This window comes from Rattus norvegicus, chromosome 2, assembly GCF_036323735.1.
Source record: "Rattus norvegicus strain BN/NHsdMcwi chromosome 2, GRCr8, whole genome shotgun sequence".
In the NCBI taxonomy this organism is placed as follows: Eukaryota; Metazoa; Chordata; class Mammalia; order Rodentia; family Muridae; genus Rattus; species Rattus norvegicus.
Window position 1 is genome coordinate 188,625,413 of NC_086020.1, and position 144,179 is coordinate 188,769,591.

Consider the following 144,179-nt stretch of genomic DNA (forward strand, 5'->3'; position numbering starts at 1 on the left):
GAAAGTTGAGCCTTGATTATTCTATATTATAACCTCCCTTACTACTGTACCTGACAATCTTCATATCAAATGCAAACACAAGTATGTCGTGAAGAACTATGGACTGACAATTTCTCAGCCTGTGCTATAACCTCCATCCACAAAGCAGGAACCCTGGCCTTCTTGGAAGAACTGGGGAGGTGGTTCTGCCCTTTCCTCTAGACTTCAATCTTTTCCCTTCTCTGGCCCCAGGCCCTTGGGAACAGAGACACTTCAGCGGCTACAGCTGGCTGCCCATAGCTCTCGGGGATAAGAGTAACAGCATTAATGGGGACCAGAGGAGGTAAGAGAGCTGCAGACCTAATTTTCTATTTGGAGCCCAGCTGTGAGCTCCAAACCTGCACGGTGAGAAGTGACGCCGACTTGGTGGGTAGATTATAAACTGTCCAGCCGCATTTGATGTCCAGCTTCTCCAACGAGAAAGAAACCGACTCTAAAACTACCTCTCCACATTTTTGCTTTTTTCAATGCAATGTGAGCCTGACAGCATGGAAGTGTGTGCTGTGGGGATGAGATAAGACACCGTGGGGATTAGTGTACCCTGCACCCCTCACTCTAAGCCAGTCAGCTGAGACACTTTGGAGAACGCTGGAGTTGAAACTTTAATGGAGGAAAATCCCATGCCAAACCTGCATGGCGACAACTGTCTGTGATCTCAGCACTTGGGACGTAGACACAGGGAGATCAGGGCCGAATCAAAACCGATTCCAGGCTAGCCTAGGCTACCAGAGATCTTGTCTTGAAACAGTATAACAAGAGATACTTCTTGTTGTCTATGAGCCCTTGGGCTGGGGTTGGCAGCCCTGGTGGAGATTTCTGGCCTGTTAGGAAAGGCTTCGCTAATGTGACTAGGACCTTACAACCTGGCCCCAGGTCGAAGAGAGGAGCCCCCAACAGTGCATCCCCCAGCTTGGCCCAGGGTTACAGTGACCCCACCCTCCTTCACCGAGTGGACTTTTCTGGGTTCCTGTGCATTGGCTACAGCATCAGTGTTCATGAATACCCCCTACTTATTCTCATTGAGAACTCAATCATGTAAGATCTAGTGTGGCCACATTCCAGTATCATGCCTCCCTCCCTCCCTCCCTCCTTCCCTCCCTCCCTCCTTCCCTCCCTCCCTCCCTCCCTCCTTCCCTCCTTTCTTTCTTTCTTTTTTTTCTTTCTTTCTTTTTTTATTAAAGACATGGTTTCTCTACATAGTTTTGACTGTACTGGAACTGGCTCTGTAGACCAGGCTGGCCTTGAACTCCCTAGTAGTAGGATTAAAGGTGTAGTCACAACACCCAGCTCCTCACATGTATTCAAAGCTTCCCAATTGGCCTTGCGAGAAAAAGTTGAAAGGGGAAACCGGGGTTAATCTAACAAATTGGTGGGACGGGAGCATACATGTCTCCTGACCTTAGGAGTGTTACCGGGATACTTCACTGGTTGAACTGAGTCTTACTTCTTATTCTGTGGAAGACGTAGGCTATAAAGTCTGGATGGTACAGTAACCTTACAATCCGATGCACTGGGGTTTTGCTGTAACTTGGGGTGGAACTCATGTCCAGGGCCAACTTAGTTTGCCCTTTTCCGTGGGATTCGTTTATAGGAAGAACTTGTTATGCTGCCCATATTTATGAATGCTCTGGGTGGAATCAAGGACTTCTTTTCGCTTTTACACTGAAGATACCTTTAAATAAGTTTTGCAGTTCCAAGGGAGAGGATGCTTCTTAAAGTTTATATGCTGGGTGAAAACAAAAATTAGTTAATAATAATCTGTGGGGAGGATAAGTATAGTGGAATCTCTAAAGGCAAGAGATGGTAGGAAGGACAGGAGGGCGTGTCGCCTTTAGACTTTACGTTCAGGGAAGGTTTTCCTGAGAAGATGGTATTTGGGCTGAAACTGATAAGAAGTTAGTTATACAAAGGACGACGGGGTGTGGGGATATAGCTCAGTGAGTGTCAGCAGTGGGGAAATGAAGCCCAACCCTGTCACCAGCAGCCTGAGGAGTTCACTTCCTTCCTACTTAGGAACCTCCACTTACGGCAGGGGTTCTCCACCTTCTTAAGGCCGCAACCTGTATGTCCCTCATGTTGTGGTGACCCCCCAACCATAAAATTATGTCATTGCTACTTCCTAGCTTTATTATGGCTACTGCTGTGAATTGTAATGCAAATATCTGATGTGCAACCCCAAGGTTAAGAACCACTGACTTAAGGAAACTTAACCCTTGACTGTGCTGCAGAAGAGAACTTAGGGAAGTGTTAAAGAGAGGCAAAGTTTTATTAAGGGAGACTGCATTATAGTCCATTATAGTAAATGTCAGTGGATACCCGAGATGAGGTTTCAAGCTTCTCCAAACAATAGCATTTAGGTGTCTTTACAATGGCCATGCACAATCCTGGGCCTTTCTAAGTTAATATTCTCAAGGGTTGCAATTTACCCCAAGGTGTTAGGGAAAGGTAACCTAGGGCTGTGGTGTTGGCTCAGGGGTAAGAGTGTGCCTGTGTGGGGGCAGTCTGAATGAGAATGCCTCCTGGGCTGGCTAGTTTTATTTATGACATAAGCTATTGTCATCTGAGAGGAGGGAGCCTCAACTGAGAAAATGCCTTCATTAGATCAGGCTTGATGGTGGAGGGCCCAGCCCATTGTGGGTGGTGACATCCTGGTCTGGTAGTCCTGGGTTCTATAAGAAAGCGGGCTGAGAAAGTGATGAAGAAAAGGCCAGCATCCTTTCATGGCCTCTGCATCAGCTCAGATTGTGACGGTGACCTGGTTCTTCTCTCTTGAAGTAAAAAAGTATTCATTTTTTATTTTACAGGAGCCTACAGTTGAGACTTTGTGTGTATGTGTGTGTGTGTGTGTGTGTGTGTGTGTGTGTGTGAGAGAGAGAGAGAGAGAGAGAGAGAGAGAGAGAGAGAGAGAGTTATTTTGGAGTTTTACAGGTGTTGAATTTTAGAAGAGACTAGATATTTTTAAAGAGATAACTTTTAAAGTATTTTAATCTGTAAGGCCATAGGTCAAGTTTATAGAATGTTTTATATTGTAGTGTTTTTATTAATGTGTGATCTTGGTGGATGAACAAAAAGGAAAAGGTTTTGGCTTAACAGTGATGTGTGTTTGTCAAGTTGAAGAAGGGTCAGTTGTGTGCTGGACAGTTTTCTGTCAACTTGACTCAAGCTAACGTCATCTGAGAGGCGGGAGTCTCAGCTGAGAAAAATGCCTCCATAAGATCGGGCGGTAGGCAAGCCGTAGAGCATTTTCTTAATTAGTAACGAATGGTGGAGGGCCCAGCCCATTGTGGGTGGTGCCGTCCCTACACTGAAAGTCCTGGGGTCTATAAGAAAGCAGGCTCTGCAAGCCACGAGGAGCAAGCCAGTAAGCAGCACCCTCGATGGTCTCTGCATCAGCTCCTGCCTCCAGGTTCTGCTCTGTTTGTGTTCCTGTCCTGGCTTCCTTCAGTGATAGACCACAATGTGGAAGTGTGAGCCAAATGAATCTTTTCCTCTCCAACTTACTCTTGGTCATAGCATTCCATTGCAGCAACAGAAACTCAGACTAAGACAAGTTCTTATGCCATGCAGGACCTCGTACCCAGGGGTGGCACCATCCATAGTGGCCTGGGTCCTCCCTTATCAATGCCAGAGGGAATTTGCAAATAAAATTACCCCGAGGATCTTAAAAAGGGAGAATATTCTGGATTATGTGGGTAGGCTCAGTGTAACTGCAAGGGATCAGAGGAAGAATTGTGATTAATTGCTCTGGCAGAAGGGAGGATATTCTCAAGAGAGACTACTGTGCCCCTCTGTGGTTGTCACACTACTGAGACATAGACCCCAAAGAACTGGAATTTTCCTCAGGAATCTCCTGCCAGCAGCCCAGTGCTGGTCAGAAGAAGAACGTGGTTCCCTGGGAAGAGACATCCCATAGTTCTGGCAACAGAGGAGAGTACCTTGCAGGGGATGTTCCAGCCCCGACGACAAAAGTCAGTCACGGGCGACAGTGTTATCCCGTCTCTGCTCAGTCATACATACCTTTGGCTCTCTGTTTAAACCCAAACATCATGTCACTATCCCAGATATGGACGTGGGGGCCACACTAACGAGCTCCTCTTCCCTCCCCTTTTATTGTCACTTGTCTCTCTGATTGGTGTGCTGCGGATGGTGGCTGAGCCCAGCACACTGCAGGTGCCAAGTCCCAGGCTTTGCCAATAGAAAGTGAAACAGAAACAGGCACAGAGGAGGCCATACAATGACGATGACGATGACGATGACGATGACGGAGGTAGGAAGTGGTCATCTGTGAGGCTAGAGAAAGGGGCCCAGGAACCAAAGGGCACACATGGCCCCTAGAATGAGGAAATGACAAAGAAAAGGCTTATCTCCTAACCTCAAGAAGGAACCTCTCTCATGGCACACTGACTTCCCTCCAAGGAGACTGTTTTCAGATTCCTAGACTACAGAACTTAGTGAATATGTGCTTGTTGGTTTAATTTGCTACAGTGGCAAGAGGAAACCACCAACTCAGGAACAGGGAAAGAATGAAGAGAAGGATTTACTTCGGGGACAGAAGCAGAGAGCAGTTAAGAAAGAAAGCGTGCTAAGAAGACAGCCAGGGCGAAGGGAACACGAGACCCCTACGCCATTTCTCATCCACCATGCTTACATTAACCATTTACATTAAAAAACACGATGGGGTTGAACTGGATGCGGTGGCTCTCAGTGGCTCTCCTAGCACTCCAGAAGCAGAGGCAGGAAGTTGGTTATTATTAGAGGCTTGTCAGAGCCTCATAGTGAGTACCAGCGCCCTGGCACAACACTCAATAGGCACAGAATGAAACTCTACACAAAACAAAAACAACTGCAAAACGAAATCAGAAGAGCTGAGAGTGTAGCTCAGTGGTATCCCCAGCATGGGCCACCCAAACCTAAAGTGAGATCGCCAGATGAGGCCCGGATGAGGCCTGTCGCTGCCATCCTCACTCCCCAAGCTCCTCTATCCTAGAAAGGTGAACTGATTCAGAATGGTTGAGGCCAAGGAAAGGCTGGCTGTCCCCAGTCACTTGAAAAGGCGTGGATTACACTTCTTGGATGAGTTTGCAGGCTGCTTGACCACGGCTGTGATTATGGAGAGAAGGGCTGTTTAGCCATCTCAGAGCCCTTTAACAGCTGTTGACGATCAAACTCTGTATCCAAGCTAGCATTTTCTCATTAGCTAAAACTCCCGGTTGTTATAATTAGGCCTGACAGACCTCTTTGTCTCTACCAGCCCCAAAGCTAAGAACACGGTATGATGCCTTGTGTCTGTGATGCCAAATGTTCTCGTGGCCTCTTCCTCAATGTAGATGCCATTGGGGCAATGCAGAAAGGTGTCCTGGGTCATGCTCACTTATGTCAAGCTCATCGTTAGTTACTTTCTTATTCCTTTTCATCAGCGTGGTTATTTTATTCTGAGAAGCAGGGAAGAAACCAATTTGTGCAGCCGTGTGAGCCAGTAGGGCAAGATCCAGAGCGGGAAGATCCGCATTGGTGATGCCCTGTGGGAGCGAGCAGGTGAGATCTAGAACATTCAGATCTGCATGCTTGATGAGAACTTCACTCAACTGTCAAGCCCCGTGCCATGAGGTGTGTGCCTCTGCTGTCCCTTGCAGGTCCAATCTGGTTTTTTCCTCCTTTCTTTTTCCATTTCTTTCCATCTCTATACCCCACTGCATCTCCTTTCCCACATAAGCCCAGGACCCTGTTAATACCAGCACTTGGGAGGCTCAACTTAGGAGGCTCAGACATGGGGATCATGACCTTGAGGCCAGCCTGGGCTACAAAATGTGAGATTCTACCTGTAAGAAAAACAAAATAAAATCCAACCCTCACCAGAAAATGATGGATGAACACAGAAAGAAAAGTAAGGTTGGTAGGCATGATGTCTCATGCCTGAAATTTTCATGCTTGGGAAGACCAAGAGTTCAAGGTCAGCCTTGCCTATATTCCAAGCCTGAAGCCAACGTGAAATACGTGAGACCTTGACTTGGTTTTTTAAAATTACCATATATTAATTTTGCACAATTATTGGCTTCACCATTATATTTTCATACATGTATACTTTGATATTTCTCATCCTCACTACCTTCTCCTACCTGCTCTCCCACTCTCTGCTTCTTCCAGCCCCGTCTCCTTTCTCCTTTCCTTGCAGGGTGTTAGCCCGATGAGTTTAATTTAGGTTGTTTCCATGAGGATTCGGGTCATGGGCAACTTACCAGAAGGTACACAGGGAAAGAAAATGTTCCCCTCTCACCAGCAGCCATTAGTCAGCAGTAGCTCCTCAGTGAGGGGTGAAGGGCGGGGTCTGGTGAGCCCCTCCCCCACTACTAACTGCCAAACATGCTCAGCGAGGGTGGGGCCTTGTGAATCCCCACCCCCCCATACTCACTTGCTGAGAATTCAAGAAGGCAGTGGCCGCGTCATCCAGGAAGACAGCATTCCACCACACTCCTAACCTTCGTTCCTTCTTTCCAGTCCTCTTCTGCGATGTTCTCTGAACACCGGATGGGGTGGTATAGACCTCCAGGCCTAGGTTGCAGCATTCAACCGTGATCTATTCCCTTCCCTCTGACCAGTTACAAGTTTCTGCACTAACTGATGCCCGTTGCCAACCACAGCACTGGTCTATGGGCATAAACACAGTGATCTAGAAGGAAATTGATGGATACTGTATCAATTTTTTTTTCTTTTCTTTTTTTCGGAGCTGGGCAAGCGCTCTACCACTGAGCTAAATCCCCAAACCCAATACTGTATCAATTTTTAATTACAATGAAAGCAAAACTAAAGAAGCCTTAAAGGTAGTGGGAGTCGGGGGATAGAAATCATGATACACAGAGAGAACTAAGGAGGAAGACAACAGGTCATATACCTGTGGAGAGGAAAAAGCCACTAACCTAAAAGTCTGTAACCAGCAAATGTATCTTTTAAAAATACAGACCACCCTTTCTTTTCAAACACATAAAAATGAAAGGAATTAGCTAAGTGTGACAGCTTACACCTGCAGCCATCCTGGGCCTCAGGATTCTAGTCTGAAAGATTGAGGCCACTTGGAGGCTGGCCTGGGCTGGAGGAAGCCTAGCACTTTGGGGACCAGTATTCCTAGAAGGTTCCATGGAATGAAATAGTCACTGAAGAAAGCAGAACACTTCCAGGTCTGAAGCATGGAGCCTCAGAATCCCATCTGAGGTACTGGAGGGGCACTTTGGTTAATCCCACATCCACTGAGATTTATAGAGTCAGTGCCCCATTTGTGCCACACTTACACTTTTGAAGAGCTTGGCCTGGGGTCCCCGCATGCCCAAGGGTTCTGTAATAGTTAGTCTTTAATGTCAATTTGTACGGAAACAGACTACCATGTGGACTTACAAAAGTGTAATCTGGGAAGACTCGCCTTGATATAGGGCAGGAATCTCATGTGCTGGGGTCTCTGTCAGAATGAAAGGGAGAAGGTGGGGAGACGGAGCCGTGGCTCATCAGGTAAGAATTTCCATTGCCCTTGCAGAGGACCTGAGTTCAGTTGTCAGCACTCATACTGGGCTTTGCACAAGCACCACCCTCCGGTTCCAGGGTATTAATCCAGGGCATCCTACACTCTGTTCTACCTTCTAGGGGAAAACTGCACTTGCATGTACAAACTCAAACAGACACAATGCATACATGTGACTACAAAGTTAAATCTTTTTAAGGGGGGAGGTGAGCCGAGCATTAATGTCTCATTGTTTAACTGTCTGAACACAATGTAACCAGCTGCCTCCACTCCTCCTTGCTGCCGCAGTGCTTTCCCTGCTGTGGTGGACTGCATCTCTTCTTGGTTCCTTCCTTAAACTGTCTCTTGTCAGGCGTTTGACACAGCTTCAACAAAAGTAAGCAATCCAGGTCTGCTTTTGGAAATGCTGGGCTCATGGTCGTTTTCTTTTAAGGAAGCACCAGATTTTCCTAGGAGCTTGTGACCAATAGCTTTAGAAAATTTCCCCTGTCAGCATAGCTAAGTCAAGGGATCAAAGGAGTGTCTGTGTGTGTGTGTGTGTGTGTGTGTGTGTGTGTGTGTGTGTGCTTTGAATGTAGACCCTGGTGCACTATGTACACTGTCTTTTTGTCTGTTTGTCTATATCAAACCTATTTTTCCCAAACCTATCTTAACAGTCCAACTAGTTAAAGGATCGCTCAGTTCCAGCACACGTCGCCTGATTAGAATCAGGTGAACGGCACAAATGAAATCTGCACGTTTAGAAAAACGCTTCACTGTTGTGAAACTCAGATTGCAGAGGCTCAATGTGGTTCAAGAGCACAGGGTAGCAGGCTGCCTTGGTCTGCAGCAGGAAGCACAGGTGACCGGTTTTGGCTGTTATGGGGGCAGGGAAAGGAGGCACCACTTTAGAGTTCTGGAAATCATTCATCTTCAGAGAAGAAACATCTTGGTCTTTCTCCGAAGAGTTGGTGGTTCTGAAACTTCAAAGGAAAAAACACTCCTGCCCTCTGGTCCTAGTTGACCCATGATTATCAACTGACCTTATTTAAAAAGTAGCCATGCAGACATACATGCAGGCAGTGATCAGAGCCACAGTGTATGGCTGAGAGTGTACAGGGCAGAGATCTTCAGTGAAGGCTCATTAACTTTTGGCCAGGAACATAGAGAGATTTTTTTTTTTGGTTGTTGTTCATGTGTTTCAAAGGTTATTGGCGCCAACATTGCAAAATTAAAGAATATTGTGTAATAATAAAAATATATTGGGTGTGTGTTTGAACATGAATGTATGTGAAAGCCAGTACCGGTACAGCATGTGTTTGCTAACATACCCAGCCTTTTTTTTTTTAAAAAAAAAAACATGAGTTCTAGATCAAATTCATGTTCTTTTTTTAAAAAAGATTTATTTATTTACTATATATAAGTACACTGTAGCTGTCTTCAGACACACCAGAAGAGGGCATCAGACATCATCATAGATGGTTGTGAGCCACCATGTGGTTGCTGGGAATTGAACTCAGGACCTCTGGAAGAGCAGTCAGTGCTCTTAACCACTGAGCCATCTCTCCAGCCCTCAAATTCATGTTCTAACATACTTTACTAACTGAGCCATATTCCTAGCTTTCTTCTTATTTATTGTGATGGGGACCATCTATTCTAGGTTGGCTTTGAGCCTACAGTGTGGCCAAGGATGACCTTGAACCTAAGAACTTTCAGCCTCCACCTCCTAAGTCCTGCGAGTACAGGCATATGCCACCACACCCAGTTTATATGATGTTGGGGACTGAACCTAGACCAGTGGTAACTATCAAACCCAGGGCTTCATGCATGGTAAACAAAACTCTTACCAATCAAGACATATCCTCAGGGCTACTCCTCTGAGCCTTTTCTCAGTCTTTAGTAGATTTATTGACAGTGCACATGTAGAGGTCAGAGGACAACCTGTAGGTATTGGCTCCCTCTCTCTACCATGTGGGTCCTGAAGACTGAACTCAGGCTTGACAGCAAGGGCCTCTACCCACTGAACTATCTTGCCACCCATTAATTATTGGCTGGGCTATACTAGAACTCACTATATAAATCAGGCTGGCCTAGAACTCACAGATCCACCTGAGTGCTTGCATTAAAGGCATGGGCCAGCACAGCCAGCTTACGTTTCATATTTGAATCACGGTCTCACTCTGTAGCTTAGGGTGACCTTGGACTTTTTTTAAAAAAGATTTATTTATTCCATGTATGTGAGCACACTGTCACTGTCTTTTGACAGACCAGAAGAGGGCATCGGACCCCATTACAGATGGTTGTGAGCCACCATGTGGTTGCTGGGAATTGAACTCAGGACCTCTGGAAGAGCAGTCAGTGCTCTTAACCACTGAGCCATCTCTCCAGCCCGACCTTGGACTTTTAATAATCCTTCTGCCTCTGTCTCCTGAATTCTGGGTTTACAAGTATGTAGCGCTGTGCCCAGCTAAGAAACCTGTTTCTATATCTATGAAAAGCTACTGGACTTCTCAATGAAGGCATTCTCCAGTAGAAGGAAAACTGTTGTCTGATGTCCTGAGATCCGCTCTCTGTGGGTTGGAACTGTGGAGTTGGGGGTCAGTGCTAAAGTGACATGGATAAGTTAAGTCACATTATGTCCCTTTTGGGGAGAGGACCCGTGTCCATTCCTTTATGAGACATTAATTAGGTTCAGGAAAAATGCTATCAGGCTCCCTGCAAGAACTCTGGGCACAGGTTTGAGGTGCTTTGGAGCCTAGTATGGGTTTTCCTGCTCAGTTCCAGGACTGCACTGGCCTTTGCAGTCAGAAAGGCCTAGAAGTCTGTTTCTCAGCTTCTCACCCCACTCACCCACTCTTCTACCCCTCCCCCGTAGCAGTTCACAGTGGACTTCCATACTCCCATCCGGCTTATATGACATCAGTGTTTACTCTTTTGACAGGAAGAGTTGGTTGTCTATAGGGTGCTAACTGTGCAAAAGTGCCGTTGAACTGAAACAAAATCTGATCCTCCCAGAGTGGAATCTAAGCTGTCCCAGCCCAGTTTGTCATCTGATTGGAAATTAGAAAAGTATCCACCAGATGGCGCTCAAGAAAAGTCAGTAGAACTTTCTTTTCTTTTTTCTTTCTTTTCTTTCTTTGAAAAGATTTATTTATTCCCTCCCTCTGTCTACCTCTGATGATTATTTTATTTCCCCTTCTGAGTGAGATTCAAGCATCCCCCCTTTGGCCCTTCTTTTTATTTAGCTTCCTTGGCTCTGTGGATTGTAGCATGGGTATTCTGTACTTTATGGCTAATATCCACTTATAAGTGAGTACAGACCATGCGTGTCCTTTTGGGTCTGGGTTATCCTGAGTGAATTCTCAGGAGATATTTTCTAATTCCATAGTGGGGGGTCAGGTGTAGGGAGAGATGGGGAGAGAGGACTGGGAGAGTGAAGAGAAATCGATGGGGGTGGGCTAGAGGGTGCATCTCTAGGATGTGCCAGAGACCTGGGGTGGGAGAGGCTCCAGGGAATCTATGAAGGTGACTTAGCTGAGATGCCTAGAACTGGGGAATATGGAGCCCGAAGAGGCCACCTCCTATAGTCAGGCAGGACTCCCAGAAGAAAGATAAGGACCCCAACCCACCCACAAAACCTTCAACCCAAAATTTGTCCTGTCTTCAAGAAATACAAGAACAAAGCTGGGGCAGAGACTGAGAAAGGGGTCAACCAATGACAGACCCAACCTGAGAGCCATCCCATGGGGCAAGAACCAATCCCTGGCACAAGTAATGATGCTCTGTTGTGCTTGCAGACAGCAGCCAAGCATAACTGTCCTCTGAGAGGCTCCACCCAGCAGCTAACAGAAACAGATGCAGAGACCCACAGTCAAATGTTAGAGGGAGCTCAGGGAGTCCTGTAGGAGAGTTGGGGGAAGAATTGAGGGACCCAGAGGGGGTAGGAACCTCACAGGAAGAACAACAGAGTCAACTAACCTGGGTCCTTGGGGGCTCCCAGAGATTGGACCACCAACCAAAGAGCACGCACGGTCTGGATCTAGGCCTCCCACTCATATGTTGTGAATGTGTGGCTTGGTCTTCGTGCAGGTCCCCCAACAACTGGAGCAGGGCTGTCCCCAACTTTGTTGCCTTGTCCCTGTAATTGGACTGTCTTGTCTGGCCTCAGTGGGAGAGGGTGTGCCTAGTCCTTCAGGGACTTGATATGTCGTATCTGGGGGCGGGGGCTCCCTCTTCTCAAGAGAAGGGCAGGGGATGCTGGGAGGGGCCATGTGAGAGGAGGACTGGGAAGAGAGGGGGGCTGTGATCAGGATGTAAAGTGAATAAGTAAGTATATTGATTAGTGGGGAAATATGTGTTTATTTTATGTGTAAGAAGAGGGTGTCAGAACCCCTGTAACTGGAGGTCCAGAGGGTTGTGAAGCACCATGTGGAAGAACAGACTCAGCACAATGACTCCCGCTTCACGTGCACGTTCCCTCCCTACTGGTTGGTTTTAATAGTTTAATGCATTTTAATAGCAAACTTACGGGAACAGCACAGAAGACATACAACGTTAAAAACGTGCTGTCCTATATGTCCTCCTTGCATGTAGGACACCTCCATTATAAAAGTGGGTGGAATCTACTGTAAGAGAAGATGCTTCAAACACCACTTTGTTGCTCTCAATAAGAGATTTACTTATTTAAAGAAATCCAAATGCTGGCATTGTCCAGAACATTTTAACAGGTTTATTTATACATTTTGCTTGCATTAATGCTTTGCATCTTGCATTTATATTAAAAATTCACACACAAATGAACGTGGGGAAACTTCTAATACCTGATTCTGTCCCCTATGTTTCCACTCGCAGTCATAAACTTAGGTACATATCTAACGTTCAGAGCTACCGATAACAGGAAGAAGAGGAAAAAATATTTTTGAGAATGAAATGTTTCCCCTCATAGTGGACTCTTTTTTTTTTTTTTTTTTTTTTGGTTCTTTTTTTCGGAGCTGGGGACCGAACCCAGGGCCTTGCGCTTCCTAGGTAAGCGCTCTACCACTGAGCTAAATCCCCAGCCCCTCATAGTGGACTCTTAAGCACGTTCTTCCTGTATGCGGCGTGCTAGCTGGATGTCTTTTGGCATAATTGTTACATGTTTGGCGTGGATAGCGCATAGGTTGGTATCTTCAAAAAGGCCAACCAGATAGGCCTCACTTGCCTCCTGCAAAGCACTAATAGCTGCACTCTGGAAGCGCAGGTCTATTTTGAAGTCCTGAGCAATTTCTCGCACCAGACACTGAAAGGGGAACTTGCGAATCAGAAGTTCAGTGGATAGCGACTGATTCACGGTGTGCCACACTACCAGGCCTGTAACAACGCGGTTTCTTCACTCCTCCAGTAGAGGGCGCACTCTCACGAGCAGCTTTTGTAGCCAGTTATTTCCTGGGTGCTTTAACACCAGTGGATTGCCGGGAAGTCTGCTTTGTGCGAGCCATGGTATGGGCACCTCCTTGCTTACCCCCTTTCTCCTTCAGCTGCAGTTCAGCAAGTGAGAGGCGGCGCTGGTGTTAGAGGGTGGCGGCGGGGCGTCGAAGGCTGTGAACACCCTATCAGTTGTTTGAATTGTTCACTTGCCAGGCCTCACTGAGATACCCAAGGCAGAAACACAAATCCCTCTCCTTCCCCATGCTGCACACTCATTTACTAATTGTGAGTGGCACATTTTATAGAATGGAATGCACAAAGTGAGGTATGCCCTCGGGAGGAAATTCCTGTTTGGATGGATGGCTGGTTCTAGTTCATTGCCACCATGGCATCCTTCAAAGACACATATCTCTCCTCTTCCAGCTGCGCTTTCCCCATCTGCTCAGTCACTGTGTAATTTGATTAAATGTGTCTATTTTCCCCATCACAGAGGAGAGGCCATGATCCTAATGTGCTAGGGAGATGGGATGCTGGCTGAGGAAGCCTGAAGAAAAGCAGTAGCATCAGTCAGGGACTTAGCCACATGGACTGCGGGTGGAGGGGTGCAGGGGCCACATAAGCCCCTTGGAGGGAGTATGATGATATCACGTGACCTGGATGCCGGATTCAGAACTGCAGAATCTGGTGTTCATGCTGCTTCAGTCTTTGTTTGAATCAGTCCTTCTTTGCTAATTTCCTGCTCCCTTTTGGGATGTGTTTTCTTTATTATTATTATTATTATTATTATTATTATTATTATTATTATTTTTTTTTTTTTTTTGAGATATGTGTGAATATGTATGCATACATGGTGCACATGCTCTGAATCCATTCTCTCCTTCCACCTTTCATGGTGGGATCCCGAGATCCAACTCAGGCCATCAGATTTGTGGGCAAATGTTATCATCCACTTGGTATCTGGTGGACAGCTTGTATGTGATCTTGTGATCTCCTCTTCCTCCTCCTCCTCCTCCTCTTCCTTCTCCTCCTCTTTCTCCTCCTCCTCCTCTTTCTCCTCCTCCTCCTCCTCCTGCTCCTCCTTCTTTGGAACTAAAATGTCCTTTCCTAAGAGAGGAGGAAGACTCATGGGTCCCATCTCCCATGTTTTATAAGCAATAAGCACTTATGAGGAAGAGGAAAAGGAGTCTTCAGTGACTGCCTGCATGTTGAGCAGGGGGCTCCAGGGAAGTCATCACCCAGTCACCCAGTCACCCAGTACCCAGTCTAGTGGCTGGCTTTTGAGTGGTGCAGCTCATTTTTGAGTCATTGTTTATCTGGTCTGTCCATGCTATCTGGGTTGAATAGATGTTTCTTTATGCCATGCTCTCTAGGGAGAATAGATGTTTCTTTATGCCATGCTATCTGGGGAAAATATATGTTTCTTTTTGTTCCCCTAGGAAAATACTGTAGCAACTGTCACTCCTGTCTGCATTGCCTCGGCAAGTTTGTTGTGATCAGAATTGTTTTGATTCATTTAGACTGGGAGCCACATGGCCATTCTTTGTTTCCCTGTAGAGAATAGAAAGTCAGTACCTGGTCTCCTTCTCTTCTGTATCCAATTCACCTGTCAAATCAGAGGCTAATGTGGAAGTCGTCACACATTCATGCTAGTCTGCTGTAATCCCTCCGTAGAGGGACACAATCTCTCTGGACAGGTAACGCAGCCTCAACTGGCAGGGAAGCTCAACTACGACCTGGAGTTAAACTATGGAGGCACGCTGTGACACACCACGTGGTGAAGTCAGCCACAGTGGGATTGCCTCCCTTTTCAGTGAGTGCACCACCCTCGGACTGCTGAGAAGGCACAAGGAAACTTCTCCCAAACCATCTGTATTCAGGAACCAAGGGTAGCATTACTTTTCCTGGGGAGATGTAAATAAACACTGGACAGGACAGCAAGAACAGATCGAAGAAGCAATTGCATCCAAGTGCAGTCTGACAAGCCAGGGTGATTGTTGGACTGACTTACACAGCATGTGGCCCAGGCTGGCCTTGAACTCACTAGAGGAAGATGACCTCGAACTCCTTCCCGCTCCTCCTGCTCCTACCTGCTGGGATCACAGGTGTGCACCACGGTGCTTGGCTTAGGAAATGTTCTCGTGTAAGTGTTGTATTTTCTTCTTTTCTGTTTTTGAATTTAAAAAATCTTACCTATTACTATCACTGTTTGTGTAAGATGTGTCCCAGCATGTGTGTGTGTGGAGGTCAGAGGACAACTACGTGGAATCCATTCTCTCATTCCACCCTTACTTGGGTTCCAGGGATTGAACTCAGGTAGACAGACTTATGTGGAAAGCACTTTTAATCCTGCTATCTGTCATCTGGTAAACTTTCCTCTCTCCCTCTCCCTCTCTCCCTCTCTCTCTGTCCTGGCACTCACCAAGTAGCCAAACTTAAGCCTTAAACTCATAGCAATTCTCCTGCCTCCTGCCTCAGTCTTCCAAGTGCTGGAATCGCAGACACATGCTGATCACACTCAGTGGAAATGAATTATCTACAAGCCAGATCTCTTACAAACACATTCAACTTCCCCAGAAAGAGAGAAGCCATTCATTCATGTTAGCTAGCTTTCTGCGGCTGTGACAGAACTGTAAAAACGTCAACTGGACAGAGGAAAGACTTTAGCCCCCTCCTTTCAGTCCACAGTCACGTGGCCCTGATGTTTCTGTAAAGAGGAGAGTGACTCTGGTGGGAACACTTACTCTATTGGGACTAGGTGGCATATACAGTTTTGTCTCTGTGTGTGTGTGTGTGTGTGTGTGTGTGTGTGTGTGTGTGTGTGTGTGCGTGTGCGAGAGAGAGAGAGAGAGAGAGAGAGAGAGAGAGAGAGAGAGAGAGAATATCTCAAGAGCGCATACTCCTGACCTCCTTTCTACAGTGAGGTCCTATTTCCTTAAGTTTTCACCGTTTCCCTCACTTCATGGATTTTTGAGAGCCAAGTTGTAACAGGATCTTGAGGATTCCTGTTGGTGACATTCAAGGAAAAAAATTAATAGTTAGGATCCAGAAAAAAAAAATCTGCTTCATCTGAGAACAAAACTTAACTTTGTCTGGGAGGTGAGGAAGCTCATTGGGTTAAAGGCCGTGGCCAAGGCTGACTGAGTTCAATCCCCAGCACCCATGTGGAGAAAGGGAAGAACTGATTCTCCCAAGTTGTTCTCTGACCTCCACACGGGTGCTTGTGGCACATGCAGACCTGTACACAGCGGAAATGTACCAACTTTTACAAAAGTCCACGCAGTGTGAAGTCTCACGGCAGTGCTTCGCCTAGAAGTCTGAACTGGAAACAACACAAAAGACCACCTGAAATAGAACGGAGGACTGCGTTGAGCATGTATCTGATGGGATGCCATTCAGTGCTGAAAATATAAACCAAAGCCGGATGTCACCACATGGACGACTCTCCTCCTCAGTGCTGAGTCAAAGGGGAAAACAAAGAATTACATGTGTTCTCATTTATCTGAAGTTCAAGAACTGAAAGGCCAACCTATGGTGAGTCTCTTTGAAGAAGATGGCAAGCCTTCGGGGTGGCCCTCTGGGATAATTCTGAAGTTCTATTTCTTGACTTGGGCTTGGGGTTACCCAGATATTTTATTGGAAACATTTCAAGCATGTGTCCCTGATAGCAACGTTGTCCTCATAACAGCCTGGTGTGATTAGAGTTTGTATGTCTCAGGTCTTGCTAGGCAGTCTCAAGTAATGATAGCCCAGGTTCTGTTTACAGGAATCATCCCCATCTCCTGCCTTCATGCCCATAACTACCCGTGGGTACTTTCCTTAAGTGCTTTACTCCTCTAAGTAGTTCTGGAAATTTCCCGAGGTGTATAACTCTAGCTCTTTGGGTGGTTTTCCTCTAAGATTCCTGGAAGTTGCATCATCGCTTCCTAGCTGACCAGAGATGCTGTGGCTACTCTTCTCTCCCCCCTGACTGCTTATCACCCCTAGTTACTGGCTTGCTTCTGCTGTTCTCTGAACTCTCCATCATCTGTGAGCCTCTGTGCTGGCATCCAGATGTCTCAGGAAGGGTGCCGGCTGATGTACCACATGAGCCCTTAGATGCAATTCAAATCTCTCACCACACCCTCACCCTTCTAAGTCTCAGAGTGCTCAGAGTGTGATGGCGGACATATAAAGAGGAAGGAAAAGGTGCTGTGCACTGTGTGTTGGAGCCTCTGATCCACTGAGAGTGTCAAATCCTAACCGCTACACTCAGGGAAGAGCTCCCTGACCCTTCGAACTCCAGACCCGACTGCTCAGTTGATTCTGCTCGACGCACAATTCTTTATTTCTGGTCATCTCTGGAGAGATGAGCTGAGAGTCTCTCTTATCCTGCCTCTCTCAGGTTTCTCCATTAGATGGCTCCGCATGCTTCTGAACCCCGGAGCCAGTGAAGCAGTCAACACCTCCCACTTCACCCAAGACCTTGGCAATTTTGAAATCAAGGTTCTGCCCCCTCTAGATCCCCTTGGTCTTGGGCAAATCAGGAAGATTTGTCAGTCTTACACCCAGCTTTTGGGTCTTGGGATAGGACCCCATTAGACACAACTGAGCATTTGCTTAGCTCTTGCAAATCTTCCAAGGCACTTGGGAGGCTAACATGCCCACAGCATACGCAAAGCCTTAGAGGATAATACTGACAGATGATGTCTATATACAAGTCTTTTGGCTGGAGCTTAACAAGAACATGGAGAAACTGAGAGTTCAAAATAAACAAACATTGCCAGGTAGAGTGTTCAAGAGACTGAGACAGGAGGATTGCTGCAAATTCGGGACCGACAAGGGCTGAACTCATCCCAGTACTATACCTTCTTGGCCATGTATCTAGAAACAGGACTAATACATCCCAGGCTCCAGGGGAAGTCAGCCATGCGATGAAGGTCATCCCATACGGTCATCGAAGGAGGAAGTAGACACGGCTGCAGCCTGGGGGCCCTGGGTATTTATCAGGACCGGTTCCCAGACTGGGTGCAAGGCTCAGTCAGTGCTTTTAGAGTAAAGTCAAACAAGGAAAAAGAGTTCTTATCCTACTGGCCCAGAGGGTGAAATGCACAAGAGTTTGAACTGTTAAAACACGGTTACCTGGGAGACTTTGTAAGCAAAGCAAAAGGACAGCGAAATAAATCCTGGTCAGCCCATTCGTCTTCCATGATACGTCTGCTGGTTACTGTGCTGATACTCGGAACTGGTCCATGGGTGGGTTCAGGTGAAGGACAGTTTGAAGCGAAGGTGTTTTCACCAAGAATAAGATAATATATGTGTGGTGGTGCATGCCTGTATCCCAGGAGTTAGAAAGGGAGTGCTGGAGGGTCACAAGTTCAAGGCCAGCCTGAAATACACAGTGAGACCTTGTCTCAACAAACGGAGCATCCAAAAGGAAAAGAAAAGATAAAGGAGTGGGGGCAGGGTGAAGGCAGCAAGAGAGAATCTCCTGAAACACCGCTGTGTTACATAAGCTTGAGTGCTGAAACCCGTGTTTACTTTTTGAGATGGAGTTTTGCTACGTAGTCAGGGATGGCCTCCAATTCGAGATATTTCTTCCATAGTTTCCCAGATAGCTGGGATTACAGGAGTGAACAATCATATCTGTCTGAAACTAGATTTCTGAATACAGTAATTGAACGGTAGCTATGGACAGAACTGATAATTCTGGACTATCTTCGCTAGGGGGCGCCCTGTCACTGCACTTCCCTTACACATTACACAGTTCTGACCCATGGCCAACAGGGGAACTCAAGCACATCACACCCCACCCGAAGCCTCCCCCCTACCCCCCAAGCCTTGAAGGAAAGAGACTGGATGGCCGATAAGGCTTCCTTTCTTCTCAACCCAGACCTGGACGTGCATCTCATTTGTGACTGTAACCAAGGAATGTCTCTTCTCCTTATATTGCTAGTAAACGGCGCTTTTAAGAAATGCCCAAACTCTTGGTCCTGAAACCCATCTTAAGGGAATATCACTATAGCCAGCATAACAGAAAAAGGAGTGATGAAGCACACATACAGCATTATCAATTACAGCAGTGTGGTGATGGGGCACACGCCATCCAGAGATGGCCAAAGTCGGGATGCAGCACTGTAAGGACGGTAGAAAGCCGGAGCCCGGGGATGTTATAGGCCTTGAAGGTGAAGACTTTTAGCTGGTCTGGGTGCTGAGAATAAAATGCTGTTGGAACTTCAGGCCTAAGCAGGACATCAAGTCACCCTCTCTGCAGCTCAGGGAGCATCGAGAAGAAGGGGTACAGGGAATGAGAGTGAGCAGAGGTGAGGGGTGTGGTGGAATGCTGTCTTCCAGGCGGTCTCGCTATTAAACTCAAAGCTTTGGTTATCTGTGCAGGATGTGTGCAAGACTGGGCCCACGAACATCTATCACAGAGTGGGGAGGGGCACACCTGTACCTGCCCTTCCCTGAAGATTTATACAGATGGTTAATGGTTGCTGGGAGGAGAGACATTTTCTTCAGTGGTGTGGCCACTGGTAAGGGGCCCAGGCACCAGCAAATCTCTCACTCATGCTCTTGTGAGAAATCCTAATTAAACTGATCGAACTCATTGTGTCATAGTCTCCCCCCCCACATCCCCACCCTGACAAAGACATGAAGTAAAGGGAGGAGGACCTGACAGGAAGAGGGGGCATAGGGGAAGACAAGAGAGAGGAATGGGAGAGAATGTGATAAAATATTTGCATATATGAAAATATAACAATGACACCCATTTCGTGTATAATTCTGTACACATAAAAATCATTAAAATATTGCAATTGTTAATTTAAATTTTTGTTTGAGACAGGGGTTACTACATAGCTCTGCTATGCCAGGAACTTACTGTAAAGACCAAGCTGGTCTTGAAGTCACAAAGATTCATCTGCCTCTGCCTCTGGGGTCCTGGAATTAAAGATGTGCACTACCAGGCCCAGCTTCAAATCTGTTTTATAGTAACTGCTTTGTAAACATTATTTTGCTTAATCTTTATTTATTTACTTAAGAGATACACTTATTTTCTTTCTTTTCTTCTTTCTTTCTTTTTTTTTTACATCCTGACTGTAGTGACCCCTCCCCCCCAGTCTGTCCCCCTGCCTCCTCTCTGCCACCATTCACTCCTCCCCCATCTCTCTTCAGACAAGGGCTCACTTAATCTTTCATAACAGAGGTTGACAAACTATGACTCAAATGTGAAATTCAGCTAGCTGGCCTGTTCTGCAAATAAAGTTTTATTAGAACACAGCTATGCTCGCTTGTTTACATATTGCCGATGCACTTCCCCATGCTGTGCAGTGGCAGCAAACTGTGACCTACAGAAAGGAAAATATCTACCACCTGGCCCATCCAAACAAGGCTGGCACATGGCTGCCCCAGACCCATGTGTGATGGAGGCTGCCCACATTTTACTCACGAATAAACCGAAGCAGAAATTGAGCAGCCCAAAGCCACGCAGCTGGTAAATGGCAGAGCTGGGGTTGGGTTTGAAGTCCCCTCTCCTTTCCAGAGCCCTTGGGTCTTTTCCTGCTTGGCTTGCACGGCAGCCTCCAGAGTGGTCAAGGCCGTACACAAGCCTGGGGTTGGCACTGTTGTTCTTATTTATTGCAATGAAATCCAATGGCCGTACATTGTATTTAAGATCTGCACCATCTGATATTGGCTTGCCCTTCCTGACCCGTCAGCCCAGCCTAGCTATGCTCAACCTGGTGCTTTCTCTAGCTCCAAACACCCATCTCATGATTCTGCTACTCGAAGATAAATACCCTCTCCAGTCTTCAGAACCTGCCTTCTGGGTGACCCTGCGTGTTCCCAGTATTCTTTGCTTGTCTAGTACAAAGCACCATCAATTGTATGTTGGTTGCATCTTCTAACATGCATGTCTTATTTTCTACACTAGCTGTGAATCCCCCACCACTGAGGACTGTGCACACCCACAGTGTACACCAGTAGACCTCGGCGTCTGCACTGGGCTGTGTAAGAGCCATTTGATGAAACCGATGGGCACTCCTCCCTGGTTGGTCTTCAGGATCAAGGCGCAGTGCTCACTCACACATCTGATGTGCGGTGACAACATGATGCGATAAAGAAAACGGAGGGGTCAGATGCAAGGAAATAAGCCTGGGGCTTCTGCTTCCCCCCCCCCCCCCCCCGGAGCTGGGGACCGAACCCAGGGCCTTGCGCTTCCTAGGTAAGCGCTCTACCACTGAGCTAAATCCCCAGCCCCGGGGCTTCTGCTTTTGACTGTTCAGCTTGCAGGCTTTAACAGTGCCAGAGTTTCCCTTCTTTTCCTCACTGTGAGCTGATGGTGGCTCTCCCAGGATGGCAGCGTAAGGTGTGTGTCTGAATTCTCTGTGGTGATGATCAGCTCAGGTTACTAACCCTCTCTGGCTCCCACAGTCCTCCTGGAAGAGAAGTAGGTGTGGGACCACACTCTGCCCTGCTCCTAGGTGTGGCCACTGGGGAGGCAAACCGCAGTGAGCTTGACTGCGCTTATCTCAAGCCTCTTTTGGGTGCTGGGCCTCAGGGGAAGCACTGAACACTGCTCAGGGAGTGGGAGAACGCAGTCTAAGGTATGGGCAGGCTGAAGTTGGGGTCCTAACCCATGGACATCTAGTCGCCACTAGAGTGTTGGGAATGAAGGTTCCGGGGTCCACGGGCCTGAGGCAAGGCCATTGGGGACCTATAGCAATGAGCCTGAGGTCTGGGAAATTGGAGTTCCAGGATAGCTCATTGGCAAAGGTAGCTGGGGTTGTCTCAAAGGGCAGAGAGGCCTTCTATGGGAGACTTAGGTGGCAGCTTTGTCGGCTCCATTCTCCCTCCATGGTGGTGTCGATGGAAGAGACAGTCATTGGTTCCAAACTGTTTATTGATTGATTGTCATGGAAAATTGTTGCACATTAACCTCTCAGAGTGGACCAGAGATTAAATACCTTTTGCAGGGAGGAATGTCTGAGAAGGGAGGTTTTTGGGTAAATCCTCAGGGCCTCTAGGTACCTCATTAGCACGGAGAACTCTGTTCTGGGCTTGAGTGACCACAGGTAACGTTTGCTTAGGTGGGAAGTGTGGCATGTGTTTCAGGTCAGGAATTGGGCAGGGAGCAGGGAGGCATCTATTGTGTGTACCCGACTTTCCAGGGACTCAGACACGCTCTACCTCAACAAGTCCCACAGTAGGAACTGCTGGATTTGATGGTGGTGAGGGCAAACGAGGCAGAAAATTGGTGGGAGGTCAAGAGAGTTTAAATGGGGGAGAACATAATAAAATGTATGAATATATGAAAATGCCATAATAAGATCAATTTTGTGTATAATTACATATGTTAGTAAAATCATCAAGATGTTGCAATGCCTATTTAAAATTTTTTAGTTTTCTTGAGACAGGGTCTCAATATGTAGCCTTGCCTGGCCTGGGACTCATTACATAGACTAGGCTGGCCTTGAAATCACAGAAATTCTGCCTCTGCCTCTGCCCCTGCCCCTGCCCCTGCCCCTGCCCCTGCCCCTGCCCCTGCCCCTGCCCCTGCCCCTGCCCCTGCCCCTGCCCCTGCCCCTGCCCCTGCCTCTGCCTCTCCTCTGTCTCTCTGCCTTGCCTCTGCCTCTGTAGTGCTGGATGGATTTATTTAATTTTAACTTTTAGCTGAAGCTATGGAACATATGAAGCCCTCCATAGTTAACATCACCATTTCCCCCAAAACCTGCTCCTAGACAGACACCAGACTAGACATTAAGGGGAGGTGGATTTGGACCACACCCAGCTATGCTTGTCTCGCCTGGCTGTGCCATCAGACAACTTGACTACAACGTGGCCTGAGGGAGCTGAGGGCTTACCTGGAAGGTCGATAATGAACGCCTTGCCCACAGCACCTGCACTTTAATGGAGACGTGAGAAACACAAAGCCCAGGAACTTAGTCCCTCCCCATTCTTTCCAAATACTCCTTCTGGTGGGTAGATGTGGGATTCCAGGCTGGAGACAGAGTTAGGAAATACCACACAGCCAGGTCTGCTAGAGAAGTGCCCCAGGGTTTTCCTGAGTAAGTTTAGTTGACAGTGCCTCCCTCTGCCACCTTGTAGTCAGTCCAGGACTTCTGGTTTCCCAGAGGTGTCTGTGAGTCTGGCCCTTTTACTCTTTTCTTTTAGCTTTCAAAAAGAAAATCATTCATTTAATCAAACAAACAAATAAAAAAACCCAACAAAACAAAAAATTCTAACTTATCACACATTTTAAAAGTATGATGTTTTAAAATTCTAACACTTAGACAGACACGAGGAAAACACCGAAATCCAAGGACTCTCAACAGATCAATGGGGTGGGGGCAGTAAACTGTGGTGTCAGGGTCCTGGCCTTGGCCCATTGCTTTTGTAAATAAAGCTTTATTGGGACATAGTTGTGTTGGTTCATTTTCTTCTTGTCTTTGCTACTTCTGCCCTGCACCATCAGAACGGGGAAGCTGGTAAAGACTGTATGAGCACAAAGTCTAAAGTATTTGCTCTCTGGCCCTTACCAGAAAAAGGTTGTTGCCTCTGGGTCTGCTGCTCATCACTGGGATTCACTGAAGGCCAATGGCCACCATCCCAACTCCTGTAGCCTGGATGCTTGTATGTGGGTTCCAGGCTCAGAAACCAAGTCCAGTACAGGATGAGGAACGAGGGTGGCTGTAACAGCACAGACGGAGAAGCCACAGGAGCTGACCTCAGGTGCTGGGTCAAGCCTGACCGGCAGAAGCGAGCTTCCATCTGTCCCTACTATGCTCATTCAGTTAGCTTTCAAGGCATTCACTCAAAACTTTACTCTTTGTGGCGGTCTCACCCCATGATGAGATCCCAGCTTGGCATAAACTTTTTTCCAATTTCTGGTCTCTTCACACAGAGGAGACCCAACCATTACAACAGGTGTGGGTAAAGGCAGAATATGAAACCCCTGCCTCTTGATTCACCCGATATTCCTTTCTCAACACCAAAAACATCCTCCACAGACTAATAACTTCTACGTATATTTAACAGGTACACGGGTTGACTGGTACCTTTTTCAGTTGACCCTTTGAAGTTGTTAAACTGGTTTATTTAACGATGGACGTGAATAAAACCTCACAGTAAAAAAAAAAAATGTCCATGGAAAACATCCTGGTGAGACCCAAGAACTGACCTAACTCCTGAGACAGGAGTGCAGGCCTCGCTGGCCTCAGTAACCGTGTAACTAACAAAAACGCTGTGTCAGGTGGGTGTAAACTACAGAAAAGTAGCTTGTTGACGGAAGCAATCTTCATCGCCACTGAGTAAAGATACAACAGAAGAAACAGAAGACAAAGTGGCTTAACTCCACAACACCATTCAACCCACTCCAGGGGCTGGTTATTTGCCCTTCACTGTGTCTGGCAGCATAGGTGTCCCCCTCCCCCTCCCCCGTCAGGGTTTCATTTCATCACTGCTGTGTCGATTATTTACATTTTTTTCTTAACATGAGATGTCCTTCTGAGTCAACACTCATCTGCTCACAAACCAGTCCATATGCACAACCATTTTGCCTCACCTCCTGTCTTACAAAGCTCAGGGTTTGGCCATTAGTTGAAATGTCCAGAAAGCCTATTCTCACCCTGTAGCTCAATGTCAACGTCAGGGCAAGCATCTCTAAAGCTCCTAATGTCTTCTGTGCCTGCTCAGCATCGAGTGGTTGTGAGATTTATTGTTCTTGCCTGGCTGCTCTGAGGACCCTGTCTTTCATACTAGGGCACCCGGAATCAAGCATTGTAAAGAAAAAAAAATCAAGATTGTTTGCACAGATTAAATAAGGAGAGGGCATTTAGTTTAGAGTGAATTCCACGCACATGGCTGTGGCTTCTGCAAACAACAGCTGGGCCTCTTCACTCCCGTTCTTACTATCTCGAGAGTCTTCTCTTGCTATGATGTCATCGATTTCCCACACCAAGCTGGAAAGGGACATTCTTACCCTGAGTCACTTCTTGGTGGCCGAGTACTTCATGTTCTGTCGCTGAATCAGATACAAGTTTTGTTTTTTTACGATTCAGGAATCGAAATACATTTCTCCTTTGGAGTGTTGAGGTGAGTGGAATCTCTGAGTCTGGGTTTCCTTGTGACTCACAGCTTCCTCCTCTTCCCAGCCCCGAGGATCAGAGATTCCAGCCTAGATGAAGCTCACCCAGTGCTGGGCATTTGCTATGGGAAACAATGCAGGCAGGATGCTATTTTAGGGCTAGCCCTCAATCAACCAGGCACATCCCAGTGATAACATTCCTCGTGGCCACCCCCACCCAATTCCTTTGACCACATGGGAAATACTTATACTTCCATTTCCCCAAAGTCCCCTCTGGGGAACAAGATGTACTTCAAAATATGAACTTGTTAATGAAATATCCACCTTCAAACTGTACACTTCCATAAGAAGATCACTTTGGAAAGGCATATGCAAAACAAGTTGCCCACCGATGAGCATCCATGTTTCTGGTAACTGCTCACGAAACGAAATAGTTGTTAGGAATGAACCCTTAGGAATCAACCCGTGTTATAGGGAGTTTATACTTTAAAGGCTGGCTACTTTGTTAAGCTCTTGGAAAGAACCATGTGTAAGATGTCTCTAATCTCATTGTGTCAGAATAGCTGGTGAGCAAAGTTACCGTCACTTCAGATACGGAGAAAATAAAGAGCTCGCAAAAGAGGGAGGGCGGCTGCATCAGACAGAGATGCATAAAGATCTCAGAGATGATGCTGAGCTTAGTCACTCCATCCCCTACCATTGAGCCACACTCTCCATCTAGACAGTCAGGCTAGGATGAGAAGGAGCTGCCCGCAGAAAGGCTGGCCTGCAGTTGGAATGCTGACTCCTGGCAAAAGAGGGGAGAAGGGGGAGAAGGTCCTAGGTTAAGGAATGCTTGCAGGATTTAAGAGAGAAAAGCCTCCGGGAAACAAACAAAGCAGGAGCTACAATGTTACCTAAGAACAAGCCGGAAAGCTGACAGGAACTTTGAGGCTTAAAGATCACCTTTCAAGGGCTGGAGATGTAGTTCAGTTGGTGGAATGCTTAGGTAACCCGGAGGGCCTATGTTCAAAACAGCCGCTCTTTCCTCAAGGGAATGAACCACTGGAATATTGGAAACACAGCTGCGCTCGCCCAAAGCAAGGCATAAATGACTGACTTCATCCCACACCATTTCAGTCCTGCACAGTGGTCAGCTGGAACCCATCCATGCTGACTGTGGAAGAATAGTGTCTCCCAAGGAAAAGTTCCTGGTTGATGGTGTTGTGCCTGTAAATGCACCCTTCTGAACTGTCTTGCTCTTTCCTTCTTCCTTTTCTGAGGAATACTGCGCACGCACGCGCGCGCGCGCGCGCACACACACACACACACACACACACACACACACACACACACACACACACAATCCAAACTCTCTGAGGTCACTTGGAACAGTTTCTGTTGATATCAGATAAAAACAAAATGGCAGAGGAAGGAGATTGAGTCACATGACTAAAAGTGGGAGGAAAGTTTGGGGCAGATAGGTTGAACTCAAAGAAATTTCCGTGTTGTCTCTTTTCTTCCTTTCTCGTCTTGAGTTTGCACATGGGCTGGAACTCCTAGCACGTTCAGCTATGCGTTGTCTTGTTTTTAAATGAGTACATGTACTGTTTCTTTGGAAAACGGTTTATTGGCTTTAGGTGTATGAATGCTTGGCCTCTATCTGTGCACGTGTATCATGTGTGTGCCTTGGTGCTGCAGAGGCCAGGAGAAGCTGTCAGGTTTCTTGGAACTGGAGTTAAAGGCAGTTGTGGGCCACTATGTAGGAATTGGGAACTGGACTCAGGTCCTCTGCCAGAGCAGCCAGTGCTCTTAACTAACCACTTATTCCTCTTTCCGCCCTTGTGTTATATTTTCGATTAGCATTTCCAACATACCCCCCTCCATGCACAGAGAGACAGATAGACAAAGACAGACACAAACACACACATGTATGTAGGTGCACAAGTACACACAGATACAGCACAGACAGACAGACACACATGCACGCACATACATTCACACACAGAAGGAGAGGGAGAGGGAAGGGGGGAGGGAGAGGGAGAGGGATGGGGGAGGGAGAGGGGAGAAGGAGAGGGAGAGGGAAGGGGGGAGGGAGAGGGAGAGGGAGAGGGAGAGGGAGAGGGAGAGGGAGAGGGAGAGGGAGAGGGAGAGGGAGAGGGAGAGGGAGAGGGAGAGGTGTTTTCTTTGAGTTAGCTTCTTGGTCATTTGATTTCCCCTGACCCAATCACCTATGAGGAGGTCAGGGCTAGAACTTGGTGGTGTGAGATAGTGTGTGTCTGGATGTTGAACCTTCAGGTGTGGTCTACCGATTGGCTCCGTTTCCGCTGTACATGTAGTTTTAAAAATGTCCGCATAGGTCAGCAGGGTATCTTTCAACCTATGCATGAAGTGCATCCCCCACACCTGAAAGGAAACAGCGTCTCATCTTGTCTTGGTGTCTAGCTTTCTGACAGCCTATGGCTAGACTACAAATGTGATCTCTCTGCGTGCAGTCAGTAGAGGGAAACACTTCTTGTTTTCCCTCAGCAATACCAGATACCCTTCAGTATGCTTCAGGTCTCTGCAGTAATGGCAAGCACACATGTAACAGTGCCATGTACTCTAATAGTTTTCTCTTAACTAAACATGATCAGTGTTTATGCCAATAGAACTCCTGATGAAGATGAAGAAGCGGGTCAACATCTAGCAGAGACTCTCACTGGGGAAGGGTTTCAAGCTGCTAAGAACAGCATAAATTGCCGGAAGCAGGAGGATCTTGAATTCCAGGCATGGTGCCCTTGCTACACACACACACACACACACACACACACACACACACACACAGAGAGAGAGAGAGAGAGAGAGAGAGAGAGAGAGAGAGAGAGAGCTGAAACAGTGAAAACAAACAAACAAAAAACTTACAAAACAAAACGCTACACAACAAACCTACAAACCTAGCAGGGAGTGTGGTGACTCTCACCTGTGACTGTGTTAGGAAAGCTGGGAAGGGAGGGCTGCAAGTTCAGATCTGGAATGTATAATGAGATCCTGCTTCAAAGTAAAGTGTAACAGAAAGAGGTAGTTTGGTAGAGTACTTGCCAATCATGTGTGAGATACTGGGTTCAATCTCCCACACCACCCCTCCACATACAAGGAAAACTTAACTACCCCGAAGAGAGAGATTTCTTGCTAATTTCCAGTTTACTCTGTCATCTTTTCTAAGGCAAGGTAAAGTAAGGTAAAGTGAGGTAAGGTGAGGTGAGGTGAGGTGAGGTGAGGTGAGGTGAGGTGAGGTAAGGTAAGGTAAGGTAAGGATAGGATTCTTACCACATTCCTTGACTGAACTGTAATGGGAACTTTGGATAGCCCCCTTCTTGGGATGAATGGCTTCAGTCACCCTTGGCCATTGCATTTCAGAGGCCAGAACTCCTCTGTATCTAGCCCATAGTCTTGGCTGTCTCCTAAGGAAAGGCTCAGGGCTGGTCCACTTTCTGCTCCTCAGCTGACTAGCCACCATCTTGGCCTTCGCCAGGGGCAAGCAGAAATAATTGTCTGGTGGTGAGGAGGACTAAGGGGTTGGCTTTTTGATATAGGACTGTGTTCTAGTGATAGCTCTTTTAATGTGGGTAACCTGCTTTAACAATATCAACTTGGTCTAATTATTAATAGCTCTACCCCCTTTCACACTCATAATTGCCCCATTTACATGACAAACTGTTCATCCTACTTAAAAGGGGCTTAACTCCTCCTTTCCTTAAACATGGATGGCACACAGGAGGAGGTTGATCTAGACCCAGGAATCAGTCTTCCCAGGATCAGTTTTTTCTTTTCTATCTTTCCTGTTGCCTTGCCGGGGACAGCAAATGTCTGCTTTCCAGCCTGGCTTGAATCGATGTGTTTGACAGTCCCTTTAGGTGTTCTGGGGACTGGTGGATGAGCACCTGGGAGCCTGTCTGTCACGCCTTCCTCTCTGCTAACACAGCAGCCAGTCTCACAAGTCCCTTCTCTAGATTCTCTGTAAGACAATCAGTGGACATCTCCTCTAAAACTCCAACACCAGTCTGTTACGACCTCTCTGACTCACCTTTCACACGCTGACTTGACACTCCTAGCTCGATCCCTTGGCCATCATGACACAAGGAGTCCCAGTTCCTGACTCTGGCATTGAGGGGTCCTTCCTATTCGCACCCATCTGCACCTCAGCCAATTGCTATGCTGCAGCCTCCCACATCCAGCTACACAGAACTCTTAGCTGCAAGGCACAGAACTTTGCTTGAAATAGCGCGAGTCCCCAAAGGAATGTTTTGGCACAGGAAACCTAAAAGCCAATGGCTATGTAAGCTTCAGCCTCAATCCAACAATATCTTTAAGATTTTCTTGGGTTTTCCTCCCTTTGCTCAGCTTTCTTTTTGTCTTTTCTTTCCATTTTTATCATTCTGTTCCTAGTACAGCATCACAACCGGTATATCTTGGTCACACCCTCCCAATGAAAGGGGAGTGGGGAAATGGGTGGCGTCTGTCTCTTTCTAAACTACAAGGACTTGGGAGTTATTTCTCAAAGGTGCTGCTATCCAGTTAGTGGGGGATGATTGCTTACTAGGTTAAGAAAAACGACAGGTGCCTCCCTTATATCTGAAAGCATTTAAAACCACTGCAACCTAGCTCAGGGTGTGCTCCGTGCAATGGGTACAAAAGCAGCCTCGTGGGCATGTATTCAACCTATTGCAGGAATATGGATGGCCACCCTCTACGGTCTTCCAGACCACCCTTTAAAGGATGCGTGCAAGTCTCTGATCTCATGCCAGACAAGTATGAAAGGAACCTTTGGGGGAGCCCCAGGACACAGTGGCCAGGGTTCATTACTGGCCATGTCATTGTGACTGTCACCACCAGGCTGCAAAACAAAGAACATAAACAAAGCCCTATGCAGGAGCCACATTCAGATTCTCTGGCCATCACCATCAAAGGAACGGGATTTTACGTTTAATAAAGATAAATTTGATAACATGGTGGCTGACAAGTGGCTTATTCCCAGTGGCTACAGGATCAAACATACTCCCAGTTGTCATTTCTTCTTCTAGTGTTGGGCGCTGCATTGGAGAAAGCATATATAGCAACCCTGTCTGTAATAAGCCTCCCCACCAGTAAACCCTACTTCCTGTTCACCTGAAGTAGCTATAACGAGAATGATATTAACACAAAACACAATAGCTATTTGATCTAAAAATGTTGTTGTCCAATCTTTCTAAGCCCAGCCCTCTTCTTTGGAAGGCGAGGACGAGAACAGCTTTTTATTGTACTTCAGGGTAGAGAAGTAACAAAGTCAGGAGGGCTGGCAGCACAGGCTGATTATCCCAGCCTCTCTGGAGGCTGAGGCAGGAGGAGCATAAGCATTCAAGGCCATCCTGGGCAACTTAGCAAGAGACACAGCCTTGAGTTAAGAAAGAAAAAGAGTGCGCCTGCATGTGACTCAGTTATAGAGTCCTTGCCTGGTATTTAAGAGACCCCTTTTCAATGCCCAAGATCAGAAAGAATAATGCAAGACAAAGGTAGGGTAAAATGTTTATTTAAACATAAGTAAAATTAAAAAAAATCCCCGGGAGCTGCTCTGAAGTTGCTGTCTACTTTTAAAATCTATCCTTAAGACAGAGAGAGCGTGTCCTCCAGCACCAGGGTGGCTTGAGTCCCTCTCTTCCATCATTCATCATTGTCTTCCCCTGGGGACGTGATGGGCAGGGGAGGGTATGAGCGGGGAGAAAGGAATGCTGTTACTGTCTGGTCTCAGCCTGTGTGTCTCAGTGGGAATGTGCACTTTGATCATCTCACGGCCAGCATCACAAGTCATGCTATGTTTCAGGAATTCGTTAGCTCAACAAGTATTTGCTGGATGCTAACCCCTCATCCTTTCTCTCTCCCTCTGGCTTTACCATCTGCCTCTTTTTGCCAGCCAAGATCTGGATATCTCCAAAGACCTGTGCATACTGAAAGTCAAACAAAGAAAACTCTGCGAACAACACTTAGCTCTGGGCCCATTCCCACCGAGGTCATCGTCCTCCAGAGCCAGAGTTCACACCTTAACAGTGTCTCTCCTTGTCTGTTTTCTCCCTCTCCTTCCTATTACCAATCCTTAGAGCAGCGGTTCTCAACCTGTGGTTCAACCAACAAAAGGTTCAAAAGGACAAAGGACCAAAAGCCTGTGGACCCTTTCATAGGGGTTGCCTCAGACCATCGGAAGGAAAACACACGTTTACATTACAATTCCTAACAGTAGCAAAATTACAGTTATGAAGTAGCAATAAAAGTAATTATGGTTGGGGATGGTCACCACCATGTGAGGCACAGTATTGAAGGGTTGTAGCATTAGGAAGGTTGAGAACCATTGCCTTGGAGGTACAAAAGGGCTTATGGGAAGACTAGAAACTTCTGAAAACACAAATTCCTTTACAGTTTCTCACGTCGATGGACGCAGATTCTCTATGGTGATCGTGTAAGCTATATCTTACTGGGATGCAGGTTCTTGAGGGTAACAGACACCTTTAGTCAATGAATAGGCTGTGGAAGACCTCAGGGATGCTTGTTAGCCCGGAAGCAAAGCTCTACTTTTGTGGCTAGTCTCTCTCCCTACTACCTCAAACATACAATGGCCATTATAGGTTTCATAAAACTTCGTTACAACAGAGAGGTCCCTGTTGAAAGCTGTAAAGGTAAGAGTATTTAAAAAAAAAACTGCCAAAGTCATGAATTAACTATGTTGAAAACAAACAAACGAAAAACGGAAGGGCAGGTTTGATATGGGGTGGTGGAGGCGATGTGCCAAACTTCCATATCATCAACACAACAATGTAGAAAAAGGTGGTGTAGAGGAAGGGGAGAAAATAGCTTCGTTGGGGCACAGTAGACAATGTTTAGTGCCATACTCAGACTGAGCACTGCGAGGCTAGGTGATTGGACAAGTACCCGTGAGTTCTTTCTAGGGGAAGTGGGGAACAACTCATTCGGATGGATAGACCACAGATCAACAAGGGCTTCTGGGAAGTAGACAATACTACTGACTTGCTCTTCATCACCCTGCTCTGCACCTTGAATTAAACCAGCCATTTATCCCACGACGAAAGGTCTCTAGAACGATGACAGCATTCTTAGATAATCTGCTCTTAAACACAGACCAAAGCCCTCTCTCAGAGGTTCCTACTTCAGCAGACTTGAAACATGAGTTGAGAAATGGAAACTCACATTGTGACCTTCTGATTGTGTATATATGCATGCATTACCTACAGCCAGGCTCTTGCTAGGTAGCCCACATTAACTTTGAACTCCACACCCTCCTGCCCCAGCCTTGTGGGTGGTGCCACTACATGGGGCTATTGCCAGATGATGTTTTCAAGTATTCAAGAGAATCTTAGAACCTGTCCTTTCCTTGATTGGCTCATCAGACTCTTCCTGCTACTCTTTGGGAAGCGCAGCTCTTAGTCATTTAGTTTCTGTTTGTTTGTGGGGTTTTTATTTTTTTGAGACTTTTCTGTGTAGTTCTGGTTGTCCTTGAACTCGCTCTGTACTAGAACTTGCTCTGTAGACTAGACTGGCTCAAACTCACAGAGATCCACCTGCCTCTGCCTCCTGGGTGCTGGGATTAAAGGCATACACCAACATCTGGCTTGTCATTTGGTTTTTATGTTGCCCTGCCTTGACTTTTCCATGGGGGCCTTGAGCCCACAAACTGATAGGAACTCAGGGAAAATTCATAGACCTCATTGGGCTGAAAGTGGAGTCTCTCCTTGGTAATCAGTGTCCTTCCCCACCCAACACACATTCCATCGAATATGTCGCTGGGCTGAGAAAACTGAATCCCGAAGATGAATGACGATAGGATGAACAGAAAGTCCAGGATGGTCCTAATTCAAGGACACACCATATCTAATTCATGAAGTTTATTTTCTATCTTTCAATGATTTTTCTTGAAAAGAAGCCTAGGGCAGAGGCCAGCAGTGGAGAAAAGGTATGCCACCAGGCCAGTATCTAGGAATGATCAGCTTCTTATGGGTTTTAGGGACAAAGTGCCAAGATCTTTAAGGAGCCTGAATACCAGAAGAACAGTCCAATGTTTTCTTAAACAGGCCATACCCGAGTCCTGATTATGTAAACTCGTGGTTCTCAACCTACTTCATGCTGTGACCCTTTAATATAGTTCTTCATGTTGTGGTGACTTCCAACTGTTATTTTAATTGCGACTTTATAACTATAATTTTGCGATGGTTTATGAATTGTAATATAAATATCTATATTTTCTGATGGTTTGATCCATAAAGGGTCGCGACCCACAGGTTGAGAAACCCCTGGCTAGAGAATCTGGGATGTTAAAAAGTTGGTAGATGGGCAGAGTAGTTGCCACGTATGCAGGGGGCTTTAAGGTAGATTAGCACACAACAGAAACAAGCAAAACAAGAAACTCAGTCAGGCATACACCTGAAGCTTAGGAAGAGGAATCATGGTGAATTGTCTAGGTGAGTTCCAGGTTAGGCTGAGTGTCAGAATGTGCCCCCTACCCACTTCTCAACCTTACCTTATTATAGAAGACCATCTATTAGAAGCAGAAGGGGAAAAAAGCCAACTTAAAGAGAGCCTATCACAAACTTCACTAATAAAGAAAAGGCCGCTCGCACTGTGTGCACCGGGCAGTAAGCGTCTGCGGGCAGCACGCGTCTGCAGGACCGCACTCTATCAAGTGGCGGCGGCGGGTCGGCCATTGGCCACGCGCTGCTACAACCGGACAGTGTCCAGGGATACAGCGAGTGCCCCTCCTCCAGTTCTGGGGTCCTAGTAGGTGCCCCCCGTTGTTGCTGCAGTAGCAGGAAGTCCCGGTGAACTACAAATCGAGGCATGCTGGGAACATTCCCTGCTCCTCCCAGGAAATGTCCTTTGTCCAGCCCCACAGGAAGCCCCAGCGAGAAGGCAGTGGGCAGCCAGCCCGAGTGCCAGCCCGCGGCCCCATCGCCGCCGCATCGGGCAGACGCGCGGGCGCCAGGCTTGGGCAGTGCGCTCAAGAGTCGCCCGGCGCATCACAGGTAGGAGCGCCGCGGCGGCTGGGCGCGCCAGCTTCGGGGATGGGGAGCTGGGGACCTGAGCTGATCACCTCGGGGCTGGGATGTGCGCTGTGGCTGAGCTACCGCGCGAAGCTGTCCTTCGCACACCGGACCGTGGTCCGCCACCCTGTGGGCTCAGGAACCAAGGACGCCCGGGGAGCCCTCGTGTCCTATAGCCCGGTTGAGCTCTTTTGGTCTCTGTGGCGAGGGGCGGGGAGGAGGAGGCTGAGACTGCGCTGCCAGAGCGAGTCGGACCGTCCCACAGACCACCGAAAGGGGCATCAGAGACCTTGGGAGACCAAACCCAGGGAGGAGCTTGCAAGACAAGCAGAAGGTGAAGGGCTTTGTGTGCAGCGGTGCACCGGCTTAGATCGTTCTCCCTTTGCCTGCTAAGTCAGTGCCCCCAGACCCACTGTGAGGCAGGCAGTGAAGGTGGGGACTTTGCGAGGGGCAGCAGGTTCGTTTTGGCCCTTGTGAGATGTGTATCTGTTCCCTGCTTCTCCCTTCTGTCTGCCGGACTCCGATTGCCGCTTGAGGGTTGCGATCGGACTGGGCGAAAGGTACAATGAGGACCGGTGTGAGGAAGGCTGTGCTAGCGGCTCGTGGCCCAGGAGGGGTCGTTATCTGGTTTTGCTAGAATTCCTCAGCCACAAATGTCCACATTGGCTGGTCTTGGGCAGGTGGTGGTGGACAGAGCTACAGAGCTGGTGCTTGCAGCCGGAGGGCTTATTGAGGCTCAGGTGGCCTGGGGTGAGGCATATGTTAGCATGAGGGATGGTGAAGGGGAACAGTGAGACAGGGGCCCTGGGTGTACCTTACAGCCAGAGCACACAATAGCAGGCCTCAGAATGGGACTTTAAGACTTCCTCTGGGACTTCCCATGATTTAACCTTTTTTTAAACGACGCCCCTCATCCCCCGGCAGTGAATCAGCTACCCTCCACATGCGAATGAGGCATAATTTAATTTAGTGCTGTAATCCTGCCTGTTGAGTCAGGCTCTGTTGGCTGTCAGCATTCCCATACTGTGGGTCTCTTCCCAAGAGACCGTTGTGGTAAATGCGGCAACGGCTGGCGAGTTCATTGTCTTTGTGAGCTGCTGTGGACAAGTGGCAAGTTTGAACGCAGGCGCAGCGGGAGTGTGACTCCTGTAAGGGAATTCACCTGCCTCTGATGCCTTTCTGCTCTTCCATGGGTAAAGTGTGCATCCCTTCTCTTAAGGAAACATAATATACTTTAAAACCAAAGGAATGCCTCTTGACTAGGGAGGGGGATTAAGGCTCATGGGGGAGAGGGATGCTCTGGACTCTGGATAAATGGCTTGTAGGGGGAGGAGGGGTTCTCACTGGCATTGTTAGTTAGAGAAGACATGTGAACTGAGTTGGAATGAACTAACTGCAATTGTCCAGGCAGCCAGTGTTAGGATGAAATGAAGAAAGAGTGTCTGCATTGGAAAAAGTCCCCAGTTGCACACACTGGCCCTGCATGCAGGAGGTTGGATCTTTAGGGGAGAAATTGTCAGCCCAAGAGACAATGACGTGACCTGAGATTGAACCAAGATACGGTGAAAGTCAGGCTGCCTTCCAGGTCACTCGGGAGAAACACATGATGGCATTCAAAACCTAGTGGAACTAAGCAGTGAGTGACACGAAGTCAGCACTCTCAAAGGCACAGCTAAGCTAAGGGACTGGGGTGATCTCACTGGAGGCTGTGTGTCTGAGGCTGATGGATTTGCAGAACATTTCCCTTTCCTCTTGCCAAGAGCTCTTTGGATTTCTCTAGAATCTACTTACGTGTCTGCCTAATTTTGAGTGTCCTCGGAAAGGAAGGAGAAGGAGTAGAAGTTGGTTCTAGTAAGACAAGCAAAGCGCTTGTCTGTTTCCCAAGGGGTAACACAGAAAGCCACAGTGCATGAAGGAGTCCAGGTCGCGCCCCTTGGAGGTGCCTTGCATGCCATTTGAAACAGTCACTCTAGCTCATTGCTTTCCCTTTCTTCTCTTCATCTGGGTGGGTTTCTGGGTGTACAACATGCTATTTACTGTTAATGTAATTGGCAAAGGTTAATAACTTCATCTGGCATTTAGAGTTCTGCACATAGCCAGTGCCTGGCCTTGTCTCCATCATAGCAACATTTTCTACTGGTCCTTGCACCAAACAGCTTTCATCCCAAGATGCAACACACGCTCTTGAGCATTAGTTACTCAGGTCAAGCCACATGCCTGTAGCACATTCCTGTGCTGCCTCTCAGTTTTGTCCCAATCCCTAACTCCCTCATAGGAACCTTTCAAGAACTCCTAGTGGGGTTGGAGAGATGGCTCAGAGGTTAACAGCACTGACTCCTCTTCCATAGGTCCTGAGTTCAATTCCCAGCAATGCATGGTGGCTCACAACCATCTGTAATGGGATTCAATACCCTCTTTTGGTGTGTCTGAAGACAGGGACTGTGTATTCATATTTGTAAAATAAATAATTCTTAAAAAAATAAAAAGAATTCCTAGTTAGTATCAAGCTTTTCCTCGTGGTATTTTGAATTTTGGTGACACCTCTCCCTGTGTCTCCATTATGAGAGTGTGTTCATCTTCTTCTCCTTTGAATTATAAACTCCTTGAAGACCATGACTTTTTCTGCCCGATGCTCTATTACTAGCAGATGCACAAAGGATGTTTAATTTGAAGTTTGTAAATAAATGAAATCAACAAAATCACACACACACACACACACACACACACACACACACACATCTTGTATTTATTTATAGATCAGGTCTCATGTAGCCCAGGCTAGCTTCCAACTCATTGTGTAACCAAGGATGACTGAAAGGCTCTATGGCCCCCATCCTTCTTGTTTCCATCTCATGAATGCTAGGATTAGAGGTGTGTTTCAGGACACCTCACTTTATGCCTGACTGGAGACCCAACCTCGGTGTATACAAGCTTGGTCAGCCCTTCACCAACAGAGCTCTGTGCCCAGCTCACGTCCAGCTCATCCTATCTCTTACTTGGTTTCCACAGTGAAGCTTTGGAGCCCTTTTCATGGACGTGTGAGGACTCACTGAGACCGGGAAAATAAAACCTCTGTTTCATACCAAAACCTTTCCTTTCTCCTGGTTTAAGAGGGTCTAAAAATGTTTGTCATGGTGTCTACTAAAAGATATTCATGAGCATCATGTTTTTGAGCTTCCTTGCTAACCCGAATGTTTTTAAACCCTAGCAACATATGGAATGGATTCGTGCAAGTGCATAGTCAGGCATTTTTATAAGTCCACATGGGAGGAGGTGATTTTTGTTCTCAGTTGTTGAAGTGTTGGAGTCCTGCTCTTTGCAACCGAGTCAGACCCTGAACATGCCTCCTCCTTCTTACAGCCTAAGCTGTCTGCTAGGGTCAAAACATAGCACACAAAAGCACTCAAACTCTATTTCCTTCCAATTTAACATTTTTTTCATTGACAAGCAATTGAGTATTTTCCCTGCTTGCTTGGTTTATAGCTGTCACTGCTTACTGGATACATCATGGGATATATATCAATGATTACACTAAGAAATTTGGGGCTGGGGAAATGCATGCCTTAGTTGGTACAGTGCTTGCTTTGTGGGTACGAGGACATCAATCTGATCCCCAGAACGCATGTAAGAAAAAAAAAACCAGGCATGGTGACATGCACATGTAATCCCAGCCCCGGGGAGATAGAGACAGGAGAATCCATGAAGCCAGCCAGACTAGTGTACTTGATAAGTCCAGGTTACTGGGAGATCTGGCTGATAAAAAGGTGGACTGCACCTGAGTAATAACAACCAAGACTGTCCTGTGGCCTGCATAGTCACATGTATTCATGTGCACCTGTGTGTGTGCACCTGTGTGTTCACCTGTATGTGTACACCTGTGTGTGCACCTGTGTGTGTGCATCTGTGTGTATGCACCTGTGTGTGCATCTGTGTGTTCACCTGTGTGTACACCTGTGTGTGCACCTGTGTGTGCATCTGTGTGTTCACCTGTGTGTACACCTGTGTGTACACCTGTGTGTATACACCTGTGTGTGTGTACCTGTGTGTGCATCTGTGTGTGGACCTGTGTATGTGCACCTGTGTGTGTACACCTGTGTGTGAACCTGTGTGTGTGTACCTGTATGTGCACTTGTCAGTGTGCATCTGTGTGTGTGTACCTGTATGTGCACCTGTCAGTGTGCATCTGTGTGTGTGTGCATCTGTGTGTATGCACCTGTGTGTGCATCTGTGTGTTCACCTGTGTGTACACCTGTGTGTGCACCTGTGTGTGCATCTGTGTGTTCACCTGTGTGTACACCTGTGTGTACACCTGTGTGTATACACCTGTGTGTGTGTACCTGTGTGTGCACCTGTGTGTGGACCTGTGTATGTGCACCTGTGTGTGTACACCTGTGTGTGAACCTGTGTGTGTGTACCTGTATGTGCACTTGTCAGTGTGCATCTGTGTGTGTACCTGTATGTGCACCTGTCAGTGTGCATCTGTGTGTGTGTGCACTTGTGTATGTGTACCCATGCACGTACACAGAATAAACTAGATATTGCATTGCCTTACTTCATCTGATAACTGACATTATCTCCATTCTAAAAATGAGGACACCAGAGGCCATAGAAACATCAAGAAACTTGCCTGCAGCCCCAGATTCCGATCTGGAGATGTGTTGGAATGTAGTTCTGTTGACCACAGCTTTCAGAACTGCTTTCCATGGGAGGGAATTGCCAGGCGGCTGCCTTTTCTGCCTCCACAGCCCTCCACATTTTCAGGTTGCCTGCCAGGAATATTGATGGGCTTCTAAAATCATCCTACTGGTTCTCATTCTGAGAAGCACAGTTTTTTATTAAAAACAAAACAATAACAAAACCATTTTTTCATGCTTTTAATTTCCTATGGCTATCAGTTGGAAAGATCAAATTTAGAATCTGTAGAGCCTTTGGGCACAGAAACGTGCCCAGAATTCTTCTTCTTTTTTTTCTTCCAGCCGTCTGAATTTGTTTTCTGTCCTCTACAGGCTAAATCTCTTATCTTCTGTGTTGGTTGGCTTGATCGTGCCATGCCGTCCTCAGGCTGTCTGTCAGCTCTTGCTCTGCCTGAGATGCCTAGGTTCTGTTGCCTCCTTCATGAGAACTTAGCAGAGCACATGATGGGGACTGTGTGTCCAGAACACAGCATGGCATGTGATGGACTTTCAGAACTCTGGTCATGGCAAGTCATGGGTAAAATGGAGGCACAAAACATTTTCGTGTCAACAGTTGGCCTCTGTTGTAGAAGGAGGACCAGAGAGAAGTTGATTTTCTTATTGTTCAGGTTTCTTTCAATGGAACTGACTGGCAGGGTGCTGGGCAGAGCTGTGGCACGCTGTTTTCTGTGCTCGCACTAACAAGAATGATTTGGGAGTTAATGATGTCAGGTGGGGCTCCTGCTTCAGCTGGCCTGCCCACTCTCACTAGATCTAGGAAAGGCCTTTTTACTGTACAGCTAAGAAAACTAGAGGGGTTCCCTGGTGCCAGCAGGGCAGGAAATAGAAAAGAGAAAGGCTGGGGTGAAGCACCTGCCATTGTTAGAAATCTTTATTACTATCTGCCGAGGGATTACCAAAAAGGCTCAGGAAGAAAATGCGATTTATTTATTTATTTATTTATTTATTTATTTATTTATTTATTTATTTATTATCTTACCAATGTTCCCAAGAGTGATAGAAAAACAAAACAATAACTAATGTTCCCTCATCAAGCATCAAGCAACGTGTGCTAGCCACGTGACAGCAAATGGCCTGAATCCAAAGTGGGACATTTATTTCTTAGAAATAACTCCAGAAAGAATGATTGCTGCCTTGTACTTTATGGCAGGGTCCTAACCACGGTATCAGAAGGCCACAAGTACGTAATATGCATTCTTAAAGAAAGGCCACCCCGGCCTGTGAATGCACAGAACCTGACTTGTGTGTCATTAGGCACAGCTACCCCAGAAGCTGCTTGCCAGAGGAAAGGTTCCATCATGGCGGCTGGCAGCCTGGTCCACCTAGGAGGAGAGACTGCTCCACCATACCTACTCTAGCAACCCAGAACCTAAACAATGGTAGTGTATGGTGTGTCTCACATATAGTTATCGATCGAATATTTATTAAACACATATTATGTTTCAAATATTTGAAGTATTTATTATTTTAAAATCTATTAAAAATGTTTAAAAAATATTACTTTTTGAATTCTTTTTTTTTTCTTTTCTTTTTTTTCGGAGCTGGGGACCGAATCCAGGGCCTTGCACTTCCTAGGCAAGCGCTCTACCACTGAGCTAAATCCCCAACCACTACTTTTTGATTCTTGCCTAGTATGATGGTATTACCACCAACTTCGTACAAGGAAATGTGGGGAGGAACAAATGCTCATACACTGTCTGAGCTAGGAAATAATCATGTATGCAGCCATACATAATGTTTTAAAAATAGACATTTTTAGAGTTTTTTTTAATAAAAATAAAGGCCCAAAAGGAAAATGTGATTTTTTTTTTAAAATCAAGGTTCCCAAGTATGATGGAAAAACAAAATAGTCAGCAACTAGAAGGGAGAGAATTTCAGGTTTTTAGGTCCACAGGAGAGTTGAACAGACGGTTCAGAGTCTCCATGTGCCTCCTTCCCTCACCCTTTCTCAGCCCCCCCCCCCTCAACATCCTGTACCAGCTTGATACATTTGTTACACTTGAGAAGCCACAGGGGAAGCTGGGAAGTGTAGTCCTTTGTTGGAGCCTGTAGTTCTGGGTCCACTGAAGAAGGGGTCCTCTGGTCACATAGCAATGGGGGGCGGGTGGTCTTAAGTAAATCAGCTGCAATAGATCACACTGTTGCCGACCTGCATTCCTGTAGAGACTTGCAAAATAATCAGAGAGCCATAAGCATTTGATTTGGTTACCAAGTTAAAACTGAGGTATTCTGGGACTGTTGAGTGATACGGAGGACTGGAGGTGGACCATTGAAAGTGGGCATAGGGTTGATTCCAGGTGACTGTGACTGGTCCCATTGCCAGGACTGTTGCACTGAAATGAGGAGCTGAAGTAGCAGGGAGGGACAGAGGAAATAGAAGAGGAATATAAAGAATTGTATCTGATCAGGGGTGAAAGAGATGATAGTTCTTTTTGGCCAGGGTTTCTCCATAATGTCTAAAAGATCTTTTTGCAGATGTATCAGGGGCAAATGGAGCTGTCGTAAGGTGAGGAGAGTTTTGGAAGAGCTCACCTGGGACATTTTGTTTGGATGTAGGTTGAGGTTCCATAAGTAAATCATTTAAAAGGCAGGGTAAAAACCCATCCATGGGTGAGGGTAATAAAAGGGAAAGAAGTGACCCAGGGGAGGAGCTGGGGTAGTAGGGAACCAGAAGCCCAGACATAGGAGGTGGCTTGGGGTTGACCTTTTCATGGTCCCTGTGTCCATCTCAAACAGGATTTGCCGGTGTGGAAGCCACATTGTTAGTGGAGAGGACACAAATTGCATCTCGCAGTCAGGCCAGTTCTTTTTCATCTTGGATCACTGTGGCAGGCAAGCAATCCTTCTGGTCCTGAAGGACATTAAGCCAGTCTGAGCCGGTGAGACTGATAGGTTAATTGATGGAAAGGAGGCTTCAGTCCAGCTGCTTCAGCTGTGAGTCCCCCAAACAATGGGCAGAGCAGCAGGAAGAGGGATAAAGTGCAATGATCCATGGCCCAAGTCACCCCAACTGCTATTTAGGATGTCTGCATCTCGAACTGCTTGGAGGCTGACAGAACAGTGAAGAGGAGCAGCACTTAGAGTATCTCAGAAGAGGGGCCATCCAATGGGCCATGATAAAACTGAACAGTTGGTAAAAATCAGAATGTAAGTCAGAAGTTGTAAGTGTGCAGCTTTGTGGGGGGACATTAAGAAACAAAGGAACCTGAGGAAAGCTTTTACACCAAGACTAACAGGAGTTACATGCACTGGTACAACTGGCTGGACCATGGACCCGAGTTCTGTAGGAGGAAAAGGTCACTGTAATCAGCTGTCGTTACACCAGACTCCTGCATAGAGAACGCACCTGGAAGCCCTGTAAAAGGAGTCAGTTAAAGTCAGCATCCAAGGAGTGGATCTGAACAGAATGTCTTGAGTGGCTCCTGGCTTTCACATATGATGAACTTTGTATGCGTGCTTTACATAGTAACAATACAAACTACTGTTGATTGAACAAAACCAGTGTCTTAAGAAAGAACGAAATGGGCTGGAGAGATGGCTCAGTGGTTAAGAGCACCCGACTGCTCTTCCAGAGGTCATGAGTTCAATTCCCAGCAACCACATGGTGGCTCACAACCATCTGTAAAGAGATCCGATTCCCTCTTCTGGTGTGTCTGAAGACAGCTACAGTGTACTTATATATAATAAATGAATAAATCTTTAAAAAAAACTAAAAAAAAAAAGAAAGAACGAAATATTTGGTTAGAAACCATTTGATAAGGTAAACATTTTAAAACCTGGGACTGTTCCCTTAATGACCATCTCTAGTGTTTGAAAACGTGACAATACTTATTTTTCTTAACATCGAATTGCTATATATATATCCCAAGAGACAATTTCCCCCAAAAGAAATGGTTTTTACTTTCCAATCCTCGCAGAGACAGCGACTGCCTTGTTTTCTCTACAGCGGGCAGGCACCTCTTTAGAACACCCCTGAGCATCCTCAGCTACTACCCTAGTCAGCGATGGCCATGTCAGTAACCGAACACGTCACCAAGTTTTTTAAAATTAACCCTGTTACCAGAACCATTAAAAATCTCTACGTTCTCACTCCACACACTCAGCCGACAGATGAAACATGAAAGCAGCCGGTCGTGTCAGATCTGTAATAAATAATTTATACCACAGACTGAATTAACAAAGTCAGTTCTTTACCTCATCCGCAGATGGATGGATCTCTGGGTGACTGCATACTGACAGCATTAAACATATTTCTTAACATGATTCTATTTAAAACAATAGGTTGGTTTGTTGTAAAGCAAGATAACAAAATTAAGTGAGCCTTAACAGATACTGGCTTTTGGAATTTCTTAGAAAACATCCCCAAGTTTCACTGTCAAGGCCTGAATACTCCTTGTAGACTTTAAGTGGTGGGCTCTGGGCTTGGAGCTCTCTCTGGGCACAGACTAGGCTATATTCTCAGCGCGCTACAGGGGAACTCCGGCTGGAGAGAACCTCCTTCATCTAACATCTGTAGTTCTCAACCTGTGGGTCCCAATGCCATACGGATTGCATAGAAGTTATTTACGCTTCAGTTCATAACAGTAACAAAATAACAGTTATGAAGTTGCAATAAGGTAATTTTATGGTTGGGGGATCACTGCCACATGAGGGCCTGTATTAAAGGGTGACAGCATTAGGAAGGCTGAGAACCACTGCTCTAAGTCATCTCCTTCTGAAGGCTCTAAGAGCTCGGACCGTCATTTAGTAGAGTCATTTGTTGACTCTTCTGATAGAAAGACACCTCTAGAATATTCTGTATAACTTTCCCAAGCTGTGAGTTTGCTGACAGAGAGTCTGGCATCTTCCTTTAGTGAGGGGGCATGGATGGTTAGAGTATAGAGTATAGACATCTATACATCTATAGCGTATAGATGTATAGAGTTAGAGTTAGGAATTAGCTTCTGCTAAGAGGAAGAATTGAACGTTAGGGTAAAGGGCCAAGGCAGGTTGAATACCAGTCAGATGGTAGGCTTGGGTAGCAAATTCTTCTGTCCACAGCATCCTTGTAAATCAGTTCAGGAGACATTGAGGGTAGAGTGATTGTTACATGCCTCTCTCTGGTTTGAGACATTTCACTTGTGGTGCAGACTCTGAGACCCTGATCCTTTTACAATGTTACGCCGTTGTATATTGGACATAATAATGTAACCATATGCTGCATTCTTAAAAGGCCGCTATAGAGAGATGGTAAGTATAAAGAAAGGGAGGCTTGGTCTGACCTTAGACTGGACCAAGTTTATTACCTGCCAGGGGCATCACTCGCATGTACCGATGGCCTAAATGCGCACAGAGGAAGATGGGATGGGGCTCCTTATGGGGTAGCTTCTGTAGTTCACACGAGAAGCTGGGAAATGTCATCTTTCAGCAGAAAACTATCCTGGTGTCTGCCTCAGCAATGTTTTAATTATGGGAGCATTCCAGCCCCTGGGCTTTTTATATGGATCTGGGTACTGAACCCAGGTACTTGTGTTTGTGGAGCAAGGATGTTATGGGTGGAGCCATCTCCTCAGACCTATTGTTGAGTAGTAAGATCGATTACTCTGTGTATTTTGGGTGGCAGGCCTTTATCAGATACATTTTTGCAAATATTTTCTCCAAGTCTATGCTTATCTCATTGTTTTGATATATCTGTACCTGTGTCAATATTTATATCTGAACATCCACGATCTGTTTTCTCCTCTGGGGTTGTGCGTGTGCCAGATACAAAACTTGCTTTATCCTAGAAACAGGAGGCAAACCCATGAGCTGATCTTGAAGAAATGTCTGTCTCCTGCTCATTTTTGATTTTGAAAATGAGGGTCTGGAAGGATGACTTAGCAATTAAGAGTATTTAGTGTTCTTACAGAGGACCCAAATTCAGTTCATGTTAGCTCACACTGTGACTCCAGTTCCAGGGTATCAGGTACCCTCTTCTGACCTGAGAGGGCAATGCAGGCAAAATGATCAGAGGAGGAGGAAGATGAGGAGGAGCAGGGGGAGGAGGAGGGGGAAGAAGAAGAAAAGGAAGAAGCAGCAGCAGCCGTGGCAGCAATAACAATGTCAGTGGATTGTAAGCAGCTGGTGCATGACTCTAGGAACCTTGTTTCCATCTTCCTACTTCCCAATAGGCACTTGGGTTTATCGATTGAGTTGGTGGTCTGTTGGTTATTCCTAGTCACTACTTCCTATGCCCTGCAAACTTTTCACACTTCTTTAAGAGTGTGTGGTTGCTGCCCCTTCACCACTAACCTCTATATCACCCCAGGCACCTCTGTCATTAGAACTTAACTGTAGACCCTTAGGAAAGGGATTTTCGTGGTTGATGGGTGGACACAGGACCATGAGAAATTAGGAAATCTATACTTTTCTAATTGTAGTAAGGAAAACAAGACACCTGTCAGAATGACTTCCCTTCACGTAGACACTCTTGGCAGCACATGCAGGTGCCTCTTGGTGTTTGCATGGTGCCCTTCCCTCTTCCTCCTCCAGCATCTTCTTTACTCTCATCATTGCTCTGGGAAGGTTCAGTTTTGGTCTTTTCTCATCCCTTTTCAGATTTCTGCTATTGTTTTTCCTATCTGTCATGGTCATCGGTGAGAGAGAAGCAGCTGGCTTGAGAGGGCTGGGGATTGTTGGGGTGCTTTCCATGAAGAGCACAAACACACTGGACTGCTTTCATTTTCCTTTCTTCTGTTTTTCTATATTTTTCCTTCCTTCCTTCCTTCCTTCCTTCCTTCCTTCCTTCCTTCCTTCCTTCTCTCTCATTTTTTTTCCTTTTGCACAGCTAGAATAGAAGACAGATCTATGCTGGCCCATCTGATATAAACAAGAGTCAACCAAGTGGCGCGCAGACTTCCTTTCTGGGACAATTCTGTCAGTGTATGAAGTTAACTACTATTCTGCCATGACTACCTCTGTAGTGGGATGGTTGGGCAGCTCCTGGTGCTGATGGGTTATTGGATCTGGTTGAGAGTGGCAAGTTAGCTGGGTATAGTGGCACATGTCTTGATTTTCAGCACTTGGGAGGCAGAGGCAGGTGGATCTCTGTGAGTGTGAGGCCAGCATGGTCTACAGAGTGATTCCAGGGTAGCCAGGACTACATAGTGAGAGTCTGTCTCTGAAAGCAAAAACAAAAACAAAACAAAACAAAACAAAACCCTAAATGTGTTTGTTTTGAAAAAAAAAAAAAACAAGTCGTTTTCATGCCTCCATTTTACTTGATGTGATCTTGGCCAGGTCTCTGGATTCCCTAGTTTTTTTCTTAGTTCTTCCTTTTGAGGCAGAGGTAGTGAAATGATTACACAGAATTTTATATGTTTCAAGGAACATTTGAGAACTCACATGGGAGAATCATCAAAGTGAATAAAACCCAACTTTTTACCCAAAGAACTTACAGCTACTTGAGAGGCAGCAGGGAAAGGGAGGGCCACCAGGTAGGTATGAATCATTATATATTTATTATGTGTACAATTCACATATTTGTAGTGACCCTGAGGATCAACCCCCACCCCCCAGTGTTCTTTACTTGGTAGGCAACTATTCTACCACTGAACTAGATCCCTAGTCAGTTCCTCATATGCCCATAATTACAAACAAATGTTAGGCAGAATAAGATGAGGGAAGTTACCTCCAAAAGCCGGGTCTACTCTGTGAAGTTTGCATAATATAGAAATTAGCAGCCACGTTGGCCTAGAAACGTATTTTTCCCCATTTGCACACTGGTAACACACTACTAAATATATGAGGTCTTATCTATGTGGCTTTGGTTAGGGAAATAATAAAGCTTTTCCAAAATAAAGCAAGATGCAGTCAGAGTGAAATAAAAATCAATGAGATAATTCTGTGTGAGCCATTAACAATAATTCCATAGATTACGTTAAATTTCGTCCCCCTATTTTATAAATGAAACAAATGGAGGCTCAGAGGGCTCCAGGAGGGCTGCCTGGGGACGTGGCTCGGTGGAGGAGCACTTGCCTACCAACCTGCTCCTGGTTATCGTTAGAGGTTAGGTTTCTGCAGTCAGTCTGCTCGGAGGTCTGAGTTCTGACCACTGCATGTGGGCAGGAAGCGAGAGAGATTCTTGTGCGTTTTGGAAAGGACGGCACGAGCAGGCACAGTATACCTTTCCTGGGATTCTAGGCACGAGGTAGAGTCTTGATCTCTGTCACTGAGCCCTTTGAGTCTGCCTCTCTGCTAGTGTCCGTTAGGGGTTCCTGAACAGAACAGTGGGAAGCATGTTTTAGGGTTGATTCTACTGTGGCTTGTCGGTGTGCGTATCTAGTGTGTGTCTAGTGCAGTGACGGTGGCACCAGAAAAGAGGAGAATTGCTGCTGCCATGTGCCAAGCCAGCTCACACCTGAACACCCAGGCTCCTGAGGAACAAGGGTGTGTGGTGATGGTAACTGTGACCCTGTGCCTCGATTCATTTCCCAGTGAGGCGTCTGCAAGGTTTGTTTTTGGAAAGAAAACAAATGATGCTTTAGGAAGAAGTGCAGTAAAGTTTAACGACTGGCTTTAGGCAAATGACACTGCAGGATTAGGAAGTAGCTAGCTCCTTTCAATGAGAAGCGTTCATAGTTTCAATGGAAATAATGACTTTTTTTTTTTGATGGGGCTGAGTTTGTAGTTTGAGGCACTTGACTAGCACAGATGGAACCCTAAGTTCAATCACCAGCATGGAGGGGGAAAGATAGCTGAAGATGGTATAGCCAGAACTGTCTACATATCTATGGTCTATCTATCATCTGTAGTCATTTCTAACCCCCACTTTTCTTTCACATAGTTACACAAAAGGCTTAGTGCTATTCAGTGTTGACCATAATATTTCTTTAAGTCAATGTTAATTCAAACAACTAAGTCAACAGGATGCTTTGTTTCCTGAGTGAAAACCATAGGCAATCCAAAACCTGGTTTGTTGGAGACCGTCGGATGAAACCTTTAAGGTTATTTTTTAGTTTTGAAGAGGCGAGTTAGTCCTAATTATAATAGGACCATAACAGTAGAAGTCGGCTGAGGTCTGGAAGAGAACATGAAATAGGAAGAAGGAAGGTGCTGCCCCCAAAACGTGGTTCCTGTAGCTACAGCACCAAACCATGAGGGTGACGGGGTCAGGAGAGAATCAGATGCAGAACAGATTGTAAAAGAACCATGTGACTCTGGATGGCTGTCTCCGTGCTCTGTCTACCTTTGTGTGTACAAACAAAGAACTTAAATATTCATTGGGCCTCATTTTCTTCTCTGGGAAATAATGTTTCTCTCTCTGTGCCTGCCTACCTGCCTGCCTGTCTGTCTGTCTGTCCGTCTTGCCTCTCTCAAGCATATAAAATGCAGCAGATTTTCTCATTATCAATGAATATAGTCTCTTCAGCAAAATGTTACTCTAGTTACCTGCTTTGCCACTCAGCTTACTTCTCCAGAGCCTCCAGATAGGGAGGGGAATGCTATTAAAACAGAAGCAAAGAGATACCAAGATTCTGAATCCGAGGAATTGTTCATTGAAGATTAGATGGCCTGGATTCTTGGTCTAGACACATCTTCTAGTTTATGGTCTTGTGTCTTGGAGGGTTTTGTGTAGTTCTTATAAGCCCCCTCTAGGGGCTGGAGAGACGGTTCAGTTAAGAGCTCTTAAAGTTCTTGCAGAAGACCTGAATTGGGCTCCCATGCCAGCCTTGGGCGACTTACAGCTGCCTGTAATTTCAGCTGTAGGAAGGCCACCTCGTTTTTTCTGGGTTCTGTGGGCCCCTGTACATGCCTCACACAGACACACATATGTACATAATTAAAGAATAATAAAAATAAATATTAAAACAAGAATCTCCCCCTTGACCAGGTACTCCCCCTTGACCAGGTACTCCCCCTTGACCAGGTACTCCCCCTTGACCAGGTACTCCCCCTTGACCAGGTACTCCCCCTTGACCAGGTACTCCCCCTTGACCAGGTACTCCCCCTTGACCAGGTACTCCAGGGTCTCATTTGCAGGTAGATGACTTGGCTAACACTTTGAAGATATTTTAGGAATGGGTCGGTGACTTTGGTAAGGCTTTAAATCTTTTCCCTACGCCAGGGATGGAGATTGCCTAAGAAAGGATCCATGTGTTGGGCAGATTACGAGTTGATTAGTGTGAATTGACTCATTGTCCTATCAAGCAGCTAACAAGCTACAAATTCCAGCGCCAAATATGTAAATTAGGTATATCCCAGAGAGGTAGTATGTTATCGAGTCAGGGGTGGCTTTCTTCTCCGAGGGCGCCCATTACACCACACACAGAGTAGGGAGTGAAAAGCAGACACGTTCGTGGTGCTCAGAGACACAGATTGCTAGTGCGATTAGCAAAGTACACTGGTCGCCTTGGGTGTTGGAGCAAGAGAGATTGGAGCAAAAGTTGCTATGGCAGGGATTTAGGCTCCTGTCTGCCACTTGGTTGTGTGTTCGTGGACAATGTTTGCTGTTTACGCATCCTTGATCCTTCCTTCTCTATCCCATTTGAAGCTGCTGGTACCTTTGCCTGGATTTGGATGAGCTACTATTATTTTCAACCAGATATCTTGGCAAACATAATGCTAAAATCGTTCCCCATCTTCTCCAAACCACTGTGGTCCATTTCTGAATTATCTTAATGATAAGATGCTTTATGATGGTTCTTACATCCTCTCCACCCCTCTTCTTCAGTGTTCCCTGAGCTTTGGGGGCTGGGTCTTGAGGCACTCAGCACTATAATCTATTGTGAGTCTGCGTTAACTGCTGCCCACTGCAGAGAGAAGCGTCACTGGCGAAGGTTGACCGCAGCACTGACCTATGGGTAAAAGCAGGTTTTCTGTTTAACAAATGCAAACGCAGGTAGAGTGGAATGTGGTAGATCTACAACATTTTAGCAATGGTTGATATATGACTTTTCCTATGTCATCTGCACCTCTCTAATCCTCTCTTCCTTGGAATTGTGTTGAAGCAAATTCCAGATGCTATCACCTCATCTGTAAATATACTGATAGTGAAGGACTCTGTAAACTGATCCAAATACCAGCATCATGAAGATGAACAGTTCTCGACATCAGACAGCCAATCAGAGTTTCACAATTACCTCATAATTTGCCTCACTGTGTAGCTAAGGCTGGCCTTGGATTTTTAATTCCCCTGTCGCTCTGTGTACCTTGCCCAACAGCTTAGAATTTACTTTTGTAGTGTGCTGTTTTGAGTTGGGGTTCTTTAAGTACGTATGTTGAGGTTGGTTGATTTATTACTTGGGTTTTGACCTTTGGACTTCCCGCCCTCCTTTCTGCTTTTTATATTTTTTTTCCTTGCTGTTTCTGTCACTGTTCTCTTGGTAAAGAAACTGGATCACGTGTCTTAGGCAGTTTCTTATGATCTGGGTTTTATGGATCCTCTTATTTTTAAGGAAATAAGAGTGAGTTACGTTTTTAAAGTGTTTTAAAGTGTATGCAAGGGCTTTGTTTTGTTTTGTTCTCCTTTAAATCAGTCTAGCTCTGGAGTTTTAAGACACGATGAGGCAGGAACATTTAGATCTCCGGTAGCTTTGCATTTCCCCGTTTCCCACTCATTGGATCCTACCCTAGCTGGTTACACACAGAGGTGTCACTTACCCAGCTGAAATGCTCTGAGCGGAACATGCCAGCCACTCCTTGTCAGTAACGCCAGGCAGTTATTTTGGGCAGAGACGGGAATGGCAGTTTTTCCTGTTGAATCTACATGGAAAGCTGGGTGACAGAGTGTCTGCCTCAAAGTCTTTGGCCCGCACCCCCTCTCCTTTCCTATGAAGAGCATTTCTCTAAAGACTACTCATTCCAGGGGAAACAGGGTCACAGAATCATTTAGAGTTGGAAAGACTTGCTGAGATCACTTGACCCCTCCCAGAAACCGTCACACAGAGCCCCCCACCCCCCATCAGTACTTCCAGAACAAGGCTGTTTATGAGCACATCAGACACACACCCTCCCTCCTACATTCCAGGTCTCTTCTTCCTTAAGCAAGATTAGTGATTAACTGTGTCTCTTTCCGCTGTGTATAGCTTACGCGTGTCTAGGAAGCTTTCCCCCACTTGGAGGATTTTTGTTAGTTTCGTAACAGAGTCTTGCTCCGTGGTCTAGCCTGGCACTCACTACGTAGCCTACTCTAGCCATATTTTCTCACTCAGCCTCTGTCATGTTGGGCTTACAGGCCTGTGCTACCAGGCCTGACTGGGGATCTTTAGGAATCTTCCTCCTCGTCCTCTTTATCACACGACACAGAAACTGGATCCAAGTCTATATTGTGGCTTTCATGACAAAACCGATGCTTTTAGGGGTAAATCTGAAGCGTGAAGGGATTATTTGAGATTGCTTTTGAGCCGTGGGTGTGGTGGCTAAACTTATGTGTCAGTTTGTCTGGGCCACGAGGTGCAATGTACATAATCAAACATTTATGGATATTTCTGTGAGATTGCTTTTTTTTAGGGGCTGTTGATATGCCTCAGCGGGTAAAGGTGCTTGCTGCCGAATTTGTGTGTGTGTGTGTAACAAATACATACAATTTATGTTTTATTTCTTTAGGTTTCCTATATTTGCCGTAATACTTTGCAGTCACTCCATGAAGGTGGGTTTAGATGTGGTTGACATCTAAGACAGTGGACTTTGAAGAAAGCAGAGTAGCATTTGCCGTGTGGGTGTGTCTCCTCCTGCCAGTTAAAAGCCTAAGTGGATCAAAAGTCTGATCTTCTGAGCAAGGAGGATATTTCCATCCCATCTCTTTTGGTGTCTGCTCTCCAGGGTAGAGTTTGAAACTGTCAGCCTCCAGAACTGCAGAAGCTAACTCTTTATTATAAATCTCTTTCTAAATATACATACTTCCTACTGGCTCAGTTGTCTTTGGAAAAACCCTGACTAATATAGTGTGGGGCTTAGGAGGGCCAGACTATGTCATAGATTAACCTCAACTCTCCTTTTTAGGGAGATCGGGTGGGAGTGTATCTTGCTATGTCGGCTGGCCTTAAAAATCTCAATCCCCGGGGCTGGGGATTTAGCTCAGCGGTAGAGTGCTTGCCTAGGAAGCGCAAGGCCCTGGGTTCGGTCCCCAGCTCCGAAAAAAAGAACCAAAAAAAAAAAAATCTCAATCCCCCTGACTCAGCCTACCCATGGCAAGGTCATAGGAGTGTGCTGCCACGCCTGGCCCTGGCTGTCTGTTTTTAAGTGGTATTTTGTATTAAAGGGATGTAAAGGTTGTTGGCGGGATCAGTCAGGAGACAGAGATTTGGGACCTACCTCTTCTAACTTTCTGCCTGTTTGTCTCTAGCCACCGCCATTGCTCTTTCACAGCCTCTATTTGTTCTCATAAAAGTTGAAGAGATTTTCAAGGTCCTCGAGTCCGTGAAACACATTGCACAGAGAAGCCAGTTGCTAAGCAGGTGTGGGCAGAGCCTCCTGAGGACAGAGTAGAGTTTCTGTACATCAGGTAGACGGTTCTACTCAGTAAAACAGAGCCTATGGATGGACAGATGTCTGCATGAGCATGGTGAACGGTTTCATCTTGAGTCAGGGTCTCACTGGGTAGTCCAGGCTGGCCTCCTGCCTCAGCCCTCCAAATGCTGGAATTAAGGTGTGCTTGTCCAGCTTCTCATCTGAACTTTCATTCCATCTGTCTCTGCATCCCACTAATTCTTACTTTGTCTACAGGGGTTTGTGCAGTGGTCACATGGTGGAGGCTTGGCAGGTGTGACAGGCTGCGCTCGCTAAGGGGTCCTGTCTGAGGTAACGGCCAGGAATGCTCCTAAGGACATTGTGCGGTTTTCTGTGTTTGTCTGGGGTGCACGCGCTCTCGCACACATGCACATGTGTGAGCACATGGGTGAAAGGGCAGTAACTACAGATCAGAAACCAGATTACTCTGGCTTCTGTCTGGAGAGTGGTCAGTACTTAGTGGCAGGCATGTTTTGCTGTTCTCTGTCTGGAACTAAGGTCCACTTCGCTCAGCAGCCTGCCACTCGGGACTCTGGCACTGAGGGCTGGGTGGTCTGTGAAAGCCAGCCAAGGTCTGGGTCCATTGCCCTCTTTGAATGTGACACATGGGAAGAGGGTGACGAAGCTGCTTCTTGTTCACCACAGACATTGCCTGTCCAGTAAGGTGTCTGACTTATTGCCCTGTGAGCTGGTCAGTAAAGATGCAGGCCTCTGAGAACATCCTCCTCCAAGAAGCCATTGGACTGTTAACTCTTTGATTTGATTGCTGATGAAGATGGGCAAATGATTAACCCTTGCAGTCCCCAGTTGGATTTCACTGCCTCACTGCCTGTCCTGAACCCTGCCTGGAGGTTTTTTTTTTTTTTTTTTTTTTTTTTTCCCCAAATCGGGTGTCTTTGCTTGGACCCTTGTACTATCCCTGGGGAGAGAGTGGTGGGTCAGGGCCGTGGGAAGCAGCAGGAAGAAGCTTCTAGATGCTACCGCTGGATTTCTGGCTTACTCTTGAGGAGGTAAGGAAGGGGCCCTGAGATGAGTAGGAGACAGGAAGGGCGCTTCAGTCTGGAGGCTGCTGAATGGAGCCACTCCTGGCCTCCTGCCCAGAGAGCACTTCCTTTCCCTGACAAGACAGCTCTGCTGGCCTGGCCACTTGCCACCTGGCAGTGTCCTTAGCACATGACTCCTGTCCACCCAGAGTCTGAGGGAGTAGGCAGAAGGCTCCAGGATTAGCCTGCCTCTTCTGAGTCACAGGTTTTCTTGCCAGCCGTCCCCATTTGCTGTGATACAGGTGAGTCTTAACTCTATCTAGGGGATGGTCCACATAATCAGTGTTTGTTTTCTGTTTTGTTTTGTTTTGTTCTGTTTTGTGTTTCTAGTAGAGGTTTCTCTGTGTAGCCCTGGCTGTCCTGGGACTCACTCTGTAGAACAGGCTGGTCTCAAATTTACAGAGATCCCCCTGCCTCTGCTTCCCGAGTGCTGGAACTAAAGGGATGCACCACCACTGCCCCGTGGTATTCTTAACACATGTAATGAGTAACGCATTTTCCTGATGGTTGTAGGGTCAATGGAGAGGGACTGGACCAACAGTATGGTAAGTTGTATAAGTCTAATCAAATGAGACGCTGCCTCCCAGCCTGGGACTATCATAGCTGGTCTCTGATCGCTATGGGGCGGGCAGGAGCTGTCCCCGAGCAGCAGAGGGGCAAGCGAGCGGGAGGGTTCTGGATGCCACTGTGGGGTGCTTTGTTTCTTTGTTGCTAGTGCTTTGTCAGTTGGTGCTGTTTCTGGCCTTCCTTTCTCTCTCTAAAGTCTGCGAAGGGGGGGAGGGTGGTATGGGCTTCACTGCCCATCTGTAGGAAGTTATATCTGGTCTATAAAGGGGCAGAACCCTGGTAGCTCTAGAGGGGGCTAAATATGTCGGTAAACTCAGGTCAAAGTCTGATTTCCAGCTCTCCTGGCTTCCTCTCCTCTCTGCTCCAGTCTTCTCCTCCTGTTCCTTTTTATAGAGATACGTGGTGGGCAGGAATGCACCCCCGTTGACTGAGTGCTTGTGAAGCATGCCTGACCGCCTGGGTTTGGGTCTCAGGGCTGCATAAGTCTGGCAGATAGTACTTGTAATCTCAGGACCAGAAACTCAGGATTAGTTTTGACTATGTAGGGAGCTCAAGGCCAGCCTTAGACACAGATCACGTTGTTAACATATAACACAACAATAAAATCCCCAAAGCTACCTGATCATGTTTCCCCCACTCTAGAAGTATCTTCCAGGTGCACTGATGGGCGTTTCAGACATCTTTTAGATGAGTTAAGCTCTTGAGCATATTGCTGGTTAATTTAAGGATATTAACATTTTTAAAAGCTGGGGCCATAGAGGAGGAGCAAGGGACATGGAAATATATAAATTTTAGAAACTTGGGTTTAAACAGTGTTGGGGAGGTGCCTGGCTCAGTCTTTAAGAGAAAGGCTGTATGAAGGTGGTGGTGGATTGACAAAGTAGAATTTAATTAGTGCTTCTATTAATCAACTAACCTGGTTGTCAAGGACTTGGACACATCCAAACTCTTTTTTTTTAATTATTTACTTTTATTGCATGTATGTTTGTAGCAGATTCCCTAGAAATGGAGTTACAGACATCTGTGAGTTGCTGAGAATTGAACTTGGGTCCTCTCAAAGAGTGGCCAGTGCTCTGAACTGTTGAGCCATCTCTCCACCTGCCCCCCACCTGCCTTCCATCTGCCCTCCACCTCCCACATTCAAACTCTTAGAAGCAGGGGTGGGACACACAGCACAGTGGTGGTGCTGGCTGCACCTGGGACTCGGTCCCATCAGCACTTGCTGCTCCTTTGCCTCTGAGCCCTGAGAACTAGATGTGGGGTTGAGTTTTCCTGCTGGACGACTCCCTTTTCCCTTATTATCTTCCTCTCTGTTCTTATGGGGGAGCGGGCTCCTTTAGCGATAGTGCGAATGGGGCGTGCTAAGCCATACACCCACTCCTCCGTTTAGCTTTAGACCCAAGTTCTGTGCTCAAGATGGATATTTTAGCAACTACCAACTGTTCACCCTATATCCAGCTCCCTTCAGCAACACCTACAGCTTCGTTCTTGTCATCACATGCTGAGTTGTTTATTAACAGCAGTAAGGCTGAGGGAAGTTCTGCCTGAATAATGCATTCCCAGGGAGCATAGCCATGGACAGTGACTTTAGTTTACTGAGCAAATGTTTAAGTCAAGTACCTGGAACTTTGTAATAAAGTAATACATTATAAATTCTAAGGTGGCATCAGCTTTAACAAATGGTAATTTGTCAGGCTCTTAGAATGACCCTGTGAATAGGTGGGAACATTCTTGTTTTTTGTGGACACAGAAGTAGACCACGTCCAAGTCATGTGACTCACAGGAAGTCAGGTAGCTGGCTGGGAGCAGACAGTTGAAGCATGGGTCAGTCTGACTACAAAGTGATCACTCTGCCCTGCTGCCTACTCATTATCCAGTAATGAGCGCCGAGCACTCCCCTCCCCCCCAGAAAAATGTTGCTAGTTTTTTGAGAATGAGTAGGAAAGGAGTTGGAACAATGTGGCTGAGTGTCTGCTGGCGCCCAGCTGACACTCCAGTTACCCCGCAGTGAGTGAATGGACAGCACTTCTGAAAGCTAAGTCCTCAGGAGTGACAGAACCCCAGGTGTTCCGCTTGTGGTTTTGTTGCTTCTAGAATAATCACAGTTTTTTCATTAACATATTTGATTATACTGAAAATAAAGACAACTGTTTTTCTGGTTTTTTTTTAAAAAAAAAAATACGTGTTTACTGTAGGAAAAGCAGATGCATACAAAAATGGCGAGATCTCCCAAAGTACCAGCAGCTGTCTGAGAAGGTGGCCTGGATCTCAATCCGCCTTACAAGGTGGACTAGGTGAACTACAGATCACCACTGTGGGCCCTTGCTTTAATCTCTTCTGTTCTTGTTTCTTGTCTGGGAAGTCGGACATAGCCTGTATCCTTGGGTTTTGGTAAGATAAGCATTAACAGCCAGAAGCCTCCAAGAGGTGACCCAGTGGTGGTTGATATTTTAATGATGAGCTCCTGACCTTTCTTTCTGAGCCTGTGTATACATGTGTTAACCTACACACTCCTCTCTCTATATTAACAAAAATGAGATATTTTAAAAACCAGCTGTAGCTTTTTATTAAGTGACGTATCGTGAACACCTATCGTTACTTCTAAATGGCTTCGACCATTGCCTGATAGCTTCTTACAATCCAGGATGGGATGGTGTGAGTGGAATTGAGTCTTGACATTGCAGGTCTGTGTGTGTGTTGGGAGGGTAAGGGGATGAGTGAGGGGGGTGGTGGTGAGGGCAGCAGGCATAGACTTCAAGACTCCTGCTAACATAAGGCGTTTTAAAACAAATCTGCTAACATTGGCGATTTGGGTGAAAGGGGGCTCTTCTCTTTTCCAGAGCCTTCTTAACCCTCCCTCCCCTTGTGGTGAGGATGAGGAAGGATTTCTTTTAGAACTCAGAGCCTGCCTTGATTGAGTGTGGCAGTCCAGTGAATTCAGAGTGGCTCTCTTTGAAGTTAGAGTATTTGATCTGATCTCTGGGGGCACAGGAAGTCACCAACCAGGGCGTCCTCTGCTTCCTGTTGTCCAAGAAGCTGTCCTCCTTTCTTGCCAGGTTGGAGCACCAAGCTCCACACTTCAGGGAGATGGGCTGCAGTTGCCACTTTAGTTTTGGGATAAACCCCTTTTCTCTTGCTGCAGTCAGAAACCTCTCTTAACCCCTCCCACTAGCAAACCAATAAGCCACATTGGCAAAACTTGCCTTGCATGAGCCCCATCCCCCACCACCACCCTCAGGTGCACTATATGTGCAGATTCAAGGGATGTACCTGACTGTTGAGTCTAACCTCCAGAAGGCGAAAAAATGATGTTCAGTGTGACTGGGGACAGAAGTCTCATGTGGAATTCACCTCCGAGAAGGTTCACGACTATAATAATATCCCTTTCTTCCTTTGAAACTTGGCAGTGTAGTGGGTCTCCCCTTCAAAGGACTCCACCCGCCCTGCATGCTGCTGTTGACTAAGTTTGGACACAGCAGCTTCTCCAGGGCATTTGAGGGAGGGGCTCAATCTTTACATGCTAAGGAGTGAGTATATCAGCACCACGAAGAAAGGTGTGTAGTGTGTCTGCCCAAATCGTAGTGAGCTGCTGTTTCTCCGAGAGGCGTGCCAAGGGAAACAATGCACACACTTCACAGCAGCGAAGCTCAGGGGCTGAGAGCACTAACGACTCTCTCTGATGTTTTCCAAAGTGCTTTTTAGTTTCCTTCTGATGCCCTCCCTGTGAGAAAGGTTAAGTAGCACTACCCTCTTTCCACTGATGAGACTGAACCTATGAGAGGCTAGTTGACTTCCCTTGGGCCCCCCTGACCCCGGGGAGGGATCTCTTCTATGCACAACCCCTGCTTTTCACACCAGGGAAGGCCTGGGTAGAGGAGGGAACCTCCTTGCCAAGGATGGGACACTCTTGCTCACCGTACCTTCCTTTGCTCTTTACGTTTTAGCATTTTCTGTTTTTGAGACATGGTCTCCCCTGTAGCCCAGCTGCCCTCTGACTCACTGTTTGACATTCTGATCCTCCTGCCTCCACCTCCTGAGTGCTGGGCTCACATTTACACATGGACACATCGGTTCTGGGCGGTGCCAGGGATTCAACTCAGGGTTTGTGTTGTGCTTAATAGGCAAGTACCCTATGAAGATGTACCTGTGATTGGTCTCCAGCCACTCCTCCCTAAGCAAGGGATCAAGTCTGCAGCCTTATTCTTGCAGTCCTCTCTGGGGATTGCTTAGACAGTGGTGTCCTTCGAACCACAGATCAAGATCCTTGACTTTGATGTGCCTTTCCTTCCTTGAGCTAAGCTGCAAACATGATCGATGGCAGAAACTAATGATTTTGGGTTCAATTTCCCAGTGTTGACATGGCAGACTTTGCATTGAAATGCAAACGGGACATCCACAGGGGGCTTCAGAGTCAGATGCTGCTGGGCCTCCTCCTCTTCCTCCTCCTCCTCCTCCTCCTCCTCCTCCTCCTCCTCTTCCTCCTCCTCCTCTTCCTCTTCCTCCTCCTCCTCCTCTTCTTCCTCCTCCTCCTTTGTAGGAGGATTACCTGTAGTCCCGGATACATGTTTCAAGTTTGTCTAAACCGACATACCACACTGAATACAGTTCAGACTGTGACTGTGGCTTGTAACACAGCAGGCTTTTGCTTCCAACAAGTCCGCCACAGTTCCCATTATCTTGGCTTTCTTCTTCTAAAGATACAGCTGAGCCTTGTCACAAAGCAGCTTGAGCGGGCCTTGGAAAACAGTGTAGTCTTAGATAAGGAGTTGCCATATTGATGTTTGTCCTTCTTGTGTACTGAGTGTTCTTTCCCTCTGGCTCCCTAAAGGGCCTCCCCTAACGAGCTAAATACTTGTAAGAATGTTTCAGGCTTATGGAGGGCAGGCTTCCCAAAATGGAGGAAGAATGGGATAGATAGCAAAACTAGCTTCCTGTCTACACTCGAAGTTTCATGGACTAGGGAGAATTGTTATTAGGGCTTTTCTTCTTTCTTTCTTTCTTTCTTCCTTCCTTCCTTCCTCTCTTTCTTTCTTTCTTTCTTTCTTCCTTCCTTCCTTCCTCCCTCCTCTCTCTCCCTCCCTCCCTCCCTCTCTCTCTTTCTTTCTTTTCTTTTCTTTTCTTTTCTTTTCTTCAGCCATAGAAATGGTTTTTCCTCTTCTAGGGACAGTGTTTGGAGGTATCCAGAGTGGTCTAGGGTTTATTATGCCATGATAGCCTTTCTACCCCCAAGCCACTAGCAGGAGAAGCGCTGACGTTTTATACCAAGGAGGCTGTAAACATCAAACCCCACATTCAGTGTGTGACCAGGTAGGCATGGTCTGCGGTGGTTCCATGTGTCAGTGGCAAGCACAGAGTCAGGAAGCTCAATAAACACAAAAGGTTCAGGAAAAATGTCATAGATCTAGAATCCCAGCCACTCAGGAGACTGAGGCAGAAGGCACAAAGTTCAAGACCTATCTGGGCTACAGAGTGAGTTCAAGGTAACTTAGGAAGCCCTTGCTTCCACATAATAACTGAATAGCTGGAGATATAACTCAGTAGTCCTTTCGGTCATAGGTTCAATCCCTCTGCACCATGGACTAAAGTAAAAATGAAACAGACAAACAAAAAGAGCAATGTTTACGTCAATGTTAAGTCATAAATGTATATTCAGACATTTTCTTCATAGACTGAACTGATCTAGTTTTGGTCCCATGGGTGGTGGCATGTGGTCACAGGATGTGGCCATTGTTCCTCACCTACCCAAATGCCCTACGTTAGTTACGTTGTTGTTTATTTTACCCTCAGTGTGCCTGTGACAGGGAGTGAGTTGACTTGTTGCTGGAACTTGCAACTCTACATGTTTTATTGGATGGAGAAATCAATACCACATGTAGTAAAAGCTTGAGTCCAGGTTGATAGAACCTTTCCTTCTCTGTGTTTTGTCTGAGCAGGGACCTTGCTTCCCTCCTTGCTCCCTCTCTTGCTGGATGGAACAGGAAGATAATCTGGGGGTGTGTGCAGACCAGTCTTCTGAAGACAGAGGCATGGGTTCAGACTTTGAGAACTCCGAGGACCAAGAAGGAGACCCAGAAGAAAGAGGAGTGGGCTCTAATCCACAGGACACAGAAGAGAGAGGCCACCTGGAGCAGGAGTTGGATTCCAACCCACAGGATGATGACCTAAGAGGGGACCCACCAGAGAGGGACATAGTGTCCACTGTCTGTTCAGGTGAGAAGACTTGAGTATCCTCTGAGGTTGTGAATTCACATTTACATTGGATTCCACTGGCATATAACCAGGGCCAGTATCCTGGGGACCTAGGGGCGGGCTCTCTGGAGGCCATTGAGAAGGATTCCCAACTGACTTGGCTTTCCTAATGTTGGTGCCATGAGTATCCGTTCCTTTAATACCACCGCTGAGGCCATGCTGGTAAGTACAAGTAAAGGGACACTCATGTGTGCTGCTCCTTGCTACAGATCACTTGTAACAACATTACAGTGGGATGGCAGGCAATACTGGGCCCCATCTCACAGATGTTGGGGGAGTAACATGATGCCTTGGATTTAAGCAGTGACTTAGGAGCCTGGAGAGATGGCTCAGTGGTTAAGGGTGCATATTGCTCTTGCAGAAGACCTGGGTTCAGTTCTAAGCACCCATATCATTCCACTCATAACTACCTGGAATGAGTTCCAGGGGACCCAATGTCTTCATTGCTGCAGGTACCTGTACTTGGAACACAAATTCACATTCTTACATATACATACATACATACATACATACATACACACATATACATACGTGTGTGTGTGTGTGTGTGTGTGTGTGTGTGTGTGTGATTTCAAGAGTGACTTAGCACAGTGCTGGGTGAAGTACATTGATACTTCTAGTTAAATCATCATTTTCGTCTTCAGATACTCAAATTTGGTGGTTAAGTGACCTACCTGTGTTCATGAGGCTAATTACCCAAGTGCCCTAGTTCCTGGTTACCACCCTTGCTATTTCTGACCTGAAAGCAAATTCTGGGTCTCTGGTCACTTCCTTGTTTCTGTCCTTGGGTATTGGTTGCTTTGTCCTGTTCAGGACTCACAGCATGGACAGAAAAAGAGCTGACATCCTGTCCAGCCAGGAGTGTGTGCTTACACTCCTTTCCCTATGACAGTCCCAGACTTCCTGCTCCTCTCCTCCTCCACAGTAAACAAAAGCCCTCTGCTTGAGGAGGAAGCAACCACAGCCTAACAGGTATATGTCTTCTGTCAGCTTCTAACTTGGTCTTACCTGTTCTGGCTGCTTGTCATCCCTTACCTATCATCCCTCCGTCACTAATGCTGGGTTCAGTTTGCTCACAGGTGTGTGCAACCTGCTACTGAGAACAGCAGTGAATGCTCCAACACACAATTATAAATGTAATTAAAACCTGGGATTGTGTGTGCATGTGTGCATGTGTGGATTGTTGTGTGTGTCAGAGATCATCCTTGGCCATTATTCCTTAGGAGTCATCTAACTTGAATTTTGAGATGGGGTCTCGTTGTCCTAGAGCTCACCAAAGTCGGCTAGGTTGGCAGACCAGCAAGCCCCAGGGAGAGCTGCCTCTCTGCCTCCCTAAGAATTACAAACATGAGCCACCCCACTTGGCTGTTTTCCCTCACATAATATTTTTATTGACTGTTTTGGAATGTCACATCATGTACCCATCACAGTCACTTCCTAGTTCTCCCATGTTTGTTCCCCTACCCTTGTGACCTCTCCTCCTCAGCGAACAAAAGATGGAGAAAAGAAGAGGTGCCCCCGTTTTGTAAGTTCTGGGCATCAAAATTTGGTTCTCATGCATGTACATTAGTGTAGCTCAGTGGTTCTCAATCTGTGGGTCTCGACCCCCGGGGCTTGTCTAATGACCAGTTCACTGGGGTTGCCTGAAACCATCAGAAAACCATCGGATATATACATGATACTTTACGACAGTAGCAAAATTGCAGTTATGAAGTAGCAAGGGAAATAATTTTATGGTTGGAGGTCATGACAACATGAGGAACTGTATTAAAGGGTCACAGCATCAGGAAGGAGAACCAGTGCTTTAGAGACAAGCTCTCCTGATTCTTTTCTTAAGACTTGACTGCTTCTCAAGCACAAACTTTGTAGATGATAACAGTGTTGCAATGTCAAAGGTTGGACATGCTCTCAAGCTGTTCCCAAATTGACCAAATGGTCTTTGTTTTTGTTTTAGAATCTGTCTGGGACCTTATGAATCTACTGCTCTGTGTTTTGAGGCTCTAGCTTTAAAAAGTATGGTAGAGGGGGGGGGGAAGAGGAGAGAGAGAGAGAGAGAGAGAGAGAGAGAGAGAGAGAGAGAGAGAGAGAGAGAGAGAGAGAGAGAGAGAGAGAGAGAGAGAGAATATGAATCAGAGAATGTCCCCTGCCCCATTTTCCTACACTTTTCCATCTGGTACAAACCGGCCATTTTCAGGCTTCAGGCGATTCAGCTGAGCGGAGCCTGGGCTGTCTAGTAGGCGGGGTCTGCCAGAAGAGTTGGCCTTGGGGCAGAGTACACTGGTCCTTAAGTCTTACCGAGAAAACTAGTGGGGAAGAGGCTGGAGTAAAAGGTAGGGGTAAGGAAGCTGGGGGAAGGGCATTACTGCTTTGGCTCACACACCTTGTAGAGCTGGCTGTTCCCTTAGCATTACCTTTGCACAGCAGGTCTAGTTGACCCCATTGCCAACTTGTCTGTTGCAGAGGGGCTGCTGAGTGAGGAAGAAGGGGCTATCCTCCGTGAGGAAGAGGACGACCAGCCTGGTGTGGCTGACATGGCGCTGTTCCCAGGACTGTCAGAATCTGATAGCATAACCCGGAGTCCCCAGGGAGAGGAAGAGGAGGAGGAAGAGGAAGAGGAGGAAAGCGCTGGGGAGAACCGCTTGATAGAGAAGGAAGAGCCTTTGCCTACTCCGGTGCTTCCCTGGAGGCGTCACCTCTCCCTGGGCGGTCGACACCGGGGTGACAAGCCTGCTTATCGCCGCTTCCACCGGCTCCATCACCCCATGGCCGTGGACCTCGGGGAACTCGACAGCCTCATGGCCAGCATCATGGACGCGCCCACCATCTGTCCGGACTGCGGGGAGAGCTTTAGCCCAGGTGCCGCATTCCTACAGCACCAGCGCATCCACCGCCTGGCGGAGGCCGCGGCCATGGCCAGCCTGGAGCCCTTCGGTTTGGCTGGGGAGTGCGGAGGAGTGGTGGGGATGATGGGCGTGGGCATGGGCGTGTCCGGCGGCTTCGGGGCGGGGCCGACGTTGGCCCGGCCCCCTCGCGAGAAGCCCTTCCGCTGCGGCGAGTGCGGCAAAGGCTTCAGCCGCAACACTTACCTGACCAACCACCTGCGGCTGCACACGGGCGAGCGGCCCAACTTGTGCGCCGACTGCGGCAAGAGCTTCAGCTGGCGCGCCGACCTGCTCAAGCACCGGCGCCTGCACACGGGCGAGAAGCCCTACCCGTGCCCGGAGTGCGGCGAAGCCTTCAGCCTCAGTTCGCACTTGCTCAGCCACCGGCGCGCGCACGCGGCGGCGGGCGGCGCGGGCTCTGCGGCGGCGGCGGCGGCGGCGCTGCGGCCCTTCGCGTGCGGGGAGTGCGGCAAGGGTTTCGTGCGCCGCTCGCACCTAGCCAACCACCAGCGCATCCACACCGGCGAGAAGCCGCACGGCTGCGGCGAGTGCGGCAAGCGCTTCAGCTGGCGCTCGGACCTGGTGAAGCACCAACGCGTGCACACGGGCGAGAAGCCCTACATGTGCTCCGAGTGCGGCGAGACCTTCAGCGTGAGCTCGCACCTCTTCACGCACAAGCGCACGCACTCGGGCGAGCGGCCCTACGTGTGCCGGGAGTGTGGCAAGGGCTTCGGCCGCAACTCGCACCTGGTTAACCACTTGCGCGTGCACACCGGGGAGAAGCCCTTCAGCTGCGGCCAGTGCGAGAAGCGCTTCAGCGACTTCTCCACGCTCACGCAGCACCAGCGCACGCACACGGGCGAGAAGCCCTACACGTGCCTCGAGTGCGGCAAGAGCTTCATCCAGAGCTCCCACCTCATCCGCCACCGGCGCATCCACACCGGCAACAAGCCTCACAAGTGCACGGGCTGCGGCAAGGGCTTCCGCTACAAGACGCACCTTGCGCAGCACCAGAAGTTGCACTTATGCTAGGGCGGGCATCTGAACCTGGTGGCAGTAGGAGTCATCTGACTACTGATCTGTAGATGTCGGGGAAGGGGCGGGAAAGACAGTCTGAGAGTATCTGGGGGAGCCTTTTGGTGTTTGGGGGCCCCCAAGGGGACGGTTAATAAGAGTTGTTATTTCGAGGTGCCTACCTCCACCATCGAAGTAACTCTTAGAGGTTCTTGACTTGAGAGCTTACTTAAATACACACTGCAAGGAGTGAAGAGCTTGGGTGAGCAGACGCTTGGAGGACCCCGAGGAAAGGCATTTGGGACTGTAGAGAGGGTTGGGCTGCCGTGCTTGTGAGAACCGGGATAGGTAATTTGATTAGAGTTACAGGGGTACAATAAAACGCGGGTAGAAATAAGGCTGTCCCACTTTCGGGGAGTGGTAAGCCTGTGTTTGTCCTGAAACCTCTCACATCAGCTCTAGTACGACCCTTTTCATCTCTATAGAAAAGGTTCCCTTTCTATGAGCCTCAGCTGCTATTTTGAGACACCCAGGGGAAACTGAGCAGAAAAACTGCACAGTTACTTCACAGGGCAAACACTGAGTTTAGAAATTCACATAAATTGGTTCTCAGATCTCTTAGGAACTCCTACACCTGTTTCTTCGCTAATTCCTGAAACTACTCAAGCTTCATATAGGGTCCCGAGTGCCTAGGAATGGCCCCAAGGGCAATGTAAGTCAGGACCTGCCTGCCAGGTCTCAGTTCAACTTGGAGAGTAGGATTCAGGAGAACAGTAGACTGTCAACGTCTGCCTCAGAAACCTGTTCACAAAAGTCAACCAGCTAGCTCAGTTTTGCTGGCTTTGTGTAGAGCAGGAAAGCCCAGTTCACAGGATGGGATGCCTTCATTTGCATGTGTGTGCCCTGACCCTACAAACCCCAACTTATCCACAAATTAACGAGGGATGTGATCCAAACAAGATCCCTCCGCCCCCCAATGTACCAGACACTATGTACTTGTGGAGTGCACAGTTAGGGAGAGGTGGAAACACAAAATTGCCAAATAGCACAAACAGTGAATGTTTTCTAGTTATCTGAGATGCCAAAATAGCACTTTTGTATTTAACGGAGTGCTTTATGCTTTTTAATGACTGTTAGTGTTTCTCACTTGCGTGTGAGATAAATCAGTATTGCAAACTGTGATTTGGGAAAAGTCTGGGGTAGGAGTGTGGCAAGCCTTTCAAAGAAAGGCTGAGGACCATGAATGGTGGAGCCTGACCTTTTGTGTTCTCAAGCTCGGTTCCTAGGATAGCTTACGTACTCTGATTTATGTAATAAAGCAAGAAGACTGAGCATTCTTACACTTGATGGAAAAATTAAAGCCTAGAAGGACCAAAGATGTCCTTATTGACAAAGCTGGCCTTTGTCACCTGATTCCAGTGTTCTCACTGTGCTCTATTCCAAGTAGGGAACTGTAGTCAAATGACTTGTATAGATTTGGGTTACCTACTCCGAAAATCTCTCCCCTAGATTAGCCTTTAGAAGTTAGCGTCGTGGCAGGCAGTAACGTTTTCCTCACTAACATTTATTACCCTAGATTGTTCATGGGAATCTTGAACTGTCGGACACAGGTGAAGGTGGGGTGGGGAAACTATACAATTGTTTTTACACTTTTAGCCAAGTTTCTGTGAATGCTAGTGATTTATACTTGATGATTTGTATCTTTGTGATGAGCTTCTCTGGGGACTCTAGGGAAGCATTTTTGTTTTTTATTTTTTAATTTTTTTTTCATTCTTAGAACACTAAAAATCTGGAGAACATCTGGGCTTTTGTATATTACCTGCTGATTTTGTCCACATAATCTGTTTCCTGTTGTTCACAGTTGGAAATAGGGGTAGTTTTGCAAAGCACTAATTCCCTTCCAGTTTTCATGAGTGAAGATTTACACATGCAGACTCTGTGCCCCTTATTTATTCTGACTCTTGCCCTCTGAATGCCCAGTGTATGAGACCTACTTAAAAGAGCACAGCCAATTTGTAGGCAATCTTAATATTCTCTCATCCCTCCCTTCCCCACCCCCACTCCAAGGTTTCTTTATATAGCCCCTGGCTGTCCTGGAACTCACTATGTAGACCAGGCTGGCCTTGGACTCAGAGCTCCGCCTGCCTCTGCCTCTGGAGTGCTGGGATTACAGGGAACCCCACCATGACCCCACCACAACCAGCTTTTTTTAAATATGTATTTTAAATGCACATCTACCTCCTCCCTGTTTCAAGTTCTCTCAAGTGTGTGCCAATGAAATCTAATTCACCTTTTAATTCTTCATATATTTCTTAGCCACTTGATCGGCTTTCTGTTTTGTTTTGGCCTTTTGTCACCATTATTACAGACGGTATAGCCATTATCAAATGTTTTACAGAACAGCAGCTTTAGGGATTGGGTTTGGAGGGTTGTGGATAGCCAAGCTGGCATGAAGTGATGGCAGTAGAAACCCAAGGACTTCTCTCTTGTTCTTTCTATGCCGGGCATAAGCGAATCAGCTACTGTGTTATTCCTTGTCTGAGCCAAAGCCCTCAGCGGAAGAAACTGTCCAGCCACCAACGTGTGCTCGAACGGTGTATTTAGAATGTGACTCTGTTTCTCCTCTTCAGGGAATGTGCCTGCATCACATGAAATTCCATCGCCCAGGTGGCCGTTCCCTGTCTTCAGTCTTAGAAGAATAGCGTTTTTTCAGGATACGCTTGTGACTGTGGTTCATGCTCGAAAGGTTAAAGATTCCTTGATCCAGCGGGTTGCTGGGTTGGAGGTCTATGTACTATTTATTTCCTGGGGAACTTGGTCAAAAGCCGGCTTCATTTGCTGTCTTTAGTAAGTGAAACTTGAAGACGTTTATGAGCTTAAATGACTTAGTTCTGAGACAGAAGGAGGTGGGTAGTTCGTCCTTTGAGCCACTCGGTCTCTTTTACAGTCTAGAGACTGTACATATATGTGAAAAGTAAATGGAAAATTATAAAAGAAAATGATGTTCATAGACAATCTGCACTATTCCTGAAGTTTGTGCCCACTTCCCATTTTAGTGTGATTTTACATCTGTTCGTTAAAGTAGTGGTTTAATGATCCCAAGAGTTCCAGAGTCCGTGAGTGTGCTCGTGTGTGTGAGAACTCTGTTTTCAGGTTGTTTTATTTAAGGATGGTTCCTTGGACAGCATCCTGGTGTTCAGCAACCAATATGGGCTATTCGTCATTAAATTCCTACCTGCCTTTTATCATATCATCAGCCTCAGCCTTCTTTTTGATGTGTCATACATTTGACTCTCTGTAAGTAGAATCTTACTAGGATGCAGCTTACACCCACACTGTCCACACAAACTGTCTGCAGAGACATTTGTACAAAGCTGAAAAATTGTGACAGAAATCAAAGGGCCATAAAATATTTACTCTCATGCTTTTAAAAACACAGTCTAGTGGGGGTTGAGGGCTGGGGGGGGATGCTACAAGAGGCTGCTATGGTTGAATGCTAGGCTGGGACTAGCCTGGTCTATGTAGTAAGACACAGATTCAAAATCACAGATTCTCTTTATCTGCTTATGTACATATGCACACATGTGTGTCCTAGTTTGCTGTCTATGGTTGTGATAAAAAACACCATGACCAAACACAGCTTGGGGAGGAAAGGGTTTACATGACTTCCTTGTCTTAACCACAGCCCACAGAGAAAGGAAATCAGGGCGAGAACCTAGAGTAGGAACTGACACAGAGGCTGACCATGGAGGAATGTTGCTTACGGGCTTGCTCTCTGTGGCTTTCTAACTCAGGACCACCTGCCCTAGGAGGGCACCAACCACAGTGAACTGGTCTCTCCCCCATCAATAATTGTTAATCAGAAAAATGCCTCACAGACTTGCCCACTGGCCAACCTTGTACAGGCATTTCCTCAAAGTTCCCTCTTCCCAGGTGTCAAATAGGAAAAACAAAAACTAACCAGCACAATCGATTTCTTGTCCGTGACACACAAATGTGTTTAAAACAGCATTTTCCTTCTTGTTTGTCTTTAAGTGTGTGTTAACGCCACAATATAAACCCGTATAATTTTAAAGGCATTAAGAAATTGAACACTTTGAAAATTTCCAGCTCCTTAAAATCTCCAAAGCCTCTCAACTGTGTACACTCTTTTTCTAAGTGGGAAAGCCCAGGGCATTCTTTCAATTAGATCAAGGCAAACTCAAAACCACCTTGGATGCCTGGGGCTCACTCATGATCTGATCTCCCAAGGGCTTTAGCTCACATATACGTGTATGTCCGCTGAAGTTGCTGACTCCTGCACTGGAACGTTAGGTAAATCCCAGATCACCCTGGAACTGGTCCATGACTGAGGAGTAAATAGTTTGCACACTCTTAGCTGTGACTTGGTGCAGCACAGCGAGCCTAAAGTACCTTTGGACAACTGGCAATGTTTTCACACTCAGCCCTGAGCTCCATCCCCACATGATGGTGGGAGGGGCTTGAGGGAAGGTCCAAGAAGAAATAGTTACTGAGAAGGGAAGAGACTGTGATATGTACTCCCGAATCTCCCAACAAAATTTCCTTTGCCTCAGTTCCCAATAGTGTGTATTAATGATGGCTGATGACACCAGCAGGAACTCACCAGCTAGACTAAACTTTTGCTGAAATGTCTTAGCGGATCTGGCCCTAGTCCTATGAAATCAGCTCAGATCCCAGGGAAGAGATCTTCAAGGCAGAAATGGAATTAGGAGAATTTATCGTCTTATCTTTTTACATTCACAGTCACCTTGTTCGGACAACCCAGAGGCCTTTCCCTACTTAGCAGGGCCATGGGAAACTAAAGAGGAAACAAGAGAGCTGTGTTTGTCACCAAGCCTGACTCAGCTTGGAGCATTACCCAGAGCAGCTGCTGCTTCCACAAGCAGCTCGAGAAAATGAAATCAATCCCAGAGCTTTAGCGTAGGTGAGCCTAGTAAAGGATGACCTTGAATGACCTTGACTTTCTTATCCTTCTGGCCTCTAGCTCCTTCTGGGATTAGAGCAATTGTATTTTCTCACTGTGGTAGTACAATCACATATGGTTGTAGGCAGTGCTAGCGCTCAAGCCCAGGGTTTCACATAGGCTAGGCTAGCACAGTACCAACTGAGCCTCTCAGTGGAGGGCAGCAGGACCAGCTAGATAATGGTGGCTATACTTGTAATCCCAGCACTCAGGAGGTTCGTACAGGAGGTTCATGAATTTGAGGCCGGCCTCAATAACAGTTTGGAGACTGAAAAACAAACCCAGAAAATTGGTGTGTTGCTTCCTGGGATCAGGTAGGAGTTGCTCAGTGCTGACTGGGCAGCCTCTGCATAGTCTAGGCCTACTTTGCACTCGAATGGGATTTTCAAGTTTGATGAGTGGAGGCTAGGCATGCTTTTAGCCATGAAGAGATTTTTGTGACTTCATTATCTAAATCTGGATATGAGTTTATCCAGGGGTGAGCAGGGTGGATTTTTGCCAGCACGTAGCAGGTGTCTCGAGCAAGACTTACTTGACGTTGTTAAGAATCTGTTTGACAGGGCTGAAGAGATGGCTCAGCGGTTAAGAGCCCTGACTTCTCTTCCTGAGGTCCTGAGTTCAGTGCCCAGCAACCACATGGTGGCTCACAACCATCTGTAACAGGATCTGATGCCCTCTTCTGGTGTGTCTGAAGACAGCAGCAGTGTACTCATATACATTAAATAAATAAATCTAAAAGAAAAGAAAAAGGAATCTGTTTGACAAGCAGATCACCATTATTGGCTTTCCCTTCTAGTGACTGTCAGGGCTTTGGTCCCACCTGGGAAACCCCAGAACTCAATGTTGGAGTGATAGGACACCCTGCTGACCTGAACAGTCAGTGCGGCCACTGAAGAGGCTGCATATGTGATGGTGGAGTGGCTCTCCTTGCCCTTCATAGTCTGTGGAAGAGTATGATGACCCTTTACAAATATGTATGCCCATGGGACTAGAGAAGAAGTGGGAAACTATATTCTCATGTCGCATCACCTTCATGCAACACATCAATCTATAGACTCAAGACTGCTACCAGAAGCCCTGAGCTGCAGAAGTTTGGAAGAGGCAGAATGGGTAAACCATCTTTTGGTCACGGAGTGCCATGGAGGCCTTCAGGAATTAGCTGAGGGGCTGGCAAAGTCAGCGTTCTAGGTGGGATCAGAACTCACTGTGGAGAGTCTCACCAGACAGCTTCTGAAGCATTTCCCAGCATGCTGTTCATCCCAGTCCAGTGTCCCTTGCTTCTTTCCTCCCCCACGACCTTACTCTGGAATAGAGTTAAGGAAAAGCTACTATGGGTTGCCAGTGCAGGCATCCGGTGGTGGTTCCCTCCCAGAACCCACAGACCAGGAGGCTGACAGGCAAATTAGTAACCACACTCACTGTCCAGAGACAGGTGCCTGGCAGAGAGAAACTCCGGCCTCACGTGGGGCCTGAAGACTCCCCGTGGGAAAGGGAACTCAAGCAGAGGGGTTGACATAGGGGCTGTTGCATGGAGACATGGGACGAGTTCAGACAGCGGCAGTTCTGGTGGAGGACTGGTGTGTCTGGAGCATGTTTCAATGTTGGTAACAACAAACACACAAACAAGGCAGATAATGTAAAGTAATTCCTCAGCTTCTGGCTGCGTTCCATCCCCAAATCTTTGTGTTCCTAGATCTGGACTCACTGTCTATGGTCCCCGCTTCTCATCTGCAGCCATGCTGGCCTTTAACAGATGGGTGCAGAAATTGGGATCCAGCCCAGTTCTTCTGCCCATGGCTTGGGTAGGCTTAGGCTGGTTCCTTCATCTCAGATCTTCAGAGTCCTCATTGGTAAATAGGGACTGGCTGGGAAAGATGATCACAGTCAGCACTGGTGGCACATATTGATCACTAAATGTAAAGTTAGGTCTGGGGCCTGTATAGACAGACCCTGAAGCAAGCACTGGACCCTGCGCACTGAGCCTGTGCCCACGAGAGTGTTCTCCTAATGATTGCATAGTGATTTCCAGACTCTGGCCAGTAAGGACGAAGTGCTGTAGAGACTTCCAAGGATTCTTCTGAGTTCATGGTCCGTGTCCATGACAGAATACCTACAGGCCAGAGGCACGCAGGTTTCTCCTGCAGGCCCCAGCAACCACACTGCCTGGGCTGAGTTCACTGTTGCAGGTCTCTGTAGTAATAGGTGAGGAGCCACTATGCTTGTCCCTGAGAGGGGGCTTTAAGGCTGCAGAGCAGGTTCATGGTAGTCTATAGTAGCCCAGAGTCCCCAGCCTTTGGAGACAGTGAGCATTCTCTTTGTAGTCAGTCCCAACCCCTTTCCCCCTACTCTTCAGGCCTCAGAAAATTGTATTCCAGGCCCACTACATTTATGTGAGATCTTGGCTGTTAAAAACAGAAGGGACTTTCGGGCTGGTAGTGTACATCTTTAATCCCGGCACTTGGGAGGCAGAGACTGATGGAGCTTTCTGAGCTCAAGGCCAGCCTGGTCTACATAGCAAGTTCCAGGGCAGCCAGGACTATATAGAGACCGGGAGAGACTGGGGCAGGGAGGGGGGACTTCTCATTCTCTCCAGAGCTCGTCCATACTATGCAAAGTACGGCCATCCCTGAAGTCAGTTCCATTATCTGCAACCATAGGTACATCACACTTACACCTGTGAGTAAGCGCTTCCCTTATCCTATGACCTCAGACTGCAGAATCCAGGGGAAAGAAAAAAGAGGTTTTCCTTGAACGGGGCTGCTGCCATTCTTTCTGGGCCTTTACTGCCCCCTTGTGATAGTTTGCATGTACTGTGTGGCTCTTGTTTGAGCTCTGCCAACCTCTATGTCCAGGTTGTCCGCAGCATTCTAAGGCTTATCCAGCCAGATACACAAACCAGTTCATTCTCCTTTCTCTCCGCGCACCCTTGCTAGAGCTTGAGAGGCTGCTTTCCTCTGAGAAACGGGCCCAGTGGATCAATGAGGGATTTGAGTAGGCTAAAAATCAAGATGTAAATTTTTCTTGTTCCCCACCAGTCCCGTTTCCTTCTGAGCTTGTGGAAGGTGTTCCGTTTCCCCAGGGCAGATAGGCACCCACGCTGTGCAAGGTGCCTGGGGATGTATGTGCTGCAGCTGTCAGCGGCCCACAACCTGGATGTCCAGGGATGAACTCCACTTGAGCCATCGCTGGGGACTCCTGAGGATTCCCCTTCCCTTTACAGACTGCATGCTGGAGCTATGACCTCACTGACTGCCCAACACACAGAATTTACAGATGGAGGAGGAGTCAAGACACAAATGTGTAACAAACTGTGGCTACAAATCTCCCTTGGAATTTAGTTTTATTCCCAGAACCAGACAACTCTTCTTTTTTATACCATAGAACATTGTCCAATAAGCGAAAATAAGGTTTCTTGGTATGACAGGGGCAAAGAAAGGCAGATTCTTTCCAGATGGTCTCTTGGTAAATGAGAAACAAAGTGGATTTCCTACTCTGTTCACACCCTATGTGAAATGGTGATGCTCTCTCTCTCTCTCTCTCTCTCTCTCTCTCTCTCTCTCTCTCTCTCTCCTTCCTTTCCTCCCTCCCTCCATCCCCTTTCCTCCCTTCCTCCCTCCCTCTCTCGCTCTTGCTCTCACTCTCGCTCTTGCTCTCTTGCTATTGTAGTGATCAGGAAAGTACTCTCAGGTTTGGTTTGCTATATAGAACTTCAGCATGGTTTTGCCTCCTGACTCTAGTGTGGGAGCTCAAGCCCCACCTACAAACATTACTTCCTATAAACATTACTTAATATGGGGTAAGTAAGAAAGAAGAAGTTTTGATGCCAGCTGAGATCCTACTTCTGTTTGTGATACCACATGGCAGGTGAATGAACACCCAGGTGTCACAAGAGGCAGGCAGTTTTATTCCTTCTACATGATGTCCCCTGCACCTTGTTCAGGTGACTGGGCCAGTGACTCTTAAGGTTTCTGGTGACCTGAAGACCAGTTGGAGAGTGTATAAAATAAAACTGTAAGAGTTGGATTATTTCTGAGTTCCTGGCTGGAGGACGGGGTAACACCCGGGGCCATGTCCCTGCCCTCTTCCCATCATTGAGACTTTGTGTCCAGTGTCTCCCTGTGTTGCTCCACTAGTGTCCCGATCCACTCTGAGGTTTTTTGCTTGGCTTCCTCCCAGCTGACAAGTGGCTCATAGCCCAGATCTCTCTGAGCTTTTTTGTAGGAAATGGTAAACACGCTATTTAAGATCGTGACCATGAAGCGGTTAAAGGGTGGCCTATAGTTGTAAAATGGACGCAGCAGGAAGCTCACAGTTTCCAGCAGGAAGGCAAGCCAGTAGAGCAGGGGCAGAGGAAGGCTCCAACTGGAATCAAGGCAGAAGCCCCATTCTTTGCTCAGGGTATAATTTAAATCATCATAGCTTTGGTGAGGGGTGTCATCTGAGATGTAGTAGAACTGTCCTTGGATGCTTTGTGACTTCTCGGGGTCTCGAAGGCCCCTGGCAGCCAGAATGTGTGCCCAGGCTGCATTACCCACATACACTGGGTTGGCTATGGAGAATGTGGCATGTCTTTTAATTATGCTGTTGTTCTTGAGTGCTGTATTTACCATGGTTGAAATGATTTGGCTTTCTTCCCCATAGATGAATGGGAGTCTTAAGGCACACGTATGCAAAGTGCCACCATTTTTCAGGATGCTCCCATTGGCTGCCAGCACTGCCTTCTCGGCCATCCTTTTGCTGTATGGGTATGGATTTGACCATGTGCTTTCACGATGCTCTTCCTCACGGTCGTTCAGGATGGTCTCCTTGTAGGAGTTTGGTCCAGCCACACCTGTTGAGCTGCTGTAGATGAAGGCTGGTACGCTGGCTTCCACACAAGCATCCAACAGGAGCTGAGTACCTGCTCATAGGAAGCTCACTATCAGTGCTAGGAAATAGGACAAAGGGCCCACTGTGGCCATGGGGTCGGAATCATCTCCACCCCCAACTCCAGTGGAGGAACGACTGCAGACCTAATGTCTCCTCACCTGATCTTGACTCAACGTACCATTCTATAGCCACAGAATAACCCCAAAATTAATAGAGGTGACACATAGATTCTGGAATTGAGGGATTTCCAGATTTATAAATTGAGGTTTCCTAATTTATAAAGTGTTCTCTCTCTCTCTCTCTCTCTCTCTCTCTCTCTCTCTCTCTCTCTCTCTGTTGGTCTGTACTTCTTTCTAATACTAGAGATCAAACCTAGGCTTTTCCATGTTAGCTAAGGCCCTGACCCCTGAGACACTGTCCTAATTAGCTTTCTCCTGCTGTGATGAACACCATGATCAAAGCGACTTGGGGGAGGGAAGGGTTTCTAGGGCTTATTTATCTAAATCACAGTTCATCACAGAGGAAAGTCATTGCAGTAACCAAAGGCAGAAGCCACATCCCGTGACACTCATTCCCTTGGCTGCTCACCTTGCTCACATATATAACCCATGTCCTCCTGCTCAGCCTTGACACAGCCCAGTGGGTGCTGTCATATCCATTCCACTCCTCTCATATCCATCATTAATCAAGAAAATAATGGACATAAACACCCGCATGCCTATCTGATGAAAGCAAGTCCTCAGTTTCGGGTCCTTCTTTCTAGGTGACCACCATGTGTCAAGCTGACACAAACGAGCCAGCATTTTCACTTGGAAAAGTGTGTCCCTAGATTTTTTTCTGAAAAGCGTTCCGTTATGTGCTCTAAAAACTGACATCAATACGTTAGTCTGGGGACATTGCTCAGTGATTGACACTTTGCCTTGATCCCCAGAAACAACAAAAATTGATTTAAAAAAGATTCCCTCACGAAATAAAAGCAAAAGGTCGTCATGAATTTCATTTCATTAAAGGACAGTGGGTTTTTAATTCAAGAATGCAGAGTACCATGGTGTCAGAGGAAGTTCAGAATCTTCATTATACCCTCAGGTGTATTGCCCATAGTGTATGGGCAATATGTATTTTTATTATATCTTACATTCCAGATAAAGTCCTAGTATATAGCCCAGACTGAGTTTGAAGGCACGATTGTCCTGATTCAGTGTCCGGAGTGCGAGGACTACAGATGTGTACCGCTACATCTGGGCATGCAGTATACTCTCAACATAAGACATTGAAGGCTGGCGTGCTGTTCTCATGAAGTAAGAATTAATACAGAAACGAGAATCGGGTTACCCATAGCACCACCCTACAGAGAGGATGAGAGCGAGAGCAAGAGCAAGAGCGAGAGCGAGAGCGAGAGCGAGAGCGAGAGCGAGAGCGAGAGCGAGAGAGAGAGAGAGAGAGAGAGAGAGAGAGAGAGGCAGCTATGCAGAACTAAAGGTAATCCTTGTAGTTTGGTTATGGGCATACCTAAATAATTAGTTGATTTAGAAAAAGAACCCAGTCACTTTGTTTGGAGGTCATGTCAAGGATGTGGCAGGCGGGACCTTGGAATATATTGATGCTACAACGACTCATGTCAGCAGTCAGGGTGGTTATTTTATCTGGTAAAGTCCTTTATCTAAGGTTGAATGGAAATCTACATTCTGAGGCATTAAACGTTTAGGGATGGGGATCTAAGGAAGAGAGACATTAGCTCTGCCTAGCTCCATCCAAGAGTAGACTAATGCTGATCTGAAGAGATGATATTGGGGAAATTGGAAAACAATTGCAGTTAAGAAAACAAACTACTCCCCCCCCACCCCTAGGCAGATCATATAGAGCAGCATTAGAGGCTCTCTATGGAGGAAAAGGGTCAGTGTCTGGTCCATAGTGTCAGTGGGTGGACGGACATCCAGAATTTGGAAATGCAGTTCCGTCACTTTGGTATGGAGAGGCAGGAGAACTTTTCTGGCAGTTGGAGGGTTGTGGTGGTGGCCTTATAACCTTTCAGTCCTCCTGATTCCCCCTGGGGTCACTGTTTCTTCCTCTCTTCGCCTGGTTTCTTCTTTAAACACTAAGGATAACAATCCTGAGTTCTGCCAGCTGGGGTGTTGATCAGGTGATCTGACCTACCCAGGGCACAGCAGGCATCCCATGGTTGGCCCTTCCCTTTCTGTCCTAATCCTGTGAGGTGACCCTAATTTTCCCACTTGCTCCAATTCTTCTTCCAAATCTTCCAAAGTAGGGGCTCCTCCCCGCAACCTGTCTTATGGTTTTAATTTTCCAACCTTCTCCATATCTTCCTTGGATGTTGTACCTTTCACATTGACATCTAGGATGGTCTGCCTGGGCAGGAAGCCTGCGATATCAAGGGCAGCAGCGGTGTGGATGATGACGGACATGCCCTGGCACGCTCTCCTCAGGAACTGGGCATCCACAATGTCTCCCCTCAGTACCGTCACCTTGGCTTTTGTCTGCAGCTCTGTGGACACAAAGCAGGTCCTTGAGAAGCTTTCTGCATGGGATGGAAATTTTCTGACACGGGTGTCAGTCACCTAGACCTTCAAGCGCAGTCATGGGGAGAGGCCTTTCTCCTGAAGGAAGCACAAATGCTCAAAAGCCAGAATGCAGCATCTGTAGGGCAGGAGGAAGCATCTATTTCCACCCCAGCCCTTTGTAGAAAATGTATCTGAGCAGTAAGATGCCATTCGTGCTTTATACATAGTCAGAGAGTCATGGGAAATCCCTACATTCATTAAAGCAACTGGAGAGATGGTGGCACTCAAATGTAAGGAGGGAGACTAGGATTTAATTGATAGGGAATGGGGAAATCCTGTGTGGATTTGAAGGAGAAACAGAGCCAGAGTCCTGCCTTGGGAAGGTGTAACAGTAGTCGGGGGGCTACACTGCACAGGTGTGAAGACATGAGAGAAATATGGACCAGCAACTGGATAATCAGATTATGTTCTCTGGAATTCCAGTAAGGAGGAACCAGAAGAAGGAGATCCAAAGATGCACATTTTAGCCTTGCCCCTGGTAGGTCTTGATACTTTCTCCGTCTGGGCTGTGTACAAATGAAGAGCTAGCTGAATTACAGAGAGGAAATAGGAGTCTCTGTGACAGACCCCAGAATGGGCTCCAACGATGGGTTTAGGTGAGCATTTCTTATCAGATAGGCAACATCCACCAGACCACACTGCAGGCTTGTAGCCTGTATCGGGAAATGTTTTACAAAAGGGTTTTCCACATTACTGCCGGCTACTCTATCCTGGTGGTCCTGAAATCTTTCCATCAGACTCACGAAATTCCCATGGCGGGTCGCTGCCACACCAGCCCCATGCCTCGACCGTCTATCTTGCAGTTAGCTGTCACAAATTTCCATAACGCGGTAAAATCAAAACTCTAGAGGCTTTTAATTTATCAGTCGGATTTATATCAGTAAATTCTCACCCCCACAAAACGTCCACACAATAAACTCAGAGCCAATTGATATTGATATAAACTGCTCACCTAGATAAGACAAATTTTCCTGTAATTATCCATCCCTTATAAGATGTTCAGAGCTACCCGTGGCTATTTAAAGCCACACGGATCTAGGGTCGTCCTTCTCTTCCTCCATCTTCCTTCTTTCTCCCCTCTCCATACTCTCTGTCCTGTCTTTAAATTCTCAGCCTGCCTTTCTTTTTCATGGCCCAAGCACAGGACTTGCCTTACCTTGTGCCTGTCCTCACCTGCATTTAGACATCAACCCACAGTAGCTTGTGGTACTAGATACATCAGTATCTTCCGGTTCCTCAGAAATCTGTTGAAACTAGCAATCACAATGTCACCCAAATTACCTCACAAAATTAACACGCATCCATGCAGCCTGTTCCACTCCCCACACTGGCAGGAACTTTATATTTTGCACAGGATTTTCTTAATCTTCTCTTTCCTTTCCCAGCTGTCTCATGATCCCTGGGATTCTTTTTTTAAAAGAATATTTTTATTGGATATTTTTTATTTGCATTTCAAATGTTATCCCCTTTCCCGGTTTCCTGTCCATAAATTCCCTCCCCTCCCCCTCCTTCTATGAGGGTGTTCCCCCACCCAACCACCCACCCCTTCCCACTTCCCTGCCTTGACATTCCCTACACTGGGAGGGGTGGTCAAGCCTTGGCAGGACCAAGGGCTTCTCCTCCCATGGATGCCCAGCAAGGCCATCCTGTCCCTGGTATAGGTTGAGCGACCACAGAAGGCTACAGGAACAAGCCTCGGGACACAATCTGCCCAGTGAAGGCTCGGTTGTTCCTCGGGCTCCTTCCATGTTCGCTTCTCCATGAACTCTAAGGCCAAGGCTGGCTATTTTGCATCAACTCTTCTGACACCGTGACTAGGAAAATCCTCATGAAAGGAAACATTTAATCGAGGTTGGCTTAGTTTCAGAGAGTTTGTCCATTATCATCATGGCGGGCAAGCAGGCAGACATGGCACTGGCAGAGCCTTGACTTCTGTGTCTTGATCCTCAGGCAGCAGATGGAGACTGCCTTCCACACTGGGCCTAGCTTGAGCACATAGGAACCCCAATCCTGCCCTATAGTGATATACTTCCTCTAACAAGGCCACACCTCCTAATAGTGCAACTCTTTATGGGCAAGCATTGAAACACACGCATCTGTTGGGACCTGTTCCTACCATCACAATGGAGAAAAGCCTTCTGGGAAGGAGGCAGATATTAGGACAAGGGTCTGTTTCTGTATACTCTGTATTTCCTCTTCTCTTCTTTCAGCTGGCATTATAAAGACTGCATCAAAAGAGTAGCTGTGACAAGGTAGTTGGAGCCAGGTTCCAGAGTGCAGTGGACTCAAACGTAAGTCCTTTGGGTGTCCTGGGATACCAGGAGGGAACTTCTTGGGTTCTTGAGGTAGAGATAAATCTCCTACTCTGCTCAAGACACCATGGGCTTGGCAATTGTTCCAACATGCCATTTCATGGAACTGATGTTATGCTGTGATCTGCAGTAGACGGAGATGGAAAGAAAAGCTCCCAGATGCCATCCTTTTAAAGGACAGAGGATGCTGATAGATTTCCTGGACCCAGACCCATATTTGCCTTATTCTAGTTGCAGCATCTAGGGGAAGTTCTTTAACATCCCTGTTGTCTTCCTACCTGAAGGGTCAGAAGATGAAGTTACCTTCGTTAACTGATCTCATGGGGTGGTGGCTATGGGATTTTCATCATCAGGATGTCTCACAGAGAGTACACTGGAAGTGTCCTTTGCTGCTACTGAGAGGAAGGAGCCTAAGCTGGGAAAACTACAGGACAGTGTTGTAGGCAAGCTAGCAGTTTCATCATTTAGGATCCATGTGGGAGGGCCTTTCCCATGGTGTGTGATCCGTAAGGAAGCAGGCTGAGCAAGCCATGAGAGTGAGCCAGGAAGCAGTGTCCCCTCCTCACCTCACCCCCACCATGGCACCTGCATCAGCTCCTGCCTTTAGGTCTCTACCCTTTTCATGTTCCTGTCATGGCTTCCTCCACTGATGAACAGTGATGTGGAAACTTCAGCCAAACAAACCCTCTCCTTCCCATGTTTTTGGTCACAGTGTTTCATCACAGCAAGAATAAACTAAGACAGATTATGTTTCCTTTTTCCTTTTTTATTTTTCTTTTGTTTGCCTTCCTTGATACAGGGTGCCTAGGTTACTTCTAAGGAAGTTAAAATACTAAACATCAGAAGACAGAAATTTAATATTTATATATTGGACATTTTGTTGTATGAGACAAAGGCTAAGAACTAAGTGTGGGGAGAAAATGTGATATGTTGTAAGTATGTGTAAGGAAAATTATAAAATAGGAAAATGTCTCCAAGCAAAGGGAGAGATAGTGGTTTCTTTGTTTGTTTGTTTGTTTGTTTGTTTGTTTGCTCTAAAGATAACTGTGTTCCCAAATTAGGAGAGAGAGAGAGGACCCAGAGTGATAGAAACATTTGGACGACCTGTCCAAATGGCTTGAGAAAGCTGCAAAAATAGTTTCAGAAAGGCATGAGACGTCTTGTAGGAGGCACAGATGTCCTTGTGCTCATGCACAAGCACTAGGGAAACCTGGAATGTGGGCACAGGGAAGGGATGTATAGCCAGTTATCTGCCCAGAAGGCTGGGAGTGGCTATGCACTTGAGCCTGTTGAATTTTGTAAAATCTTTATGGCCTGAGACTACATTGGACCCTCCCCCAGACTCTTATCATAAGACTGTTTATCATGATTAATCTGTAGCTTTATGGAAGGCATCACACGGACTTTACAAAGGTTTCCATGTGGCCGTGTCTGATATTTATTTAGCCTACTTTATTCCTCAGGGGGGTTGATGTAAGGTTCATTGTATACATGGTACTGAGTAAATTATCACTAGGAATATTTTCACCAAATTGTGTTATGCTTAAATACACTAAAATTAAACCACTCTCGGGCCAGACTCCAGAAACTTGAACCAACACCTACTATCTAGTTGTGTTGAATCAAATGGCCTTCCTGTGCCTCATGGATTGTCACACTTTGGTCTTCGTGGTCCAAGCGACCCCTGTGACTTCCCGACAGATGCATATGAGATCAAACAGTGCTGACTTCTGTAGACATTGAAAGAACTTTAGCTCTGTATTCAGACCTTAGATTCTTCACTTTCAAAATGAGTTTTCCCAGTAATAAAATTGCTTTGACTTCAACCTCCAGTACTGGGGAAAAAAGCCCAAAACATGCTGAGGTTTTTAATCTCATCTTAGTGGAGAACTGACAGTTCCCTTTCTCTCTGCTCTCTCCGGTGCAGGTGGCCAATCCAGCTTCAGCCGTCTCTTGTTCTTTGTGCTTTTTCTTTCTTTCTTTCTTTCTTCCTTTCTTCCTTTCTTTCTTTCTTTCTTTCTTTCTTTCTTTCTTTCTTTCTTTCTCTCTCTCTCTCTCTCTCTCTCTCTTTCTTTCTTTCTTTCTTTCTTTCTTTCTTTCTTTCTTTTTTCCTTCCTTCCTTCCTTCCTTTCTTTCTTTCCCTCTTTCTCTCTTTCTTTCTTTTTTATGTTCTTGTGAAGTGTGTGTGTGTGTGTGTGTGTGTGTGTGTGTGTGTGTGTGTGTTGGGTAATTTTTTACCAAATACTTTAACTTTTTCTATATTTTCTAAACTAAAAATTAAATTCTTTTTACTTTAGAAAATTATTTATCCATTTTTGTGTTTTGTGCATTGATGTACTACCTGCATATATATATGTACATGCGTGTACCTGCTTGTGTGTGTGTGTGTGTGTGTGTGTGTGTGTGAAGGTCTTGGGCCCCTAGAGCTGGAGTTGCAGACAGTTATTTGCTGCCATATTGGTAAATTGAACCCAGGTCCCATGAAGAGAATTCAGTGTTCCTAACCACTGGGTCATCTCTCCAGCCCCTAAACCCTTTTGATTATTTTGGGATTTCAGAAGGTCCTTCACATCCAAGGGGTGTGTATATTAGACCTCTATTGGAGCATATGCATTTGTATTGTAAGGGTTTTAAGTCTCAGGATATCTAATATGTTTGAATATATATTATCAGTTATAATTCTAGTATAACATTACTACATGCTTTAAAAATACTCAAATCTATTATTTTATAATTTCCTTAAAGAAAAAAAATGAATTTTATGAAAAATATAGGGGTTTGGTTCTCAAAACTACTGTAAAAATAAAATTTTTGTTCTTATTGTGTGCGTGAGCGTGTGTGTGTGGTTTCTTGTAAAATTTCGCAACTGTTGTTCCTCAAAACTCTGAAGACTCTTACTTTTGACCCTACAATACTGGCCCAGTACCTTGAGATACTAATCATTCCTACAAACATATGAAATTAAACTAGACAATATGGACAATATGCCATGAACCAATCATGCCCTGTCTCAGGAATTTTCTCAGGCTCACTTTTACAGCCTTTTGTCTCTGGGAAAGCTAGCCAGTTATCTGTTCTTATCAGTATAATCCAATAGACGGTTTGTGGCTAATGGGATGGTGGTGATGGTGATGAATTGGTCTTGGGCCCTGTGTGGCTTTCCTGAAATAAAATTTGAGAGCTTGATCAGACAATCCACTTGCTTTCCTTCTTTGTGTCTCCTGTCCTCCATTTTTTTTCTTTTTTTTTTCAGAGCTAGGGACCGAACCCAGGGCCTTGGGCTTGCTAGGCAAGCGCTCTACCAGTGAGCTAAATCCTCAACCCCTGTCCTCCATTTTTTTGTCCCCTCCCCAGGTCTCTGCTGAACCCCTGCAGGTCAGAGCAAAAATGAAATCCAGACAAATGTGGACAGAGAACCACTCTTTCTAAACCTCAAGTATATCCTAAAGAGTTTGGACACTGACTTGTGATTTGAATGAGAACAAGCTAGTAGGTTCATATCTCTGAATACCTGGTCCCAAGTTGCTGGGAAGGATAGGAGGTGTGGCCTTTTTGGAGTATGTGTGACATTAGAGGTAGCCTATGAGGCATCTAAAGACTTGAATCATTCCCAGATGGTTCTCTGCCTTGTGGTAAAGGATATAGATACGAAGTCTTGGCTACTGCCACCATGCCATGCCCATCTGCCTGCTGCCATGCTCCCTGCCACAATGATCATAGGCCCTAACCTTCTGAAACTGAAAGTCCTCAATCTATAAATGGCCTTGCACAGTGTCTTATCCTAGCAACAGAAAAGTAACTAAGAAACGCCTCCATTACCTTCCTTCTTCATAGGACCTAGTCAGATCACCTCCATGATTAGGTTCATCTCAGTAAGATGGGACAATCGAAGTCAAATGACAGGATATATGATAGATTGTTTGTTCCAGACTCAACCTGACAAAGCCAAGGGATGGGTGGGTGGGATCCAAGCCTTGGGTGTAAATGAAGTCTGGAGAGTATGGAGGAAGAGGTGGCTTCATAATGGTCTCCCACTGGGAGCTGAGGTCTTTCCACAGCTACCTCCACAGAAGGCTGTGAGAATGGAGTAGCTGGGAACCTGCGCCATCAACTCAGTGCTTGCCCTTGGCCTGAGGGTGGGGATAGAAAACAGGAAAACAATAAAATACCTTCCAGCAAAGCACTCAGTCACTTTCTTTGCAAGTAAATGGCAGAGAGGAGGAACGATGGGAAAGACATTGGAGGATTCCTAATGACACGTATGAAGTCCTACTGGCCCTCACTGTGTGCTCTCTAATCTCCCTCTCCCCGTCTTCACTCCCCTCCCTACAGCCTTCATAAATGTACCTTAAGATTATAAGCACTTCCTGCTATGAGTCACAGGCTCTCTCTAGTCTTAAATAAAAACAAAACACGAAGCAGATTAGGAATATCCAACAGAGACAGGGACGCACTGCCGAGGTCTCTAGGTTAATAATCTCTTGTTAGTATTGCACAATATTTCAAATATTGATAAGTCCAGTCCATTTAGGACATAAAACAGCTTCCAGGAAAGGAGTAAACTGATCTGCAGTGTCTGAATAGGAGAGAGACCTGAAAGCCCAGGGCCTGCCCATGAGCATGTTCTCTAGTTTTGCCTCAGACCAGAGTCCACTTTTCCATTTATGGAGTACCTTTTGTGCTGTGCCAACTGTGACTATTCCTTGTGAGGGTGTTTAAGTACCTACCTGTTTTTTATTTGGTTGACAAGCAAGCCCTCCCCACACCGAGTCTGCGTTCACCAGGCTCTATGCCACTTACTGGACAGTTCCTCTTTGTGTTTTGGACTGAAGGTCCTATACAGGACTCTGACCTCCTGCAGCTCTTTCTCTTGCACCAACATTTGGACAATCCTCTGGCCCAGAAATCCTCCTGCTCCTGTCACCAGGCAGCTCCACCCAGGCATGGTCAACACAGGAAGCAGATAGTTGAGAGAACAGTAGATGTGTGGTGGTCCTGTGGAGTGGTTCAAGGTGTTCAGAGTCATGGAAATCCTGCTATGTTTACATAGTAGAAAAAATGTCCTGAAGCTAATTCTCACACATTTCTCTCATAAGACATCACTTCTCTGATCCCAAATCTTGTGGGATGTTCTCTAAGAAGTAAAAACAAAACAAAACAAACAAAACCAAAACCAAAACAAAAATCCCATTTGTATTGGTCAGCACATGTGTAATCTCTATCTTAGATCAGCTCTGTCACTGAGCACTGCATCAGACTGTGCCAAGGTTGTCCCTCTCACCTTAGATGCTAGTTAACAAACTGCATTGTCTTACCTGTGCTCACCTCTCACACACGTGAGCTCTACAAACCCTCACTACATTGCTTAGTTCCTTCAGTTTCAGAGCCCTGACTTCAGAAACACAAGTTCACATTTATCAGCTTCTTATGAAGGATATAACAAAGGATACAGAGAAAGAGATGCACAGGCTGAGGAAAGAGAACGGAGAACATGGCTTCTATACCATTGTTTGATGTACCAGCCTCTAGGAATGTGTAACTGTTCAGCTACAAACAAGCTTAGGAGCCTGGGCCCTTCTTTGTCAGTTAACAATGAGGACAATGTTTAATAGTTTACTGAAGGCAATTCTCCAATAGAGGTTTCTTCTTTCTATGTGACTCTGGGTTATGTCAAGAATACAACCAAGGCTAATCAACACCTAGCCAAAGAGTGTTCTTTCAGTGTGTTAGATGCAGTAATTTTGTTATCGTTTTTAAATCCTTCTCTTAGTGTCAACTTCTTTGTATGCCTTACAGTTAACTGCAGTGCACGTACATGCTCATCGGAAGGAAATATTATTTCATGGGATAACCTGATGCTTGTTTATTTCTTTGTCTAGATTGACCATAGTAGGCGAATCAATGGCCTTATGATAAAACTCTGTAAGGCGTGTTCAAGCTACAGCTCTTAGGTCCATGTGGCCAAGAATAGCTATGAATGCAGCCCAACACAAAATTGAGAACTTATTTAAAACGTTTAGAAAATTTCATGCCATTTTGTGACTCCATTATGAGGTTCTTGACTGTGAACTTCATAGGTGACCAAGTATGAATGCCATTTCAAAAGGTGGCACATACTTGCATGGAAAGAGCTCCCAGCTTGTTGGTGGTGGATGTCCACACGGAGCCCAGAGTAAGTCCTACATGATTGTATTATAGAGAGCCTTTTTCTACAAGGGCAGCAGCATTGGGTGTAGAAGGAATGCACATATGTCACACTGGTTCATACCTAACATGCTTACTACATATTGCCTGAAAGTCGTGCATACATAGCTAGTACCTACTTAGGACTAGGTACATACTTAGGATTAGGTATGTGAGTATCTGCAATTACATATGTGTCTGTTTCTATAATTAAGAATAAGAGAGGTAACTATTATATAAGAAGTCCATTGAAAGATAACTGTGAACCATCCTTGCTATTCTATCCACCAAAACAAACAAATAGAATGAAAAAAAAAATCCCAAGAGAAGGCAAAAGAAACAGAGACCTGTTGGTTGGTATATGCCAAAATCCTGTAAAAATACTAAATCGGAAGCCATAATATGTATGCAAAGAATCTGTAGGCTAAAAAGAGAAGAAAGCATTTATACAAATCAAATAAAGTGAAATAAAAATAATCAGATGAAATTTTAAGAGAGGAAGAGCCCTGACAGGTATGAGACAAAGAACCCACAAAGATGCCATTCTGTAAGTCTTCCGTTGGCCAACTTCTGCTGGACATACATTCTGCCCTTAAGAGTAGTTTGCTCCCCCAGTGAGACTGCACTGGAGCAAACTAAATCCTTTGCACGTGGCCATCAAATGGAGATGGCTTCTGAGTTGGGAATGGGAGCGTATGGCCACTTCTTTCAGCTCTAGGACCCCGGTTGGTGCAGATCTGTGTAGGCCCTGAGCATGCTGCATTAGTCTCTCTGCGTCCCTAAGTCTGTGGATCATGTGGATTTAGAGGGCCTTGTTTTCTTGGTGTCGTCCATCCGTCTGGATCTTATGCTCATTTTACCTAGTCTTTCATGGGGATTCCTGCACCCTGAGGGGATTTGATGGAGACCTCCCACTTAAGACTGAGCGCTCCAAGTCTCTCACTCCCTGCACAGTGTCTGGCTGTGGCTCTCCTTACGTGTTCCCTCCATGCAGGAGGAAGCTTCTCTAATTGATGACTTAGCAAGGCACTGATCTATGAAGATATCAGAATGTTTTTGGGAGTCATTTTATTGGTACTTTTTTTCCCTTTCAGGAAAGTAATATTTAGGTTTTCTAGTCTGTGTTCTGGCCACCCAAGCAGTGCTAGGTGTGAGTTCCAGCTCATGGGAGTGGGACTTAAATCTTGTTCCTCTCACGAGCTCTTTGCCACTGCTGTACTAGTAGCATATGTTACAGGCAGGACATCATTGTAGATCCAAGGTTTCTGGTTGGTTTGGGGGCTTTCCTTTCTCCTTTGGTAGCAGAAGGACACAGTACAATGGGAAAGAAGCCAGAACAGAGGAATGAATGTTCTCTGCAGGCACCGGTTTGACGTCTCCATATTTAATGAGTTCTGTAGATGTTTTCTTCAGCAATGGTGCCTTGCTGTCAGTTTGTGGGGAGCAACCCACATCTTGGCAACAGCCTAAATTGTTCAGTAGTTCCTATGGGACACCTTTTGCCAACCATCAAGTTAGATTTGACCTGGTTCTGGTATTTGAAGCTTCAGATGGTAAGAATAGATATCCAGTGTGAGTTTGGTCTCCCCCATTATTTGTTGATTTTATTTAGACCACCTTCATATATATATATATATATATATATATATATATATAAATATGTATAATATATAAGATATATAATATATATATTGGCAAGCTTCTACTGTATTAGACATCCACACTCCCCCTCAAGTGGCCCTTAATTTAGCTCTCACCCTGAATTCCCCCCCTTCCCCTTCTTCCCTGTCTCTCTCACTGTAATCCTCTCACTCCAGTTTCTTCCCTTCATCCAACCATATTCGATTATTCCCTTTTCCTTCCCTAGGCAGATCTATCTGCCCATCCCCAAATGCCTTTCTGTATACCTAAGTTCTGTGGTTCTACAGATTGTAGTTTGGTTATTCATGACTTATCAGCTAATATCTACCTACATATAAGGGAACACATACTATATGTTTCTTTCTGGGTCAGAGTTAACTCACTCAGGATAATTTTTTTTTCTAACTCCATTGATTTCCCTACAAAATTCATGATGTCATTCCACCTCCCAGTGATTTTCCCACACTTTCATTATTCATTCACTTGGTTGATGGACATCTAACCTATTTCCAAATTATGACTGTTATCAAAGGAGTAGCACTCAACACGACCGAGGAAGTACCTGTGTGGTAGGATGAGGCGTCCTACCTCAAGAGTGCTATAACTGAGTCTTTATTTTAATTAATTTTTCACTTATATAAGTACAGTGTAGGTGTCTGCAGACACACCAGGACACCAGAAGAGGGCATCAGATCTCATTACAGATGGCTGTGAGCCACCATGTGGTTGCTGGGAATTGAACTCAGGACCTCTGGAAGAGCAGTCAGTGCTCTTAACCGCTGAGCCATCTCTCTTGAGGTAGATCAATTTCCATCTTTCTGAGGAACCCACACTGATTTCCCTATTGTTCTGTATTGTTTGTAAAAATTCGTACTCCTACCAGCAATGGTCTTACCCTGGTTCTACATCCTCACCAGCACGAGTTACCACTTGTTTTATTGAACTTAGCCATTCTGGCTGGTGCAATCTGAAATCTCAAGGTAGTTTTCTTCTGCATTTCTTTCCCAACTAGGGAAGAACAAGTTCTTTGAGTATTTCTTGGCCATTCCAGTTTCTTCTTTTGAGAATTCTTCACGCACACCTGTACCTCATTCCTAATTAGGCTGTTTTCTTGTTTGTTGAATTTTTTTTATATATTTTATAGAGGGATACTAGCCATCTATTGGGTATGTAGCTGGTAAAACCTTTTCCTATTTTGTATCCAGCAGCTTTGTCATAGTTCTGGTGTTCTTTGCCCTTTTGTTAATTATTGATCTTAGTGTCTGTGCAACAGTGTTCTGTTCAGAATGTGTTTTCCTGTGCCATCGAGTTCACACCTTTCTGCCATCTCTCTTCTGTCAACTTCAGTGTATTTTGATTTATTAGGAGTTGAGCTGGTTTTCTTTCTTTCTTTTTTTTTTTTAAACCGGGCTCTGTTTAGGGATCTGTGTGCATTCTTCTACATGCACCATCCAGTCTGACCAGTTCTAAATGTCAGAAAATGCTCTCTTTTTTCCAGTGTTTATTTCTGTATTCTTTATTAGGATTCAAATGTATATGAGTATGTGGATTGTGTCTGGGTCTTCAATCTGATTTCACCGATTGTGGATTGTGTCTGCTTTTGTTCCAATACCATATTTTATTTTTTCTTACTACAGCTCCATAATACAACTTATAATTGGGAATAGTGATATCTCCAGCAATTCTTCATAATTTAGGAATATTTTAAAGATCTCTGTTTTTTCTTATATATGTGTATTCAAATGAGGATCTTTGAAGAATTAAATTGAAGTTTTGATGGGGACTGCATAGCATCTGTAGATTGCTTTTGGTCGTATTACTATTGTTACTATGTTAATCCTACTGACCTATGAGCATGGAAGCCCTTCCCATCCTCTGATACCCTCTTCAATGTCTTATTGTTTTTTTATCATACAGCCTTCACTTGCTTGGTTAGAGTTACTCTAAGATATTTTATATTATTTCAGACTATTGTAAAGAATTTTGCTCCAATTTCTTTCTCTATTTGTTATTTGAATAAAGGATGCTATTTATTTTTGTGAGCTAATTTTCTGTTCTGATATTTGCTCTAAGTATTTATCAACTCTAGGAGTTTTTCCAGTGGAATTTTTCACATCACTTCAGCAGTCTGTTATATTATCTGCAAATAAAGACATTTTGACTTCTTCCTTTTAATATGTATCCCCTTGATCTCCTTCTGTTATCTTACTGCTCTAGCTGAGACTTCTAGTACTATATTGAATCGGCATGGAGAGAGTGGGGAAGCTTGTCCTGCTCCTGATGTTACTGGAGTTGCATTGAGTTTCTCTCCCTTTAAGTTGACATTGTCTGTGGGCTTGTAGCAATGTGTAGTCATTATGTTGAGGTTTGCTCCTTGTATCCCTGATCTCCCCAGAGCTTTTATCATGAAGGGGGTTGGATTTTGTCAAAGGCCTCTTCAGCATCTAATGAGATGCTCCTGTGATTTTTGACACTTTCAGTTTGTTTATATGGTGGCTTACACTTATTAATTTACATATGGTGAGCCGTCCCTGCATCTCCGGGATTAAAGCAACTTGATCATGGTGGATTATTTTTTTTTTATATTCTAGGATTCAGTTTGAAAGTATTTTATTGAAAAATTTTGCATCTATATTCATAAGGAAAAATTTTCTGTAACACTTTCTCTTTGTTAGGTCTTTATGTGGTTTGTGTATGAGGTAACAATGGCCTCATAAAATGAATTAGGCACTGTTCCTTCTGTTTCTGTGTTGTAGAATAATTTCAGAAATAATGGCATTAACACTATTTGGAAAGCCTGGTAGAATCCTTTGTTGAGATCATGGTTGTTAGTGACTATGTCTATTTTACTAGAGCTTATAGGTTTGTTGAAATTTCTTATATGATCCTGACTTAACTGTAAAACTCACTTAGTAAAACTGTCTCCTTCTCTTCTCTCTCTTTTTTCCCGTAGTGCTACCTTAAGTAGCCTCCTTTTTTCTTCTATCTGTTCTTTTTTTTCTTTTTTCTTTTTTCTTTCTTCTTCTTCTTTTTTTTTTTTTTTTTTTTTTTTTTTTTTTTTTTTTTTTTTTTTTTGGAGCTGGGGACCGAACCCAGGGCCTTGCACTTGTTAGGCAAGCACTCTACCATTGAGGTAAATCCCCAACCCCTATCTGTTCTAATGAGCTTATCTTGTCTTTGACTCATTCTGTCACATCTTTCTCTGATTCATCACTTTGTGTCCTTTTAATTAGTCACTTTCAAATATGGGTGCTTCCTTCTACAAACTAACTTTACCTTCATTGTTTTGGATTAAAGATGTATACTAAGCCCATATCTGTATTCTAGCCAGAAGGATTAAAGGTTTGTACTAAAGGCCGGGTGACACCGTCATTGCAGGCATGGTCCAGGAGGGACTAACTACTGTTTGAATAGTCAACTTGGCATCTTTTACATAATGCTAGTTTTCAGGCTTACACAATATAAGAGTTTCTGGGATCATGTAAGCTTTTATCTACATTTTAAAGAAAGACTGAGCTCAAGAGTAAAGTGTAGTTAAGGTTGGATTCCCTTTGGGAAACCCTGTGAGACTGATGCATAAGGCTATGATGGTGAAACATGGCCTGCAGTATACAGCCTAAAATGTAAGAAGTGTGTAAATATGGAGCAACTATAGAGAGATACCTAGCCAACAAGTGGAACCAGCTGGTCTGAGAGACCATGTGTGCTACCAATAGCAAAGCCGTAGAGCTAGGACTGCCCACCCCTGTTGGAACACACTGGACATGGAGGACAAAAATCTCTTTATGGACATTGACTCTTTCCTTCTTACCCTCTGCAAGTTCATGCCATACTCACTTTGGACAGACACACTTTAGGTATGAGCACAAGTTTTTGGTGTTAGGTCCTCAGGTACTCTACTGAAGTCTAGATAGACTTGTGGGATAATCAATAGGTTAGTGAACAACCACATTCAACTGTGAGAGGCGACCTGGATTAACCAGGATTTAACTCTCTTCAGACAGCTGGAGATTTTCTGCTAAGGGTAGCTCTAAGCAAGTCCAAGTGGTTGAAGATTTCTTCCTCTAGGGAATGGAATGTACTGTAGGAAGGGCTAGTCCTGAGGAAACCATGATGTAGATGGTTTGTTTTCAAGTGATGGTGAAGGATGCTTCTCTTCCTTACTGCTTCCCTTCCTCTTTCCCTTCCCCTAGCCAGTTTTCTTATTTATAGTATATTGATGGATTTTTCTACCATAGAGGCCCAGTGGATTTCTGTTTCCCAATTCTCATCATGATTATACAAATTGCTCCTTTTAAATTCTTGCATGAAATACTGTAAATTCACATGTATATTTGTATAAAGTATTCTGCCTCTTGCCTCATCTTTCCTCCTTCTGCCAGCTATTTGATAAAATCTGCTTATGCTGTACATGCATTTTCTGTCTACTCACTCTGAGTCACCTGCCTGGGCAAACACTGTTGATATAGAGGTTACGTATGACTTATCTTCACACAGAAATATGGGAAATGACACTCAACACATTTATAAGGGCAGTGCTCTTAGTCATGGATAAAGATATGGAGAGTTGAAGTGCGCAGCCTTGTATAGCAAGTGAGTATAGAGTGGAGATGTATGCATTAACAGAAGACACATCCTGTTACTGCTTCTAGTGGTAAATTCACACTCTTTACACATATTGAGAGCCAAATCTGAGATCCAGACCACTTCTCTTATCTCAGTCTCAAGCCTGTTTATCTCAAATATCCTTTTAGACCCTTTCCTCAGAAATATTGACCCTCCTTCACCCTTGTGATAGGGAGACAAGGCACAGAAAAGAGTTAAGGTTATTCAGTACATTTTTGTCCTTGACAGCCACTAAACAACCATTGCGAACAGAAGTTACTATTGCTTCTTTCTTGGTAGAAATCTATTCTACTGTGGGAATGACCACAGGAAGCTCATCCAAGGAAGTAGAAACCTCCCTACCACTCAGAGTATTCCTTATTCTGTATTGCTGATACAAAACAGCACAGTCAAAGCAACTTATAAAAGAAAGCATTTAATTGGACTTACGTTTTGTTTCCAAGGGTTGGAGACCCTGAAGGCAGGCACAGCTCCCTTCCTGATCTGGCAGCAGAGTACAGAGGGCAGTAGGATTGCTTGCAAGACTCAAAGTTCACCTTCAGTGATGTACTTCTCCAACAAGGCCATACCTCCTAAGGCTTCTGCAACATTTCCGCCAATAGGGACCACGGGTTTAAACATGTGAACATATGTGGGAGTTTGTGTCTAAACACCATGAACCTCTGGAGCTCCAGCAGGACAGCTTCAGCAGGGCCTCCTTAGTTATCTACTGGATGCATTAAGAGCCTTACAAAGGTTACTTTTGCTTACTCTCCCACTTGGGCTTCTCTAGTCTTATCTGCTAGGTAGGATAAGTCCCTAATTTGATGATGTTATTTGCTGATTCATTTTCTCTCTCTCTCTCTCTCTCTCTCTCTCTCTCTCTCTCTCTCTCTCGTTTTTCATGTGTAATTTTGGTTTTGCTAGCTATGTAGTTAATAAAAACTAGTCATTCAATACTGAAATTATGAATTCAATGGATCATTCCTCTATAGGGAACATGATTGATGTAGCTGTCAAATCAACAAGATGCTATTTTTGTTTTGAAGGCATCATTACGATATAAAGAGGGGTGTGTGTCTTAGTCAGTGTTTCTATTCCTGCACATACATCATGACCAAGAAACAAGTTGGGAGGAAAGGGTTTATTCAGCTTACACTTCCACATTGCTGTTCATCACCAAAGGAAGTCAGGACTGGAACTCAAGCAGGTCAGGAAGCAGGAGCTGATACAGAGGCCACGGAGGGATGTTTCTTACTGGCTTAGTTATCTTTCTTACGTTCTTACCCAGAAGTGGCAGCTCAGGGATGGTACCACCCACAATGTGCCCTTCCACCCTTGATCAAAAATTGAGAAAATGCCTTACAACTGGATCTCATGTAGGCGTTTCCTCAAGAGAGGCTCCTTTCTCTGTGATAACTCCAGCTTGTGTCAAGTTGATACACAAAACCAGTCAGTACAGGTGCGGGGGAGTTAGAGAAAGGAGTTCATTTGGTCATTGCACCCCCACCCCCTTTTGGCTGACTTGGGAACCTGACATGTGAGTTGGGATGATGGTAACCTCTTCCCATATAAACCTGGTCACTCATTCTGTGTGTGTAGAACAACAGGGGAGCAAATGCCTTGTGTATTCAGACCTCCAATAAAGTATTAACATGTAAAGGTTTTCTGTCCCTTTGTATTTTCTCTTCTTCTTCTTGTTTCTGATTGCAAAGAAAGCTCACTGTTCATGTTTGTTGGGAGTAACTTAATTTTAGCTGACTCTAACTCAATGTGGCATTTTGTAATTCTGAGATTGTTGGAAAAGAAATCAATGTATGAAAAAATGTTTAATGAAATCTAACCAACGAGAGGTTTGCCTAAGGAATTGTAATAGGCAAAACCTCTTACAGTTTAACAACTTTATTGGCAGATAATCTTAATTTGTTATACTATGTCACACATGCACTTGGACTCAATTTTTTATAAATATTTTATTGATTCTCTTACAATTTCATAGTATAGATTTTGATTGCATTCACTTGCATTTCACTCTCTTTAAATCCTCCCAGTTCCATCTCCATTAAACTTAAACAAAAAAAGAAGTGTTTGCTGGTAAGTAGATAGAGCTAAGAAAATCATCCCAAGTGAGGTAATCGAGACCCCAACAAACTAATACAGTATGCATTCGCTTATATGTTAGCTGTTATGTCTTTGATGAGCAAGCTACTATCCTTATAGCTACAGAGGCTAGGTATAGATAAGGAACTAGCAGAGGGGGAAGGAACTTTTTGAGAGTGGGAAATAAAATAAATATATATGGTGAAATTGGGAAGGGAGGAATGGAAAGATCTAACGAGGAAGGCGAAAGGGAAGGGAGGAATACTGGAGGGACAGCTAAAACTTTTGCCATTTGAGGGATTTCATGGACACTTAGTATAGTGGAAGCTTTTAAGATATAAGTACATTCATACATGTATGGTATGAAATAAATCTAAATTTAAATGATCAATTACAGAGAGACGAATCCCCAATTAGATGCCTCTTACCAACAAGTGAAACTGCCAGTGCCGGGGATGTATTATTTCTAGTTAAGTTGTTGGACACAGGGGCACCATGGAAAACCCCAAATAACCCAACCATTTTCAAGGTTATTGATTGCTAGCTTCAATCTGATGGTCAGGCTCTAAGGCTAAAGATAACACCTACTTTACTCACTGAACATGGAGAAGTTGAGCTGGTTCCTACCTAGAGCTTTTCACCCCTACTGAATACTAGTGCTCCTGGTATTGGAAGATATTCTGTCTACCACCAGAGGAGACAGGTAAATCCCTGCTACAGCTACAGTATCGGCAATCAACCATGGTGACTTGTCTGCAAAGATAACCTGGTGTGACAGTGGTACAAAAGTTGTGGTAGCAACGAAGCACTCTGGTTGTAGTTAAGGTCTATTCTCTGAGATACAACCCATGCCGGACACTTCTCCGTGGCCAAGAATCACAATAGATTTTCCCAGAGACCTAGAGGAAACTAAATACTATAGTTCTGCTACAGGTATGTAGCAATAAAATGATGTATTATGATATCTAAAATGCTCGCCGGTTAGCACCTTGCTCAGCTGTCATCAGAGAAGCTTCCCCCGCAGCAGCGACACACAGCTGGACACTGAGCAGAGATCAGAGAACTTGAACACTCAACCTTAAATGGGTTGTGGTCATCAAATCTCTGCAGAAAAGGAAGCAGAAATACTGTGAGAGCCAGAGGGGATGGAGGACACTAAGGAAGCAAGGTCTTCTAGATAGAACAGGATGAACACATACACAAACCCATAGAAAACATGCACTGGACCTGCACAGACCTAAGCCAGATGAGGGCTGAGAGTGGAGGCAGACATATACCACCTTCTGTAATTCAGAAGCTACTCCACTTGGTAAAGGCTTTCAAAGAGAACTTCGTTTGTGCATACAAAGCACACTGGGATACAGGCCTCAGGTTTAGAAGGAGTTGGCCTACACGAAGTGAACTCCATGGTATTGTTGGAGTTTTGGTTTGTTTGTTTAACATACAGATCATGTGCTTACATAGTATATTTTCCAATTTTGTTGTATAGGATTTCTGTGTGTAGAAAGGTGTTATTGAACAGGATGAGGAAATCTCGGTGCTAGGTCAGACTCTTGTGCTGTCTGTAGTAGTACCTAAAGTCAGAAGAGACATCATCCAGGTTTGGAAAGTATCATTTTTATTCCTTTAAGATTGCCAACCACATATCTGCCACTGTCTCTGTGTACATGGTAGGGTTTCTGGATTTTGCTCTTTTGATAAGTTAGGGACCATGTCATAACCCATTCAAATGTATTTCTTTTTTCATTTACATTCATTAATAATTTATATTTATTATTTATTTCACTCATTTCTCTCTCTCTCTCTCTCTCTCTCTCTCTCTCTCTCTCTCTCTCTCTCTCTCTCTGTCTATGTCTATGTCTATTGCATGCACATGCATGCCTTGTCACATATGGCTGGAGTCAGTTCTCTCATTCCACCATGTTGTTCCCAGGGATTGACCTTGGTGGTATAGCTTGATGGCCTTTACTCTCTGAATCTTGCCACATATCATTCCTGCCTTGATTAGCTCTCTCTTTTCAGGGAAATCCAGATGGACAATATAGGGAGATGGCAAGAAAGCAAATAGGCTAAGGATGAAAGGGAAGACATTGTACACAGGGAGAGGAACGGATATGGAGGAAGAAGGAGAAGCAATTAAATGTGAAGGGAAGGATAGTGCTCTATGGCTCATGTTCAGTAGGAGATACATTTTGGGGAAGAATTTAAATGTTTTGTCTTGTTTTTATCAGACTCGCAATATGTCTTCACTGTGTAAAGGAAAGGTGGGAACTCAAAGCTGGGAATGACCACACGCCAAGCTGTGTTCTAGAACATTCATTGATGCTGACACTGGAAGTTGTTGCGAAACTATTTTCCCTTGAGGAGACATAAACATTTTCTTCCTCCTTGCCTGATATTCCATTGACACACCAAGGGCTGGTGCCATCAGCTTCCACCCTGTCATACTCTGGGTTTACTGAAATTACTTCCAGTGCACAGATGTGTGCACACTACTTACATGAGTGTGGTGGCTCCCTGCGAAAGGCTGTGCTGGGGTGTCTTTGTCTAGCAGCATGATCGCCTTCTCACAGGTGAACAGACAAAGCTTTCCTCGCTATCATCTTCCCTACCTATCTTTCCTACCCAGTCTCTCCCTTAGATCACGTGCAGTTAGAGCAGAATGGAATCTAACGTGTGCTGTGGAGTGGCTGGATGCTCAGGAGAAGGTACCATGATCCCCCTTGCCCCTTCTTCTGTGAGGTCAAGAAGATCATGCAGCTGGGATGATCTGCATTTAGACCCAGTTGCGCTTCCACAGGCAGCAGTTGTTTGGCCCATAGGATAGTAGTACATGACAGAAACTGAGATTGAGAACGGTTCCGCGTCTCCCTTTTCTGACTGGAAGCACGTACTGTGGCACGTGTAGCATCCCAAGTGCCTCTAAATGTTTCTCCTGACTCTATGGAGTATCATGTTCAGGACTGTGTAGAAGGGAAGTCTGACAGAAGCCACCTAGGAAAGGGTAAGGCAAGCGAGTGAGCTTTCTGGAGATGGCCCACCATTTTGCATGACTGCAATGGGTGAGCTCGGAGAATTCAGGGTCCTTAGAGACTTCATCCCAGAATTGCTTCTTGCTGCTGACTTGCCTTTCCTGTCACCATTACATAGTCTAATGATTCCTGGGCAATAGCTTGCCCTATTGGACAGGTTTCCTGCAGAATAAATATCAAGATGTGCTTTCATATAGTAATGCTGTGTAGATGAATTATTGATTTCATAATTCCTGATAACGATTTTATAGAATTCCTGAATTGATACAAGTAATCTCCAGCCTCCTATAGAATAAAAGTTGCAAATAGATCTCTGTGAACCTTTATGTGTTGTGGACTCATTGTACTAAACAGAGAGAGCGGCTTGGAACAAATTTACTATCAGGGGAAACATTTCTTCTAGGTTAGAAACAAGGCAACTATTTGTTATCTAAAGGTTGTAACCTGGGAATGGACAATTAATTGTAGAGTCAAGGACCAAAAATAAAACGTTGGCAAGTTTATTTACACAAAGTTTTGAAATAATAAGACAGAAGGCAGATGTTTTTTCTCTTGACAAAACCATGCTAATTTATGACATAAAAATTATTTCTTTAAGCTTATAATGAAATTATGGAGTTAGTAACAGGTAATGAATGTTTAGTCAGGTACTAATCTTATTGGAAAGACATGTAAACAATTCTGCTATAGTTCCTTAAGTTTTACCAATCTGTGATGACATGAGCTATTCTTTAAACTTACTATGAACTTATGGGGTTTAAAGTGTTTAGTATCCTACTATAACGATTCTACCTGATAGTTGTATGAGGAAACTTTTAGACAACGTATAAATACTGAGAACAGAAATAAGGGTTTCTTGGAGCTTCTTGTCTCTGCTTCATCCAGAGTGAGTGTTTTTTTCTGCATGCCTGACTCTTCCTTTTGTTTTTCTTCCAGACTCACAAATAGTTCATGAACTCTTGAGTCTCTTGCCTGATTAGAACAAGGCCTCTAAGTCAAAGAGAAAACAGCCTAAGCAACTAACTTCTTTTCTTAATACCCCGCTGCTATGAGCAGGAGTTACTTGCCAGAAACCAGTGGCTTTTAGTCCCAGAACGTCAAGTGAGAGTTAAAGTTCCAGAGGTCATCAGCTTCTGGCCCCCAGAACAGTAAGAAAGAGTTACAAGGCCAGAAATCTTCAGCCTTTGGTCTGTCTGATGATGTGTCCCACCTCAGTATTTGACCCTGTCAGGGCTGGTCCCTGTGGTTTTGTGTTCAGCCTGGGTTAACTCATTTATGAAAGTCCTTAGCTTAGCAAGTGGTTGCCTTGGGAGCACAGAGGGCCTTCTTGGGGAGGCTTAGACAGCATGGCTCTGTAGGTGAAGACTTTCTCCATGCTCCTCATGGCCGTCCTTGAAGAAAGAGACAATCCTTGGTTCCAAACTGTTTATTGATTGTTCATCGTGGAAAATGGGTACCTACCACCTCTTCAGGCTGGATCAGAGATTAAATACCTTTGGCAGGGAGGAATGTCTGAGAAGGGAAGGTTATTTGCTAAACTCTCAGGACTTCTAGACACCTCATCAGCATGGAGAACTCTATTCTGGGTTACACGACTGCGAGTCTCCTTCCTATGGGAAGTACAGCATGTGTTCCGGGCCAGGAATCTGGGTTGGAACAGGGAGCCGCCTACCATCTCCGGTGGGTGCCTGGGTGTAGGAGACTCTGAACCCGCTCAACCTTACACAATTTCCTGGCAAGGTTCACTGTCCCACAGATCCCCAGCAGGTTTCTGGCCTCTGGAACAGAGACCTGAGAAAGAAGTTTCGACAGAGAATTCTCACTGGTCTTGCAAACCCCTCAGACAGGGAGTGCAGGGTTAAAGGGGGTGAACAATGGGAGTTGAGGTTACCTAGTGCCACCAACAGAGGTTGACACAAGGTGCTGTCAGTGCCCATCCTATACCAAGAGCCATCGGCTCTGGTTTGTGTGCATTTTGTGGGTATCCCTCGGGATGGAACAAGGTGAATCCATAGACAGATCTCTCTTTACAGATGCTATTAAACATACTCTTAAGAAAAAAGGCATGGGGGCTGGGGATTTAGCTCAGCGGTAGAGCGCTTGCCTAGCAAGCGCAAGGCCCTGGGTTCGGTCCCCAGCTCCGAAAAAAAGAAAAAGAAAAAAAAAAAAAGGCATTAAGGTTTAGCACTAAGTTGACTGATTTTCTTCAGGTAGTACAGATAGTCAGCCCCTGGTTTCCACACTGGGGAACTTTAGACGTGGAAACATGGAAGAAAGTAGGGTTAGATATCAGGAACTGGTTTAAGGAGAATGGAGGAAAGGGCATGCCCCTTCTATGTTTACCATTTGGAGTGTGCTTAAGCAAACATTGGGAGATAACGGAGTCCCTATGTGCTCAGGAGACATTAGCTTCCCCTCCTCATCGGGGTGCGGGGGGAACCCCTGATGTGCTGGCATCCTTGCGATTTATGCAGATAGACATTACACGTGTTCTGTCCTTTGAAGATTTACCCTTTGTTCATGTATGTATGGATACTTATTCTCACGTTGTTTATGCCTCTGCCCAACTTGGGAGACTTTCAAAGATGTAGTACAATATGTGCTCTACTATTTCATAATTCCGGGAATGCCAAGGGCTTTAAAAACAGACAATGCCTTTATACTTTAAAACCTTTAAAAACTTGGTATTTAGCTCTTAATATCTCGTGTTGTACATGCTTCCACCTTCTTGGGAGCTCTGCCCATACTCCCGGCTAGGCTCTGAGATCAGCTACCACTGGTCTCACTCAGCTCTGCCAATGGCCACTTTCCCCAGGAGCTGCGATAGCTCCCCAGTCCCCTCAAGGCTGGCTTTGCCAAGCCTCCAACGACTGCCCTGCCTGTGCTCTTTCTCTGCCCACCTTTGCTCCGCTGATGGAAGACACCAGGCAGTTTTAATATTTTAAAACGAGCCCGAGATACCACAGTCGCTGGCCTTATTAGCTGGCCTATTCCAGCCAACCACTGGTGGCGGAGGCTGCCGTTTCCAGCCCCTCCAAGGTCTTATATGGGTGTTTTGTCCTCTTATTCCAAACCTGGTCTGAATTCCCCATTCTCTGCATCCCTTTCCTTCCTCCTGGGACCCAGAAGTCCCACCGTTTTCTTTTTTTTGCTTTTTCTTTTTTTCTTTTTTCCCTTCGCCCAGTCAATTCACCTCTGTCTCCTTCATTGACACGATCAAGAACCAATTAGTGAATCAACACCTTCCCCTACGTTCTCATACTCAACTGACATTCTCTGTAGTTCACAGGGACAAGTTATTATGGAATAAGCCCATCAGACCTGAAAGACACAGATATCTAAATTACAAAATGGAGATTATAAACACTCATCTCCTCATCATATTTGACAAAACAAAATATTAGTCCCTTTTAAAACATTTTAAAATACAACCCATTCCATTCTCTAATAAGATAAAAAGTCCTACTAACTGTATAATAAAAAGGACAGGCTGTTGTATTCCAGGGGAAGCTTTGTTTCTATGTTTTCACAGGACACTGTGGATGACAGACGAGTTGATTGTACCTGGCTTCCTCCAGGGACTTGGAGACAGAGACTTTCACAACTTCAAATTCTTCAACAGCTCCATGCTCTCGTGACCTCTGTCAGATCATCAAAAGAAGACACTGAGGATATGGAGTCTGTGTTGTTTCACCAATGGATATAAAAATTGCTAACTATGGGTCTCTATATACCATTTCCTATAAGATTTATCCCACTAGTTGTATAAATCCCACCATGAGTTCTTTTTTTTTTTTTTTTTTTATTAACTTGAGTATTTCTTATATACATTCCGAGTGTTATTCCCTTTCCCGGTTTCCGGGCAAACATCCCCCTCCCCTCTCCCCTTCCTTATGGGTGTTCCCCTCCCAACCCTCCCCCCATTGCTGCCCTCCCCCCACCAGTCTAGTTCACTGGGGGTTCAGTCTTAGCAGGACCCAGGGCTTCCCCTTCCATTGGTGCTCTTACTAGGATATTCATTGCTACCTATGAGGTCAGAGTCCACGGTCAGTCCATGTATAGTCTTTAGGTAGTGGCTTAGTCCCTGGAAGCTCTAGTTGCTTGGCATTGTTGTACATATGGGGTCACAAGCCCCTTCAAGCTCTTCCAGTTCTTTCTCTGATTCCTTCAACGGGGGTCCTATTCTCAGTTCAGTGGTTTGCTGCTGGCATTCGCCTCTGTATTTGCTGTATTCTGGCTGTGTCTCTCAGGAGCGATCTATATCCGGCTCCTGTCGGTCTGCACTTCTTTGCTTCATCCATCTTGTCTAATTGGGTGGCTGTATATGTATGGGCCACATGTGGGGCAGGCTCTGAATGGGTGTTCCTTCAGTCTCTATTTTAATCTTTGCCTCTCTCTTCCCTGCCAAGGGTATTCTTGTTCCCCTTTTAAAGAAGGAGTGAAGCATTCACATTTTGATCATCCGTCTTGAGTTTCATTTGTTCTAGGCATCTAGGGTAAGTCAAGCATTTGGGCTAATAGCCACTTATCAATGAGTGCATACCATGTATGTCTTTCTGTGATTGGGTTACCTCACTCAGGATGATATTTTCCAGTTCCAACCATTTGCCTACGAATTTCATAAAGTCGTTGTTTTTGATAGCTGAGTAATATTCCATTGTGTAGATGTACCACATTTTCTGTATCCATTCCTCTGTTGAAGGGCATCTGGGTTCTTTCCAGCTTCTGGCTATTATAAATAAGGCTGCAATGAACATAGTGGAGCACGTGTCTCCTTTATATGTTGGGGCATCTTTTGGGTATATGCCCAAGAGAGGTATAGCTGGATCCTCAGGCAGTTCAATGTCCAATTTTCTGAGGATCCTCCAGACTGATTTCCAGAATGGTTGTACCAGTATGCAATCCCACCAACAATGGAGGAGTGTTCCTCTTTCTCCGCATCCTCGCCAGCATCTGCTGTCACCTGAGTTTTTGATCTTAGCCATTCTCACTGGTGTGAGGTGAAATCTCAGGGTTGTTTTGATTTGCATTTCCCTTATGACTAAAGATGTTGAACATTTCTTTAGGTGTTTCTCAGCCATTTGGCATTCCTCAGCTGTGAATTCTTTGTTTAGCTCTGAACCCCATTTTTTAATATAGGGTTATTTGTTTCCCTGCGGTCTAACTTCTTGAGTTCTTTGTATATTTTGGATATAAGGCCTCTATCAGTTGTAGGATTGGTAAAGATCTTTTCCCAATCTGTTGGTTGCCGTTTTGTCCTAACCACAGTGTCCTTTGCCTTACAGGAGCTTTGCAGTTTTATGAGATCCCATTTGTCGATTCTTGATCTTAGAGCATAAGCCATTGGTGTTTTGTTTACCACCATGAGTTCTAATGCTCTTCTTTTACCATTGTGTGCTAGCCGCCTCATGCTGTGCTACCTGCTAATTTCTCACAGCCCTGGCACGAAGGTCCATCCTACTATGAATGCACTAAAGCAGGCCATCAATTTCATTTTATGACCTAAAGGATTGTAGCTGATCTCATCTTAGGCATTACATCAACAGTTTTGAATACCTCATCACAGACGACACACTGGAAATCGATCAGGGAATCTCCATGGTTCCAGTTTATGTCCAAGTCAATCCCAACTCCCTAGAGCATTCTTTGCTCTTCTTGGATAAACAGAATCCTGACATGGACACATGGGCAGTAAAAGGAGAACGGGGTGCCTTCTGGTATCTTGTAGGCAAGGTTTATAGCCTCTATCTTAACCAGATCTGCCCCCTCCCCACCCTCACCCCCTCCTCACTGAACACCGTGATTCTAAAGAGGAACAATGCTTGTACTGCGTGCTTTGTCACACAGCTTAAAAAGTGACAATTTGTCATTTTGTTATAGAGAAGCAATTTTTTTTTAATGAAATAAAAAAAGCTTGTAGTCACATTCAAGAACAATTGAGAATCCATACGCTGCAGTGCCACCCTCCGGTGGACACAGGCAATTGCACAGTGAGACAGACATTGCAATGCCTGGACTGTTCTTTGTGAGGGCAATCAACATTATCAAAGGACCATCCTGAGTGACCGAGCCGGTTGCTGAACTGTGGAGAGAGTTAACATTTCCCTTAACTAAGATATCAATGTCTCCCACCTTGTCTCTGAAAGACCCCCGAAGGGAGCCCCCCACTCAAGTCTCGGGAAAGACGCGCACCCAGTAGGACACAGACACCGACCTGCTGTAATCACACGAGGAAGATTTATTGTGAGCGAGATGAAACGAGAGCTCAGGCCAGCATGCTGGGGTCGAGACTCATACGCCACACAGGGAGTAGAGGAGTTCGACCCCGACCTGAATTTTCACAGAGCTTATAAAGGAAAAAACCACAAACCAGGGGGATCAAGAGGGAGGGAGGAGGGGAATTCCAAAACCATAAACTGCCCATACATCTAGGCCATATGCTAGCCACGTGCAACACTAGGCAACACACCCAGGACTTTGCGACATTTTACAGGGCCATTGGACCATTGTGGCCGGAGGCTATGGGTCATTGTGGCTGTTCCAGGAAACCTTTCATGCAAGAATGTTCCGGGAACCATTGCACAGCAAGGGAGGGGCGAAAAGTTCATGTTCTCACAGACCCTACCTCTTCTTTTTGGGTAGCTAGGCGGCTTATTATTAATTTTTAATCCTTCATTCCCCACTTCTTTTTTTGTTAATAGTTCTAATCCTAGAACTTCATGGAGAACTCAGCTTCATCTAGCATAACAGCTTGGTATTGTAGTCTTAACATGAGGATTCTAACCTGGACACTATCCAAGCCTATCCACCAAGGTCATGACTAGCTTTTAGAACTTCTAAGCTTATACGGACTGTGATCCCTGAGGCACAGTCCCAAGAAATGTTAAGAGTACTAACATATGCAATGTTACATCATTTGTAATGGAAATCAAGCCTATCCCACACCTATCTTGATAGAACCCAGGACAAACATGACTGAATTTCCCTCTAGGTCCCAGCTCTCAGCCCCAACAGCTAGTACATGGCTGGTGAGGGCTGAGAATTGACAGCTGTCAGGGTGGTCAGCAGCACCAGGTACGGTCCTTTCCAGTGAGGCTCGAATGTCTGGACTCAGTGTAGCTGCAAAAAAAAAAAAAAAAAAAAAAGGGACAGGCTGCGTTAGAAATGCTACAGGAAGAATAATCTAAAAAGGCTGAGAGCTAGGTGGGGCTATAAGGTAAACAAGAACAGGAAAGGAATTTCTGACATTTGCTCACAGAAGGAGAGTGCTCATTTAGAGAAGTTCTTTAAGGAAGCCTGCCTTATCTGCTGTCTTTATTCCAAGGGAGGAGTCAGTCTCCAGCACTAAATTACTTGGAGGTAGCCAAGGTCAGGATTAATGTTTTCTTTTCCATGGGCCTTCAAACCCAGTGAGACAGTTTGGTAAAGGGCTACTACTGAGGTCCTGATAGCCCCAGGTGAACTGGTTACAATTCTTTTATCAGCCCCCTGGCATCTAGCAACCAGGTTCTAACCATCTCTCCATCCTTTTGTTATTAGTTGTTACTAGAAGCCTAGTGTCATTTGGAGGCTGGTTCTCTTGAGAGGCAAAGCCATGGAGCTGACACTGACAATGGCCTTTTTGTTCCAAGAAAGGCCTCCTGGTTTAGCTGTGTGACTAAATGCTGTTTGCCCTCTTCGGTAGACTCTATTCTCAAGATTCTCTTGTTTTCTCACCATCCCATTTGATATGCTTGTTAGTAACTGTTACAGGTCTTCTTTACCACTGAGGAAAGACGGAATCCTACTGGAGACCAGAAAAAAATGTTCCAGACGCGGATAGAAGGCCCTCACTTCTGCCTGCTCTCTTCAGACGCCTGAAGGTAGGGAGTGCCAGGTCTGCTGCCAGGCTCCAAGGGTGGGTCTCTGAGGGGCTGGAAAGTGCCCCACCAATCTGGCTAAGATAAGGAAAAGATATGAAGAGAAAGTTACAGAAACTTGAAGGGTTAAGCTAAGTCGCTGAGAGAGTTATTGTAAGTTGATGCATGGTTCAGGGTCTGTGCAGAAAAGTGGACAGCACCTAATAGCTGTAGAAGAAGATGCAGAGAGACAGAAAAAAAAGAAAGAAAGAAAGAAAGAGGTAAAGAGTGCAGGAAGCTAGGGAAGAAAAGAGACTAAAAGAAGAGGAAGCTAGAGAGCTAAAGAGAGATAAAAGACAAGAGAGGAACATATACTGGCCACAGTAGTTAGGGAACCTAGGAAGACAGTACCTGGCAACAGAAGAGAATTCCTGGCTAAAGATCAGTGTGCCTAATACGAAGAAAAAAGGACACTGGGTCAGAGACTGCCCAAGAAGAACAAGAGGGGCCACTGGAGAGCCTCTTGGTCCTAGAGTGCTGGCTATGTACAGAGATAGAAGGGAAGTGTGGATGCAGGGACCCAATGCTCTGTGCTCCTATGCCCCCCTCCAGTGGGCCAATATCCAAAGACCTTGGGTACAGGGGCCTACTGGCAACAAACAATACTTATGGACTGCCCGAAGAACAGTGGACCTTGGCGTGGGCCGGGTAACCCACTAGTTCATAGTCATCCCTGACTGCCCCTATCCCTTGCTCATGAGAAAATTGCTCTCCAAAATGGCTTGCGTGGGCTGAAATGGCTGGGTGAGGCCATGTGTATGCATATCTACAGACTGTGTATGTGGAGCTTAAGACCTGTCTCAGTGCACCAGTACCTGATGCTGGGAGATGAATGGCTTAGCGCTGTTCTACTTGGAACATATCACTCCTGCCAGCCGGGCACTAACAATTATCACCCAATCCAGGACTTAAACTGTGATAGAGTGGCTGATGTTTGCCTTTGAATAGAGTGTCCCAAAAGATGGGACCACTGGTCAGCTGCCATGGACTAGATTCTACACCGGTTGGGGACAATCTGGTCACCTTGCTGCCCAATCCGGACCTGGAGCCACCACAGCACGAGTGTCAAGTACTGGCAGAAGCCCATGGGTGGAGGAAAGACCTCTGCGACTGGCTGATTGACCCCTGCTGAAAGCCGAGGACCTTGTCCACAGACAGGAACAGTTCTCTTCATGAATGAAGGTCAGAGACAAGTGGGTGCTGCCATGGTGGACAATACAATGTCATCTGGGATGGCTGAACCTCTACCCCCCCCCCCCAGTACATCAGCACTGCAGATGCCTTTACCATCTCTTGGATGCCCTGGTGAAGCCAACAACTGTGAGTACTATTCATTGCTCAGGATATCAGGAGGGAAGAGATTCAGTGACATGGGGCAATAACGAAGCAGATAAAGTGGCTCGAAAAATGGTTATGCAGGAGCCCATCCTGGTTGCAGGCCTGCAAGAGACAGCCACTGGGAACTGGGATCGGACTAAGGGATGGCCTCACTTAGAAAAGGCCCAAATTGCTTAAAAGATAAAGGACAATGGCACACTTGAGGGGAAAGCTATACTCCCCAGAGAATAAAGAAAAGACTCACTTTGCCAAATACAGAAATGGACTCATTTAGGAGATAAAAAGTTTGTCCAAGTAGTTAAGTGTATGTAATAGACTTTAAGATTTTAGCCAGAGAGACAGTAGAAAGTATAAGGTATGTCAGTAAGTGAATGCTTAGCAAGCAAACAGGGCAAAGAGACCTAGAGAGTTTGGTGAAAAGTCGAAGTGAACTTCACTGAGATAAAACCAGAAAAATATAATCACAAGTATCTCCTAGTGCTTGTAGATACTTTTTCAGGAATAGATAGAAGCTTTCCTCACCAAACAAGAGACAGCCTCTGCAATCATCAAGAAGATACTGGAAGAAATCTTCCCCAGGTTTGGAATGCCCAAGGTAATCTGGTCAGACAACGGCCCTACTTTCGTTGCCAAGGTAAGCCAGGGTGTAGCCAAGTATTTAGAGGTCAATTGGAAATTACATTGTATTTACAGACCTCAAAGTTCAGGACAGGTAGGGTAAATAAATAGAACTCTAAAAGAGACCCTGACCAAATTAACCATGGAGACTGGCACAGACTGGGTGACACTCCTTCCCTCTTGCTCTCTTCAGAGCAAGAAATACCCCTTCCAGATTCAGCCTTACCCCCTTTGAGATCTTATATGGGGCCTCAGCCCCCCTGACTGTATTAGATGATGTTACTGAACCAACATGTCATAGTGCCATAGTAATAATGATTTGTGTGCCAGGCTAAAAGACCTACAGGTGATACAGAAAGAAATCTGCTCACAGCTGACAGCAGCCTATGCCCCGGAGACCCCTGAGACATCCCATCAGTTCCAGGTTGCAGCTACACTGAGTCCAGACATTCGAGCCTCGCTGGAAAGGACCGTACCTGGTGCTGCTGACCACCCTGACAGCTGTCAATTCTCAGCCCTCACCAGCCATGTACTAGCTGTTGGGGCTGAGAGCTGGGACCTAGAGGGAAATTCAGTCATGTTTGTCCTGGGTTCTATCAAGATAGGTGTGGGATAGGCTTGATTTCCATTACAAATGATGTAACATTGCATATGTTAGTACTCTTAACATTTCTTGGGACTGTGCCTCAGGGATCACAGTCCGTATAAGCTTAGAAGTTCTAAAAGCTAGTCATGACCTTGGTGGATAGGCTTGGATAGTGTCCAGGTTAGAATCCTCATGTTAAGACTACAATACCAAGCTGTTATGCTAGATGAAGCTGAGTTCTCCATGAAGTTCTAGGATTAGAACTATTAACAAAAAAAGAAGTGGGGAATGAAGGATTAAAAATTAATAATAAGCCGCCTAGCTACCCAAAAAGAAGAGGTAGGGTCTGTGAGAACATGAACTTTTCGCCCCTCCCTTGCTGTGCAATGGTTCCCGGAACATTCTTGCATGAAAGGTTTCCTGGAACAGCCACAATGACCCATAGCCTCCGGCCACAATGGTCCAATGGCCCTGTAAAATGTCGCAAAGTCCTGGGTGTGTTGCCTAGTGTTGCACGTGGCTAGCATATGGCCTAGATGTATGGGCAGTTTATGGTTTTGGAATTCCCCTCCTCCCTCCCTCTTGATCCCCCTGGTTTGTGGTTTTTTCCTTTATAAGCTCTGTGAAAATTCAGGTCGGGGTCGAACTCCTCTACTGTGTGCTGTGAGCACAAGCACAGATAAAACACTATTTTAAAAATTAACTTTGGCTATCAACCAACACACCGCCACTAGAGCGGGGTCCATAAGATTAAGTTTCTTACTAAGCATTAAGGGGACCAAGTAAAACTCTTCAACGAACAAAGCAAACAGTTTCATGATTTCAAACACAGTCGTCAGTCCAAGATTTTAAACACGGTCGTCAGTCCAAATTCAAACACGAAACAAAAGTCAAAAAAACACTGGACAATACCACAGAAAACAATCCAGACAAACAAGACCAAGACAAAGCATCCTATAACCAATTTCCACAGATGCCTGGTACCTTCAGTACCTGGCCCAAACTGCAGCTTAACCTTAGCTGCTTCTGGGATACCAAACACAGAAACAGAATACAGACAACAGACACTAACACATCTAAGCACACTTGTCCGTGCCTATACTTAAATAGGCAGCCGAACTCGACCTCCAAAGTCACAGTCAGGTCTTTTTGACTGTCCGTTGCCGGGTCCTCCCGACAAAATTCGGCTCGAGGAACGTTTCTCACGTGTCCCAGAGCCAGGACCCAACAAAGGCTGACTCGTGGAACGTCTCTCACGAGTCCCAGAGCCTGCGCGATTGGGGCGTCCCCCGGTGCGCTTTCTAAAAAGGAAAAAAAGAAAGAAAAAGACTATTCGGAGTAGGAATCCTTCATCTACTCACAGGCGCCATTTCGGGGTGGGGAACCTTCTTCCACCCGTGCACAGGGCAGGAAACCTTCTTCTGCCCAGACAGTGCACTAAGACTCTCGTGCACAGGGCAGGAATCCTTCATCTGCCCAGACAGTGCACTAAGACCTTAAACCGGTACCGAAAAACACAGACTACAGGACTTAATTCACACACACTCACACACACGAGCACAAACAAAAGAGAAAAAAAAAAAAAAAACAAAACAAAACCGACGTCGACTTCGTGTCGACCAGAGGCACTGAAACTGATCGGCAGGTCGCAGACCTTGCCTAACAAACCGGTCGTCAAGGAGTAAAGTCTCCTCTGGACCTATCAGATGGGGTTCACCAGGCGTCCCTGGTCCCCCCTTGTCCTCCTGGGACGTCTCCCAGGGCGAACGGACGGTGGGTACCTGGACACGTCTATCCCTATCCACCCCGCTCTCCTTCCTGGAGCGCGGTCTCACTGAGCGTCCGCAAAACCGAAACAGCAATCGCACCAGATTCCCAGACAGAACATAGACACAGACCCAGACACAGCGCTGAGATAAAACAGAGAATCTTACCTCCAAGTGGGTCTAGGACCCCTGGGTGGTCGCGCAGATCCCGGACGAGCCCCCAAATGAAAGACCCCCGAAGGGAGCCCCCCACTCAAGTCTCGGGAAAGACGCGCACCCAGTAGGACACAGACACCGACCTGCTGTAATCACACGAGGAAGATTTATTGTGAGCGAGATGAAACGAGAGCTCAGGCCAGCATGCTGGGGTCGAGACTCATACGCCACACAGGGAGTAGAGGAGTTCGACCCCGACCTGAATTTTCACAGAGCTTATAAAGGAAAAAACCACAAACCAGGGGGATCAAGAGGGAGGGAGGAGGGGAATTCCAAAACCATAAACTGCCCATACATCTAGGCCATATGCTAGCCACGTGCAACACTAGGCAACACACCCAGGACTTTGCGACATTTTACAGGGCCATTGGACCATTGTGGCCGGAGGCTATGGGTCATTGTGGCTGTTCCAGGAAACCTTTCATGCAAGAATGTTCCGGGAACCATTGCACAGCAAGGGAGGGGCGAAAAGTTCATGTTCTCACAGACCCTACCTCTTCTTTTTGGGTAGCTAGGCGGCTTATTATTAATTTTTAATCCTTCATTCCCCACTTCTTTTTTTGTTAATAGTTCTAATCCTAGAACTTCATGGAGAACTCAGCTTCATCTAGCATAACAGCTTGGTATTGTAGTCTTAACATGAGGATTCTAACCTGGACACTATCCAAGCCTATCCACCAAGGTCATGACTAGCTTTTAGAACTTCTAAGCTTATACGGACTGTGATCCCTGAGGCACAGTCCCAAGAAATGTTAAGAGTACTAACATATGCAATGTTACATCATTTGTAATGGAAATCAAGCCTATCCCACACCTATCTTGATAGAACCCAGGACAAACATGACTGAATTTCCCTCTAGGTCCCAGCTCTCAGCCCCAACAGCTAGTACATGGCTGGTGAGGGCTGAGAATTGACAGCTGTCAGGGTGGTCAGCAGCACCAGGTACGGTCCTTTCCAGTGAGGCTCGAATGTCTGGACTCAGTGTAGCTGCAAAAAAAAAAAAAAAAAAAAAAAGGGACAGGCTGCGTTAGAAATGCTACAGGAAGAATAATCTAAAAAGGCTGAGAGCTAGGTGGGGCTATAAGGTAAACAAGAACAGGAAAGGAATTTCTGACATTTGCTCACAGAAGGAGAGTGCTCATTTAGAGAAGTTCTTTAAGGAAGCCTGCCTTATCTGCTGTCTTTATTCCAAGGGAGGAGTCAGTCTCCAGCACTAAATTACTTGGAGGTAGCCAAGGTCAGGATTAATGTTTTCTTTTCCATGGGCCTTCAAACCCAGTGAGACAGTTTGGTAAAGGGCTACTACTGAGGTCCTGATAGCCCCAGGTGAACTGGTTACAATTCTTTTATCAGCCCCCTGGCATCTAGCAACCAGGTTCTAACCATCTCTCCATCCTTTTGTTATTAGTTGTTACTAGAAGCCTAGTGTCATTTGGAGGCTGGTTCTCTTGAGAGGCAAAGCCATGGAGCTGACACTGACAATGGCCTTTTTGTTCCAAGAAAGGCCTCCTGGTTTAGCTGTGTGACTAAATGCTGTTTGCCCTCTTCGGTAGACTCTATTCTCAAGATTCTCTTGTTTTCTCACCATCCCATTTGATATGCTTGTTAGTAACTGTTACAGGTCTTCTTTACCACTGAGGAAAGACGGAATCCTACTGGAGACCAGAAAAAAATGTTCCAGACGCGGATAGAAGGCCCTCACTTCTGCCTGCTCTCTTCAGACGCCTGAAGGTAGGGAGTGCCAGGTCTGCTGCCAGGCTCCAAGGGTGGGTCTCTGAGGGGCTGGAAAGTGCCCCACCAATCTGGCTAAGATAAGGAAAAGATATGAAGAGAAAGTTACAGAAACTTGAAGGGTTAAGCTAAGTCGCTGAGAGAGTTATTGTAAGTTGATGCATGGTTCAGGGTCTGTGCAGAAAAGTGGACAGCACCTAATAGCTGTAGAAGAAGATGCAGAGAGACAGAAAAAAAAGAAAGAAAGAAAGAAAGAGGTAAAGAGTGCAGGAAGCTAGGGAAGAAAAGAGACTAAAAGAAGAGGAAGCTAGAGAGCTAAAGAGAGATAAAAGACAAGAGAGGAACATATACTGGCCACAGTAGTTAGGGAACCTAGGAAGACAGTACCTGGCAACAGAAGAGAATTCCTGGCTAAAGATCAGTGTGCCTAATACGAAGAAAAAAGGACACTGGGTCAGAGACTGCCCAAGAAGAACAAGAGGGGCCACTGGAGAGCCTCTTGGTCCTAGAGTGCTGGCTATGTACAGAGATAGAAGGGAAGTGTGGATGCAGGGACCCAATGCTCTGTGCTCCTATGCCCCCCTCCAGTGGGCCAATATCCAAAGACCTTGGGTACAGGGGCCTACTGGCAACAAACAATACTTATGGACTGCCCGAAGAACAGTGGACCTTGGCGTGGGCCGGGTAACCCACTAGTTCATAGTCATCCCTGACTGCCCCTATCCCTTGCTCATGAGAAAATTGCTCTCCAAAATGGCTTGCGTGGGCTGAAATGGCTGGGTGAGGCCATGTGTATGCATATCTACAGACTGTGTATGTGGAGCTTAAGACCTGTCTCAGTGCACCAGTACCTGATGCTGGGAGATGAATGGCTTAGCGCTGTTCTACTTGGAACATATCACTCCTGCCAGCCGGGCACTAACAATTATCACCCAATCCAGGACTTAAACTGTGATAGAGTGGCTGATGTTTGCCTTTGAATAGAGTGTCCCAAAAGATGGGACCACTGGTCAGCTGCCATGGACTAGATTCTACACCGGTTGGGGACAATCTGGTCACCTTGCTGCCCAATCCGGACCTGGAGCCACCACAGCACGAGTGTCAAGTACTGGCAGAAGCCCATGGGTGGAGGAAAGACCTCTGCGACTGGCTGATTGACCCCTGCTGAAAGCCGAGGACCTTGTCCACAGACAGGAACAGTTCTCTTCATGAATGAAGGTCAGAGACAAGTGGGTGCTGCCATGGTGGACAATACAATGTCATCTGGGATGGCTGAACCTCTACCCCCCCCCCCCAGTACATCAGCACTGCAGATGCCTTTACCATCTCTTGGATGCCCTGGTGAAGCCAACAACTGTGAGTACTATTCATTGCTCAGGATATCAGGAGGGAAGAGATTCAGTGACATGGGGCAATAACGAAGCAGATAAAGTGGCTCGAAAAATGGTTATGCAGGAGCCCATCCTGGTTGCAGGCCTGCAAGAGACAGCCACTGGGAACTGGGATCGGACTAAGGGATGGCCTCACTTAGAAAAGGCCCAAATTGCTTAAAAGATAAAGGACAATGGCACACTTGAGGGGAAAGCTATACTCCCCAGAGAATAAAGAAAAGACTCACTTTGCCAAATACAGAAATGGACTCATTTAGGAGATAAAAAGTTTGTCCAAGTAGTTAAGTGTATGTAATAGACTTTAAGATTTTAGCCAGAGAGACAGTAGAAAGTATAAGGTATGTCAGTAAGTGAATGCTTAGCAAGCAAACAGGGCAAAGAGACCTAGAGAGTTTGGTGAAAAGTCGAAGTGAACTTCACTGAGATAAAACCAGAAAAATATAATCACAAGTATCTCCTAGTGCTTGTAGATACTTTTTCAGGAATAGATAGAAGCTTTCCTCACCAAACAAGAGACAGCCTCTGCAATCATCAAGAAGATACTGGAAGAAATCTTCCCCAGGTTTGGAATGCCCAAGGTAATCTGGTCAGACAACGGCCCTACTTTCGTTGCCAAGGTAAGCCAGGGTGTAGCCAAGTATTTAGAGGTCAATTGGAAATTACATTGTATTTACAGACCTCAAAGTTCAGGACAGGTAGGGTAAATAAATAGAACTCTAAAAGAGACCCTGACCAAATTAACCATGGAGACTGGCACAGACTGGGTGACACTCCTTCCCTCTTGCTCTCTTCAGAGCAAGAAATACCCCTTCCAGATTCAGCCTTACCCCCTTTGAGATCTTATATGGGGCCTCAGCCCCCCTGACTGTATTAGATGATGTTACTGAACCAACATGTCATAGTGCCATAGTAATAATGATTTGTGTGCCAGGCTAAAAGACCTACAGGTGATACAGAAAGAAATCTGCTCACAGCTGACAGCAGCCTATGCCCCGGAGACCCCTGAGACATCCCATCAGTTCCAGGTTGCAGCTACACTGAGTCCAGACATTCGAGCCTCGCTGGAAAGGACCGTACCTGGTGCTGCTGACCACCCTGACAGCTGTCAATTCTCAGCCCTCACCAGCCATGTACTAGCTGTTGGGGCTGAGAGCTGGGACCTAGAGGGAAATTCAGTCATGTTTGTCCTGGGTTCTATCAAGATAGGTGTGGGATAGGCTTGATTTCCATTACAAATGATGTAACATTGCATATGTTAGTACTCTTAACATTTCTTGGGACTGTGCCTCAGGGATCACAGTCCGTATAAGCTTAGAAGTTCTAAAAGCTAGTCATGACCTTGGTGGATAGGCTTGGATAGTGTCCAGGTTAGAATCCTCATGTTAAGACTACAATACCAAGCTGTTATGCTAGATGAAGCTGAGTTCTCCATGAAGTTCTAGGATTAGAACTATTAACAAAAAAAGAAGTGGGGAATGAAGGATTAAAAATTAATAATAAGCCGCCTAGCTACCCAAAAAGAAGAGGTAGGGTCTGTGAGAACATGAACTTTTCGCCCCTCCCTTGCTGTGCAATGGTTCCCGGAACATTCTTGCATGAAAGGTTTCCTGGAACAGCCACAATGACCCATAGCCTCCGGCCACAATGGTCCAATGGCCCTGTAAAATGTCGCAAAGTCCTGGGTGTGTTGCCTAGTGTTGCACGTGGCTAGCATATGGCCTAGATGTATGGGCAGTTTATGGTTTTGGAATTCCCCTCCTCCCTCCCTCTTGATCCCCCTGGTTTGTGGTTTTTTCCTTTATAAGCTCTGTGAAAATTCAGGTCGGGGTCGAACTCCTCTACTGTGTGCTGTGAGCACAAGCACAGATAAAACACTATTTTAAAAATTAACTTTGGCTATCAACCAACACACCGCCACTAGAGCGGGGTCCATAAGATTAAGTTTCTTACTAAGCATTAAGGGGACCAAGTAAAACTCTTCAACGAACAAAGCAAACAGTTTCATGATTTCAAACACAGTCGTCAGTCCAAGATTTTAAACACGGTCGTCAGTCCAAATTCAAACACGAAACAAAAGTCAAAAAAACACTGGACAATACCACAGAAAACAATCCAGACAAACAAGACCAAGACAAAGCATCCTATAACCAATTTCCACAGATGCCTGGTACCTTCAGTACCTGGCCCAAACTGCAGCTTAACCTTAGCTGCTTCTGGGATACCAAACACAGAAACAGAATACAGACAACAGACACTAACACATCTAAGCACACTTGTCCGTGCCTATACTTAAATAGGCAGCCGAACTCGACCTCCAAAGTCACAGTCAGGTCTTTTTGACTGTCCGTTGCCGGGTCCTCCCGACAAAATTCGGCTCGAGGAACGTTTCTCACGTGTCCCAGAGCCAGGACCCAACAAAGGCTGACTCGTGGAACGTCTCTCACGAGTCCCAGAGCCTGCGCGATTGGGGCGTCCCCCGGTGCGCTTTCTAAAAAGGAAAAAAAGAAAGAAAAAGACTATTCGGAGTAGGAATCCTTCATCTACTCACAGGCGCCATTTCGGGGTGGGGAACCTTCTTCCACCCGTGCACAGGGCAGGAAACCTTCTTCTGCCCAGACAGTGCACTAAGACTCTCGTGCACAGGGCAGGAATCCTTCATCTGCCCAGACAGTGCACTAAGACCTTAAACCGGTACCGAAAAACACAGACTACAGGACTTAATTCACACACACTCACACACACGAGCACAAACAAAAGAGAAAAAAAAAAAAAAAAACAAAACAAAACCGACGTCGACTTCGTGTCGACCAGAGGCACTGAAACTGATCGGCAGGTCGCAGACCTTGCCTAACAAACCGGTCGTCAAGGAGTAAAGTCTCCTCTGGACCTATCAGATGGGGTTCACCAGGCGTCCCTGGTCCCCCCTTGTCCTCCTGGGACGTCTCCCAGGGCGAACGGACGGTGGGTACCTGGACACGTCTATCCCTATCCACCCCGCTCTCCTTCCTGGAGCGCGGTCTCACTGAGCGTCCGCAAAACCGAAACAGCAATCGCACCAGATTCCCAGACAGAACATAGACACAGACCCAGACACAGCGCTGAGATAAAACAGAGAATCTTACCTCCAAGTGGGTCTAGGACCCCTGGGTGGTCGCGCAGATCCCGGACGAGCCCCCAAATGAAAGACCCCCGAAGGGAGCCCCCCACTCAAGTCTCGGGAAAGACGCGCACCCAGTAGGACACAGACACCGACCTGCTGTAATCACACGAGGAAGATTTATTGTGAGCGAGATGAAACGAGAGCTCAGGCCAGCATGCTGGGGTCGAGACTCATACGCCACACAGGGAGTAGAGGAGTTCGACCCCGACCTGAATTTTCACAGAGCTTATAAAGGAAAAAACCACAAACCAGGGGGATCAAGAGGGAGGGAGGAGGGGAATTCCAAAACCATAAACTGCCCATACATCTAGGCCATATGCTAGCCACGTGCAACACTAGGCAACACACCCAGGACTTTGCGACATTTTACAGGGCCATTGGACCATTGTGGCCGGAGGCTATGGGTCATTGTGGCTGTTCCAGGAAACCTTTCATGCAAGAATGTTCCGGGAACCATTGCACAGCAAGGGAGGGGCGAAAAGTTCATGTTCTCACAGACCCTACCTCTTCTTTTTGGGTAGCTAGGCGGCTTATTATTAATTTTTAATCCTTCATCTCCAACATCCAAGTTTCTGTTTTCCATGTCTTGTACATTGATAGTTTTTTTTTACTTCCTAACTTTTTTCATTTCCAGTTTTATTTTTGTTTGAGTTTTCTGTAGAAATTCTATTTCTACTTTTATGTCTTGAACTGCTTCACCATGTTCCTCTCTGTTCTTTTGTATTTTCATAAACTTCATTAAAGGGATTTTTTTCCATATCATCTGTAAGGTCCCTGAACATATTCATTTTCAATATTCATAATCATTTTGAAATCCTTTGCAAAAATAATTTTAAATCTGTTTTCCCTTCTCAACCACTGCTTCCAGAATGATGCCTCTGAGACTAAACATTAAGAAATAAATGCCTTGGACATTAGCTTTGGTTTATTCCCTGACTAGCTCTTAACTTATTTGACCGTTTAAACTAGTCTATGCCTACCACTTGGTTAGTTACCACTTCTTCAGTCCCGCCTGCTTCTTCCTTTGCATCTTCTCAGTGTTTCTCTGAGTTCATCTACCTGATGGCTTATGTCATGGTGTCTAGGCATCTATTGGGAACACTGAGGTGATGCTAGGTGTTGTATCTGGTCCTTGTTGGGTGTTCTGTTCCTTGGTTTCTGTTGCCCTTTCTGGATGTTAGGAAAATGTGTTTTCTATGGGGTGGCTTGTTACCTTGCTAATTAAGGTCAAAGCTACCATTGTCTGATTAGCCCTCTGAGCTAGGAACAAAAAGGGGACTCCCTTTCTCAGCAAGGCTTCTCCTTCTCTGGCCTTGTCAGGGGAGTGCATAGACTCTATGTGAGGAATTTCAGGTACATCTGTTTCTGAGACTCCTGGAATGCCTTCTCATGCTAATAAGCCATCCTTAGTACCTTACTTTTCATCCAATGACCTTTTCCCACTCTAGATATTTTTATTCCCTTCCCCCAAACTTTATAACCATTTGTTCACACCAAATAAAGTATATGTGTTGTTGTATTAGTCAGGGTTCTCTAGAGTCACAGAGCTAATGGAATGTATCTCTATATTGAGGGAATTTATTGTGATGACTGGCAGTCTGGAGTCCAGCTAACCCAACGATAGTCAGCTGTGAATGGGAAGTCCAAGAGTATAGTAATTGTCCAGTCCAAGGTTAGTTGTTAGTTGTTTCAGCTGGTCCTCTGTAGAAGTAAATTCCAAAAGATGGGGCTGGAAAGTAAATGCAAGCATGCGGAGAGTGAATCTTCCTTCTTCCAATGTCCTTATGTAGTTCTCCAGCAGAAGTTGTGGCCCAGATTAAAGGTATGTAGCACCATGCATGGATCTAGGACTTGCTTTGTCCCAGGCTGACCTTGAACTCAGGGATCTCCTAGCCTTAGTCTCTTGGGATGTACTATCTTGCCTAGTCCTAAGCTTTTCATGGCCACTATGCCCCAAGATCTCCATGCAAAGATCCGGGTCAGAAACTTGTGTCTTCCAGCCTCAAGATCTGGATCACAGGTGAGCCCTCTAATTCTGGATTGTAGTTCATTACAAATAAAGTCAAGTTGACAACCGGAATAGCCATTACATGCGTACAAGCCCACCCTGAATAAAGAAAGATATATGCACATGTTAACATGGACTCAGAGAACTGTTTCATTAAAATTATCCAAGAAGACTTTTGACATTTATAGGTTCGAAGGTGAGACAAACACCTTTGCTCCAATAACCGGCCAAAGAGGAACCTGCCAGGATACCACAGGGCTCAGGAACTGCAGAGCAACTGGGGACTGGATCCTTCTGGTCTCCATTTGTGCCCTGGAGTTAACCCTGTGGCACAGCTCTCTTGACCCAAATCCTGCCCAGAGAGAGCTGGTCTCCTAGGAGTGCTCTCACTTCTGTGTTCACAGGATCACAGGCCTGTGAGGGACAGGTTCCAGTTAGAGACAGCAAGACAAACTAACACCAGAGTTAACCAGATGGCAAGAAGCAATCACAGGAACCTAAAAATCCAAGGCTACTTGGCATCATCAGAACCCAGTTCTCCCACCTCAGCAAGTTCTGGATACCCCAACATACCAGATAAAACAAGATTGGATTTAAAATCACATTTCACAATCATGATACAGGACTTTAAGAAGGACATAAATAACTCCCTTTAAGAAATACAGCACAACACACGTAAACAGATAGAAGCTCTTAAAGAGGAAATTCAAAAATCCCTTAAAGAATTACAGAAAAATACAACCCAAACAGATGAAGGAATTAAATAAAACCATTCAGGATCTAAAAATGGAAATAGAAACAATAAAGAAATCACAAAGGGAGACAATCCTGGAGACAGAAAGTCTAGGAAAGAGATCAGGAGTCATAGATGCAAGCATCACCAACAGAATACAAGAGATAGAAGAGAGAATCGCAGGGGCAGAAGATTCCATAGAAACCATTGACACAACTGTCAAAGATAATGCAAAATGCAAAAAACTACTAACCCAAAACATCCAGAAAATTCAAGACACAATGAGAAGATCAAACCTAAGGATAATAGGTATAAAAGGGAGCAAAGATTTCCAGATTAAAAGGCCAGTAAATATCTTCAACAAAATTATAGGAGAAAATTTCCTTAACCTAGAAAAGAGATGCCTATGAATATACAAGAACTCCAAGTACACTGACCAGAAGGCCAGAAAAGAAATTTCGCCCTGTCACATAGTAATCAAAACATCAAATGCACAAAACAAAGAAAGAATATTAAACACAGTAAGGAAAACAGGCCAAGTAACATATAAAGACGGACCTATCAGAATCACACTAGACATCTCACCAGAGACTATGAAAGCCAGAAGAAGAATCTGGACAGATATCACATAGACCCTAAGAGAACACAAATGTCAGCCCAGGCTACTATACCCAGCAAACCTCTCACTTCATAGATGAAGAAACCAAGATATTCCATGACCAAACCAAATTTACACAATATCTTTACACAAATCCAGACCTACAAAGGATAATAAGTGTAAAACTTCAGCCCAAGGAGGGAAAGTACACCCTGGAAAAAGCAAGAAAGTAATCTTCTTGCAACAAGCCCAAAAGAAGAGAGTCACACAAACATAACTCCACCTCTAGCAACAAAAATAACAGGAAGAAACAATGACTATTCCTTAGTATCTCTCATCCATGGACTCAATTCCCCAATAAAAAGACATAGACAGACTGGATTCGTAAAGCGGACACAGCATTTTACTGCATACAGGAAACGCACCTAAATCGACTTGCAACCAAAAGTTATCAAAAAAGATAAGGAAGGACACTTCATACTCATCAAAGGAAAAATCCACCAAGATGAACTCTCAATTCTGAACATCTATGTTCTAAATGCAAGGGCACCCACATTCATAAAAGAAACTTTACTAAAGCTCAGGGCACACATAGCACCTTACACAATAATAGTAGGAGACTTCAACACCCCCCTCTCATCAAGGGACAGATCATAGAATCAGAAACTAAACAGAGAGACAGTGAAACTAACAGGTTATGAACCAAATGGATTTAGCAGATATCTATAGAACATTTCATCATAAAAGAAAAGAATATACCTTCTTCTCAGCACCTCATGGTATCTTCTCCAAAACTGACCAGATAATCAGTCACAAAACGGGCTTCAACAGGTACAAGAAGATTGATATAATCCCATGCATCCTATCAGATCACTACGGACCAAGGCTGGTCTTCAATAACAAAAAACAACAGAAACACATGAAAGCTGAACAATGCTTTACTCAGTGATAACTTGGTCAAGGAAAACATAAGGAAAGACATTAAAGACTTTTTACAATTTAATGAAAATGAAGGCACAACATACCCAAACTTATGGGACACAATGAAAGCTGTGCTAAGAGAAAAACTCACAGCTCTGAGTGCATCTAAAAAGAAACTAGAGAGGGCATACACTAGCAGCTTGACAGCACACCTGAAAAGCATTAGAACAAAAAGAAATAAATACACCCAATAGGAGTAGATGGCAGGAAATAATCAAATTCTGGGCTGAAAACAACCAAGTAGAAACAAAAAGGACTATACAAAAAAAAATCACAAAACAAGGAGCTGGTTCTTTGAGAGAATCAACAAAATAGATAAACCCTTAGCCAGACTAAGGAGAGGGCAAAGAGACAGTATTCGGATTAACAAAATCAGAAATGAAAAGGGAGACATAACAACAGAAACAGAGAAAATTTAAAAAATTATCAGATACTCTAACTACAAAAACCTATACTCAAGAAAACTGAAAAATCTGGATGAAATGAACAGTTTTCTAGCCAGAGACCAGGTACCAAAGTTAAATCAGGATCAGATAAACCATCTAAACAGTCTCATAATCCCTAAAGAAATAGGAGTCATTAAAACTCCCTCAATCCACCATCCCTGAACTCAAGTAATATTACAGAGCAGTAGTGATAAAAACTGCATGGTATTGGTACAGAGATAGACAGATAGACCAGTGGAATAGAATTGAAGACCCAGAAATGAACCCACGGACCTATGGTCACTTGATTTTTGACAAACGAGCCAAAACCATCCAATGGAAAAAAGATAGCATTTTCAACAAATGGTGCTGGTTCAACTTGTGGTCAGCATGTAGAAGACTGCAAATTGATCCATTCTTATCTCCTTTTACAAACCTCAAGTCCAAGTGGATCAAAGACCTCCACATAAAACCAGATACACTCAAACTAATAGAAGAGAAAGTGGGGAAGAGCCTGAACACACGGGCAAAGGAGAAAATTTCCTGAACAGAACTCCAATAGCTTATGCTCTAAGATTAACAATCAACAAATGGGACCTTATAAAACTACAAAGCTTCTGTACAAGCAAAGGACACTGTCAATAAGACGAAAGGCAACCAACAGATTGGGAAAAGATCTTTATCAATCCTACATCTGATAGAGGGTTAATATCCAATATATACAAAGAATTCAAGACGTTACACTCCAGAGAACCAAATAACCCTTTAAAATTGGACGACAGAGCTAAACAAAGAATTCTCAACTGAGGAACATCTAATGGGTGAGAAGCACCTAAAGAAATGTTCAACATCCTTAGCCATCAGGAAAATGCTAATCAAAATAACCTTGAGATTCCACCTCACACCAGTCAGAATGGCTAAGATCAAAACTCAGGTGACAGCAGATGCTGGCAACAATGTGGAGAAAGAGGAACACTCTTCCATTGTTGGTAGGATTTCAAGCTGGTACAACCACTCTGGATATTAGTCTGTCAGTTTCTCAGAAAAATTGGACATAATGCTACCTGAAGACCCAGCTATACCTCCTGGGCATATACCCAAAAGATGCTCCAACGTACAACGAAGACACATGCTCCACTATGTTCATAGCAGCCTTATTTATAATACCCAGCTGGAAAGAACCCAGATATCCTTCAACAGAGAAATGGATATAGAAAAAGTGGTATATTTACACAATGGAGTCCTACTCAATTATTAAAAACAATGACTTTACAAAATTCATAGACGAATGGATGGAACTAGAAAATATCATCCTAAGTGAGTTAACCCAGTCATAAAAGAACACACATGGTATGCACTCATTGACAAGTGGATATTAGCCCAAAAGTTTGGAATATCCAAGATACAATTCACAGATCACAGGAATCTCAAGAAGAAGGAAGACCAAAGTGTGGATGCTTCAGTCCTTCTTAGAGGGGGGGACAAGATAGTCCAGTGAGGAAAGACAGAGACAAAGACAGAGACTGAAGGAAAGACCATCCAGGGACTGCTCCACCTGAGGGTCCATCCCGTTTACAGCCTCCAAATCCAGACACTGTGGCAGACGCCAAGAAGAGCTTCCTCACAGTAGCCTCATATAGCTGTCTCCTGAGAGGCTTTGCCAGAGCCTGAACAATACAGAGGCAGAGGCTTGCAGCCAAGCATTAGACAGAGCATGGGGTCTCTATAGGAGGAGGAGAGAAAGGACTGAAGGAACTGAAGGGGTTTGTAACCCATAGGAAGAACAACATCAACCAACCAGAGCTTCCGGAGCTTCCAGGGACTAAACCACCAACCAAAGAGTACACATGGAGGGACCCATGGCTCCAGCCCCATATGTAGCAGAGAATGGCCTTATGGGACACGAATGAGAGGAAAGGCCATTGGTCCTGTGAAGGCTAGATGCCCCAGTGTAGGGGAATGCCAGGGTGGGGAGACTCGAGTGGGTGATTGGGTTGGGGAGCACCTTTATAGAAGCGGGGGGGGGGAGAGGGGATGGGATAGGGGGTTTCTGGTAAAGGGGATAACATTTGAAATGTAAATAAATAAAATGTCCAATAAAAAAATCTTGGATATTAAAAAAAGAAGATGTTGGCCTGAAAGAGCTGAAACATTAAGATCCTTGGTGAAGGCCTCTGTCTTCCTGCAACTCAGGCACCGGCTCCCAGACTGACTGGAAATCTGTCCATTCCAGTCTCCGCTTTATCCTTACAGCCCCGTGTGCAGCAACATATGGAGACCCTGAGAGGGAGGGTTCACAGGGCAGAGAGCCACAGAGGCTTTAGGAAATAGCTAATGGGATCCTGTCTACCTCAAATGATGGGGTCCCCAGGGATTTGGACCTCTCACCTCCAATAGGTTGCAGTAAGGCAAAGAATGATCAGGAGAGACAGGGTTCAATGGGATAGAGGGAGCCTGGGTGTGAGACAAGAGTTGGAGTTTCTAGTGCAAGGGTTTGAGGAGGGAGAAGGGCACCTGTAAGTCGGTTGTTATCATTCTGAGGGTGAGATTGGATCGATCATTATGGAGGACAGATAGGAGAGAGTGATTCTCTAATCCAAGTCCTTGCCGCATGTGGCTTCTGGGGTCCCAGGTAGAAAATGCTTATAGATATTGGGGGATGACAGACAGGATTAGGGCGAGGCAGGGGAGGGAAGTGACAGGGTCCACAGGAAGGAGGAAAGCTGGGTCTGCTGCAAGATTTGTCATGCTCCCCAGGAATGGAGGAAGGTTGAGAGGTCAGGCTCCTGTAAACAGGCTGCTACAGGGATGGGGTGAGGCTGGAGAGTGTAATGGAGGACAGGAAGAAGAATGCAAATCACCTACTTGAATCTCAGCCTGGCATGGTCACTGGGGTTCCAGATAGAGGCTGTTTCTAGTTACCTGCTGCTCACACAAAGGGATGGAGGAGGGAGGGACACTGGGTCTGCTGCCAGGTTCCAGGAGTTCCCAGGGAATGGAGGAGGTAGTGTGGGAGGAGAGGCCACTGCAGGCTCTGATCTATTTTAAAATGGGATCTTTTACTCTTTCTGCAAATTTCTAACTTGAAAGAACACTGAGAGTTTAATTAATGTTTCCCCCTCCCCTCCCCTCCCCTCCCCTCCCCTCCCCTTCCCTTCCCTTCCCTTCCCTTCCCTTCCCTTCCCTTCCCTGCCCTGCCCTGCCCTCCCCTCCCCTCCCTCCGCCTGTCTGTTCTTCTTTCTTTCTTTCTTTCTTTCTTTCTTTCTTTCTTTCTTTCTTTCTTTCTTTCTCTCTTTGAAAACATGGCTTCTCTGTGTAGCTCTGGCTATCCTAGAACTCATTTTGTAGTTCTGAACTCAGAGATCTTCCAGCTTTTGTCTGAGAATTAACTGCCTAGGCTGAGAATTTTCTCTTTAATGCTAACATTTCATCTAGATGAGCATGAGATGCCAACTAATTTAAGTTCAGACTCCATTTTAGAGAACCTGACCTAAGTTTGAACTCAGGTAAACTAACAGGATGGTACCTAGCATGTTTCCAGGTTTCCCCCCAACAAAACTGGAGCCTAGCTCCAGTCTTAGACTAATCCCCAACAAGACCAGTGTTTCCAGGTTATTCCTCCAACAAACCTGCACCCCCAGGTTGTAAGCTCACCCCTGCCTAACAACCACCAATGCAGAGGAAAGCAGAAGTTAAGCCAATTATGTTAAAGGCCACAATACCTTTCCAATTAGGTGCTTGCACACGTACTCCCTGCTTGCTGCTTAGTATAAAGCCTTGCCCCATAGACACTTGCTCCCCTCCAAAAAAACAAAAAACAAGAACAAAAACAAAACAAAACAAAAACAAAAAACCCCAAAAACTGTCCTGTGTGATGGTGCATTGGAAGGGCTCAAGCTAGCTGGAATAAAATAAAGACCCTGCTGTGATCTGCATCAGATCGGCTCTTGTCTGTTTTGTGGGGAATGGCTAACATTTCCCTGGCACAACAAACTGAAATACAAACCTTTCCTAAAGTTGTTTTTAAAAGTGGCAGCAGAAAAAAAGAGAGGGTTGGGGAAGGGGCTGTCAGACACAGACAGTCTCTGCATTGAATTTACAAATTCTTTAAGAGATGGGGAGAGGCCTCAGCAGATAATGCTCCTCCCCCAAAGCCTGATAATCTGAGTTCAATCCTTGGGACCAGCTCCAATATTCTCTCCTTTGACCTCTCAACCCACTTGCCTTGGCTCACATACAGGCACAGATAAGTGCACAGACGAACTAAATAAAGAATTACGTGTTATAATAATAATGTTCATACACTTATACACAAGTATTTACAAAAGATATTTTAGATTAGTCAGGACAAGAACTGCAACTTATACTGTGTGAGAAGGGAAGCCTAGACTGATGCAAAAAATGGAGTGGTTGCAGGTTCTCAGTAATGCCCTTGTCAGAAATCCATGGTGGATGGCACTCTGCTGAATGCTTTGTCTTAGCTTATTTGACGGGAGAATCATTTTAGTGTCTGAAGCAGGAGTAGATGCTGGGGTAGTGTTGTGGGTCAGTAAGGCACAGGGCTTAATGGAGATTCACACACAGAGTAATCAGTGAGTCAGATATCTTCTTTTGCATGTTTGAGGAGGGCCCAACAAAACGGGTGTGTGGCATAACTCAAGATATGGGGTGGCCAAGCCATCATGTCCATGTCCTGGAGGAGGTGTTGGAGTTCTTTCCACTGAAGAAATGAGATATTAGCCTGGAGAAGGTGGCACAAGCCTTTAATACCAGCACAATGAGATGCAGAACCAGGAAGATCTCTGTTAGTTTAAGGCCAGCCTCATCTGCGGAGTGAGTTTCAGGACAGCCATGGCTATACAGCAAAACCTTGTGTCAAAGCAAAACAAAACAAAACAAAGCAAGCAAGCAAGCAAACAAACAAACAAACAAGACAGAAATGGGATATGCTTGTCTGATAAGATTCTGTGTGAGAGGTGCGTGCCTTCAGGTCAGACACCTGACATTGCTGCTAATACCCTGGTCCCCTCATTACCAGAGTGGGTTGGGGAGAAGATCTGTCTTATCTTCAACAGAACTTTTGTTGTATCCACATTATTCATTCCTTTATTGGGTGAATCTTCTCAGATCCAGATGAAAAGTAACATAGCAGAATGATGAGAAAAATTATATGAACTTAGAATGCCAAGGTAGGCTCAGAAAAACCATGCACATTTACAACATGAGGGTAGGTCATTCCTTCCCAGGAGTACTAAGTGCAGACCAAGCTTTGTCCAAGGCTCACATGATACAACCCCAGAAGCCACTGATTTCTGTTTGTCACATCTATTCTCAGGGAATTTCTAACATATCTGTGGAATGTAAGTTTCAAAGACCCAAAGTCAGTTTCTCTGAGAGAGAGAGAGAGAGAGAGAGAGAGAGAGGGAGAGGGAGAGGGAGAGGGAGAGAGAGAGAGAGAGAGAGAGAGAGAGAGAGAGAGGAAGAAGGAGGAGGAAGAAGAGGAGGAGGAGGGATGAAAGGGGGAGGGGGAGGAGGAGGAGGGGGGGAGGAGGGGGGAGGAGGAGAAGGGGGGGTGGGAGAGAGGAAGGGAGGGACTCCAGGTGGACAATGTTAATTCCCCAGTAGAAGAGAGTGTCCAAAAGGAATCAGGTGGCAATGCAGTTTCAGGTGTGGAGAGAAGATGCTTCCAGATGGTAGCATTTCTACATGCACATGTTTCTTGCCCAAAAAGCTATCCTAAGCTAAGGGTTCTGAGAGGCAGGCACTCTTGGAGAAAGTGAATGAGAAGAATGTTAAGGACAGTTTCCTGAGAACTTTCCAGCCTCAGAACCCAACAGCACAGCTTCCTTTTAAATAAGGCCAGGCTGGAAACCAGTGCCTGGTCTCTTCACCAATATCCCTTTATAGACAGTGGATACAACCATGCTCTGAAAGGGTAGGATCTCCCTACCCCAGCAACTACTGGGAGCTCCCCTGCATCTACCCAAAGTCTTCCTTTACTGATGAGGCTTGCCAAATCCTGTTTATAGAGTGTGGGATCTGAGGGCTTGTTATCTATGCTTTACAAAGAGAAAACTAAGAAGCAGTAGCTTGTAAAGTGGAGTAGGTCTATTTATATTTCTACCTAAACTAGGGAGAGGAACATTCTTGGCCCCTCTCCACCTTTCTCATACCAGTGCTACAATTTTATGGAAAATCTGTAACATCAGACCTATGAAGATTTAGCTGTGAGAAAATGTGTAACTCTGAGAATGTTCTTTTAGATGGCAACCCCTCCTGGACGGAGCAGGGAGTGGCTCTCTGGAAGAAACTAACTCTCTAGCACTGTTTCTGTCATGGTCCCTAACACAAAACAGAATAAAACATTCCAGTCATCCAGTGCACACCCAGAGGACAATAGATTGGAATTAGTCTCACATCTGGATATGTTCCTGATTTTCCCTCAGCACACCTCAGATTCATGATCTCTTTTTGATCCCAGCATGGCCATGTCTGGACACAGAAAGGACATAGAATGGTTTATTTACAGAAAAACACAATCCATGGATGAATAATTGACACATATTTATTGTTCCTTCCATTGGGCTTCATAAAGCAAGCAGACTTTTCTGAAGGGGGATGAAAGATATGCTTTGGATGAGGAGACGAAATAATGGAGAGCTCTGAGGTACAAGAGATGCTCAGGAGCTTGGACCGAGGAACTGGGTATCAGCTGCCTGTGTATCTCTGGGCAGCGGCTTCAGAAAGAAGGCTTGTGGCTGGGTCAGTGACTGGCAAGGCTTTTGGTGACTTGATTAAGACTCTAAGATCCTCTGTATCAAAGGGAGACAGCAGGACCTGGCTTATGCCTCTGTCCTAGCTGGAGGACCGAGTAACACCCAGGGCCATGTCCCTGCCCTCTTCCCATCATTGAGACTTTGTGTCCAGTGTCTCCCTGTGTTGCTCCACTAGTGTCCCGATCCACTCCGAGGTTTTTTGCTTGGCTTCCTCCCAGCTGTCAAGTGGCTCATAGCCCAGATCTCTCTGAGCTTTTTTGTAGGAAACGGTAAACACACTATTTAAGATCGTGACCATGAAGCGGTTAAAGGGTGGCCTATAGTTGTAAAATGGACGCAGCAGGAAGCTCACAGTTTCCAGCAGGAAGGAAGCCAGTAGAGCAGGGGCAGAGGAAGGCTCCAACTGGAATCAAGGCAGAAGCCCCATTCTTTGCTCAGGGTATAATTTAAATCATCATAGCTTTGGTGAGGGGTGTCATCTGAGATGTAGTAGAACTGTCCTTGGATGCTTTGTGACTTCTTGGGGTCTCGAAGGCCCCTGGCAGCCAGAATGTGTGCCCAGGCTGCATTACCCACATACACTGGGTTGGCTATGGAGAATGTGGCATGTCTCTTAAGTATGCTGTTGTTCTTGAGTGCTGTATTTACCATGGTTGAAATGATTTGGCTTTCTTCCCCATAGATGAATGGGAGTCTTAAGGCACACGTATGCAAAGTGCCACCATTTTTCAGGATGCTCCCATTGGCTGCCAGCACTACCTTCTCGGCCATCCTTATGCTGTATGGGTATGGATCAGGCCATGTGCTTTCACGATGCTCTTCCTCACGGTCGTTCAGGATGGTCTCCTTGTAGGAGTTTGGTCCAGCCACACCTGTTGAGCTGCTGTAGACGAAGGCTGGCACTCTGGCTTCCACACAAGCGTCCAACAGGAGCTGAGTACCTGCTCATAGGAAGCTCACTATCAGTGCTAGGAAATAGGACAAAGGGCCCACTGTGGCCATGGGGTCGGAATCATCTCCACCCCAACTCCAGTGGAGGAACGACTGCAGACCTAATGTCTCCTCACCTGATCTTGACTCAACGTACCATTCTATAGCCACAGAATAACCCCAAAATTAATAGAGGTGACATTTAAATCTGCAAATGAAGGATTTCTAGGTTTTTAATTCATAAATCTCTCTCTCTCTTTCTCTTTCTCTGTACGTGTATATGTTGGTGTGTACTTTATTTTCAGTGCTAGGGATCAAACAAATCTAAGCTCTCTACATGGTACAGAAGGCCCTCCTCTGTCTGAGCTTTGGATTTTTCTTTTTGCTAATTTTGTTCTGATAAACACCTTGATCAATGCAACTTGGGTATGGAAGGGTTTATATGTCTTACACATCTAGGTCACAGATTATCACTGAGGAAAGTTACTTCAGGAACAAAGGCAGAAACCATGTACCAATGCTTCTCCCTCAGTTGCCCCCTACCCGCTCGCCATGGCTGCTTAGTTCTCTTACTTGTATAACCCAGGACTTCCTGCTCAGTGTTGACACTGCCCACATTGGGTGGGCCATCCCATGTCAATCACAACACACAGGCCAATCTAATGGCAGCAATTCCTTAGTTGAAGTTCCTTCTTTCCAGGTGACTACCGTGTGTCAAGCTGACAAAAACTATCCAGCATTTTTTCACATTGGAAAGCACTTCCCTAGATTTTTGTTCTGGAAAAAGTATACCTTTAAGTATTTTAAAAACTGACATCAATAAATTAGTTTCAGGATGTTGCTCAGTGATTTGAGCCTTTTGCCTTGATTCCCAGAAACAACAATAACAAAAGGTTTAAAAATTCTCCCCCACCAAGTACAAGTAAAGCAACACCAATCTTCAGACACTTAATTTCATTAAAGGTGGGTGCTCTTTTAATCCAAAAATGCCATGTATTATATTGTCAGAGGTAGTTCAGAATCTGCAGCCTGCCCACTTAGGTTTATAGCCCATAGTGTATGGGCAATATGTATTTTTGTTGTACTGTCTTAGTATATAGTTCAGACTGGGCTGGAAGGTATGACTGTCCTAGTTCAGTCCTGAATGCTAGGATTACAGATACGCACCACTTCATCTGGGCACCATTCTATACTCATAATTAGACATTAAAAGCTGGTGTGTGTTTTCTCATGTAGTAAGAATCAATATAGAAATGAAAAACTGGTTATTCATAGCACTGGACTAGAGTGTGACTAAGAAAGTTGTAGCAACTAACCTAAAAAGGATCCTTTAGAGTTGGTTTTGGCCATCCCCAAATAATTAATTGATTTAGAAATGGAGCCCAGTTAGATATTTGAAGGTCATGTCAAGGATACATGGCAGGCAGGACCTTGGAATACAGTGGTGTCAGGAGTCAGGGTGCTGATTTTATATGGCAAAGTCCTTTATTTAAAGTAGATTAGAAATCTACTTTCAAAGCCACTACGTGTGGATTGCTGTTTGTATTTTCTGCTCCCTCAAGAGAGGTGCGCTGATGAGGAGTGGATCATGTCCTCAGGTGATGTCTGGTGAAATCTTAATTGGTCAGATAAAACTAGAGCCTGTGATTGGACAGTGGAAGGGAAAGGCAGTGCTGGAAGTTTTAGAGAAGAGAGAGAAGGAGAAGAAGATAAGAGACCGAGGAAGGAGGAGAAGAAGATGGAGAAGAGGTTGGCCTGCAGGAACCAGGCTAGGGATTTCTTGATAGAGTAGTGAAGTCATATATTTGTCCAATCTAAGCGTGCATCTTATGATTGTATTATTGAGTTGTGTGATCTTTGCATGGGCATTTTGGGGTTGGAAATTTACCACTATAAATTTAGCAGGTATAATAAAAGTCTCCAGTGTTTTCATTTCACAGGGCTCAGGGGAGTTGAGTGAGTGGTTGCGGACATTCTGTAGGCCAGCCACAGCGGGTGGCTTAAGAAATTCCAGCAGCAGCTCCAGATTAAACTGGTTTGGTTAGCTTAAGCAAGCTAGCCCTGGGAACAGGGCAAAAGGCCGCTTAGAGCTAGCCATGGTGGGAGGAGTGTGTGAGGGGGAGGGTAGGCAAACCCTCCTGATGCTGGTGATAGCGGGATTTAGCATGGCTTTTTTTTTTTTTAATAACTAGATGCTACCACTAAGTATTTAGGAATGTGGATCTAAGGAGGAGAATAGCTGAGCTCTGCCTAGGACCAATCTTCAAGACTAGAGTGATGCTGATCTGAAAAGAATGATTTTGTGAAAATTGGAAAACCATTGCTCTTAAGAGAACAAGTACTGGGCCTTTCTTCCTGGCAGGCTGTTCTGGAGCAGCTTTGAAAGTGCTCTAAAGAAGAAATGTCAGTGTCTGGTTTATAGTGGCAGTGGGTGGGTGGAAATCAAGCATGTGGAGACGGAGTCCTGTCACCTTGTTGTGGAGAGGCAGGAGGATGCCCCAGGCAATGGGAGTACATTGGCTGTGGCTTTATAAAATTTCTCTCCTACTGTTTCTTCCTCTCTCAGTATGGTTTTTTTTCTTCTAAACACCAAGGACAAGAGTCCTGATTTCTGCCTCCTGACCTACCCAGAGCACAGCAGGTATCCTACTCTTCCTCCAGATGTTCCAAAGCAGGGACTTCCCTCCCCAATTTGTCTTATGGTTTTTATTTTCCAACCTGCTCCATTTCCTCTTCGGATGTTGTACCTTTCAGATCGACATCTATGATGGTCTGTCTGGAAGCGGTACCGAAGAGATCAAGGGCAGCAGCGGTGTGGATGACGACGGAGATGCCCTGGCACGCTCTCCTCAGGAACTGGGCATCCACAATGTCTCCCTTCAGTACCATCACCTTGGCTTTTGTCTGCAGCTCTGTGGACACAAAGCAGGTCGGTGGGAAGCTTTCGGCATGGGATGGAAATTTCCTGACACGGGTGTCAGTCACCTAGACCCTCAAAGGCAGTCATGTGGAGGATGCCTTTCTACTGAAGGAAGCATAAACACTCAAAAAACCAGAATGTAGCATTTGTAGGGAAAGAAGCATCTATTTCCATCCCAGCCCTTTGTAGAAAATGCATCTGAGCAGTAAGATGCCATTCGTGCTTTGCACACGAACAGAGAATTATGGGAAATTCCTACATTCATTAAAGCAGCTGGAGGGGTGGTGGTTAATGAGATTGTGTCCCCCAGAGTTCCAGTGAGGAGGACCCAGAACAGGGAGACACAAAGATGGGAATTTCAAAGGCTAATATGTTTTGAAACTTTCTGAAGAACTAGCTGGATAGATGAAAGGAAAAGGGGGCCCCTGTGAGAGAACTCAGAATGGGCTCCAGTGGTTGGTTTTACGTGAGTAATCCTTGTCAGATTGATAATGTAAATGAGAGGCAACCTCACCCAGACCACATATCCAAGGGCAATGGATGCATCGGTATCTTTGGGTTCCCCTGAAATCTATTGAATGATACTGCTAATCACAATGTCACCCAAATTAGCTCACAAAGTTAACATGTATCCACGCAGCCTGTACACTCCCCACACTGGCTGGAGCTTCGGATTTTGCACATGATTTTCTTAATTTTCTCTTTCCTTTCCCAGCTACCTCATGCTATCTGGGATTCTGATGTCCCTAGTATAGGTTGGGGAAGCACAGAAAGCTCCAGAACATGCCTCAGGACATACAGCTGCCTACTGGAGACTCCATTGTTACTCTGCTTCCTTCCAATCCTGCTCACTTCTCTATGAACTCAGTCCGAGGCTGGCTGGGATCAACTCTTGCGAGACAGTTAGCTCAGCTGAACTTACAGTGCAGCTAAAGAATAGCTTGACAGAGGCTGAAGTAGAAATCTAGAGCAGGAGAAATCCCTCTTGGGACAGATGAAAACCTCTGTTGGATCTATCTACTCTAGGCCCCCTTCCCCTGTCAGGCAACCCCAAGAAGGCCTTGAAGTAGAGAAGGGTGGGTGTTTTAGTTAGGGTTTCTATTGCAATCAAATGACAGTATGACCAGGGGAACTCTCATAAGGGAAACATTTAATTGGAGCTGGCTTAGTTTCAGAGGGTGTGTCCATTACCATCATGGTATCATGCAGAGCCCAGGCCTGGCTACTTTGCATCAACTCTTCTGATGCTATGACCAGGAAAATCCTCACAAAAGAAAACATTTAATCGGAGCTGGCTTAGTTTCAGAGGGTTTATCCGTTATCATCATAGTGGCGTGCGGGCAGACATGGCACTGGCAGAGCCTTGAGTTCTACACCTTAATCCTCAGGCAGCAGATGGAGACTGCCTTCCGCACCGGGCACAGCTTGAGCATAGATGAACTCCAATCGTGCCCTACAGTGATATACTTCCCCTAGCAAGGCCATACCTCCAAAGCCAAGTTTTCAAACACATGAATCCATGGGGACTCTTTCTATTCAAACCACCACCATGGGAAAAAGGCTCCTGGGAAGGGAGCAGGTGCTAGGATAAGAGTCTCCTTCTGTCTGCTCTTTCCTCTGCTTTCCTGTGAGCTGACTTATACAGACTGGGGCGAAGGAGTAGCTGTGCCATGACACGTGGTACCCAGGTGGAGTATAGCGGACTAACTTCACACTTCCGTTCTTTGGTGGTCCTGGGATACCCGGCCATCTTAAGTGCTTTCTGGTAGAGCCACAGCTCTCACCTTGTTCACGACACCGTGGACTTGACAGTTGTTCTTCCCTGCCTTGTCATGGAGGTGATGTCATGCTGTGGTCTGAAGGAGAAGGAGATCCAGAGAGAAGCTCACACTCAGCAGCCTTTCAAAGGACAAAAGGTACTGCCAGACCTCCTTTGTTGCTATGAGATTTTGGGGAAGTCACTCTATTGTTGTTTCCCAGTCTGTTGAACCAGAAGACAAAGTTATCTTTGTTTAAGGACTCCATGTTGGGGAAGGATAAGGAGTTTACACTGTTAAGAAGTCTCTGACATGGAAAGGGGTTAAGAAGGATTCTTTACTCTTACTGGGAGGAGGGAGTGCCTACTGAGAAAAACGCTTCCATAAAATCCAGCAGTTGGCAAGCCTTTCGAGACTTTTCATCACTAGTGACCTATGTGGGAGGTCACTTTCTATTGTGGCTGGTGCCATGCCTGGACACTTACATCTGTGTTCTATGAGAAAGCAGACTGAGCATGGCGAGGGGAGCAAGCCGGTGAGCACTGTCCCTCCATGGTCTCCGTATCACCTTCTTCTTCCAGGTTCCTGCTCTGTTTGAGTTCCTGTCCTGGTTTCCATCCTTGTTGAAGAGTGATGAAGAAGCTCAAACCAAATAAACCCTTTCCTCCCCTCATTGTTTTGGTCATGGTGTTTCATCGCAGACATAGAAAGTACCCCTAGCTAAGATACATTCTTTGTGTCAACTATTTCTTTTTGTCTGCTTGCTTTGAGACAGGGTGCCTAGGTTATTTCTGAGGATGCTAAAATACAAACCATTAGACAGAAATTTAAGGTTTCTATATTTTGGCATTTTGATGGATGAAACAAAGTGAAGCAACCAAGTATGTGAAGAAACTGTGACTTACATAGTAAAGATTTATAAGGGAATATATAAAATAAGAAAATGTGTTGAGAAGAAGGGAGAAATCATGTTTGTTTGTTTCCCCTAAAGATGATTGTGTGCCCAAGTTAGGAGAGGGAGGGAGGGAGGGAGAAAGAGATAGAGATAGAGGTAGAGAGAGAGAGAGAGATAGATAGATAGATAGATAGAGAGAGAGAGAGAGAGAGAGAGAGAGAGAGAGAGAGAGAAGACCCAGAATGATAGAAACATTTGGACGACCTGTCCAAATGGTTTGAGAAAGCTGCAAAAATAGTTTCAGGAAGGCACGGGACGTCTTGTAGGAGGCACAGATGTCCTTGTGCTCACACACAAGCACTAGGGAAACCTGGAATGTGGGCACAGGGAAGGGATGCATAACCAGTTATCTGCCCAGAAGGCTGGGAGTGGCTATGCACTTTAGCCTGTTGAATTTTGTAAAATCTTTATGGCCTGAGACTACATTGGACCCTCCCCCAGACTCTTATCATAAGACTGTTTATCATGATTGATCTGTAGAACCCAGCTTTATGGAAGGCATCACGCGGACTTTACAAAGGTTTCGATGTGGCCATGTCTGATATATATTAGTTTACTTTGTTTCTCAAGGAAGTTTTTGTAAACTTTATTGTGCACACACAATTACTACCAGGAATGTTTCACCAAATTTTGCTGTGCTTAAATACATCAAAATTAAACCCTTGGGTCAGACTGCAGAAACTTGAACCAACACTAGTTCTCTTGAGCTGGATGTCTTCTTGTTGCATGTGGATTGTTACAGTTTTGGTGTGGGTAGTAAAGGAAACCACTTCAACCTATAGAACAGATGCATATCATCAACCAGTGTTCACTTGTAGACACTGAACAGATATTATGGAACATTGGCTGCTCATTCAGTCCTTTGATTCTCCATGTTCAAACTGGGAGTTTTCCCAGTAATAAAAAGGCTTTGGGTTCAATCCCCAGTAGTGGGGAGGGGGAGTGTGTGCAACATATCAAGGTTTCTTTCTTTTTTAAAAAAATAATTTAATTTTTTTTATATAAGTGCACTATAGCTGTCTTCAGACACACCAGAAGAGGACATCAGATCCCATTACAGATGGTTGTGAGCCACCACGTGGTTGCTGGGATTTGAACTCAGGACCTCTGGAAGAGCACTCAGTGCTCTTTTTTAAAAAAGATATATTTATTTATTTTATGTATGTGAGTACACTGTAGCCTCAGACACACCAGAAGAGGCATCAGATCTCATTACAGATGGTTGTGAGCCACCATGTGGTTGCTGGGGATTGAACTCAGGACCTCTGGAAGAGCAGTCAGTGCTCTTAACCGCTGAGCCATCTCTCTCTTAACCACTGAGCTATCTCTCCAGCCCCAAAGATTTATTTATTCATTTATTTTTATTGGATATTTTTATTAATGTTTCAAATGTTATTCCCTTTCCTGGTTTTCTGCCCATAAGCCCATAAGGCAAGACCAATGGCTTTTCTTCCCACTGGTGCCCAACAAAGCCATCCTCTGCTATATAGGCAGCTGGAGCCATGGGTTTGTCCATGTGTACTCTTTGGGTAGTGGTTTAGTCCCCGGGAGCTCTGGTTGGTTGGTATTGTTGTTCTTATGGGGTTGCAAACCCCTTCAGTTCCTTCAATCCTTTCTCTAATTCCTGCAACGGGAACCTTGTTCTCAGATCAATGGTTTGCTGTTAGCATTTGCCTCTGTATTTGTCATGCTCTGGCTGATCCATCTGGAGATGGCTATATTAGGCTCCTATCAGCATGCACTTCTTGGCTTCATCAATATTTTCTAGTTTTGGTGGGCTGGATCCCCAGGTGGGGCAGGCTCTGAATGGCCGGTCCTTCAGTCTCTGCTCTAAACTTTTTCTCCATATCATCTTCCTATGAATATTTTTGTTCCTCCTTTTAAGGACTGAAGCATCTGCACTCTGGTCGTCGTCTTTCTTGAGCTTCTTGTGGCCTGTGGATTGTATCTTGGGTAATTTGAGCTTTTGGGCTAATATACACTTATCAATGAGTGCATACCATATGTGATTTTTTTTTTTTGTGATTGGGTTACCTCACTCAGGATGATATTTTCTAGTTCTATCCATTTGCCTATGAATTTCATGAAGTCATTGTTTATGATAGCTGAGTAGTACTCTACATTGTACTACCTGAGGACATAGCTATACTGCTCCTGGGCATAGACCCAAATGATGCTCCACTATGTTCATAGCAGCCTTATTTATATTAGCCAGAAGCTGGAAAGAACCCAGATGCCCTTCAACAGAGGAATGGATACAGAAAATGTGGTGCATATCAAGGTTTCTTACATCTGATCTTAGTGGAGGACTGTGTCACCTTCCTGTCACAAGAAGTTCAGGAGTACAGGAGTTCAATCTAGATTCAGACGTCTTTTGTGCTTTGTGCTTTTATTTTGTTGCATGTGTTGTTTTGTACTATTTACCAAATACGTTAAACTTTTCTATATTTTCCAAACTGAAAATTAAATTCTTTTGAGTTTTTAAAAAATGATTTATTCATTTATTTGTATGTGTATTTATGTATTCCCTGCGTGTATGTCTGTGTGAGGGTGTCAGGTACCTTGGAAGTGAGTTACGGACACTTATTACCTGCCATGTGTGTGTCAAGAAATGAACTCAGGTCTTGTGGTAGAACATTCAGTGCTCTTAACTGCAGATCTACCTCTGTAGCCCCCAAATCATTTTGATTTACTACTGATTCTGGAATTTCAGAAGGTCCTGCAAGTCCAAAGGATGTGTATATAAGACCTATTTTTTCAAATATTTATTTGTATATGTCCTAAGGGATGATAAAATCCTTAGAAATATATGCATCAGTATAGGTTATCGGTTGTAAACCTAGTATTTGTATATGCCTCAAAAATAACTAAATTGATATTTTTCTAATTCCCTTAGGGTAAAATAGAATTGTATCAAAAAATATGGTTTTTAGCTCAAGACTACCAAAAAAATGAAATTTGATTCATACCCCTAGGTATTTATTTATTTATTTATTTATTTATTTATTTATTTATTTATTTATCTATCTATTTTTCAATTTATTTTGGTGTGTGTGTGTGTGTGTGTGTGTTCTTTTTTAAAAAATTGAAACCATTGCTTCTCAAAACTCCTCAGTTTTAACAATAATGTTGGCCCAGTATCTTGAGATGCTAATCATTCCTACAAATAGATGAAATTATGCTTGACAATGAAATCCAGAGAAATGTGGACAGAGAACCACTCTTTCTAAACCTCAAGTGTATCTTATAGAGTTTGGACACTGACTTATGGTTTGAATGAGAATGACTGAGTAGGTTCATATTTCTGAATACTTGGTCCCAAGTTGCTGGAAAGGATAGGAAGTATGGCTTTTTGGAGTATGTGTGACATAAGAGGTAGCCTATGAAGCGTCTAAAGACTCAACTCATTCCCAGATAGTTCTCTGCCTTGTGGTTATGGGTATAGATATGAAATCTTGTCTACTGCCACAGTGCCATGCCCATCTGCCTGCTGCCATGCTCCCTGTCACGATGGTTATAGGCTCTAACCTTCTGAAACTGAAAGTCCTCAATCTCTTCCTTCAACAGAAAAGTAACTAAGAAACGCCTCCATTACCTTCCTTCTTTATAGAACCTATTCAGATCACCTCCAGGATTAGGTTCATCTTGGGAAGGAGGGACAGTCAAAATCAAACTAGAAGATGTCTGATAGGTGATTTTATCCAGACTCAACCTGACAAAGCCAAGGGATGTGTGGGTGGGATCCAAGCCTTGGGTGTAAATGAAGTCTGGAGAGTATGGAGGAAGAGGTGGCTTCATAATGGTCTCCCACTGGGAGCTGAGGTCTTTCCACAGCTACCTCCACAGAAGGCTGTGAGAATGGAGTAGCTGGGAACCTGCGCCATCAACTCAGTGCTTGCCTTTGATCTGGGGGTGAAGATAGACAACAGGAAAACAATAAAATACCTTCCAGCGAAGCACTCAGTCACTTTCTTTGTAAGTAAATGGCAGAGAGGAGGAACGATGGGAAAGACATTGGAGGATTCCTAATGACACGTATGAAGTCCTACTGGCCCTCACTGTGTGCTCTCTAATCTCCCTCTCCCCGTCTTCACTCCCCTTCCCTACAGCCTTCATAAATGTACCTTAAGATTATAAGCACTTCCTGCTATGAGTCACAGGCTCTCTCTAGTCTTAAATAAAAACAAAACACGAAGCAGATTAGGAACATCCAACAGAGACAGGGACGCACTGCCGAGGTCTCTAGGTTAATAATCTCTTGTTAGTATTGCACAATATTTCAAATATTGACAAGTCCAGTCCATTTAGGACATAAAACAGCTTCCAGGAAAGGAGTAAACTGATCTGCAGTGTTTGAATAGGAGAGAGACCTGAAAGCCCAGGGCCTGCCCATGAGCATGTTCTCTAGTTTTGCCTCAGACCAGAGTCCACTTTTCCATTTATGGAGTACCTTTTGTGCTGTGCCAACTGTGACTATTCCTTGTGAGGGTGTTTAAGTACCTACCTGTTTTTTATTTGGTTGACAAGCAAGCCCTCCCCACACCGAGTCTGCGTTCACCAGGCTCTATGTCACTTACTGGACACTTCCTCTTTGTGTTTTGGACTGAAGGTCCTATACAGGACTCTGACCTCCTGCAACTCTTTCTCTTGCACCAACATTTGGACAATTCTCTGGCCCAGAAACCCTCCTGCTCCTGTCACCAGGCAGCTCCACCCAGGCATGGTCAACACAGGAAGCAGATAGTTGAGAGAACAGTGAGGTAAGGTGGTCCTGTGGAGTGGTTCAATGTGTTCAGAGTCATGGAATTCCTGCTATGTTTACATAGTAGAAAAAGTGTCCTGAAGCTAATTCTCACACATTTCTCTCATAAGACATTGCTTCTCTGATCCCATTCTTGTGGGATGTTCTCTAAGAAGCAAAAACAAAACAAAAGAAAACAAAACAAAGCAAACAAACAAAACAAACAAACAAACAAAAAACCCAAAACCAATACAAAAAACCCATCTACATTGGACACCAGATGTGTAATCTCTATCTTAGATCAGCTCTGACACTGAGCACTGCATCAGACTGTGCCAAGGTTGTCCCTCTCACCTTAGATGCTAGTTAACAAACTGCACTGTCTTACCTGTGCTCACCTCTCACACACGTGAGCTCTACAAACCCTCACTACATTGCTTAGTTCCTTCAGTTTCAGAGCCCTGACTTCAGAAACCCAAGTTCACATTTTTCAGCTTCCTATGAAGGTTATAACAAAGGATACAGAGAAAGAGATGCACAGGCTGAGGAAAGAGAACAGAGAACATGGCTTCTATACCATTGTTTGATGTACCAGTCTCTAGGAATGTGTAACTGTTCAGTTACAAACAAGCTTAGGAGCCTGGGCCCTTCTTTGTCGGTTAATAATGAGGACAATGTTTAATAGTTTACTGAAGGCAATTCTCCAATAGAGGTTTCCTCTTTCTATGTGACCCTAGGCTATGTCAAGAGAACAACCAAGGCTAATCAACACCTAGCCAAAGAGTGTTCTTTCAGTGTGTTAGATGCAGTAATTTTGTTATCGTTTTTTTTTTTTTTTATTAACTTGAGTATTTCTTATATACATTTCGAGTGTTATTCCCTTTCCCGGTTTCCGGGCAAACATCCCCCTCCCCCCTCCCCTTCCTTATGGGTGTTCCCCTCCCAACCCTCCCCCCATTGCCGCCCTCCCCCCATAGACTAGTTCACTGGGGGTTCAGTCTTAGCAGGACCCAGGGCTTCCCCTTCCACTGGTGCTCTTACTAGGATATTCATTGCTACCTATGGGGTCAGAGTCCAGGGTCAGTCCATGTATAGTCTTTAGGTAGTGGCTTAGTCCCTGGAAGCTCTGGTTGCTTGGCATTGTTGTACTTTTGGGGTCTCGAGCCCCTTCAAGCTCTTCCAGTTCTTTCTCTGATTCCTTCAATAGGGGACCTATTCTCAGTTCAGTGGTTTGTTATCGTTTTTAAATCCTTCTCTTAGTGTCAACTTCTTTGTATGCCTTACAGTTAACTGCAGTGCACGTACATGCTCATCGGAAGGAAATATTATTTCATGGGCAGTTTCTTAGGCAAACCTCATATTGCTTGAGTTTCATTAAATGGTATTTTACACATAGATTTTTCTCACAAAAGTCTGAGAATAGCAAGATGTCACATTGAGTTAGAGCCAGTTAAGATAAAGGGACTTCCAAACAAACATGAACAGTGAACTCTTTTTGCAATCAGATACAAGCAGAAGAGAAAATAAAGCAGAGAGTCAACTAAACTTTAAACCTTAACCCTTTTGTCTTAGTTAAGTTGCGACACCATGGACAAAGCAACTCTTATAAAAGACAGCATTTGATTGGGGCTGACTTACAGGTATGGAGACTCAGTACATTATCATCAAGGCAGGATCATGACAGCATCCAGGCAGGCATGGCACAGAAGGAGAAAAACTGACTCCTCTGTACTGGGTGGAGCTTCAGTGCCCACCTCCAAAGAGACACACTTCCTCCAACAAAGCCACATCTCCTGACAATACCATTCCCCATGGGTCAAACACATTCAAACTACTACATTCCACTCCCTTTCCCCCAGAGGCTTGTTTAAACATATGAGCCTATGAGGGCCATACCTAGGCACAGGGTAATGCAAAATACCTTTAGTCAAACTTCAAAAATCACATATTTTATAACAGTCTCTACAAGGTAAAAAATCCAAAGTTCATTCTCTTCTGAGACACATGCAATCTCTAGACTGTAATCCCTTAAGAAATCGAAATTAAAAAGCTGGTCACCTACCTCCAACATCATTCAGGATATACATTACCATTCCAAAATGTCATAGTGAGGAAGTATGGGACCAAAGCACAACCAAAAAACAACTGGACAAACTCGACTCCACATCTCCATATCTGGTATCAAAATGCTCTTCAGATCTCTAACCCCTTTCACCCTTATTGATTGTTGTTAGCAGACCTGACATTCAACAGCAACAAACTTCATTCTCTTGGGCTGGTTCCACTCACACAGATGGTCAGAGTCTTTCCCCAACAAGTATTCCATAGCTCTGACATCTCTAACATCTTGGGGTAACCAAGGCAACTTCAACTTTACAACTTCTTGTTCCAATGTCTAGGAGCCACACATGATCTTCTGGGCTCCTACAAAGGGCTTGGTTCACTTCTTCAGCTCTGCCCTCTGTACCAGTCTAGGCTCTGGTTGACTCCACTCCACTGCTGCTGCTCCTTTTGGCAGTCATCCCATGGTATTGGCATCTCCAATACCCTGGGGTCTTCTGATGCAACTAGGCTTCACCAAAACCTATCATTGGCTCCCTTCATGGTGCTAAGCATCAACTTTTTTGCATGACCCCTTCAGTCCTAGGCTGTCAACTGCTACTAAGGCTGCACCTCCACCACTGGCCTTCTCTGGACCCACACAGTGCCAAGCTTCAGCTCTCTCCATGACCCTTTTATAAATTCAAAATCAGTATCGCCTGGGTGATTATCATATATCACCAAGTCCAGATGTAGCACAAGGTACAGCCTTGTCTATCTCTGGAACACAGCTTCTTTGTGCCCTCAGAAAACACTTCCCAGAAGATGTCATCTCAGTGATGCTAGTCTTTTCTTAATCACCACTAATTTCTTCTCTCCAGCTAACCAGCATCAATCGTCCCAGTAACTCCTTTTACTCTTGACTCTAAAGCTAGAGCTGCATAGCCAACGCTGGTGAGTTCGGCTCCTTACCGGGGCTGGAACATGGCCTCTTTGTTCTCTTATATTATCACCAGCTTTCCATTTTCCAAGTCCTTCAGTGCCTAAGCTTGGCTCTCCTGGAACTTGCTCTGTAGATTGACCTTGAACTCAGAGGTCTGCCTGGCTCTGTCTCCTGAATGCTGGAATTAAAGATATGTACCGGACTGGAGAGATGGCTCAGTGGTTAAAAGCACTGACTGTTCTTCCAGAGGACCTGAGTTCAATTCCCAGCAACCACATGGTGGCTCATAACCATCTGTAATGGGTTCCAATGCTCTCTTCTGGTGTGTCTGAAGACAGCTACGGTGTGCTCATATACATAAATAAATCTTAAAAAAAAAGATATGTACCATTGCACTGGAAATTAAGCTTTTTTGTTTTGTTTTGTTTTACCCAGAACCTGCTCTGTCCTAGGCTGGCCTTGAACTCGGAGATCTGATTGTCTTTGACTCCTAGGATTAAAGGTTTATACTACCGTGCCTAGACCTAAACTTAGCTGGGTGGGATCTTGCTCCAAGGTCACTAAAACCTTAATTCAAATTAATATTCTTGAACCAAGATTCAGCTCCATTTCACTTCCTGGTGCCCTTTTAATACTGGAACCATATGTGTTCTATTTTTCCCTTCTAAGCTTGCTATGCTTGTTCAACATGCTTGTTTTGTTCATGAGAACAAAGTTCATGCTGTGATTTTTTTTTTTTGAGATTTCCTTTGCCAGTGGAATTAACATGAATCTCTTTACCTTAGCCTCAGGTAAACTCTTCAGACAAGGGCAGAAAGAGCCACATTCTTCACCAAGATAGCACAAAAGCAGTCTGTAGGCCACATACAAAAATTCTGCTACACTGAAACCACTTGGGCCAGGTCTGCACTCTTTAAATCAATCTTAGCAACAAAATCTTCCATATTCCTACTAGGATGGCCCATTAGTCCCCACTTAAAGCATTCCACTGCTTTCCCAATCCATACTCTCTAAACCGACATTCTTCTAAACAAAAGTATGATCAGGCCTATTATAGCAATACCCCAGTCCTTGGTTCCAACTTTTGTCATAGTTCGGGTTTTACTGCTGTGAACAGATACCACGATCAAGGCAATGCTTATAGGGATAACATTTAAATGAGGCTGGATTGCAGGTTGAGAAGTTCAGTCCATTATCATCAAGGTAGGAACATGGCAGCATCTAGGCAGGCATGGTGCAGGAGGAGCTGAGAGTTCTACATCTTCATCTGAAGGCTGCTAGGGGAAGACTGACTGCTAGGCAGCTAGAATGAGGATATTAAAGCCCATGTCCACAGTGACACACCAATTCCGACAAGTCCACACTTCGTAATAGTGCTACTCCTTGGGTCAGGCATATACAAACCATCACAGAAAGCATTGGAATGCTTTAAGTGGGGCTTAATGGGCTATCCTAGTAGGAATATGAAAGACTTTGCTGTTGAGGGTGATGTGAACTGTGGAAGCATGGCTCTGGAGGTTTCAGAGGAGAAACATTTTAGTATGTGGCTGAGAGACTACTGTTCTTGTGGTATTTTGGAGAATAATATGGCAATTTTTTGCCCTTGTCCAAAGAGTCTGCCTGAGACTCAGGTGAAGCGAGTCAAATTGACTGCATTGACGAAAGGGGTCTCAAAACAACCCAGTTTAGATTCTGGGCTGTGGTTTAGTCTCATGAAGAGAGTTTAGATGGAGTGGAGCAAGTTAAAAAGAAGAAATACAATGTGTATGTGTTGTGGTAGTTGATTAATCTGTTCTGATCCCTCTGACTCTGGCAGCATGAGTTCCTCACTACCTGCTCCAATGTTCTGGGTTCCCAAATAAAAGACACACATGCAGCCTTCTATTTTAATATGTCTTAAATAGCTCAATGGTTGGACCACCCTCCAAAACCTATATGTGGCTAACCCTCCCCTCCCATTCCCCTAAGTTATTACTTACTAAAATCTATATTCCATCTTTACTGCCCTAGACCCAATTGGGGGCCTCCCTGGGACCACTCTTCCCTGGCTCTTACATGATTGATGTGCTCTCTCTTCTGCACCTCTCAGGTCTGGACCTGACTGCTTCCTGGCATGGTGGCTTCCTACATGGAGGCTCCTATTCCTCCTCTCTTGGTCCCTTGTCCACAAATCATAAAGTCCCATCTCTGTCTCCCTGCCCAGCCATTGGCTGCTAGCACCGTTATTTACCAATCAGCACCAACTGGGGGCAGGGACCCTTAGCATCTTATATATGGATTCTCAGATTCTCATGCAATTTTGGGAACCCAAATAGCATAATGCAAGCATTAGACTAAATCCACAACACCTCCCCCTTTTCGTCCATTCACAATCCTTTTCTCTCAGATATACAATGAGCATAGTTATAGCAGTTACATAAACTATAAGATATGATATACACTAAAAACATCCAATTTTGTCAATTTCAGTACATTACTCTAACATCCCTCCTAACTTCAGGAGTTTACAATTCTATACCTGGATTATGTTTTGGTTTTAATTTGAATTACCATGTGAAAGCCATCCTCTCAAATCTATACCATTTTCCTCAGTGCTAAACAACTTAATTTTGATAATGGGTCTATATCTAGTCTTCAACCCCTTCAAGATTTAAGACACATTAAATATTACCTAAACATATAGGAAGCTCAAAAACATAGCCTCAAACACTTAAACAATTTGCAGATACAGCTGACTTACCTGGACTCCTATTCCAGAGTTGGAGCATCTGTCTTCAGCCTTCTGGCCCAGGACCACCTGACAGACCTTAAGTGAAGCATAAATTATGAAGGACTAGCTTACTCTGTCTTGGCAGTGATAAGCTGTGGACTATCCCACCTTGTGTGCCTTTTCCTGGTAAGTATTTTTGTTTGTAGATGAATTAGGGTAATTCTTTCCCAGTGGCTATTTTGCCACAACTGGAGCAACACTATGGGGAGATAATGATGCTCGATATTTTCTTTGAACCATGAGAGGGTACTGTCAGCAGAAGACATGTCCCTTAGTCAAAAATCTAACCGTAATAAAATGATTATAAATGCCATATTTTGTGGACTTCTTATGCTTTTGAAGACCATCTATATAAAGTATATCTGAACTGTTAAACCGTGACATCTCAGCTATTTCGATTTGAATAATACTGAAAAAACTTTATTATAATTAAATCAGTGTCTAATAGTCATGAATTCACTATCTCGCCTGTATCTTGTTACTTAGTCAAACCAAACCATTGATAATAGGAGCTGTAGAAGGACTGGGTCACAACTTTGTACTGTTAGTGAGTGGCGTAGGCACAATACCTTTCTTTCTTTTTTCTCAGTTTTTTCTTTTATTGCAGAATTTTATTTACATATTACATGTTATATGCTTTTCC

General features: G+C 45.3%; 2 protein-coding genes, 2 long non-coding RNA genes and 2 pseudogenes across 7 annotated transcripts; 2 read left to right on the plus strand and 4 right to left on the minus strand.

Annotated features, from left to right (window-relative positions):
• Window positions 1-12,192: 12,192 nt before the first annotated feature.
• Window positions 12,193-13,923, minus strand: H3f3l (histone H3.3 like; annotated as a pseudogene).
• A 10,804-nt stretch (window positions 13,924-24,727) lies between these two features.
• Window positions 24,728-33,652, minus strand: LOC120100892 (uncharacterized). Its single transcript, XR_005501143.2, has 2 exons — window positions 33,514-33,652; window positions 24,728-25,114 (listed from the first exon to the last, which is right to left on the minus strand). It is a non-coding gene; the product is annotated as an uncharacterized LOC120100892 (long non-coding RNA).
• A 229-nt stretch (window positions 33,653-33,881) lies between these two features.
• On the plus strand, window positions 33,882-67,199 carry Zfp697 (zinc finger protein 697). 3 transcript variants are annotated; one of them, XM_039102059.2, is made up of 4 exons: window positions 33,886-34,015; window positions 52,411-52,485; window positions 59,738-60,014; window positions 62,514-67,199. In XM_039102059.2, exons 3-4 carry the CDS (start codon window positions 59,774-59,776, stop codon window positions 63,965-63,967), a joined length of 1,695 nt encoding a protein of 564 aa, XP_038957987.1. In that variant the 5' UTR covers window positions 33,886-34,015; window positions 52,411-52,485; window positions 59,738-59,773; the 3' UTR covers window positions 63,968-67,199. The 3 variants fall into 3 exon arrangements, with proteins under 3 accessions (NP_001399478.1, XP_038957987.1, XP_006233069.1); NM_001412549.1 differs by lacking the exon at window positions 52,411-52,485 and having other exon boundaries at window positions 33,882-34,015; XM_006233007.5 differs by lacking the exons at window positions 33,886-34,015; window positions 52,411-52,485 and adding an exon at window positions 53,110-53,479.
• Window positions 67,200-72,256: 5,057 nt separating this feature from the next.
• On the minus strand, window positions 72,257-91,729 carry Hsd3b5 (hydroxy-delta-5-steroid dehydrogenase, 3 beta- and steroid delta-isomerase 5). Of its 2 annotated transcripts, NM_012584.2 has the most exon segments (4): window positions 72,259-73,833; window positions 76,141-76,305; window positions 83,494-83,688; window positions 91,573-91,606. In NM_012584.2, coding segments are annotated over 3 exon segments (1,122 nt in total). In that variant the 5' UTR covers window positions 83,639-83,688; window positions 91,573-91,606; the 3' UTR covers window positions 72,259-73,021.
• Window positions 91,730-126,252: 34,523 nt separating this feature from the next.
• On the minus strand, window positions 126,253-138,588 carry Hsd3b5-ps1 (hydroxy-delta-5-steroid dehydrogenase, 3 beta- and steroid delta-isomerase 5, pseudogene 1; annotated as a pseudogene).
• LOC134485937 (uncharacterized) lies at window positions 129,177-133,031 on the plus strand. Its single transcript, XR_010064357.1, has 3 exons — window positions 129,177-130,051; window positions 130,165-132,246; window positions 132,669-133,031. It is a non-coding gene; the product is annotated as an uncharacterized LOC134485937 (long non-coding RNA).
• Window positions 138,589-144,179: the final 5,591 nt, after the last annotated feature.

Bases quoted from the DNA above. Each gene is read 5' to 3' on its own strand.
- Hsd3b5 (XM_039101717.2), bottom strand. From the start codon at position 83,638: ATGCCTGGGTGGAGCTGCCTGGTGACAGGAGCAGGAGGATTTCTGGGC. The intron at 73,834-83,493 runs GTAAGTGGCATA...TCCTATGAGCAG, and splicing joins ACACAAAGAGGAACTGTCCA to GTACTCAGCTCCTGTTGGAT.
- Zfp697 (NM_001412549.1), top strand. From the start codon at position 59,774: ATGGAACAGGAAGATAATCTGGGGGTGTGTGCAGACCAGTCTTCTGAA. The intron at 60,015-62,513 runs GTGAGAAGACTT...TGTCTGTTGCAG, and splicing joins AGTGTCCACTGTCTGTTCAG to AGGGGCTGCTGAGTGAGGAA.